General features: G+C 43.5%; 4 protein-coding genes across 14 annotated transcripts; 2 read left to right on the top strand and 2 right to left on the bottom strand.

Moving 5' to 3' along the window:
• Positions 1 to 43347: 43347 nt before the first annotated feature.
• Positions 43348 to 106014, bottom strand: MFSD11 (major facilitator superfamily domain containing 11). Of its 3 annotated transcripts, none has more exons than XM_083147852.1 (15): positions 105923 to 106014; positions 80550 to 80683; positions 78080 to 78244; positions 75954 to 76009; positions 73311 to 73418; positions 71004 to 71083; positions 67326 to 67422; positions 67187 to 67245; positions 58876 to 59023; positions 52984 to 53024; positions 52835 to 52900; positions 47808 to 47933; positions 47518 to 47692; positions 45376 to 45511; positions 43348 to 44575 (listed from the first exon to the last, which is right to left on the bottom strand). In XM_083147852.1, exons 3-15 carry the CDS (start codon positions 78173 to 78175, stop codon positions 44411 to 44413), a joined length of 1353 nt encoding a protein of 450 aa, XP_083003978.1. In that variant the 5' UTR covers positions 78176 to 78244; positions 80550 to 80683; positions 105923 to 106014; the 3' UTR covers positions 43348 to 44410. The 3 variants fall into 3 exon arrangements, with proteins under 3 accessions (XP_083003978.1, XP_083003980.1, XP_083003977.1); XM_083147854.1 differs by lacking the exon at positions 105923 to 106014 and adding an exon at positions 79282 to 79425 and having other exon boundaries at positions 80550 to 80775; XM_083147851.1 differs by lacking the exon at positions 105923 to 106014 and having other exon boundaries at positions 80550 to 80775.
• Positions 105331 to 108978, top strand: SRSF2 (serine and arginine rich splicing factor 2). Of its 8 annotated transcripts, none has more exons than XR_014444522.1 (4): positions 105331 to 105876; positions 106866 to 107173; positions 107408 to 107511; positions 108088 to 108978. XR_014444522.1 is itself a non-coding variant. In XM_083147859.1 (3 exons), the coding sequence occupies exons 1-2, from the start codon at positions 105521 to 105523 to the stop codon at positions 107164 to 107166; spliced, it is 657 nt and encodes a 218-aa protein (XP_083003985.1). In that variant the 5' UTR covers positions 105331 to 105520; the 3' UTR covers positions 107167 to 107173; positions 107408 to 108978. The 8 variants fall into 8 exon arrangements, 3 of the variants coding, with proteins under 3 accessions (XP_083003985.1, XP_083003986.1, XP_083003984.1); XR_014444521.1 differs by lacking the exon at positions 107408 to 107511 and having other exon boundaries at positions 105332 to 105876; positions 108088 to 108190; positions 108614 to 108978; XR_014444520.1 differs by having other exon boundaries at positions 105332 to 105876; positions 106866 to 107511; positions 108088 to 108190; positions 108614 to 108978.
• Positions 108979 to 115874: 6896 nt separating this feature from the next.
• Positions 115875 to 125691, bottom strand: METTL23 (methyltransferase 23, arginine). 2 transcript variants are annotated; one of them, XM_083147857.1, is made up of 5 exons: positions 125469 to 125691; positions 122213 to 122317; positions 119833 to 119992; positions 119599 to 119683; positions 115875 to 117264 (listed from the first exon to the last, which is right to left on the bottom strand). In XM_083147857.1, the coding sequence occupies exons 1-5, from the start codon at positions 125574 to 125576 to the stop codon at positions 117096 to 117098; spliced, it is 627 nt and encodes a 208-aa protein (XP_083003983.1). In that variant the 5' UTR covers positions 125577 to 125691; the 3' UTR covers positions 115875 to 117095. The 2 variants fall into 2 exon arrangements, with proteins under 2 accessions (XP_083003983.1, XP_083003982.1); XM_083147856.1 differs by having other exon boundaries at positions 119755 to 119992; positions 125469 to 125687.
• A 109-nt stretch (positions 125692 to 125800) lies between these two features.
• On the top strand, positions 125801 to 142718 carry JMJD6 (jumonji domain containing 6, arginine demethylase and lysine hydroxylase). The gene is made up of 6 exons (XM_083147855.1): positions 125801 to 126173; positions 132671 to 133059; positions 137735 to 138021; positions 138633 to 138768; positions 139651 to 139789; positions 140152 to 142718. Exons 1-6 carry the CDS (start codon positions 126045 to 126047, stop codon positions 140281 to 140283), a joined length of 1212 nt encoding a protein of 403 aa, XP_083003981.1. The 5' UTR covers positions 125801 to 126044; the 3' UTR covers positions 140284 to 142718.
• Positions 142719 to 144179: the final 1461 nt, after the last annotated feature.

The raw sequence follows: 144179 nt of genomic DNA, 5'->3' as shown, positions 1-144179 counted from the left end.
TAATCGCAGATCGATGTTGGCCAGCTCACTCCCTGAAGGTGCAGACAGTTTTGCCTACGTAAATGAGACTGCACGGACACGTAATCATGTAGATCACGAAGCGAGACATGCAACCTAAAATATGTTTAATGGGGAATTTTATACCAGATCTGGGATGGGTGTAGACTGTCTGTTGGATACATCATTATGCACCAACCAATTTTTTTGATTTTTCCCTCTCCTGTGGCCTATCATGAGTTTAGATGATTGTAAAGGTTTGATACCTGAGTCAGTGTTGATCAAAGGCCAATATTTTTTGGCCACTTTCCTAACAGTGTTGCTCATGGTGCTGAATTCATTGACAAAAATCATGGTTTTAGAAAGATCTTTGGTTTAAAGCGGATTACCAAAAATTGGATAAAGACCCCACAAGGACGTACAAATCAGAGCTAGATCGGATCTTGAGTAGGGCGGTACAACACGGGTGGATCTCAGAATCCATGCAAAATAGCCTCACATGAGATCACCCAAAGATCCCCCTACTATATACACTCCCGAAGATTTATAAGTCCCTGGTCTCCCCACCTGACCGACCTATTATCTCTGCCAGGGATTCCCTGTATAGTCCAATTTCCAAATACCTTGATTTCCTTGTCCAGCCGCTGATACAGAATCAAGAAACTTTACTGAAAGATTCCAACATGCTTCTCGACAAACTCTTTGCCCTTTTCTGGATTACCGGAGAAATTTTTATTGTGTACCATCAATGTTGTGTCTTTGTACACAAGTATTCCGCAACAAGCGGGACTATAAAGTGTACTTAGATTCATCTCTACACACCAAGAGTATGGTGGCCCCCCCAGCACAGTTGTTTGTGGAATTATTACAGAAAACTCTAACCAGGAATTATTTCCTCTTTGATAATGCATTCTACAGACAACTGCGGGGGTGCCATGGGTTCTCACGTGGCACCTTCGGTGGCCAATATCTTTATGTTTGATATTGAGAAAAATCTGTTTTTTGATAATGATGCATTTTCACAACACGCCCTGTTTTTTTTTCAGATATATTGATGACATCATCGTCCTCTGGGGCGGTGATGACACCTCATTTGTGACAGGCATGGGACACATTAATCAGATGAGTGAAGATATAAAATTTACTTATCAGTACAGCTATGATAGCATTGACTATCTAGACGTGAACATCAAATGGTGTGATAATAAATTTTCCACTAAAATCTTTCACAAACCCACAGACTGCAATGTGGCCCTACATGCCAGCAGCCACCACCCCATTGCCTTAACCCATGATTATGTGTCCGTGCAGTCTCATTTACGTGGGCAAAATCATGTGCACCTTCAGGGAGAGGGCTGGCCAACATCGATCTGCGATTACGCTGGCGCTTAGTGGAAAAGATGTTGACCGGTGGCCAAACATTTTGTCATGGCCAAACACTCACTTGCAACTTTAAGATACCGTTTAATTGATTATGTAACCGCATCCAAAAGAGGGGGAGATCGAGAGAGAGCGTTATTACAGCTTGAAACATTCTGGATTCACAAATTTAATTAAGTAGCCCCTTTAGGGCTCATCGAATCAATTTCCTTTTCTTGTTTTTCTTGATTTGCCAGGTCCATCTACATTTAACCTTATTTGCCAATAGCTGTGGACAGACACACAGCGGACACCCAGCAACAGCATATATACTTATATAAAAAGTATTTTTTGCCTCTTTTGCTCGCACAATGTTGCTTGGATTTCGTGTCTTAACTTGGTTGTACAATGCCTATTATTCCTGCAGTCATTCTTATATTTGGTATCATGTTATTATTTACTTTGTTTCATTACCGAATAATTGATATAGTATAAACATAGTTTGCTTTCAGATGACAGACATCTTCAGATAAATACACGTGTTGTATGTGTAATGTTTTTAATCTATATCTGTGTCTGCACGGCTCAGGATATGCTGATACCACGCAGTTTTCTCTTTAACCCCTTCCCGACATTTGACGTACATGTACGTCATGGTCGGGAAGTACTTCCCGACATTTGACGTACATGTACGTCATGGCTTCTAACTGTCACTGCGTCTATAGACGCGGTGACAGTTAGGAGATGTCTGCTGTCCCTGACAGCAGACATCCCCCCTCGCCGCCCAGGGGGGGCAGGGGTGCCCCCCCCCGGTCGGCGATCGCTGTGATTGGCTGTTCAAATCTGAACAGCCATTCACAGCGTTTCCTGTGTTACCGGCGGCTAAGCCGCTCGGTAACACAGAAAGCGGTGGTGATCGGTGCAGCACCGATCACCACCGATGAGCAGCACCCCCCTCCCACCCACCCGGCACTCACCCGGCAGCTCCGGGGCAGCAGGCTCACCCGGCTCCCCCAGCAGCAGCAACAGCCTCAGCGCACGCAGCGCTTCCCCCCTCCCACCCACCCCCCGCAAGCCACAGCAGCAGCAGTAAATAATAAAATGGAATGGAATGAAATATATATATATATAAATATATATATATATATGTGTGTGTATGTGTATATATATATATATATACACATATATGTATGTGTATATATGTATATATATATACACACATATATATGTATATATATATATATATATATATACACATATATATATGTGTATATATATATGTGTATATATATATGTGTATATATATGTATATATATGTATATATATATATATGTATGTATATATATATATATATATATATATATATATATATGCTTCCAGACAGATATTCCCGACATATGACGTATATATACGTCATGGTCGGGAGGTACTTCCCGACCGAAGACGTATATATACGTCATGGTTTTATAAACTGTCACCGCGTCTATAGACGCGGTGACAGTTTGGAGATGTCTGCTGTCCCTGACAGCAGACATCCCCCCTCGCGGCGATCGCTGCGATTGGCTGTTCAAATGTGAACAGCCAATTGCAGCGTTTTCTGTGTTACCGGCGGCTAAGCCGCTCGGTAACACAGTGATCGGTGGTGACCGGTGCTGTTAAGTACAGCACCGATCACCACCGATCGCCAGCCCCCCCCCCTCCCACCCGGCAGCCCCCCTCCCTCCCACCCACCCGGCTGCCGCAGCGCCAGCACCCCTCCCAACCCCCCACCAGCCGTAGCGCCAGCCCCCCTCCCAAAGCTGGTGACCAAAATGGGGTCACATGTGGGGGGGTTCCACTGTATTGGTGCTTCGGGCATCTTGCTAATGCGACATAGCACCCACCATTCATTCCACCACCAAAAATCACTCCTTCCCTTCTGAGTCCTGCCATGCACCCAAATGGTATTTTTGGGTCACATATGAGGCATTGCCGTACTGGGGAGAAATTGGGGCACAGATTTTGGGGTGCTTTGTCTCCTTCATTCCTTGCGAAAATGAAAAATTTTGAGCCAGAACTGCATTTTTGTGTAAAAAATTACATTTTTTTACACAAAAATGCAGATCTGGCTCAAAATTTTTCATTTTCACAAGGAATGAAGGAGACAAAGCACCCCAAAATCTGTGCCCCAATTTCTCCCGAGTATGGCAATGCCTCACATGTGACCAAAAAATACCAGTTGGGTGCATGGCAGGACTCAGAAGGGAAGGAGTGATTTTTGGATTTTGCAGCACAGATTCTGGTTGAATGACCCCTGAAGCACCCATACAGTGGAACCCCCCCCCCACAAGTGACCCCATTTTGCAAACTACACCCTTCAGGGAATTCATCAGGGGGTATAGTGTACATTTCAAACCCCCAGGGGTTTCACCAATTTTGATACAACTGAGCTGTGAAAATGAAAAATTAATTTTTTTCATTTTCACAGCCCAGTTGTATCAAAATTGGTGAAACCCCTGGGGGTTTGAAATGTACACTATACCCCTAAATGAATTCCCTGAAGGGTGTAGTTTGCAAAATGGGGTGACTTGTGGGGGAGGTTCCTAACTTTTAGCACTTATGGTGCCTAGAAACCTACATGGTGCCTAAAAAAAAATCTCATAAAAAGGAGGCTCCAAAATCAAGTAGGTGCTCCTTCTATTATGAAGCCTGTGGTTTGGTCAACGTGCACACTAGGGCCACATATAGGATATTTATGAAAACAAAAGAATTGGGGGAATCAATTTTTAGTCACATTTCTCTAGTAAAATCTACTGTGTTCGTTAGAAAAATGTATTAAAATTGAAACTCTGCAAAAAAAAAGAAATTTTGAAATTTCACCTACACTTTGTTTTAATTCCTGTGAAACACATAAAGGGTTAACAAACTTCCAAAATGCTGTTTTGAATACTGTGAGGGGTGCAGTTTTTGAAATGGCATCATTTATGGGGGTGTCTCACATACAAGTCCCTCAAAGTCACATCAGAACTGAACTGGTCCCTAAAAAAATCAGTGTTTGAAATTTTCTTGAAAATTTGAGAATTTGCTATTCATATTTGAAGCCTCCTAGTGTCCAAAAAAATGAAAAGGAGGTTGAAATAATGATTGCAACATAAAGTAGACATATGGTCTTTGTTAGTTATTAACTATTTTGAGTGGTATGTTTATTTGTCTCACAAGCAGAAAATGTGACATTTTGCAAATTGCAAAATTTTCCATTTTTCACGACATTTTGGTATTTTTCACAAAAAAACACAGACTGTATCGACCCAAATTTACCACTAACTTGAAGTACAATGTGTCACGAGAAAACAATCTCAAAATCACTGGGATAAGTAAAAGCAAAAAAAAGTTATCCCCACTTAAGTGAAACATGTCAGATTTGAAAAAAATGGCTCTGTCAGGAACGCAAAAACTGGCTCTGTCAGGAAGGGGTTAAATTTGTTTTGACACTTTGGTTTTTTGGTTGTAAAGTGCTCTAAAGTTTCCCTGCACGTTGGTCTGGGTTGTCCCGTGTTTTTTCTTTTTATGTGTTGTACCAGCGCAGCCACAGTGCAAGGTATTTGCATGGTGCATTGAGTGATAGAGATACTCATGTACCCCCGGCTATCATTGTATCCAGTTACAAGCCGGGCAGGGGTATCCCATCAGTTACGGAAAAGCCTGGTACCCACGTCATCATTGGAATGACATGCGCATTAGAGCGCACATCCACAGGAGTTGAGAGTTTTTTTCTCCTCCCGGCTCCAGTATGACACAAATGCGTCTCCACACGGCAATCCTGCACAGCTTGTTGGGGAGGGACACCGCACGCAATTGCACATGGGAGCACTGTCTGTTCTTTAAAAGCTTGGTGAGTACAACTTTTCTTTTGTGTTCTTGATAAAAATCCGAGAGGATTGAAACGTTGAACGGAATTTACCTGTGTCCAGGTGTTTGATTTCTAGAAGAAAGCCAGTGAGTGCCGCCTAAGCCCTGTGTGTGTGTGTGTGTGTGTGTGTGTATATAAATTTAGATATATATAACCATGATTGTATCCTTCTGTTTGCACCACAATGTGAACTTCTAGTTTGCAGATGCGACTCCCAAGACTGAAGAGTAAGCATGCACTTATGTGCTGATTGTATCGCCCAGAAGCGTTGCTGCAAACCAAGGTATTTTTTTTTTCTATCTAAACCAGTGTACTTTGTTAATTAAATCCATGCTCTGTGAGCCAACATAAGGTAATCACTTTCCTTCAGTGTGCAAGCAAGTACAATTGAAAATAATATTCTCAATAATATGGATATTTAACAATACAGAATCTAAAAATATATTAATCTTGGGGCAATGAAAGGCCCCGCAGTGGCTGCAGTAGAAAAAGAAAATACTATTATAAAACAATCATTTAAAAGATGGCTGAGGGATAAAGTGCACTGTAATGCTCAAAGCAGGAACTGTAAAGTAGTTAGTTCTGTAAGTGTCATATCCTATGACAGGAGCTGATCCTAAGCACCCTGCAGGCTGCTGAGATTCAAATGGTTGCTGATTAGGTTTGTATGCAAAATGTAGTGGTAACATTAATGGGTCTGAGCATCTGTGCCAAGACCTTGCCAACGATAAAGCTGCCAGCATGTAAACTCTGTGTGAATTCTTCTTTCCAAAGACTATGAAGCAAAAATCTGACTATAATGCTAATGCACTCCAACAAAATCATCAACAAAATGTAGATCGGGTAATGAGTGAACATAATAATAATAATAATAATAATAATAATAATAATAATAATAATAATGATTAGCCCAAAAGTTGTTTATAGCACTTGCTGTCTGATACATGTGTCTACATGAAAAAGTCTGTATTAACTATTTAGAGCATGTTTTTCCATATATGATCAGGAATATGCCCTAGACTGGCACTGTTATTATGGTAAAACTAGAAAAAAAAGGAGCATTTATGCCCTAGACTGGCACTGTTATTATGGTAAAACTAGAAAAAAAAGGAGCATTTGAAAATGTGTGTGATGGATAATTAACCCCTTCCTGACAGAGCCTGTTTTTGCCTTCCTGACAGAGCCCTTTTTTTCAATTCTGACATGTCTCACTTAAGTGGGGATAACTTTTTTTTGCTTTTACTTATCCCAGTGATTTTGAGATTGTTTTTTCGTGACACATTGTACTTCAAGTTAGTGGTAAATTTTCGTCGATACAGTCTGTGTTTTTTTGTGAAAAATACCAAAATATCGTGAAAAAATGGAAAATTTAGCGATTTGCAAAATGTTAAATTTTCTGCTTGTGAGACAAATAATCTTACCACTCAAAATAGTGAATAACTAACATAGACCATATGTCTACTTTATGTTGACATCATTATTTCAACTTCCTTTTAATTTTTTGGGACACTAGGAGGCTTACAATATGAATAGCAAATTCTCAAATTTTCAAGAAAATTTCAAACACTGATTTTTTTAGGGACCAGTTCAGTTCTGATGTGACTTTGAGGGACTTGTATGTGAGACACCCCCATAAATGATGCCATTTCAAAAACTGCACCCCTCACAGTATTCAAAACAGCATTTTGGAAGTTTGTTAACCCTTTAGGTGTTTCACAGGAATTAAAACAAAGTGTAGGTGAAATTTCAAAATTTCTTTTTTTTTGCAGATTTGCAATTTTAATACATTTTTATAAGGAACACAGTACATTTTACTAGAGAAATGTGACTAAAAATTGATTCCCCCAATTCTTTTGTTTTCATAAATATCCTATATGTGGCCCTAGTGTGCACGGTGACCAAACCACAGGCTTCATAATAGAAGGAGCACCTACTTGATTTTGGAGCCTCCTTTTTATGAGATTATTTTTTAGGCACCATGTAGGTTTCTAGGCACCATAACATGCTAAAAGTTAGGAACCCCCCCACAAGTGACCCCATTTTGCAAACTACACCCCTCAGGGAATTCAGCTAGGGGTATAGTGTACATTTCAAACCCCCAGAAGTTTCACCAATTGTGGTACAACTGGGCAGTGAAAATGAAAAATTATTTTTTTTACACAAAAATGCAGTTCTGGCTCCAAATTTGTCATTTTCAGAAGGTATGAAGGAGAAAAAGCACCCCAAAATCTGTGCCCCAATTTCTCCCGAGTACGGCAATGCCTCACATGTGACCAAAAAATACCAGTTGGGTGCATGGCAGGACTCAAAAGGGAAGGAGTGATTTTTGGATTTTGCAGCTCAGATTCTGGTGGAATTTTGGTGGGTGCTATGTCGCATTAGCAAGACCCCCCAAGCACCAATACAGTGGAACCCCCCCACAAGTCACCCCATTTTGCAAACTACACCCCTCAGGGAATTCATCTAGGGGTATAGTGTACATTTCAAACCCCCAGGGGTTTCACCAATTTTGATACAAGTGGGCAGTGAAAATGAAAAATTACATTTTTTTACACAAAAATGCAGTTCTGGCTCAAAATTTTTCATTTTCAGAAGGTATGAAGGAGAAAAAGCACCCCAAAATCTGTGCCCCAATTTCTCCCGAGTACGGCAATGCCTCACATGTGACCAAAAAATACCAGTTGGGTGCATGGCAGGACTCAGAAGGGAAGGAGTGATTTTTGGATTTTGCAGCACAGATTCTGGTGGAATGAATGGTGGGTGCTATGTTGCACCAATACAGTGGAACCCCCCCACAAGTCACCCCATTTTGCAAAGTACACCCCTCAGGGAATTCATCTAGGGGTATAGTGTACATTTCAAACCCCCAGGGGTTTCACCAATTTTGATACAAGTGGGCAGTGAAAATGAAAAATTACATTTTTTTACACAAAAATGCAGTTCTGGCTCACAATTTTTCATTTTCAGAAGGTATGAAGGAGAAAAAGCACCCCAAAATATGTGCCCCAATTTCTTCCGAGTACGGCAATGCCTCACATGTGACCAAAAAATACCAGTTGGGTGCATGGCAGGACTCAGAACGGAAGGAGTGATTTTTGGATTTTGCGGCTCAGATTCTGGTGGAATTTTGGTGGGTGCTATGTCGCATTAGCAAGACCCCCCAAGCACCAATACAGTGGAACCCCCCCACAAGTCACCCCATTTTGAAAACTACACCCCTCAGGGAATTCATCTAGGGGTATAGTGTACATTTAAAACCCCCAGGGGTTTCACCAATTTTGATACAAGTGGGCAGTGAAAACGAAAAATTACATTTTTTACACAAAAATGCAGTTCTGGCTCAAAATTTTTCATTTTCAGAAGGTATGAAGGAGAAAAAGCACCCCAAAATCTGTGCCCCAATTTCTCCCGAGTACGGCAATGCCTCACATGTGACCAAAAAATACCAGTTGGGTGCATGGCAGGACTCAGAAGGGAAGGAGTGATTTTTGGATTTTGCAGCTCAGATTCTGGTGGAATTTTGGTGGGTGCTATGTCGCATTAGCAAGACCCCCCAAGCACCAATACAGTGGAACCCCCCCACAAGTCACCCCATTTTGAAAACTACACCCCTCAGGGAATTCATCTAGGGGTATAGTGTACATTTCAAACCCCCAGGGGTTTCACCAATTTTGATACAAGTGGGCAGTGAAAATGAAAAATTACATTTTTTTACACAAAAATGCAGTTCTGGCTCAAAATTTTTCATTTTCAGAAGGTATGAAGGAGAAAAAGCACCCCAAAATCTGTGCCCCAATATCTCCCGAGTACGGCAATGCCTCACATGTGACCAAAAAATACCAGTTGGGTGCATGGCAGGACTCAGAACGGAAGGAGTGATTTTTGGATTTTGCAGCACACATTCTGGTGGAATGAATGGTGGGTGCTATGTTGCACCAATACAGTGGAACCCCCCCACAAGTCACCCCATTTTGCAAAGTACACCCCTCAGGGAATTCATCTAGGGGTATAGTGTACATTTCAAACCCCCAGGGGTTTCACCAATTTTGATACAAGTGGGCAGTGAAAATGAAAAATTACATTTTTTTACACAAAAATGCAGTTCTGGCTCACAATTTTTCATTTTCAGAAGGTATGAAGGAGAAAAAGCACCCCAAAATCTGTGCCCCAATTTCTCCCGAGTACGGCAATGCCTCACATGTGACCAAAAAATACCAGTTGGGTGCATGGCAGGACTCAAAAGGGAAGGAGTGATTTTTGGATTTTGCAGCTCAGATTCTGGTGGAATTTTGGTGGGTGCTATGTCGCATTAGCAAGACCCCCCAAGCACCAATACAGTGGAACCCCCCCACAAGTCACCCCATTTTGCAAACTACACCCCTCAGGGAATTCATCTAGGGGTATAGTGTACATTTCAAACCCCCAGGGGTTTCACCAATTTTGATACAAGTGGGCAGTGAACATGAAAAATTACATTTTTTACACAAAAATGCAGTTCTGGCTCAAAATTTTTCATTTTCAGAAGATATGAAGGAGAAAAAGCACCCCAAAATCTGTGCCCCAATTTCTCCCGAGTACGGCAATGCCTCACATGTGACCAAAAAATACCAGTTGGGTGCATGGCAGGACTCAAAAGGGAAGGAGTGATTTTTGGATTTTGCAGCTCAGATTCTGGTGGAATTTTGGTGGGTGCTATGTCGCATTAGCAAGACCCCCCAAGCACCAATACAGTGGAACCCCCCCACAAGTCACCCCATTTTGCAAACTACACCCCTCAGGGAATTCATCTAGGGGTATAGTGTACATTTCAAACCCCCAGGGGTTTCACCAATTTTGATACAAGTGGGCAGTGAACATGAAAAATTACATTTTTTACACAAAAATGCAGTTCTGGCTCCAAATTTGTCATTTTCAGAAGGTATGAAGGAGAAAAAGCACCCCAAAATCTGTGCCCCAATTTCTCCCGAGTACGGCAATGCCTCACATGTGACCAAAAAATACCAGTTGGGTGCATGGCAGGACTCAGAAGGGAAGGAGTGATTTTTGGATTTTGCAGCACAGATTCTGGTGGAATGAATGGTGGGTGCTATGTTGCACCAATACAGTGGAACCCCCCCACAAGTCACCCCATTTTGCAAACTACACCCCTCAGGGAATTCATCTAGGGGTATAGTGTACATTTCAAACCCCCAGGGGTTTCACCAATTTTGATACAAGTGGGCAGTGAAAATGAAAAATTACATTTTTTTACACAAAAATGCAGTTCTGGCTCAAAATATTTCATTTTCACAAGGAATGAAGGAGACAAAGCACCCCAAAATCTGTGCCCCAATTTCTCCCGAGTACGGCAATGCCTCATGTGTGACCAAAAAGTGGCAGGACTCAGAAGGGAAGGAGTGATATTTGGAGTTTGCAGCACAAATTCTGGTGGAATTTTGGTGGGTGCTATGTCGCATTAGCAAGACCCCCCAAGCACCAATACAGTGGAACCCCCCCACAAGTCACCCCATTTTGAAAACTACACCCCTCAGGGAATTCATCTAGGGGTATAGTGTACATTTAAAAACCCCAGGGGTTTCACCAATTTTGATACAAGTGGGCAGTGAAAAAGAAAAATTACATTTTTTACACAAAAATGCAGTTCTGGCTCAAAATTTTTCATTTTCAGAAGGTATGAAGGAGAAAAAGCACCCCAAAATCTGTGCCCCAATATCTCCCGAGTACGGCAATGCCTCACATGTGACCAAAAAATACCAGTTGGGTGCATGGCAGGACTCAGAAGGGAAGGAGTGATTTTTGGATTTTGCGGCTCAGATTCTGGTGGAATGAATGGTGGGTGCTATGTGGCATTAGCAAGACCCCCGAAGCACGGTGAAATTATGAACCTAATATTCCATAGATGTGTGGTATAATTTAAAACACTCCTTTATACATAGACCGGGTTTGTCGGGGCAAGTGTCACACTGGAAAATAGTTTGCTTTCTTATTCCCTTTTTATAGCAAACTTTGCACCTTTTTTGTGTCCTGCCCTTTTTTCCAGTGGAGGGGATTTCATCAGGAAAATGCTGCCCTGGTACAATACGGGGGCCAGTACTAGAAGTACTGGGGCCCTCTGCCTGCTGGTTCCCAAATATTAGGCCCTTTATGACTTCCTCTTGAAAGTGCATAAATGTCCCCCTCTGGCCGGTAGAACGGAATAGCACGTAAGCGTTATACAGTGCCATCTGGATGATATACACGGCCACCTTCTTGTACCAGATTTTTGTTTTCCGCAGGGCACTGTACGGCTTCAGTACCTGATCTGAAAGATCCACTCCGCCCATGTACCTATTGTAATCCAGGATACAATTAGGTTTTGAGGTGTGGGTACTGGTACCTCGTACAGGGACGGAGGTGGTACTGTCTCCGTGAATTGTTGTCAGTATAAGGACATCCCTCTTGTCCTTATATTTGACCAACAACATATTTTCGGTGCATATTCCCCTGCTTTCACCCCTTCTCATTACTTGGGCAATGTGCGTTTTTGGGAGGCCTCTTTGGTTCTTGCGCACAGTACCGCAAGCTGCTGTACCTCTTGAACCAAGGGCCTTAAACAGGGGGATGCTAGTGTAAAAGTTATCCACATAGAGGTGATAACCTTTATCCAGGAAGGGGTGCACTAAATCCCAGACAATTTTCCCACTAACACCTACGAGGGAGGGGGGGCATTCTGGCGGTTGAATTCTTGAATCCTTCCCTTCATAAACCCTAAACCTGTGGGTGTACCCTGAGGTGCTTTCACACAGCTTATACATTTTTATGCCATACCTTGCCCTCTTACTGGGAAGGTACTGGCGGAATTTAACCCTTCCTTTAAAATGTATAAGGGACTCGTCGATACAAATAAATTTTTCAGGGATGTACACCTCTTCAAATTTGGCACTGAAATGATCAATGACCGGCCTGACTTTGAATAGCCGGTCAAAGGTGGGATCATCTCTGGGTGGGCACTGTGCATTATCGGTGTAATGTATGAATTTAAGAATTGTCTCAAATCGAGTCCGGGGCATGGCCATACGGTAAAATGGAGTACTGTACAGAACATCTGTACTCCAATATTGCCTAATTTCTGGCTTTTTTACTATGCCCATATGAAACACCAGACCCCAAAACGTCATCATCTCTACTGCATCTACAGGGGTCCACCTAGCAAATGATGACGTGGGGTTTTGAGCAATAAACTGCTGGGCATATAAATTAGTTTGGTCCACCATTAAATTTATAAAATCATCAGAGAAAAATAATTTGAAAAAGTCAATTTCTCTGAGACCTGTGGAATCAAATTGGATTCCTGGCATGCCCAAAAACTCAGGAACCTGGGGCTCAAAATTGTCTGGTGGTGGGGTCCATACTAGATCAATTATTGGGGGGGGAATCTCAGCTGATCTACGGGGGCGTCTTTGAGGGGGTCCCTCATCAGCAGAGGAGGAAGAGGAGCTTAAGGCAAATCCTTCAAATTCCCCGCTTGCATCACTGCCTGTGTCAGAGTCAGAAGCAAGCATGGCATATGCCTCCTCCACTGAATACATTCTCCTGGATGATTGGGAGGACATTTGGGAGGACATTTGGGAGGACATTTGGGATGCCATTTTTATTTTTGTGTTACCGGTAGTGAAATGTTTCAACACGTGTATAGTGTAGGGGGGGGCACAAACTTTATTTCAATCCGGGTGGTATGTATTGTGTAGTGTGTATGTGGTGCAGAAAAAAAAAAAAATGCTTTATACCAATAAAAAAAAAAAAAATGAAGGGGTTAAAAAAAAAAAAAATGAAGGGGTTAAAAAAAAAAAAAAAGGGGTTAAAAAAAAAAAAGGTCCTGCGCCAAAAATTGAGCACAGATGTTGGTCAGTAACGTCTGTCACTGAACAGCGCTCAAAGGCAACAGGAATTTGATCAAAAAAAAAAAAAAAATAGATCAACCCTGTGCCGAAAGAGATGATCAGTGATGTACGTCACTGATCAGCGCACAGCGGCCACAGGACACCCACAAAATCACAGTGTGTGTAAAAAAAAAAATTAAAAAAATACCCCACAGCACACACACAAAAAAAAAAGGTGATCAGTGATGCGACACTGATTACCAGTGAGGTGCAGCAGGTGCACAACCTTTGGTGCAACTGACAGGTATATATAAAAAAAAAAAAACCTCTGTACCCCCAAAAAAGTTGCTGATCACCTCAGATATAGTGATCAGCACAAAAGGCGGGGACAGCAGACACAAAATTTAACACTCTCTATCACTATCTCTCTCTATCTCTCTATCTCTCACTATCTAACACTATCTAACACTCTATGACACTGCAGCAGCAGCACTCACAGGTATATCTATATATAAAAAAAAACCTGCGCCCCCAAAAAGTTACTGATCAGTTAATTTATACTGATCAGCACAAAAGGAGGGGGCAGCAGTCAGTTATATAAAAAATATATAGCACAATCTGTCACTATCTCTCTCTATCTCTCTCTATCTCTCTCTCTATCTCTCTCTATCTCTCTATAACTATCACACTGCAGCAGCACAAAATATAGCACTCTGTCAGTAGGCCTCTCTCTCTATCTCTCTCTCTCTATCTCTCTCTCTCTATCTATAACTATATCACACTGCAGCAGCACAAAATATAGCACTCTCTGACACTATCTCTCTCTCTATCTCTCTCTATCTCTCTCTATCTCTCTCTATCTCTCTCTCTCTATCTCTCTCTATCTATCTCTCTATCTATCTCTATCTATCTCTCTATCTATCTAGCTAATACCTAATACAGTGCAGCAGCACAATATCACAGTATGGCACAATTATTGCACAGGATCCAGGAAGTAATCAGCAGCGATCAGGTAAGTATTGCAGCAAGTATTTCTGGTCAGTATGGCGGCAGGGGGGTACGGTGACCGCACTGCACGCTTTCCAGACCGGAATGGCGTCTGCAGTGCAGTCACCGTTAGTTTAAATCTCCCTCCTTGGCTGTGATTGGTCCGTCGGTCCGACGGACCAATCACGGCCTTTGGGGGCGGGCGGGGTGAGGTGGGGTGACACCAGTGTCACCCTTACACCCCGCGGTGATTGGTGCTGTACTTTACAGCACCAATCACCTCTGATCCCGTGTCACCGGCGAACGTTATTCGCCGGTGACACAGGAAAACGCTGTGAATGGCTGTTCACACTGAACAGCCAATCACAGCGATCGCCGACGGGGGGGCGGCATCGCAGCCCCCCCGGGGCATGCACGGACATGTCTGCTGTCAGGGACAGCAGACATGTTGAAACTGTCACCGCGTCTATAGACGCGGTGACAGTTTAAATCCATGACGTACATTTACGCCATGTGTCGGGAAGTGCTTCCCGACCATGACGTAAATGTACGTCAAATGTCGGGAAGGGGTTAATCTACATGTTATAAAAGGGAAAAAAATCTAAAAAGAGCTCGTCACTTCCCGGTCGTTCTCGGCAGAACGAGCCCGACTGCCTGTTCAATGCTGTCGGGGAAGACCGCATTGAATAGAGCCCCGCAGCCATCTGCACCGTTGGGAGATGGCTGCGGGAGATTGAATACCCCCCTAAGTGGTTTTTTTTTTGTGTGGTGGCCATTTTCAAAACAGTTTGTGTCTGTTCTTAATTTATTTTAGGACATTTTCATTTAATTTTCATGTGCTTATTTATTTTATTTTTTTGAAGATTGACCGGCGCGGTTAGGCGTGTATGGCAGTATCCAGATGGGTATCACGTGACGGTCTCCACGGTCCCATGTTTTTCCGTGCAGGGGTTTGAGTGATGAGCTCAACTCCTGCGAGTTGCTACATGGCTGGGGACTCTGACTGTGCCCACTTTAGTGCAAACTTTTGTTGATTTGATTTCTATTTTTATTTTTCAGAGTTTTTATTTTTAGGCATAATTCTATTTTTATATTTTAATTCTTACCTCAACCCGTTCTTCACCCACCGGACCGCTGGGTTCACCCACCCAGTGGTCCAGGGCACATCGTGGAGGTCGATGAGAGCTTGTTTGTCAAGCGTAAGTATAATGTCGGGCGGATGTTACCACAGCAGTGGATTTTGGGGGGAATTTGTCGCCAAACTAGACAGTGTTTCTTCACCATGGTGCCCAGACGTGATGCCAGCACTTTGATGGCCAGGCATGACTATTTATACGGACTGCTGGAGGGTGTACAGCACTGAACAGCTGGAAGTGGCTGGCTATCAGCATTTTCAAGTAAACCATAGGTTTAATTTCATTGACCTGGCCACAGGGGTTCATACCCAGAATGTGGAGAGACTTTGGGGCGCATGCAAATGGCGCAATAAGCGCCAAAGAGGCACAGCACGCCACCAGCTCCAATCCTATTTGCAGGGGTTTATTGGGTGGTGATAACCTATTTGAACGCATGCTTAGAGCACTTACGCTCCTCCCTGAAGATGATTGACTGTTTTTTAATGTTTGCTTTCATGATTTTTAGTAATTAATGTTGTAATGTTTGAAGTTGATTCATTGTTATTATTATCATTATTTATTGTAATTAATGTGATTATTATCATTATGCTTTTTCATTCGAATTATTTAAGTAAATTACAGTTATTCGTTAACACATGTTGTCATTACTGTGTCAGCTGTATGATATTGCAGGTGTGAATGTGTTACTAAAACACCACCACTATCCACGCCACTCTGAAGCATGGCAAGCGCAGTGAACTTTTCATACCCCCCACTATCCCCATCGGCGTGGAGTTGATTTTATAAAGTGTGGCGAGCACAGCGAGCCACCGAGCCCGAAGTGTGGCGAGGGCAGTGAGCCCCGCGAGGGGACGCGGAATACATGTATAGTAATCCACGCTTCGGGCTCGCCACACTTTATAAAATCAACTCTACGCCGACGTGGATAGTGGGGGTCTGAAATGGTTGGAGGACGCGTTCCGCTGCACTCGCCACGCTTCGGGGTGTCGTCGATAGTGGTGGTTATGCAAAACAATGGCATAGGTGCATTCAATAGTAAGCACCCATCACATCTCATCGAATGGTTGCTTATACAATGAATTATCGCATTGCATCCTGTCTATGGTGCCCTCCAATCCCATGCGATATTTCATTGTATAAGCACTCCTGTGCACATAATATGGACATCCATCACATATCATCGCATGGGTGCTTATACAATGAAATATTGCATTGCATTGGATCGCACCCTGTCTAGGGTGCCCTCCGATCCCATGCGATATTTCATTGTATAAGCACTCCTGTGCACTAAATATGGACATCACATCGCACGGCACCATACACGCAGTGCGATCCTTTGAGATTTCACTTCGGAGAATAGCCCAGTATGCTAAAAGAGTACTGGGCGCTGTTCTAGGAAACAAGTACCCAAATTTGTTCTGAAAATGGTCAAAACCATGAGCACTGGAGTAACAACAAAAGTAACGTGCAGGGAAAGTTAGATTTTGGTGAATTATTTTGTTTTTGTGCAGGGTAAATAAATACTGTATGGTTTATTTTTATTTTTAAACTGCAATTTAGATTTCAGTTTAAAACAAACCTCAGACATATCTAACTGTCTCTGCACGTTACATCCACCTTACCTGCAGTGCAGCATGGTTTTAGCCATTTTGAGAACAAATTTGCTTTGCGATCAGGTCTAAATTAGGCCCACTATACCAGTTATTGCATTAGTTAAAATCAGTGGTGGCTCTTACCTCTGTGGAGGAGGGGGGCTGCCACAATTCCGCCTCCCCTCCGCTGCCACCGCTGCTGGTGCCCGGGCCCGCTGGTCCCCATTGCCGGTCCCAACCCCCATCGCGATCACGTGACCGGCGCATGTGCAGTAGCTTCTTCAGTACTGCACATGCGCTGGCCCCCAACCTCTATGGGATGCTTTGGCAGCAGTCCATAGTAGCATATTCAGGGTCCAGCACATGCGCAGAACCCATTTTATGGGCTGCCCCCACAGCAGCCCGTAGAGGCATCCTGGAGCGAGGGAACACCTCCCAATGGGACTGCCTTGGGTGACTGGCAGGTCGGACTTCCAATAAGAAGCCACTGCCAGTCACAGTGAAGCCAGTGCAGTCTCACAACGGTATCTGGCTTCACAATGGCAGATTTTACCTGGGGGAGCTGCAGCCCTGTAGCCCATAGGTAAATACTGCCACTGGTTAAAGTTTAATTCATCATTCAAGCCCCACCACCCAAGTCATTTGTGGGCAACATAATATTGGTGAAGAATGTTGTCACTAGACTTTTCGGTATTGTGCATTCTCTAGGAAAACAGGTTATATGAAACATTTTGCCAGTGTAATTTGGAAACTGTGAGGACAACAAATCTGGGTGACAGGTCCCTATGATTGTGTTATAAGAATCCATAGAAAAATAACTTTTAAAATGCTTTGCTTCTCCAGGAGCAGAGATAATTTATCACATTCTCAACACGAAAAGAAAAACCTTAACTCATTCCCACAGCCATGAGCTGCCTCGCAGGCTTGATGACATTAAGATGGTGTAAGAAAACCTGTACTGAGCCTGAAGTTTAGGACAGGAGCTGGGTTATATGACAGTGCTCCCTGCTGGAGGGAAAATAAGCAATCTAAAGATAATGTCAACATGAGCTGCCAGATGTATGGCAACAACATTGCTGGGTAAGGAAAAACATTAGAGACTCCTGCTGGTGAGACGGAGGAGGGGAACCTGATGTGCCCAGAAAGAAAAGGCCTTATAACTGTAGCAAGGCAGCAGGATAGTTGGAGTAATGAGAAAATCCACAAATGACACAAGCAGCAGCAAAGATTGTTCAGGGCGGAGGGAAATGAGCACAGGCATAGAATCTACTAATATACTGCATATAAGGATCATTATATAAAATGTCACAGCCTAGTTGATCCAGAATTTTCCTTTGCTATCCAAGAGATAAAAGAAGAAAAGACTCTCTTTTTTGTTGGGGCACTCTTTGTGGAGATTAACGTAATCTCTGAATTTTTTTAAAATAAGGAAAAAGAATGACGTAATCTCTGAATTTTTGAAAATTATGAAAAATTTATGAAAAAATATGAAAAACCGTGGTGGTGGTGGGGCATTACAAAAGACCAACTCGATAGATGCCCCTAATTGGTTTAAATTAGTGCTTCAATGTAACAATCTGAGGAAATGGGCAAGTATCCCTGTTTTGATGAAAAAAAAATGTAATTAACTTTTAATATGCCATTTCAAATTTAAGCACTAAGCATACATAGACATAGAGACACACATTAATGGACAGACAAACAAAAAAAGTAGTTGAACAAATATACCACAAATAGTAGGTTGCTCTTTTGGTTATGTTTTTCTCACTGAAATTCTCAGGTGTCTGGTATCTCTTGTCACCAGTAGTGTATTCTCCACTCTGGATATAGGTGGAGTCTACAGGTGTACAGATATGGTTTTAGGGAAGAAAAAAATGTATCAAACACCAGCTTCCACAGAGTTTGTGTTAGAAACAATGTGTCTAGGGGCATCTATCGAGTTGGTCTTTTGTAATGCCCCACCACCATTCTTTCATTCATTTTTCATCATTTTCAAAAATTCAGAGATTACGTTAATTAATCTCCACAAAGAGTGCCCCAACAAAAAAGAGTATTTTCTTCTTTTTTCTACAATGAACAATTTCACTCTCAAGGGTGCACCACCACATCTCTATATTAAGAGAGGGACTTATCTCTTTATACCTAACGTTATTGTGGACATAATTAAATTACTTAAAGAATTAACCTGTGTACTGGTCCATCCCCGATCCCCTTTTCCCCAAAACCATATCCAAGAGATAAATCTGTACCATTTGCTTATGGTAAACATCTTAGAGCAGGCATTCCCAACCTCAGTATTTAAGGAACACAAAAACCCCATACATACTTTTGGCACTTCTGAGCGATAACATTTATTATAATCGCCCACTGTGTACTCCTCCAATGACGCACGATGCACGCTCCTGCGTGTCATTAACAACCTGCCCCGTCGTTTGTACATTTACAGACAAAAGAGCTCATCATTAACTAAGGCTATGCTGCAGAATGTAGCCTGGTCCCCACTACACTCACCCCACACACACCACCATCACTCTGACGCCATCAGCATGGGCGTAGGCTAACCTTCCACAACTTTGCTATTGAGACAGGCTTATTGAGGCCGTTGCTGATGTCACACAAACTTCCTTAAAATGCCTGGGCACGGCGGCTTCCACCAAATTCAAACCCCCAACTGGTATTCCCCATTTACTTACAAGGGACTGTAAACATTTTATTGCACCTTTTATATTTATTTAGTTATATTATTTTTTATTTTATTTTGATATATTTTTTATAATTATCTAGTCAAGTTACTGTAGTTAAAACTATACCATTACGACACAATGTAATGATACACACTATGGGTGAGATTTAATAGGATGAGAGATTCGGAAAGTGAGAGATTTGGTGAGAAATCTCCAGTTTTTTTTAAAGCAGCAATCATTTACACTGCAAACCCAGTTTGATTTAGCAGTGTAAATGATTGCCGCTTTAAAAAAACTGGAGATTTCTCACCAAATCTCTCACTTTCTGAATCTCTCATCCTATTAAATCTCACCCTATGAAATGCATTGAAAGTAATCAATGCCACCAAAATGATTTAGCATTAATACTCACATGACTATACTGTACTGTACATCACAGACCAAATTCGCAATCCTACACCAGCACGGCTGTGACACACTGCTGATATAATGAAAGCATATATAGTGGTATATCTCCCGCCGCACTCTGTCCTGTACTTCTGCCCATGGTGCCTGACATCCCGCCGCACTGTGCCCTGTACAGGCTGTATTTCTGGACAGTTTGACATCAGCACGCGCTCCCTTCTGCCCGCCGCGCTCCCTCCAGCCCTTTACTCTTGTCTGCAGTCTGACGTGCTGACAGGCCTGGTGGGTGCTTAACATGTACCGTGGGTGCTCAGGCCCGGGAGCAACCACGGAATCAACGCCTATGGGTCTGGACATGGTGTTTAAACTCCATGTCAATAGAGTGACATGCGTAAGAACAACATAGATAAAGGATTGACACAAGCAAAAGTTTGACCTAACAATGGTTGACACATAAAAAGTCAAGATTTAATTTTTTGTACTTTTTCATACTTAACCATCCGATGGGGAACAGTAACAGCGGAAGCAAAGCGATTCATCTTGCCCGTAGCATTACAAGCGAAGCAAGCCATGCAGGGGCTGCAATGCAGTATTGGGGCTCATGTGATAAAATCTACATATTGATACAAAAATAACTAAAAAGCTCATGTCAACCTTTTCATCTATCACCCATTTTCATATCATTCTTTTTGATCCTGTCCCTTTCGACCTTCTGGTGTCAACCTAGACACTGTTGACCCTATATACCATAACCTGTGTGACTCTTAATGCGGCACTGAGGGGTAGATGTATGAAGCAGTGATAAGAGAGGAGAAGTGAGCCAGAGGAGAAGTGAGCCAGAGGAGAAGTGGTCCATGGCAACCAATCAGCACTGAAGTAACATCTATGATTTGCATAATATAAAAATATACAGAGCTGCTGATTGGTTGCCATGTGCCACTTCTCCTCCCTTATCACTGCTTCATACATCTACCCCTTGGGTAAAATTATTAAGCTTGTGAAGTGATAAAGTGTCTGGTTTTTATCACCGGTCAATCAGCTTCTACCTGTCATTTTTCAAACCAAGCCTGTAACTTCAGTTAGGAGCTGATTGGCCGGTGAGAAAAACCCAGACACTTTATCACTCCACCAAGCTTAATAAATCTACGGTAGATGCTAAATTGTAGTGGGCTAAAGGACCTTCTACACCCAGTCGGAGGAGCAAGGCCAGGGGGCTTGCTTCTTCACTATCCACACCACCACTGGTTGCCTTTAGTAACCAGGTGGCGAGCAAAGCGGATCGAGCCACCATGCCCGAAGCGCGCCGAGCATCCGTTTGGGACCCTTCTTCCGACCTTGCTCCTCCCCTGTAACATCAAGAGGTCCTTTAGCCCACTACAATTTAGACCTAACCATAAATCTACCCCCTGTCTGCAGATAACCTTGTTTAAGAATACTTAAGCTCATGAAGACAGTCCTTCCACTCCCACATCTATACACATGACGATCTCCACCATTGAAAGATGATTTGCTTAACTGAAATTACTTCTCTGTAATGCGGTCCCTGAGGAAAAATGGTTACAGATCGCAGGTAAAAAATAAAGGGAAGGGGGGTAAGTAAAAGATTTTACCTAGATGATAAGGTGATACTTGTGTCAAGCTGTAGCTGTGTGTGTGGCTTGTCACAAGTGGAGTTTTCCACAGATCTCTATTAAGGCCAGGGGCGTAACTAGAACTTTGTGAGCTCCATAGCAAAATCTTGAAAGGCCCGCCCGCCCGCCCCTCTCTGACATTGATGGAGATCCCGATGTCACAATCACAAAAAGTATCTCCGTTTAGATACAATCACAACTTATATCAGCTGCTTTATTCAATTGGGTTCCCGCAATTATATATACATGTACGCACACCAAAAGGTGCGCCATAGTATGCCATTATGCACCACTAGGGAGCTTCTTTGGTTTGAGTACACATATATAATTGTAGAAATACAGCTGAATAAAGCCACTGATATAAATTGTGATTGTATCTAAATGGAGATTTTTTTTGTATGTGTGACATTATTAGATACATAGTAGCGGTTTGAGTCCCTTAACTGTATCCATTTAAGAGTCTTTTATGCATATAAGTTTTAGTAATGGTTATGTATAAGTGTATATTGTGATTTAATACTGTGGTATAATAAATATCTCAATTATAAATATTTTCATGGGCCATAGGATAGCACACTATGGGGAGGGGGGATTGGGCTAGCTATAGGGGAGCACAATATGGGGGGGGGGGGTATGGGGCTGGCCATAGGAAAGCACACTATGGGGAGGGGGGATTGGGCTAGCTATAGGGGAGTACACTATGGGGAGGGGGATTGGGCTAGCTATAGGGGAGCACACTATGGGGGGAGTATGGGGCTGGCTATAGGGGAGTACACTATGGGGAGGAGTGAGGCTGGCTATAAGAGAGCAAACTATGGGGATGGGGCTGGTCCAAGGGAGAACACTATGGGATGGGATTGGATGGGGTTGGTCGAGGTCAGGGTCCAAGGGAGCACACAATGGAGAGAGGTTATGCTAACTTACGATAGTACAGGGGTCAATGCCAGGGCGTTGGGTGTTACCGGCTGCGGCCACTGCAGCAGGGGGGTACGGAGGCCGAGATGCTGCACTGCAAATAGCTTGGAGGAGCGGCGTGCAGACCCTGGTCTTTTGATTGCAGGGTGGGGCCCACTCTTGGTGAATCTGGCGCCGCCACTGCCTGTCATTAGTAACAGGCAAAACAGCAGTGGTAGCAGCCGGGGAAGCTCTCACAGTAGCCGCGTTAACAGTGCAGGGAGAGCATCTCCCCAATGCAGCGCCTTTCTGCACTGCAGAAGTTAGCGCTATAACAGGCGGCATAAAGAATTAAAAATTAAATCGGCACAAATGGGGCATGGCCACTAAAATGGCCGTGGATTGGCGATCTGCGGCCAGGATCACAACAATCCATGGCCGCTATCAGCAGAACGGGCCCGACAGCATCTAAAGTTGGGCCTGTTCTGCCGTGATCCCGCTTCAATGCTGTCGCTAAAGTTCCCCGTCAGAAATAGCAGAAATCAATAGAAAGACAATAAAAATATATGAGTTTATCTGTCCATTGAGGGAAGTCAAAGTACAACAGTATCAATGCATTTCATCTTTAGCACCCCGTGATAAATTCTTATTGTTAAAGATGAAACTGATCACTACAGAAACTCGAAACTATGGAGGAGATTTTGCTAAAGAATTTCAGTATAAATGAGCTGATCTTATGTGGTTAATTAGCCTAAAAAATTAGATAAAGTAGTCTCCACTGCCTTATTGTTCATTTTTTCTATCAAACACCTACAGTATTCATGGAGATGGGAGTACAGATGCAAACTGCCATAGATACTGTCCTTTGTGTTTAAATCACCATAGAAAAGCTTCACCTTGTAAGAGAAATAAAACTAGAGAAATAAAATAAGGGTATGCGTTTAAACTATTCACCTGTATCAAGAACAATGAAGACTATAGCGTATGACTGAGCCATGTACCAAATCAATTCTGTAGATTAATTCACATGCTGCCAGAGCCAGCTGCAAGGCCCTATGGAGCAGTGCAATGCATTTCTGCAGAACTAAGTAATGTTCTTTAGCTATAGAGAGAGACAACAGGCCATGTAGAGGCATTCATCCAGAATACATATTCTTCACCAGTTTCATTTTCTGACACCACTGAAATAGAAGCAGTGGAAAAATACATTAAGGCACATTATTTCCAGATGGTGATTTTTAACCACTGTGCGTGACAGAGTGAAACGTGTCATGTAATTGTGCACTACTAGACAGAGACAAAATTAAATTACACTAAGACAGCAATGAAACACACATCAGAATATCATATAGGCCCTTATTCTGGTTGGTGCGGCCGGAGCCGCATATGCGGCTCCGACCGTGCAGGCGAATCCCCGCCTTCCATACGAATCGCCACGGCCGTCCGTACGCGGATATGTGGCGATCCGCATGAAATTGGACGGGGATACGCCTCCTCCATGGTGGGAGCAGCCCCTGCATTCGATGGTCGCCGAACATCGAATGCAGGGCCGCACGCTCCACCAGGTCCCGCAACACAAGACCACACGGACACTTGTCCGTGTGAAATCTTGTATGGGGGCGGGCAGCTGACATCCGGCGATGTCGGATGCCCGCCCCGTACCCACGCGTCACGGCCTCATTACCATGCATACGCCCCGCGTTTGCATGGGAACGCCCATGAAACGCGGGGCGTATGCATAGGGTAATGAGGATAAGTAGCCCCTCACGCCCCTCTACGCCCCCTGTGCAGCGTATAGAGAATCCTTGCGGCGAAATCGCCTGCACATGCGCAGAGTGACCTCTGCACATGCGCAGAATATAAACATCGGCGGCCCGTACGCAAGCGGGAATATCCGCACCAACCAGAATAAGGGCCATAAAGAGGACTGTGATTTTTAGCATTGGTAGCTGCAGTTTGCCATTCAGAGATTTGGATATTATTTAAAGGCCTGCTCATTTAATGAGTGCTTTTCATTTACACGTGCAATTCAAAATATAGAGGGGAGATGTATCAAACCCTCTACAGACTCAGAGGACAAGTGGCCATGACCACCAATCAGATTTTACCTATCATTTTATAGACTGTATCAGACAAATGATAGCGAAAAACCAATTGTTGAACATTTCACAGTCTTCCTTTAATTCAGAGTTTCCCAAACTCACTCGTTACAGTCCATATTTTAAGGAGGGCCATAGCTTGGCCATGCCTGACATAAACAATGTCTTATATTGCTTTAGTTTCCACTAGAGAATTTTAACCCTTTGAGTGCAAAGTGAATTTGTTAAATTAGGTGTGAAAATTGGCAAGAAAACATTTTAATTCATCATAATGACCTGTATTTTTGACATTTATATAACAAATGTGAGCAATGCTGACATTTTTAGTGGATATTTTGCGCATCTCTCACAAAGATGTTGGCACTCAAGATTGTAAGCTTGCAAGCAGGGCTAGTGGCGGAACTACCGTGGGTGCAGCTGCTATGGGGCCCAGTGGCTGGTGGGGCCTGTGGACAGCAAGCAGTCCCCTGCACCCTCGGTAGTTTCATTATTTCATTATATAGCTGGCAGTGGGGGGTTGCGCCATGGGGAAGGAGCCGGACGGGGGTAGTGGTGAGCCGTGCAGTAGGAGCCAGGCAAGGGGAGGCAGCGTGCGGAAGGAGCCGGACGGGCAGGATTGGCGCCGAACAGGGAGAGAAGAAGTGATGCGCAGTGCACGGAGCCTGCTGGTGCCCACCCTCCATCCTGCTTCACATACTGGCCATCCACCCGTGCTGCCAGCTCAGTGTGCCCGGGACAGAAAGTACTGGAGAAGTCCTGCTGGCTACTGCTGCTGGTGAGATGGGTTACTGCACATAAACATGTTGCAGCAGCACCAGATGCAATATGATTATATTGAAATAATACATTTAAAGTGTTTTATTTACTTTTTTATGTGTTTATCAGGCTGTGACTATTGGCATAGCTGGTAATGATTATTATGGTGGGCAGTATAATGTGTATGGGGCCTTGAGGTGTGTCGCACAATGTGCGACGGTATTATGGTGTGTTGCCTACTGTGTAATGGCCATTGAGGTGTGTTGCATATTGTGTAATGGCCATTGTGGTGTGTTGCATATTGTGTAAGAGTATAACGGTATGTTGCATAATGTGTAAGGGTCATTGCAGTGTGTCACATATTGTGTAAGGGTATTGCGGTGCCTCGCATAATGTGTAAGGGTATTATGATGTGTAGCATATTCTGAAAGGGGCATTACAGGGTGTTGCATAATGTGTAATGGGCATTGCCAGGGGGGCCCCATTATCAATTTTGCTATGGGGCCCACAAAATTCTAGTTACGCCACTGAGCAAATGGAATGGAGGGTAAAATGTGCCTTTTTGCAGATGACACAAATGTATGAAACAGGGTAGACACACCAGGAGGGGGTAAAACAAATGATTGATGATCTAGGTAGATTAGAGGAATAGTCAAGAGCATGTTAACTACAGTTTAATGCCCAAAAATGCAAAATCATGCACTTGGGTCTCAAAAAATCGAAAGACGAAATATAGTATAAATGGCACTATAATGGAAACTACTGAGGAAGAGAGGGATCTAGGTGTCACTATTTCATTGGACTTAAAGGCAGGTAGGCAATGTAACAAAACAATGAAGAAGGCAAGTCAGATGCTTGGTTACATAGGGAGAGGTATCAGCAGTAGAAAGAAATAAGTAATAATGCCACTGTATAGGTCATTGGTACGACCTCATCTAGAGTCCAGTCCTGGAGGCCATATCTCCAGAAGGATATAAATACATTAGAGACTGTACAAAGAAGGGCAACTTAAATGGTGCATGGCCTACATCACAAAACGTACCAGGAAAGATTACAAGATCTTAATATGTATACTTTAGAGCAGAGAAGGGAAAGGGGGGACATGATAGAAACTTTCAAATATATCAAGGGCTTTAACAAGGTACAGGTGGGAGACCTTCTTCACAGGAAGAGGAGCAGCAGAACACGAGGACATGCACTGAAACTAAATGTGAGGAAGAATTACTTCACAGAAAGAGTAGTAGATAAGTGGAATAGCCTACCATCAGAAGTGGTAGAGGCAAATACAGTAGTGCAATTTAAACATGCTTGGGATAGGCATATTGATATCCTTACAAAAAAATAAGGATCAAATATGGTTTAAGGTAACATGTTTAAAAAAGGGGCAGACTAGATGGGCCAAGTAGTTCTTATCTGCCGTAACAGATTGTTGTAGGACACACAGATCATAGAAAAAATATTTGTAAAAAGTCTCCTTCAGGAAAGAACTAGATCGAATCTGGCAAGTTTTATTAAATCTATAACAAACCTAGACACAAAGGATATTTTAGATTGTAACCAACGTAACTTTTAGAAAACAATAAAGTCTCCTTTAAATACAGAAGACACAAATTTCCACCAGCAGAGAAACATTGACTGATGTATTGATAACTTCAGAAGAACATGCTTACAGATCAAGTTAAAAGTACAAAGGTCAATTGATTTACTTTACGCGTTAGCCCAGAGGACGCCATCAACCGTGCAATGCCTGAACTAATTAGTAAAATACATGCCGATTTGCAAAATATGTTTTCATTTATGTAAATGAGGTCACCAATTTTTATGGCACCAGCTTTTTGGTTTTTAATTTTTTGCATTCAGTGTAGGAAATAAGAGATTATAGTACTAACACAAATAAGTTATATGGTTATTTTACAGCTTTGCAACGTCACTGTTCAATAAGACTATGGTGTCTATTAGCATTACTTTTACTAAAATATTGTGGAAGTATGACCTGAATGTATTTAAGGCCTTTTGGAGCAGTTTTCGTGAAAAACTGCTCCAAATCCTTTAACTTGCATTTCTTTAGTCACCATTATAAGTATGGAAAATGCAACGTAACCAAATGTATTTCAAAAGAAAAAAAAGTTGCAGTGAGCCCTGTGATAAAGAATGCCAGGTACTTGTGTATTAGCCAGACACCCGATACGTAGTTAGCGTAGCGGCGCTGTCAGAATCAGCGTAGTGTTCCCGTGGCCAGCGTAGTCAGTCAGAAGTAGCGCAGTGTTCCCGCGAGTGTCCCTGTCAGAATCAGCATAGTGTTCCCACGGCCGTGTAGCCAGCGTCTCTGTTAGAATCAGCGTAGTGTTCCCGCTGTGATCTTTTCTCCTTTATTATTAAATAAAATCCAATTAACACATGTTGTCATTACTGTCTCAGATGTATGATATGGCAGGTGTGAATGTGTTCTTGAAACACCCCCACTACCCATGCCAGCCCGAAGCGTGGCAAGCGGACATTTTACACGTCCCCCCGACCTGTTCATTATGTGGCGAGCGCAGTGAGCCACGGAGCCCGAAGCGTGGCGAGCGCACACAGAACACATGTGAAGTAATCCGCGTCCCCTTACTTCACATGTGTTCCGTGTGCGCTCACCACGCTTCAGCCTCGGTGGCTTGCTGCGCACGCCACACTTTATAAAATCAACTCTATGCCAACATGGATAGTGGGGGTATGAACAGGTCTGGAGGACACGTAACACGTGCGCTCGCCATGCTTTGGGCTGGTGTGGATAGTGGGTGTTTGAAAATACCTCCTTTATTGTGCATACCCCCTTTATGCATGAGGTGCACGTGCTAATAATTACTGAGATGCAGGAGAGTCTGAGACGCACCTGTGACTCAGGCAGCTGGAGCGCCTCTCCGCCAGCACAGGGGATCTGGCAGTTACCGGCGCTGTGTGGGAGGCACCACTAGACTTGGCATGGATGCCGGCGACAGAACCAGGCTGCCATGAAGTGACTACGCTAACTAGGCAGCCGTTGGACTACGCTAGCCTACGCCTGCATACGTATGCTAATTGGGCGCCCGGCTAATACACAAGTACCGAATACCAGCTTCAGCAGATGAATTACAGGGCTTACATTGAATCAGGGTTTCTGCAGAAGCTCTCTCTTCGACTAGGCAAAGAAAGCAGTCCCCAATGGACAAGCTGTATATAAAAAAAAACAACCTTAAACTCTACCTACCCAAAATCCATAGATGGTTGTTTCAAGGCTGATGATCTTTGGGGCTCCCGGCTGCTCAGAGACCCCTGGTGCCATAACAGGTGTCACAGAAGGAGGAAACCCTGAGGCCCAGCAGTGCTGCTGAAGCAGGGCTTGTAGTGATAGCGGCAATGTCGATGGTGTCAGTGCATGCACAGCACGCAATCAGGGTATTTTTTTCTCAAAGTACCCTGATAGTGCTGAAGAGACCCATTGCAGGGACAGAGCTTTATCACAAGCTCTGTCCCTGCAGGCAATAATTTATACATCTGTGCAATGTTTTCAGTAAATCAGCATTTCATGATGCGGATGGTGCTAAATCGGCCCCTATAAGGGGTACATTTAAAAATCCCGTCTGCAATGTGCAGGCTATTATATGTTTGACCCTTAAAAGCAAGCATTATCCAGATGCTTTAGGATCTCACCACTACCTGCAATTTGCTGGTTATCACATTTACCCAGAACACATTGGGGCAGCACGGATGGTGTAATGGTTAGCATTACTGCCTCACAGCACTGAGGTCATGGCTCTAACTGAGCGGAGTTTGTATATTCTCCCCGTGCTTGCGTGGGTTTACTCCGGGTGCTCTGGTTTTCTCCCACAATCCAAAAATATACAGGTAGGTTATTTGGCTCCCAACAAAATGAACCCTAGAATGTCTGTGTGTGAGTGTACATGTGGTAGGGATTATAGATTGTAAGCTCCACTGGGCAGGGACTGATGTGAATGTTCAAATATTCTCTGTAAAGCACTGCAGAATATGTATGAGCTATATAAGAAACTGTTAATAAATAAATAAATAAAAAACAACACTTTATAGGGTGTGGTATAGCACAAGGACAGTCGAGATTCTGACAGTCATTAGCTCAACGTCAGAATCCTGACTGGCGGAACTCACCAAGTCACTGAAGCTCATCAAGATGCGGGCACAGTGGCTCACTATACTCGCTATCTGTTCTATTCTCCCTCTATGGGGGTTTTGGATCCCCATGGATCTGTCAGGGTTTTAACAGTCTGGATTCAGACGTTGGTGTAATGACTGTCAGAATCTCGCCTGTTGGTCAGTCATCCGACACCCCACTTTATGACCCCGTTGTCGATTTAAATGGACATTATTAATATGTATTGCATAGACCGGCGCTTCCCAATCTTTCTTGAATCACCATGCCATAGAGCAGGGGTGGCCAAACCTGTCCTTAAGATCTACCAACAGTTCATGTTTTTCAGGCAACCTGTGGATCTATAGTAGGATTGAATGCAGCAGGTTTAAAAAATGTGACAGTTAGTAATGACTACAGCTGGGCACCAGGATAAAAAGGAAAAACAAAAACCTCAAAGTAAATTATGGCTACCTGTCATTATTTGCTTCATTTATGTGGTGGTGTACAGTTGTCAACATTTTATGATTGGCAGCCACTAGCACCTTGACCATAAATAATTTAATTTGGTTCTGGGCCACCAACCCAAAGCACCTCTGCAAGAGCCTGGCGGCGCACAGTTAGGGAACCACTGCCACAGGCTGTATTGTGAGGACTGTTGCCATTCAAAAAATGTACCACAATGATATATGAATTTTCCAGCTGATGCTAGAGTATCAAAATATCCAATTAGAACGAATCGCAATGCTTCATTTTCTTTATCAGCATCATCACTGGGAACATCATAAGCATGCAATGGAGCATAAAGGTTTTAATCTAGATTTCCACAAAGAAGTTTATTAATGCCTAGCAAAAGTGAAAGTTGCCATGCACAATCATTCTATAATATTGTATTGCCCATAGACTTGAATAACACATCAGGGACCTGAACAGGTATGGGTCATTGGGTCAACCTACATTAGGTCGACGTGCAATAATATAACAAATAATACCCCTGACTCGTGCTAATATCTGGTTTGATCAAATAAGAGGCAGCCTTATCTTACTTGGCTCCCAGTTAGGGGAAACCCACAAAACAAAATGGTATCAGTAGCGAGTGGGCATCTAGCTTGATGGTGGCATATAAAGTATTCGTTCAAAATGGTAATTGTATAAAGTGACACTCATTTGGAGACAGAGAGGCTACACCACAGGTGAAATTTAATAGACTGAGAGATTCAGAAAGTGAGGGCTATTTCACACGCTCCGTCTCCTGCCGCACAGCGTAACCCCGCACGGCCAGGAAGCCGTGCCGCACACAGCCATTAATAATGGACTCAAATGATCCGGATCCCACCCCTGGAAGGGACGGCTGCCGGGCTGTGGCTATCCCCTTCATTGTAAACTACTGTGTGCGGCACGGCTTCCTGGCCGTGTGGGATTTCGCCACTCGGCAGGAACCGGAGCGTGTGAAATAGCCCTGAGAGATGTGGTAAGAAATCTCCATTTTTTTTTCAAAAGCGGCAATCATTTACACTGCAAAATCAAACTGGTTTTGCAGTGTAAATGATTGCAGCTTTAAAAAAAACTGGAGATTTCTTACCAAATCTTTCATCCTATTAAATTTCATCCATATGTCACTGGTTATTTGCCTTTCAAATTCTATGGATACTACAAATTATGCACACACCTTTTTTGATGAGGATGACTTACCAGTAGAAGATAAAAATTGTTAAGTCATTCTGTACTTACCATTTTGGGAGAATACTATATATGCCACCATCAAGTTAGGCGCCCACTCACTGCTGTTGCGAATATGCCACAACTCCAGCTTAAGTATGCAAGAGTGGCAGAGCGGTGGCATATTGACACAGGTTGGTGCCTTATAAAATTCTGAGAATGGCCTCTAGTGTCGTGCTTAGACACTCTGATCTCCAGCCCAAGCGACATCCTTTTCTTTCCACACTTGTTGCATAAACGATTTTAATGAATTAGTCATGAAAACAACAAGATTCAGCCTTAACCAGTAAGTGAAAACATAATAGCTCACATACCTTATGCTGCAGAAAAATCTATTGACTTATCACAATTGTTATATAAAATAAATTGCAAACCGGTATCATATTTATCTGACCACACAGTAAAAAAAATAAAAAATCTAACAAGTTTTGACGAATAAAAATCTATAAGTAAAGGTTCTTATACATTGACAGGACTTGAGATGTTTGGGGAGCATGTTGGCATAATGGTTGGCACTTCTGCCTCACAGCACGGAGGTCAAGAGCTCACTTCCACACCAGGCAGTATCCGTGTGGTGTTCTTATGTTCTGCCAGTGGTTGCCCATGACTAGTCTGTTTGTCTCCCTTGCTCAATAAAACATATTGGTAGGCTATTTTGGATTATTGCCAAAAATGAACCCTAGTGTATATGGGGTGATGTGGTCTGGAAAATGGACTTTAAGCTTTACTGGGTCAATGCATGATGTAAATAATAAGACTCTCTCTGTAAAGTACTGGGTATATATGTATACAATTCAAATATCATAATAAAGACATATTCTATAGCATTTTCTGTGCAGCTGAGTGAAAGCTGTGTGTCACTGTGGATAAAAGTGATTAGCGGCAGGGTACTCCAAGAGAATTACTGAAAAGCAGACTGCTCTGTGGAATTACTAAAATGACTGCCAACACAAAGCATTGGGGTTTGACTCCAGCCAGTGTGCATTGGTGGGTTATTTGGACATTGTGTGTGTGTTTTAGACTCTAAGCTAAGAGGACAAATCAATTGAATGTGATGAGCCAAACCCAACTGGCACATTGCAGCCAGCAACATGGTTTATTTTACTACTTACCCCATTGAGGTGGCCAGATCGACTAATAAAGCAGATGTTACCATATATGGTAGACACGTACAGCCAAAGATAGCACTGATGCTCTGTTATACTTTCATGGGCAGGTTAGATAATCTGTGGAGCTTGTTATCCAAAATGGCTGCATCCATTTCGATAATGTCGACATTCAGGACAAATAAAAAAAAAAAAAATCTGAAAAACTAACTTTGACCTTTTCACTGTGGACCTTCCCATAAACGACCTAATGCTTGTGTCAACTTTCTGACCCTATTGACCTATTTCAGGTGTCAACATAAGGCTTGTCAACCTTCAGTGGTCAACTCAATGCATGTTGACTTAAATTGGGTCAACCCAATGACCCATACCCATGGCTACATGGGCTTGCAGTGACAGCAGGTGCAGTCCAGTCATGTTTGGGTTCGCAGGGTCTGCGTGTGACATCATGCAGCCCTCCGCTGAGCGACTCTGACACACTAGCATTATCTGGAACACTCCCACAAAACATTCGGTTGCTGCCCCCCGTCACCAACCAGTACTGAAACTATGATCTCCTGTGATGACAGGGTTTGCGAATGTACAGAAGTGTGGAAATCTCTGAATTGGGCCCGATGTCCATTGTATATTTTATTTGTTTTCCTCCGTAATATATTTTTGATGCTTGTAAAGCAACTCTGAATGAGGAGAAGGACAAAGAGGGTAAAGTTTGAGGGGGACAAGGATGAGATTATTATTTTTTTATCCTCCTTTTGAATTGGATCAGTCCCAAAAAGATACCATGTGGGCCTTAGCCGGATGCAAATTATTTTAAATTCTCCTGAAAGCACTGTGTAATATAGCTGTGCTATACAGTACAAGTGATTGAAAATAAATAATAAATGTGACAGTTATTGGGTTTAAGCTGCACTGCCCGCTTGGAAAATTAATTTTCCTAACATACCGCCTTATCCCTAGCCTCAAGGGCTTCTACATGCCGCCATATTCTCAGGGAACAGATAGCACATAGATGAGGAGAGGAAAACAGAGGGGAAAGGACTTTACATTCAAAATGATAATAATATTAATCAGCCCCAGCACATACTATAGGTGCATTGCCCATGCAAGCCGCTTGCATGGGCAATGCACCTATACACAACTTTTTCTGCACTACCTGCTCACGCCCTGATTATTTCAATATAATTGTATAAAAAGAAAATACAAAGATTAAACATCAAAAGGAATCCATCATTCACCCAACATTTATATTCTGCTGCTCCTCATTAAACACTATCTTTAGTAACGCAATAGGCATATCTGCAGGTTTGAATAACATTTAGGGGTTTTGCCACTCTATGAGCTGAATTACGTTTTCCTGCTTCAGTGTATTTGTTATTCATGTAGATTTATGGAAATCTTGTTGATTTAGGCTATGGTTATAGAATAGATTAGACATATAATTTAGAAAGTCTCCCAGATGAGCCAGATTAATTAACAGTACATCACTTTTTTTTATTCTTTTTTAATGATATTTGGTAAAATAATACCCCAATATTGCATTGCGCTGCCATGTGACTTTCCTGGCTCCTGGGTAGGAGAGGTAATGCAGGCTGTGGGAGGAGAACCAGGCCTTTCCACCTTGGCTACTACTTCTAACTAGGACTCATTGGGGGAAATTTAATAAGGTGGGAGTTCTATCGGCAACCAATAAGAATCTACTTATTTATTTAGTACCTTCTAGAATATAATAGATAGTATCTGATTGGTTGCCCATAGCAACATCCCATGTGAACTAGAACTCCCATCTTAGTAAATTTCCCCTTTGTTACCACTTAAGGAACTTATATTTATTATACAATAATGGTATATTAGGTTGACCATGTCTAGGTCGACAATCACTAGGTCGACAGTGGTGAACACCAATGAATGGTCAACATACCCATGATCAACAGGGTCATAAGTTTTTGTTCCTAAAGTCGACACGGTCAACATGGACACCGTCTTAGTGCACAGTGTCCCCTTGCATGGCTCACTGCGCTCTCCATGCTCAGCACACTATTTTATTCTCCCACCAAGCCCTAGTGGATGCTAGGGAATGAAATACCACCTGTCGGCACATGACGGCTAAGAAAAAAAAAAAGTGAAAAACTTGTGTCAACCTTCCCATGGTCAACCTAAAGCTTGTGTCGACATTAATACCCTGTCAACCATTCATAGGTGTCGACCTACTCACTGTCGACCATTGGGTGTCAACCTAGAGTCCGGATACAATATGTAAAAAAACTCAACAACATCAAGACTAGGTTGCAGTTCAGGAGCTCACCACACATTACCATTCCACACCGTACATCTGACATTATTGGGGGCCAGTAGCAGGGGATTGGTACTGTAGTGTGAAGTGTTTGGTTTCTGGTATACGTCGTCATTTTTTTCATATCTTTGCCCCCAGATTAAAGTTGAATAAACTGAAGCTTTGGAACTGTGGTTTGTAGGACATTTTATCTTGATTTATAAGGTCCTGGAGTGCCACCTACTGGTCCTACTACACGGTCCTGGTTACATTTCACCACTGCCTTGATAGGATCCATCAGATAGAAAATAGTAGTTGGCCCCACTCTAGGACAAATTTAGATGTAGTTGGAGGTAATAAAACAGGACGTTACAAGCAGACGTCTCCTGCTGCAGTAGTGATCCAACCTGTGTACAGGATGCAGCATCAGATAACTGGGCTCACCATCAGGGGGCTTACAGCACTTATGGTGCCGTTAAAGCTGGCCATTGCATATTCCAGGACATGTTTGTGCAACCACAATGATCAATTGTCAATCACTGATAATCTAATAGCAGACAGTGTCCTGTGTCCAGGAACGCAGCACTCCTCCACCCCCATGTGAATATGGCATTTCATTTTAAGTCATATACTAGGAGTACAAGGTTTGATTACAATAGCACTTCTTCTGCACAATATAAATTCTGCAATCCAGTATGGGAACTTACTTTATTACTAGGGTATTTTGCATTGTCCTGTATTATTTTATGATAGGATTTAAAGCAAAATATATGACATTTATTTAGACCTCCTGGTCTAAAAGAAATAAAAAAAATGCAGGATTTAGATGACCAAGTGGCCAACATATTAACCCCTTCCTGACGCAGCCAGTTTTTGCCTTCCTGACAGAGCCCTTTTTTTCAAATCTGACATGTATCACTTAAGTGGGGATAACTTTTTTTTGCTTTTACTTATCCCAGTGATTTTGAGATTGTTTTCTCGTGACACATTGTACTTCAAATTAGTGGTAAATTTGGGTCGATACAGTCTGTGTTTTTTTGTGAAAAATACCAAAATGTCGTAAAAAAAATGGAAAATTTAGCAATTTTCAAAATGTTAAATTTTCTGCTTGTGAGACAAATAATCATACCACTCAAAATAGTTAATAACTAACATAGACCATATGTCTACTTTATGTTTCCATCATTATTTCAACTTCCTTTTAAAATTTTTGGACACTAGGAGGCTTAAAATATGAATAGCAAATTCTCAAATTTTCAAGAAAATTTCAAACACTGATTTTTTTAGGGACCAGTTCAGTTCTGATGTGACTTTGAGGGACTTGTATGTGAGACACCCCCATAAATGATGCCATTTCAAAAACTGCACCCCTCACAGTATTCAAAACAGCATTTTGGAAGTTTGTTAACCCTTTAGGTGTTTCACAGGAATTAAAACAAAGTGTAGGTGAAATTTCAAAATTTCATTTTTTTGCAGATTTGCAATTTTAATACATTTTTCTAAGGAACACAGTAGATTTTACTAGAGAAATGTGACTAAAAATGGATTCCCCCAATTCTTTTGTTTTCATAAATATCCTATATGTGGCCCTAGTGTGCACGTTGACCAAACCACAGGCTTCATAATAGAAGGAGCACCTACTTGATTTTGGAGCCTCCTTTTTATGAGATTATTTTTTAGGCACCATGTAGGTTTCTAGGCACCATAAGATGCTAAAAGTTAGGAACCCCCCCACAAATGACCCCATTTTGCAAACTACACCCCTCAGGGAATTCATCTAGGGGTATAGTGTACATTTCAAACCCCCAGGGGTTTCACCAATTGTGGTACAACTGGGCAGTGAAAATTAAAAATTAAATTTTTTACACAAAAATGCAGTTCTGGCTCAAAATTTTTCATTTTCCCAAGGAATGAAGGAGACAAAGCACCCCAAAATCTGTGCCCCAATTTCTCCCGAGTACGGCAATGCCTCACATGTGACCAAAAAATACCATTTGGGTGCATGGCAGGACTCAGAAGGGAAGGAGTGATTTTTGGATTTTGCAGCTCAGATTCTGGTGGAATGTTGGTGGGTGCTATGTCGCATTAGCAAGACCCCCGAAGCACCAATACAGTGGAACCCCCCCACAAGTGACCCCATTTTGCAAACTACACCCCTCAGGGAATTCATCTAGGGGTATAGTGTACATTTCAAACCCCCAGGGGTTTCACCAATTTTGGTATAACTGGGCTGTGAAAATGAAAAATTACATTTTTTACACAAAAATGCAGTTCTGGCTCAAAATTTTTCATTTTCCCAAGGAATGAAGGAGACCAAGCACCCCAAAATCTGTGCCCCAATTTCTCCCGAGTACGGCAATGCCTCATGTGTGACCAAAAAATGGCAGGACTCAGAAGGGAAGGAGTGATATTCGGATTTTGCAGCACAGATTCTGGTGGAATGTTGGTGGGTGCTATGTCGCATTAGCAAGACCCCCAAAGCACCAATACAGTGGAACCCCCCCACAAGTGACCCCATTTTGCAAACGACACCCCTCAGGGAATTCATCTAGGGGTATAGTGTACATTTCAAACTCCCAGGGGTATCACCAATTTTGATACAACTGGGCAGTGAAAATTAAAAATTACATTTTTTTACACAAAAATGCAGTTCTGGCTCAAAATTTTTCATTTTCATAAGGTATGAAGGACAAAAAGCACCCGAAAATCTGTGCCCCAATTTCTCCCGAGTATGGCAATGCCTCATATGTGACCAAAAAATACCAGTTGGGTGCATGGCAGGACTCAGAAGGGAAGGAGTGATTTTTAGATTTTGCAGCTCAGATTCTGGTGGAATGAATTGTGGGTGCTATGTGGCATTAGCAAGATCCCCGAAGCATGGTGAAATGATGAACCTAATAATCCATAGATGTGTGGTATATTTTAAAACACTCCTTTATACATAGGCCGGGTTTGTCGGGGCAAGTTTCACAGTGGAAAATAGTATCCTTTCTTATTCCCTTTTTATAGCAAACTTTGCACCTTTTTTGTGTCCTGCTCTTTCTTGCAGTGGAGGGGATTTCGTTAGGAAAATGCTGCCCCGGTACAATACGGGGGCCAGTACTAGAAGTACTGGGGCCCTCTGCCTGCTGGTTCCCAAATATTAGGCCCTTTATGACTTCCTCTTGAAAGTGCATAAATGTCCCCCTCTGGCCGGTAGAACGGAATAGCACGTAAGCGTTATACAGTGCCATCTGGATGATATACACGGCCAGCTTCTTGTACCAGATTTTTGTTTTCCGCAGGGGACTGTACGGCTTCAGTACCTGATCTGAAAGATCCACTCCGCCCATGTACCTATTGTAATCTAGGATACAATTAGGTTTTGAGGTGTGGGTACTGGTACCTCGTACAGGGACGGAGGTGGTACTGTCTCCATGAATTGTTGTCAGTATAAGGACATCCCTCTTGTCCTTATATTTGACCAACAACATATTTTCGGTGCATATTCCCCTGCTTTCACCCCTTCTCAGTACTTGGGCAATGTGCGTTTTTGGGAGGCCTCTTTGGTTCTTGCGCACAGTACCGCAAGCTGCTGTACCTCTTGAACCAAGGGCCTTAAACAGGGGGATGCTAGTGTAAAAGTTATCCACATAGAGGTGATAACCTTTATCCAGGAAGGGGTGCACTAAATCCCAGACAATTTTTCCACTAACACCTACGAGGGAGGGGGGCATTCTGCCGGTTCAATTGTTGAATCCTTCCCTTCATATACCCTAAACCTGTGGGTGTACCCTGAGGTGCTTTCACACAGCTTATACATTTTTATACCATACCTTGCCCTCTTATTGGGAAGGTACTGGCGGAATTTAACCTTTCCTTTAAAATGTATAAGGGACTCGTCGATACAAATACATTTTTCAGGGATGTACATCTCTGCAAATTTGGCACTGAAATGATCAATGACCGGCCTGACTTTGAATAGCCGGTCAAAGGTGGGATCATCTCTGGGTGGGCACTGTGCATTATCGGTGTAATGTAAAAATGTAAGGATTGTCTCAAAACGAGTCCGAGTCATGGCCATACGGTAAAATGGGGTGCTGTACAGAACATCTGTACTCCAATATTGCCTAATTTCTGGCTTTTTTACTATGCCCATATGTAACACCAGACCCCAAAACGTCATCATCTCTACTGCATCTACAGGGGTCCACCTAGCAAATGATGACGTGGGGTTTTGAGCAATAAACTGCTGGGCATATAAATTACTTTGGTCCACCATTAAATTTATAAAATCATCAGAGAAAAATAAATTTGAAAAAGTCAATTTCTCTGAGACCTGTTGAATCAAATTGGATTCCTGGGATGGCCAAAAACTCAGGAACCTGGGGCTCAAAATTGTCTGGTGGTGGGGTCCATACGGGATCAATCATTTGGGGGGGGGGGGTCTCAGCTGCTCTACGGGGGCGTCTTTGAGGGGGTCCCTCATCACCAGAGGAGGAAGAGGAGCTTAATACGAATCCTTCAAATTCCCCGCTTGCATCACTGGCTGTGTCAGAGTCAGAGGCAAGCATGGCATATGCCTCCTCCGCTGAATACATTCTTCTGGATGACTGGGATGACATTTGGGATGCCATTTTTATTTTTGTGTTTCTGTAAGTGTAATGTTTCAACACGTGTATAGTGTAGGGGGGGTACAAACTTTATTTCAACACGGGGGGTATGTAGTGCAGAAAAAAAAAATACTTTATACAGGAATTTGATCCCAATAAAAAAAAAAAAATAATTGAAGGGGTTAAAAAAAAAAAAAAAAAAAAGGTCCTGCGCCAAAAATTGAGCACAGATGTTGGTCAGTAACGTCCGTTACTGAACAGCGCTCAAAGGCAACAGGACACCCACAAAAGCAACGTGGGTGAAAAAAAAAAAAAAACAATTTAAAAAAACTGCAGAAAAAAAATTATATCAACCCTGTGCCAAAAATGCTGTTCAGTGATTGTACGTCACTGATCAGTGGCCACAGGACACCCACAAAAGCAACGTGGGTGTAAAAACAATTTAAAAAAATATACCACAGCACTCTCCAAAAAAAAAAAACAATTTAAAAAAACTGCAGAAAAAAAATTATATCAACCCTGTGCCAAAAATGCTGTTCAGTGATTGTACGTCACTAATCAGCGCTCAGCGGCCACAGGACACCCACAAAAGCAACGTGGGTGTAAAAACAAAACCCCACTGCACTCTCCAAAAAAAAAAAAATGGGTACTTATGTAGTATCTGGGCTGCCGATTTCTAAATCGGGTCGGATCGGGAGATCGCATCGCATCGCATGCGACCATGCGATTCGATGCGATGCGATGACCCGATTGAGTCCATTTTAACATGGAATTCAATGGGAAAAATGGGTCCTTTTCATACCCCTACTATCCAAGTGGGCATGGAGTTGGATATAAACCTGTGGCGAGCGTAGCGAGCCACCGAGCCCGAAGCGTGGCGAGCGAAGCGAGCCCCGCGAGGGGACGAATACCGTCCCCTCGCGGGGCTCGCTTCGCTCGCCACGCTTCGGGCTCGGTGGCTCGCTACGCTCGCCACAGGTTTATATCCAACTCCATGCCCACTTGGATAGTAGGGGTATGAAAAGGACCCATTTTTCCATAGGAATCATTTTAACATTGATTCCTATGGAAAAATCGGGTCATCGCATCCGATATCGGATGCGATGCGATGCGATATCGCATCGCATCGCATCTGATTGTATGCCTTAACTTAAGGCATACAATCAAAAAATCGGCAGCCCAGATACTACATAAGTACCAAAAAATGCAGATCTGTGATGCAGTGATGCAACACTGCAGATCTGTGATGCAGTGAGGGGCAGCAGGCACACAACTGTGGGTGCAACCTGACAGGGTATATATATAAAAAAAAACCTGGACCCCCAAAAAGTTGCTGATCTTAATTAATTTAAACTGATCAGCACAAAAGGGGGGGCAGCAGTCAGATGCACAGGCAGCACAACCTTTGGTGCAACTGACAGGTATATATATTTAAAAAAAAAACTCTGCACCCCCAAAAAGTTGCTGATCAGCTCAGATATAGTGATCAGCACAAAAGGGGGTGCAGCAGACACAAAATATAGCACTCTCTATCACTCTCTCTGACTATCTATCACTATCTGTGACTCTATGACACTGCAGCAGCAGCACACAGGAAGTCACAAGATCCAGGAAGCATCCAGCTGCTGGCAGCAGGCTACCAGCGGTGATCAGCGGTGATCAGGTAAGTATCAGGCAAGGTTCAGGTATGTATAGCAGGACAGAGTGGCCGGTGACCGCTCTGCACGCAATTCCAGACCGGAATGGCGTCTGCAGCGCAGTCACCGTTAGTTTAAATGGCGTGCCATGGCTGTGATTGGTCCGTCGGTCCGACGGACCAATCACAGCCTTGGGGGCAGGTGGGGTGAGGTGTCGTCGTCACCGATGACCCCCTCATGCCCCCTCACACCCGGCGGTGATTGACACCTGTGTTACCGAGCGTCTGATTCGCCGGTAACACAGGAAAACGCTGCGAATGGCTGTTCACATTCAACAGCCAATCACAGCGATCGCCGACGGGGGGGCGGCATCGCCGCCCCCCCTGGGCATGCAGGGACATGTCTGCTGTCAGGGACAGCAGACATCGTCCCTCTGTCACTGCGTCTCTAGACGCAGTGGCACTTTGAAGTCATGACGTATATATACGTCATGTGTCGGGAAGTACATCCCGGCCATGACGTATATATACGTCAAATGTCGGGAAGGGGTTAATACTACGCTGTTGGGCCACCTTTTGCCCTACAGTTTGAATTCTTCTAGGCAAGGATTCTATGAACGGTCCGGGCAGGTTTTGTGAATATTAACCCAAATGTAATGAATTGCATCTTCCACTTCCTGAAGGTTTGATGGTAGTGGATCCATAGCTCAGATCCTCCTTTCCATCTTTATTCCAATGCTATTGTCTCCACACCCTCATACTACCTTCTGCATGGCGTAATAGAAAACATGATTAATAAGACCAAATCACTTGTTTCCAGGCATTTACTATAAAATTCATGTGTTCCTGAACAAACTACCGTGTTTAGTTTTTTGACCGCGCTCTGATTGGTAAGCTGCTCCAAATTAAAAAGTACTTCTGGGGTTTGGTGCTCGGAGCGCTAAGAATTAATCAAGGGGGTATGTAATATGACAGATCAGGGTGGGGGGGGGGGGGGAGGATGAATAATAAAAAAAAATAAAAAAAAAAAGGTAAAAAGAAAAAAATTATAAAATAAATAAAAAAATAAATATACCGAAATTAGAAATAAAAATAAATATAAAAATAAATGGAACTAAAATAAAAATAAATGAATATAAAATAAAGTACAAAAGTGCGAGTATGCTATGCAAACTTCAGTGTGACCTGTAAGAAAAAAGGTTATTTAAAATGTTTACACTCTTGGAGTGGTGGAGAGTCTGTGACCTATCTGACCCTACTAAGTGGCTGATGTTACCTTGTGCCGCGTTCTCCAAGCCCGGAGGTTGGCGGCGGATGCTTGCTGCACTTCCGTGCGGGAGGCTGTACTCGCGACTATGATCTGCTGCCGCGGCTCCTATTGCCGGGTAATTTGGCGTGGAGGAGGATGGACCAATGTGCCGCTGTAGTGGGTGAAGTAAGTGGCAGGACTTCTCAAAGCTGCACCAACGCGTTTTGTGCCTATCAGGCACTTTTTCAAGGATCAAGCACCCGCCGCCAACCTTCGGGCTTGGAGAACGCGGCACAAGGTAACATCAGCCACTTAGTAGGGTCAGATAGGTCACAGACTCTCCACCACTCCAAGAGTGTGTAAACATTTTAAATAACCTTTTTTCTTACAGGTCACACTGAAGTTTGTATAGCATACTCGCACTTTTGTACTTTATTTTCATTTTAGCTCCATTTATTTTTATTTTATATTTATTTCTAATTTCAGTATATTTATTTATTTTTATTTATTTTATTCTTCTTACCATTTTTATTTATTTATTATTATTATTCATCCTCCTCCCCCGCCCGGTTCAGTCATATTACATACCCCCTTGATTAATTCTATATCAGCGGTTCTTGAATTGTGGGTCCTGACCCCAAAGTGGGTCCCAACCTTCTCCAAGTTGCAGACTATCGGGCTGATGACTTTCTAATCTCAGTCAGTGATTCAAGAAGTCTGAAAAATCTGTTGAATTGTCTGTTATTTTAGACTTCTCCATAATTTTGTGCTTCCATAATGTTGGCATGCATGTGCTGTCTGCTGACTACACATGTGATGTAATGACCTTCTGCAGTAACTTGCTGTGGTCCAGTCATTATTTGTATTGTTTGATGGGATTCCCAGAGCTAAAAAGTTTGAAGACCCCTGCTCTATATTAATGGAAGCCTACTGATGCAAGTGAAATTACTTTACAACGAACCCTTGGGTATCAGAAGTTTCATAAAAAGGTGGCAATTCTCAAAAACCATCCACTATTTAAAATGATAAACAGATGAGATGATCCCAACTGATGTCAAGTATATTTCATTTCAATGAAATTCAAACTCAACACTATTTAAGTGCTGCTAAACACAAACGTTATTACGCTCTCTCTTCACTAATGGAGTCATGGGGCATTCGGCAAAATTGAGCATGTGCTTCCATAACATATTTCCCTTTACTATGGCAGTAAGAGCAAGCAGACCTTAACAAAATAATCCAGAATCACCACCCCTTTCCCCATAGCAAATTTCATCACATCCACCCCCCTCCCTAATAAAGATACTTTGAAAATCTAGTACAGAAAGAAAACGATTTGATTTTGTTTTGATTTAAAAAAAAAAAAAAAAAAAAAAAAAGATCAGATGTACAAGCCATACTTCCAAAATTGGCATTTGAATTTTAAAAAATACAAACAATTTAATTTAACGTTAAATAATATGGACCAATATTTTACAAGACCACTTAATGAGCATACTTGTTTTCCCTTAATTTCTTTGACAATGCACAACTTTTCTCTCACATTGACCAGATAGATATATTCAGCTAGAACGCACAGGTGAATGAATGCTAAATGTTGATCACTTGTTTGTGGAATCTACATAAACCCTTTGAACACTCTTCAAAACAGGTCTTCCATGCTGTAACTAGGGGGACCAATGCACCCATGGACCAGCTCACATCCTCAGGAGAGATCATCTTATGACCAGCCCAAACCATAAAACACATACCAAAAAAAAAAAACCCCAACCAGCAGTACTAAAAAGACATTAGTGTACACAATTTACGTAGTAAGTGGAAACAGCATAAAAATTACTAAACAAGAGTCAACTTAATACAAGGAGTGCATGTGTGTCACAGCTCATTTGGCACAAATAAAAAAAAAAAATCCTTGCGATTGTAATCCTTGTGAACAGAAAATGTAAGACATTTTACCATAGACTTCTGCTCAAGCCGAACGATGGTAAAGGTTTATCTAGTAATCCTGAAAGGAAGTATATTTTCTTAAAGAAAGAAACACATCTTAAAAATGTCACATTATTTTAGGGTTGGGAGTGTCACATCTGAAGAAGCTCATTGCAGTCAGGGGAATGTAATCTCTCCTGATTGGCATGCAACAGTATAAGAGAGCAGCCCGAGGAGTTTAGCAGCTATCACACAGGCAATGTTTAAACAACCTTTGCCACGTGTTTTTGTTTTAGTTCTCTCCCAAAAGTCACTCAGGGAAAAAATTCATTATGGTCACATCATCGCTGTCCTGAATATGAAAAAAAATCAACAGACTGGATGTGGGGAATGCCCTGCGGCCAGCGCAGATCTGGTTGTTCCTTACTTAACCTTTCTGGCGCCAGACAACGATTGAATCTGCTGCCATGAGAGCAGTCAGCTGTGGAACAGATAGAAAACATCAAATGCTGCCATAGCGAGTCTCTTGTGGATTCAAACTGACCACTCCCCATTCCACAAAGAAAAAGGAGATGGTTCCAAATAATCCAAATAGGACCATGATTAACAGCTGCCACTGCAGGAGGAGGTAGTTACTGTAGAAGAATGCAACAGCTGCACATATGGACTGAAAAGAGAGAGAGAGAGAGTGGAGAATGTTATGGATACAGTTCATTAACATGCATCAGTTTGTCTTGACAAACTTAAAATGTCTATAAATATGTGCACGCTGAAGCAAAAATCATTAGCAGATACATGTTAATCAGAATACATAGCTGCTTGCTGATTACTACGTTCAACATCTGACATTCTGGAGCGACTGCTTAAATAGAAGGCAATCGTAGCCAGACCGCTCCAGATTACTTTCTAAAAATGTATAGTTGCTTTGCCAGTATAATATTTATTTAATTATGCGTATCACCATGCATGCATATACCATATTTAGCTTGTTCTCTTTTTTTGCAGAGCAAATGGTAGCTACAAATACATCACTCAATGATCAGCACCGTCCCTATATGTTACATGGGGAGAATATTACTCAAGCCAATAAAAACGAAAAAGAGGTGACTTGGATCATAGAAACCAACCAGATGCTGTCTATTGTTTTCTAGGATGCAATAGAGGAATGACAGAAAGAACCTGATTGGTTGCTAGGAACAACATCACCTTTTCATTTTTAGAAGAAGATTTAGTACATTTAACCCATGGGGAGAGAAGTACTTGATTACCTCTCAGGTTGTTACATCTACTAGGACAGTTGCATTACACAGCAAGAATGCATTCCAAACTGATCTGTGACAAGAATGTATCAACAGAAAACTGCAAATGTTGCCAATGAAAATAATCAATTACAAGATGCTATTAAATGCATGGATAGCATAAGAAACAATACAGTGATGAATAGTATTTTCTTGCAAATCTAGTTACCTGCACAAATCTGAAGATTGCAAAAGCAGGTGCGCTGTCATCTGAATACAGCGTGCCTAAAATGCTCAGGAGTTGAGTATTGAAACAGCTATCTCCTAGACCCAGCAGGAAGCTGCAGAAAAGGGCCAGAACTTTGCTGCAAAGACAGACGTAATTAAATATTAAAGCATGTTGTGAAATTGTTGGTGTAACCTGCTTTAGATTTACTTAGAAGGGACACCGAAATGTTGCAATATTTCATTTTTAAAGCTGAAAAATTGTATTTATTATTACAGTTCTGAAAATATTCTGTAGCACTTCCAATCTTATTGATGCTGGCTAGTATCCGATGCTCTTCCTACTATAGCTGCCATATTATCTTTAGAGTAAAAGGACCCGTCGGGCACCCGCTTGAAACGGATTACAGCGAGTAATCTCAGTGAGCGCCCTGCAAATGGATGGGACAGTCGGAGCGCCGTCTTGTCTGGTGCTAGACAAAGCCTGCCCTATCAGGACCCCAGCACAGCACGCTACCGCTGCTCTTCCCTCCCAGTGCTGACCCGGCGTTTGCCTCCAGCTAATACCCCTTTTACACCAGAGCCGCGACCTGGGTTATTGCCGCTCCAGTCCGGGCCGGGGAAAAAAAAAATTACCCGGGTCCTGTTACCCAGTGTCCGACCCGGAAAATGTTCAGGGTCGGACACGGGGTTTCCCCGGAGGCAGGGGCCGTGTAAATGGGTAACCCGGGTCATCTGACCCAGTGACCCATTTCCACCAATCGGAGAGCCCCAACCTCCGGACCGCAGCACCCTGAGGTCAGTCCGGAGGTTGGGAGGTTCTGCATACAGCAGCTTACCTCGGTGCTGGGCTTGCCCCCAGCGTGTCGGACGGCGTTGTGGTGGTGATGGTCAGCGGGTTTCCCAGCACTTGCATCCGGGTCCAAAAACCCAGGTGCGACCCGGCAGTTGTGGTGTAAAAGTGGTATTATGAGGCAAATAGGAGGAAGCTGGTGCGGCATCCCAGCGGCTCTAGCAGAGGCAGACAAGCCATGCAGCCACGTGGTGGCAGGCATGGCGCCCCGGGCAGCTGCACGGCTTTTCCGCCTCTAAAAATGGCCCTGTCCTGTGACTGGAAATGTGATAATTGAATGGAAGAATGAAAAGATCTGTGAGCTGACCGCAGGGAGACAAGACTTAAGACTTAAACTATACTATATGCGAAAACACCACTATCATTGCTGAAAGTTTAGGGAGTCATTAAGAAAGTTTCAGGAGTGTGAAGAACATCATAACAAACAAAACCCACAGAGGAATTTGGGACCCATACCGCTAAAGCTATAGGAGCCCTTTTTGTGTGCTGATCCTGTTGTGTAAAATTATTTGCTTTGAGTGAACATGGAATGCACTAATAGTACATCACTAGCTACACACACACACACACACACACACACACACACACACACACACATATATATAGGAAGCGGTCATCTATTAGAATGAACTTCGGTCTACAGTCATTAGGTCGACCCCACTGGCAGGAAGGTCGACCTGACTTAAGGTCGACATGGGCCAAGGTCGACATGACTTAGGTCGAATTTGCATAAAGGTCGACATGAGGAAGGTCGACTGGTCATAAGGTCGACATGGGGTTTTTCACTGTTTTTTGAGCCGACATGTGCCGACAGGCGGTATTTCATGCCCTACCATCCACTAGGGCGTGGAGGAGGTTATTAAAACTGTGGCGAGCGAAGCGAGCCACCGTGCCCGATGCATTGCGAGCGAAGCGAGGGTCCGATTCTCATTGCCAACTGTGTCCATGTCGACTGTGTCGACATTCGGATAAAAAAAAAACTGTGAAAAACCCATGTCGACCTTATGACCAGTCGACCTTCCTCATGTCGACCTTTATGCAAATTCGACCTTAAGTCATGTCGACCTTGGCCCATGTCGACCATAAATCAGGTCGACCTAATGACTGTAGACCTAAGTTCATTCTGACAGATGTACCATATATATATATATATATATATATATATATATATATATATATATATATATATATATATATATATATATATATATATATATATATATATATATATAATATATAATATATAATTTGTTTGTCCATTTAAAAAAAAAAAAAAAAAACAGTGGTGAATACCTAGGATCTATGAATGCCCGACTCATTGTTCCATCACCTGAGGCAATGGGTGCATCATTTGGAACACTGAGAAATATCAGGTAGAAAGCCAGGAAATGTACTACAAGCCCCAGGAGGAACACTGGATTTCTGCCAAATCGACTGTTCTTGCTGAGCAATCCAAAGACAGCACCACCTGTATAGAAAAGATGGAGAATGTTATGTTCAGGTGATAAGAGTAAACAGCTAACAAATAAATGGAAAAAAGGTGAATCATATTGCATGCAATGAACCAAGTAAGAAAAGCCAACCTAAAACTTCTCCAAGTCCGACAAATATTCCAGTGAGTCCAATAAGGCTTTTAGCATCTGGTCCAAACCTGTTTATAGACCCTATACATGTGCCAAACACGCCGGAGTAAAAGGTGAGCTCAAAACCTGAAAAGACATTTTGAAAACACTGCATGAGGCAAGCTATAAAAGTAAACATTAATAGATAAACACCCCCTGAATTTGGAAGTGTTACACTGAGGCTGTGTTACATTGAAGTTTAGTGCTTCTGCTATGTAGTCTATCATTTATAACCAGTTATTTATACTATATGTATATATTTAACCATGCACGTCAGTCCTTGCCCCAATGAAGCATACCACTCTATAGTCCCTATCATATGTACAAGCACACTCACGCTAGGGTTCATTTTGTTTGAAGCCAATTTATCTACCAGTACATTTTTTGGGAGGAAACTGGAGGACCCGAAGGAAACCCACTCAAGCACAGGGAGAATATAGTAATTCAACCATTACGACAAGTGTATGCTGTACTTGTGCTCTAATTCACTGTTACTATGAGGACTGGAGTTGAGAACCATAAAAAGGGTAAACTAGTTATGAATTGAAACCCGGGTGCACAGTTTTAAACGATACCTCTTGCAGCCTTCAGGCTGCAAACCAACGTAGGTGGGCCAAATAAAGGTTAAGTGGTGCAACTCTCAATCATGGAGCAAATGAACTTATCAGAATAGCCTACTATGTACAACAGTGCCTAGGTTTGCTTGTTTTTGCCTGGGACATAGCTACACTGACAAACAAGATGGAACTTCATTTAAAACATTCTATTAAAGGACACTCTGGGACATGTGGGGATTATTTGAATTCCCTTCACTCACAGGGATATTTTTTTTTCACACCTCTAAACAGAGGCAAAAGAAAATCTCTGATACTGTGAAGGTTAACGGGTTAAACGACCCTGTTAACACACAAATCCATTACCTTTTTACAGATCCTGTTAAGGTACTTGTGTAGTTTCACAGCAGCAGCCTAAGCTACGAAATCTATGTTGTCAGCGAAGAACAGCGTAGCCTAACGGCTGCCTTACTTGTGTAGTTTCACGGCAGCATTCTAAGCTACGTTGTCAGTGTAGCGTAGTAAGTGTACTTGTCTCTGTGGAAACCCTGCGTAGTTACCGTACCCGGGAGCTGCAGCAGTGTCCCTGGCAAGTGTAGTGAGCACCTCTCACACAGCGCCGGTAACCGCCAGATCCCCTGCGCTGGCGGACGCCGGCGGAGAGGGGATCATGCGGGCACCGGCAGAGAGGCGCTCCACCTGTATGAGACGCTTGTGCGTCTCAGTTAGTATTGCGGCAGAGTACGGCAACCCTGACGACAGGGTTAGGGGTTGGGTAGCGCGTGCGTCTCCTGCACAAAGGGGGAGTGCAGTGCGCAAATGTGTCTCATGCACAATAAAAAGGACAAATATGCCAGTGCTCCATGTTACATACTGGCAAATGCCTCTTTTTCAAACCCCCACTATCCACGCCAGCACGAAGCGTGGCGAGCGCAGCGTTACGCGTCCTCCCAACCTTTTCATACCCCCACTATCCACGTCGGCGTGGAGTTTCAGGAACACATTTACACCTGCTATATCATACATCTGAGACAGTAATGACGACATGTGTTAACTGGTAACTGGATTTTAGTTAATAATAAAGAAGAAAGCAACTTAAAGTACAGGCTGCTACGCTAAGCGGTCGTGGGAACACTACGCTGATTCTGACAGGGACGCTCGCGGGAACACTACGCTACTTCTGACTGACTACGCTAACTACGCTGGCCGCGGGAACACTATGCTGATGACGTAGTTGCCGCAGTGAAACTACACAAGTTCCCCTGCTTGTTCACGAGCGTTAGCATGTTAATGAAATGGGCATTAGTAACATTTAATAACCCTTTTTCTCACTCAATTTACTGCAGATAATTGAACGTTTTAATGTGTTCTTGCTAAACTTTTAAACAAGATACATTCAAGAGGTCCTTGTTTGGAATTTATTTTGGGCAACACACACACACACTGAACCCCTATAGAAGCTGTACTGTGAAGAATGGAAAGTAATTTTTCCTATTTCACATATTATACGCGTACACTTTTCCACAACATTCTAGAAATAACCCTCTAAAAACCAGCATAGAACAGTGGGACTCATTTTGCACAATTGTTGCCAATACTTGTATACAAAAGTGATACACACACACACACACAAAAAAAAAAAAAAGGGAGGGGGGGGGGGGGGGGTCCAGAGTTTGGGTCAATATGCATTAGGTTGCCAGTCATCAGGTCGACCACTATTGTTCGACATGGATAATAGGCCAACACAAGAAGTAAAAGGTCAACATGAGTTTTTCAAGATTTTTTTTTTATTATTTTCTGATCCTTTTTATACTTTACCAGTCTCAATCTTACATGGAAGTGTGAGGAGCGCATCGGTAGCAGAGTGAGGCGCGTAGCCCGAAGCTTGTTGAGCAATCATACACTAATTGCGGGTCCACAGGCTTAAATCTACAGACTGATACCAAAAAACCTGTGAAAAACGCATGTCGACCCTAACGTGTTGAACATGTCCATGTTGACCTAGACACGGTTGACCCTGTGATACATACCCACATTTCATTTATAGTGGGGCATAAAATGCTGTATTCCTCTCTCTAGTGCCTTTTCTCTAGATGAGGGGGATGGATGATGACTATACAACTGCAGCTGCGTATCTACATACATAAATATATACAGCATTAAACAACTTCTGTACAGCTCCTACACAAAATCAGACCACAATTTGTGATGATCTGCAGCAGGCAAGATGAAAACACTCAGCTATATAATTTTCTTTAGAAAAATAGCAGGAAAGGTAAGTGTTGTCAGGAACGCCACCAAAAAGAAGTATTAGGACATTTATTGAATTATAAGCACACAAAAAAGCCACATAATATCAGACTGCCAGCTTTCCCCAATTCAGTGGAAATAACAATTTATGCCCTCACTATAATCTTCAAACCAGCAAGTAATGGATTGTGAATATTGCCGTTTATTGCACAACAATGGATCCTCCCATTCTATTGGGTGCCTCTGTTTTCAAACAATCAATCTCCTGGTCTCACAGTTTTCCATTAAACCTCATTTTAGCAGCTTATACCCAAGCAAAGGTTAGTGCTGAAAGCGAAAACAAACTTCTAGGTATTCATTAAAACAAATGACTGCGAGAGAAATTGAGGCTCACAGACTCATTCTCTATTCATGCAATGTTCCATACAAGAAACATTATAGTTATCTTGCTGGTTGAAATCTTTATTATATTTTGTTATGTTAGCAAAGTAAAGTAGTTCTGTAGGGGAAGATTGGTCTATAAGTGGTGATAATCATTGACAATGAAAGCAAGCCTATATGCAGGGGCGTAACTAACTATTTATCGCCCCCCCCCCCCCCCCTGCCGCCGCACGTTTATTCGGCGCCCCCCACCTAACCTGCCCCCCTTCTTACCTGCGGTCTGCGTCTCGCACGGCTCTCTGTCGGGACCTTCCTGACGTCACGCGGTCCCGGCCGGCTCCTGCTGCTACAATGAAAACAGACTCTTAGAAAATGGCTGCCCGCATACTGCAGACAGAAAACGGTCTGCAGTATGGGGGCAGCCATTTTCTAATTGTCAGTTTTCATTGCAGCAGGAGCCGGCCGGGACTGTGACGTCAGGAAGGTCCCGACAGAGAGCCAGGCGAGACGCAGACCGCGGGTAACTATAGCCCCGCAGCCCCCCCAGCGGCGCCCCCCCCCCCGCCACCGCGGGGGCTGCAGGGCTATAGTTACGCCACTGCCTATATGTTTTTTTTCCCTATAATACAAGAAGTGCCTGAAGCAGCCTAGTGACCATGTGTCCTGTATTCAGTTCTTCTGTACATGCTGCATTCTGCATGTACAGATGAGGGAGGATGTTGACACATGCATCACCTGTGACAGTGCGTATACATTGGATGACTGTGATTTTTGACATCTGCTAAATAGTTAACAAATTTGAGCAGTGTGTACCCAGATGTAATGGGTTCTTATCAAATGTGAAATACTCTACTGCAGTGGTTCCCAACCCTGGTCCTCAAGTACCCCCAACAGTGCACATTTTCCAGGTCACCCGGCAGGTGCACTCATTATTCAGGCACATTTGAAAAGATCCACAGGTTGAGCTAGTTATAGCACTTGTGATTCTGTGTGGAGTCCTGCAAAACATGCACTGTTGGGGGTACTTGAGGACACAAGTACACAACTTTAGGCTACAAGGTTTTGTCATAGCTGCACTAGCCTTGAAACCTTCAGTGGCACAGTGAAGCTTTTTAATAGCTGCTATAATCTGTGGTTCAGAATTTGGTACATTGCTATTCCCTTTACCCACCTGCAGTCTTCCCAATGTGTGTGCATATGTGGGGGTCTTCTATAGAAGTTATGCCACTAGGCAACTTTTTAAAGGTTTATTCAGTGTTTTTTTATTTTTTTTTGTTTATTGGAAAACATAATGAAGCATTAAGTCAAATTTAGATTGCCAGTAAATACTATAGCTAGGCATACACTAGGCGACTTCGCCCAGGAAGGTTTAAAATATATTGCATGCAAGCATCTAGGAGATTGCGTCAGAAGCCGGTGCAACGCTCAGGCTCCGGTGCGATGTGTGCATGATCGCGCATTGCGTTGGACCCGCTGTCAATCACATGCAATTTGGGCATTTTGTATGCGACTGACTGCCCCAATCACATTAAAAGTGCCCAAATAGCATGTATGGGGGCCTTATGAGTCACATTATAGTAAACTCAGGACCCAGAGGATGAGTACTTTTATAGTAGTTACAACTCATTAAATTGTCACAGACTTGTGTCATCTCAAACCACCTTACAGCAAAAGGGTGTTCTGTCATATATTCCACAAACTTCCATCCCATGTGTGGGCATGGACAACTAACTGTGTCTCTTAATAAAATGGGGCATTTTTCATTGTTTAGGTTGCCAGCGAGTTCCTGAAATGTTACGTTACCTGTATATGCCATGGATACGCTCAGTAGTAGCATTTCTTTTGTGATGGACAACTTCAAAGATTTTACTACAAAAAGATCACAAGGAACGAGTTACATTAGAAGCTCCCTTTTGGCCGAGCAGCTGCTGACAGAATTTACAGGCACTTACCAAAGGCTTCCAGAGCTTTAGAACCTTTGCTTTGTGGAAACCTGTGTTGAAAGGAACATAAAGGAAAATAAAGGTTCAAGAAGAACCATTTCATAAAACATTTACAGGGCCTGATGGCTGGACACATAGGGACAAAATGATTTAGCAATATTTTCTAAAGTGATTTTATACCAAATATTTAATTATGCATCAATGCCTGTTAAATATGTCTATAAAGGGAAACTGTATTAGTAGTAAGACTGGAATGTGTCAAAGGAATAAGTGTCCAGTTATTTTCCATGCATGACCGCCACTAAACCACAGACAAAATCCAACATAGGCAGCTTAAACTGGGCATCATTCAGCATTTTTTGCACCCAAAGTGTCAGAAATGTCTAAACCGCTCTTCTGTAGAATCAGTTAGATATCTCTGGTATATTATTCAAAAGATATTATACACATTTCTCAGGAGAATTTTTTTTATTTATATAAATGGCTATAGTAGATTGAAGTAGTTACATATATATGGGATATAACAGTAATTTACAGACAAGTTTAAATACTATATGTATAAATATACAAGATAATGTCACACTAGTTATAAAATTATAGTCCCTGAGCGTGAGACATTACATTCTGTGGGTGACACAAAGAGGAAGGGCGAACAATGTTGGTCTGGTTGTCCGCCCCTCCCCTTTAGAACGTAAGCACTCATGAGCAGGGCCCTGTTCCCTCATGTACTTTTCCTATTGTTACTTAATCCATTTTTACTGTCACCAAATCCTGAGGTTTGTGCCATGACAATTTTTATTTCAGTGTCATCTGCTGATGCAGAGGAGCACATATTAGTTTATGTACTCTATAATTGGGCGCAGAAAATCTTGTGTGTCACAATATAAATAATGGATAATAAATAATAATAAAAATATGGTAGAGTTACGAGGAGGGGTTCTAGGACTATACCCTTGAGAGGACTCAAGGGTATATTTAAAGGCTAGGAGGCTGGGTAACAATGTAATTGGATGAATGAGAGCATCATTGCCCTCACAGGAGAAATCCTGAAGGTGGAAATGGGAAGTGAATAGACGACCCTGATGTTCACACGTTACACTGAAGTATGGCAAGTACCGCATAAACTACATAGGGATTTCTTTAAACAAGGTTTAGCAGTGCCCCCTTCTGTCAGCAAATAAGAAGTACAGAACACATTTAGGGCCTTATTCTGATGCATTGGCTGCCCCGTGTGTTTGCACAGGGAGCGATGTTTTCCTTCTGAGCATGCGCATTTCTGCTCATGTGCATACACTGGGTGCAAGCAGACACGGCAAACTGCTAGTTCTCCATCCCGTTCGCACCTAGCAGTGTGGGCGGAGGCGACTGGTTGCTCCCATGGGAATGCCCAGCATTTCATCAGTGTTCCCATGAGAAAGCTGGGCATTCCCATTGAAATAAGGCAGTGACTCGGGTGCTGGGGGCAGGTGGCTGACGTCACCGCATGTCAGCTGCCCGCCCTGTTCCCATACAGGGCGCATGCAAAGCTAAGGCACCCAATTGCCTTAGTTTTGCATGTATGCTCCAAATCATTCGATAGTTGGCGACCATCAAATTATTTGGCCCCCGCACCCAAGGCTGTGAATGGATGTTTATGCAATACTTCCATTTGCACAAGTGCGGGGAACTCAGCAAGGAAGGGCGGGCAGCTGTGCGAGCTGCGTTTTATCCACACATAACGCAGTGGCTTTGTGTTTGGACCAAAAAAAGGCCCTTAGGCTTAATTATATTAAACTGCAACAGGTTATTATACAGTCCCTGTTACTAATGTAGTGCATGATTTTGCATAAAACTTTTAGCCAAATTAAACACCACTTATGTTTCTTAATAGCATAAACAACCTAAAATATATTTATAGCAGAGCACAAAATCCCCAGTGACACATTTATAGCAATCTCGAAGAAATGTGTTGTGAAACTGAAGTAAATTTGTCGCAACAGACCTCCATACCAGAAATTGGTTAGCATTCCACTATGGAAAGTAGAAAGCAAATACAATGGTTATTGGGAAACAGATGGAGTCCCTTTCAGACACCTACTCGGAAATATAAACATAAAAAAAGCGAACAGAAACTGATTCATGAGAGAAACAATACAGTAGTATAAGACTTCAGTTCTATATTTAGGAAATAAGCAGGAGTTCAGGAAACACCCCATACACTATTGTTTCATTCCAGATAAGCCTCATGCATTTTTACCTGGATAGAGACATCTTTAATAGAAATCAGGGATAGCCACTTAATTAGAGGTGTTATGTTTGTTTTATTTTCAGACGTTAGTAGATAAAGCACCATTTCCAACTCAAGTCACAACACAATGGCTGTTTGTGTATACCTTGTATACAATGTGTTTAGGATTGGGTGGGCACATTCTATTTCCTGTAAGCTGAGAACTCCAGTAGGGAGTCCCAAAATGGAACATATTTGCCTCTTCTTAAATTAGAAGAATTATTCTGAAGTACAGTATGAATGTGTTTTTCACTTTATATAATGTCCAGGTTTTCTGGAATCCACTTAATAGAACCCAGAAGATATTTATATTTTAGAAAACGTTAACTCTATTCCCTGCTTGTCTTATGGAGAAGGTTTTTTTTTTTTTTTTATCCTTTTTTGTTACAGGACTGAAATTAAAACATACTAAGGGGCTAATTCAGTAACATTCAGAACCGGGTGAATTCGGCCCCGTTCCGATAATAGGCGGCCTGGTCATGCGCAAGCGCGCATTTGCAGACCCAGTCACACACTACCGGGGCCATTCGTTGCAGGGAGGGAGGGCCGGGGGCGGAAACATTGCCTCGCCCATGGGAATGCCCAGTGTTTTATGGGTGATTCCATGGGAACGCAGGTGGGCCGATGCCTGCTGGGAGCAGACATAACAGGACATCAGCGCCCGCCCTCTCTTTGGTGGACACCAAAGGAAAAAGTCAGTTGAGACTGACTTTAATTTCCAAAGGCAGGAGAAATCATTTGATGGTCATCGACCATCGAATGATTTCTCCTGCTAGCAGACGCATGCTAGGGGATGAGCTAGCGAACATACCCTCTTGCATGAAAACAACAAAAGTACTTCAAACCTGGCGCAATATATATATACAGGGATTAATTAAATAATCAGCAGCTAGTATCAATACAGGATACCATCAATCTCCCAATCTAACAAGGCAAAAATACATGGGTGGATGGACACAAGCGCTAAACACAATTCAGGTGTAATATCCCAAGGTGTGGATGGTGCTGGAATCCGGGACCTACTTAAATACAGGTGGTCAATCAAGGCCAGTAGCAGCTCCTATAGTCGCATGCAGACAGACACTTATTTTAAGGTATTGTCTCGCATGCACGAAGCGTTTTCTTTAAGGTGAGTGTTACTGCATACAGCGGTTGCGTGTGCAGTGCATCCCCCCCGGTCCATCTGCACCTCTATGTGGTCCCCGTTCTGTACATCTCATCTATGCTACCTGTTGAACTTTTAATCGTGTGGAATAAATTGTTTTATCTTTCAACACGGAGCGTGTGATTTACAAGAACCTGCTACGGGTACGCCTGACTGAAATTGAAAGTAAGTGTCATACCAGTTTGAGCCGTAGATGAATGTATGCAGTAACACTCAGCTTAAAGAAAACGCTACGTGCATGCGAGACAGAACCGTAAAGTAAGTGTCTGTATGCGGCTATAGGAGCTGCTACTGGCCTTGATTGACCACCTGTATTCATTTAAGTAGGTGCCGGATTCCAGCACCATCCACACCTTGGGATATTACACCTGAATTGTGCTTAGCGCTTGTGTCCATCCACCCATGCATGGTACGGCAGAGTGAAGTGGGCATTTGGCGGAACAGTGTTTTAGCGTTTGGTAAGCAGCGAACTTCGCTGCTTACCGAGCCTTAAAGAATAACCTCCTAAATGTAAAAAAAAATTAAAAAGTAAAATTCAGTAGATTAGATTTATACAGGTATATGTTTATGCTTGCATTTCCTCCCCCAAAAAGGGGGGGGGGGAGCAATACAAAAGAACCTCCCAACATTCACTATTACAAAACAATACATTATAAGAAAAAAAATAATAATAATAATATGCAACAGAATAAGTATTCAATGTCCATTCATTCTCTCATGCAAACAAATGCTAATGTCTTTACTTAGGCATCAATGCTGAGGTGTGTCCTTGTATGTTTAGTCTTATTTACCTCTGTTTTGCATTTTGTGCCAGTGCATTGCAGCGTGGTCACTGCTATAATATGTACCTTGTTTAATTTTCTTAACTAATGTAATATTTCACAACATTTTTTATTTTAAAATTGCAGAAGAGTAATTTCACTTTATGAAGGCTCCTGTAATTGGATGAATAGGAGTCAGATTGTGAATCAAATATGGCCTCTTTTAAGGGTGCACGCTTAGGAAAATAAGATAAAACTTTACTTTTAATTAATGAGGTTTAAAATTGCAAAAACTATCAACAAAAGTGTAATTAGATACCAACAATTTCAAGCCTGTTCATAACTTTCTAAATGCGAGATACAGAAGAAATTAATTTAGGGCACATCAGATAGAATAGATCATCTGTAATCTCTGAGGAAAAAAAAGAAATGCATAGGGGTTATTGCTACCGTAGGTAGTAGGTAGCTTATGAATTAACATCAAATAGGGACCTGTTTATGCAATATACTGTAGGTCAATACATATATACAGGGAATTAGGTCTGACAATTCTAATTAAATACTATAGGTTAGTCTAAAGCTGGATACACACCTACAGATTTATCTGTCCAATCTATATATACACACATACACACCCACATAAATGAAACATCTTCCAAACTCAAAATATAACCAGTGACCACACCATCACATGGTTACATAGGCACACTCCAAACAATAATTAAACAATATCACCAATCCTAATCATCCTTACCAGGATTAAATATCCCACATAATGATGTGAATTGGAGTGGAGAAAAAGATAAATTGACACTGATACAAGAAAGTGCATTTTAAGAGAGGAGGAGGCCGTGTGCAGCCTCATGTTTGTGCCCCCTCCTCTCTGCCAGCAGCCATGCAGCATTATAGAGTTTGAGCACTAGAGGGCTCAAACTGTAATGCGCATGCAGAGATCGCCTGAAAAATGGCGCGGTGGACATTTTTATGGCACTGCCATCGACACGGGACAACCGGAATTATTAGCTTTAAAAAAAAAAAAAAAGTTGGTGCAGGGCACATACTGTACCCACAAGAAATAATATGTAGTCTGACTAGAAGATATTAAATATATGAATTTCTTAATACATAAGCATACAGATTAAATAATTAATGAGATAATAATTACCGGTATATGTGTTATAATAAAAATAATAATTCTTTTACTTGTAGAAATTTAAGTAAAGGACAGGAAACAATCTCTTTAACCTGAGATTATTACATATCACAGTGATATGTTAGAGTTTCACTCTGAGGGGGGTATTTATTAAAGCTTGTAAAGAGAGAGAATTGTGAGAGCTAAAATACCAATCAATCAGCTGTCATTTTCCCCAACAGTCAATAAAATTTAATACAGAAGCTGACTGGCTGGTACTTTATCTTCCCTCACAATTTCCTCTCTCTCATAGATCTTTAGAAATCAGAACTGATCCCAATGATAAATATAAAAAGGTATTGTTTAGATAAAACAGGTACATCATAAGACAGAAAATAATATCATTGGAAGCAATGCTAATGTGTGTCAAAGTACAAAAGGTTGTAAAGGATTTTGGCCTAAGAAAATTAATTAGCTTTATTTACTGCACCCTTCACTTATATTGTATACCTATGAAATTTACTGGAAAGCTGATTCTCCACAGCTGCAGATCAGTAATATATTATAATACACTCACAGGTTCTCTTCCAGGACATCAGAGCTGGCATCTTCCTCCTCGTTCAGCTGTGATAGGTTTGAGGTGGGAGTCCTGATGAGAAAAAACAGGACTGTCCCAACCAAGCTGATGACTGTGAGAGCTATGAACACTGTCCTACGGTCTCTTTCTATTAAAGTAAACAAAATACATATTAAATAGCTAGATTTCTTTAATCATGCACAAGTGAATTGTTTATTTGTCAAGATAGGGGAGACTGCAATTCAGTAATTAGTATTTGTACCTGATTTGTTTTGCAGAAATACTTAACTATAGTGGTAAACCATAAATATGCAAAGAAAAGGTATGCATAGGCTATAGATTATAGGTGTTGTTTAAGTAATGAATGGGTTTATGAATACAATTAATACTATTTTGCGGTCAGTAATAATCTCATTTGTTTCCAAGGACAAAAATCCTGAAAACATGACATGGCATGGTATGGTACTTGAGGTCATAGTTGAAAACACACATGTACATATCAGCTGTTATCCCGGCTCTTATTAAGCTATTTAACACACAAAATATATAGATTACTGAAGATCTACCATTTTACAATTGTGGTTGAACCAAAAAAAAAAAAAAAAAACCCGACATGCAGCACAAGGCAGAATTTTTGGGTTTGGGCCCCTTTTTTAGTCCGATAATTTTGCTATTTTTATTTGCAGCATATATTAGTAACTGGAGCTACCACAGTCAACCACATCTGAAATACAGATGAAAAGATTCTCCCAATAATATTTTGCTATTTTGTACCTTTTAATATCAGTTTAAACCTATAAATATTTGTTAGGAATGCTGTGAAATTTGTTTGACTCTATGAGGCTGGGTACACACTACCCAAACTGCCATACCAGACAACTGAGTGGTCAATTCTGGCAAGCATACACACTTACTGATCGGCCGCTCGATCTGTCTACACTGACATAACTACTGGGCAGGCATTTGAGTTTGCCAGTCTAGTCAAGATATCAGTGAGCGGCGGTCTCTGCAGCAAGCGTAGATTTGGTCATTGGGTCTCCCCCCATACACACAGATCCACATTATACAGGTCGAGTATCCCTTTACCAAAATGCTCGGGACCACGAGAATTTTGGATAAGGGATATTTACGTTTTTTGGAATCATTTTGTTTTGTAATACTTACCTGGTCCCCTGGTGGTGCCCCTATGGTCCCACAAAATCCACAGTGTCCCCCGGCATCCACGGAGGCCTTCAGGATCCTCTTCAGCGGTCACAGGAGTGCATTGCGCGAGTGAGCCGGTGACATCACCGGCGCACCCGCACAACGCACTTCTGGGACCGCTGAAGATCCTAAAGGTCGCCGTGGATGTCGGAGGACTTGGTAAGTATGAAAAAAGAGGCAGGTGGGAACAAAAAAACCTGAAATATTAAAAAAATAATAATAAAAAAAGCCTCCCCCAAAAAAACACGTTTTTTGGAATATTTCAGATAACAGATCTACAGATACAGGATACTCGACCTGTATCTGCAGATATCAGGCATTGGCTGTGCTGCAGAGCCAAAGCAATATGTTTGCGAAATACGTCATTCACAGACATGTTTGGGGACATTTACGAAGATGGGAGTTCTATTTCACATGGGATGTTGCTATGGGCAACCAATCAGATTCTATCTATTATCTTCTAGAAGGTGCAAAATAAATAAGAGGATTTTGGTACTCACCGATAAATCCATTTCTCTGAATCAGCAGGAGACACTGGAGATTACATCGGGGTTTAGAGCTGGGAATGCTGGGAGCTAGGCACTACTAAATTTGTTTCAGGGCAGGCTGGCTCCTCCCCTCTAAGACCCATCATACCCCCAGTTAGGAAATTGTCCTACTCGAGGAGATGGTAACAAAAAACACATAAGTATAACAACTTGAATTATAACAACTTGCATACAACAGTCATATGTAACTTTATGAACAGACCGGGCCTGAACTGGCCCTACAACCAACAGGATCAAGAGCTGGGCGGGCGTCCAGTGTCTCCTGCTGATTCAGAGAAATGGATTTATCGGTGAGTACCAAAATCCTCTTTTCTCTCTCATGCAGCAGGAGACACTGGAGATTACATCGGGGAGGTACCAAAGACCGTTCCCCGGGCGGGTGAGCTCTGTGGATCCTGCAACACCAACCGACCAAAGTTTGTCGCCGGTGCTGCAAACGTGTCAAATTGGTAAAAGCGAACGAACGTGTTCACTGATGACCATGTGGCTGCCCTACAAAGCTGAGAGGCCGAAGCCCCTCGCCTGGCAGCCCATGATGTGCTTACTGACCTGGTTGAATGAGCTGTCAACACTGACGGCGGAGTCTTTCCTGCGTGAACGTATGCTTGCCGAATGGTCAGCCGAATCCATCTGGCCAATGTTTGTTTTGACGCTGGCCATCCTCTGCGAAAAGCATCGTATAGAACGAACAAACAATCCGATTTTCGGATCTGTGTGGTTCTTTTGACATAAATCTTTAGAGCTCTAACTACGTCCAAGGAGGATTGAGACGTAGGAGCACCTTGAAAAGAAGGGACCACGATTGGCTGATTTATGTGGTAAGAGGACACTACCTTAGGTAGAAAAGCCGGGTGAGTCCTCAATTCTGCCCTGTCTTCATGGAATACAAGGTACGGCGCTTTGCAGGATAGTGCACTCAGCTCGGACACACGACGTGCTGATGCCAGGGCGAGCAGAAGTACTGTTTTCCATACCAGAAATTTTAAAGGAACCTCTTCCAGAGGTTCGAACTTCTCTGATTGTAGGAACGCCAGGACTAAATTTAAGTCCCACGGCGGAGCCGGTGGGACAAAGGGAGGTTGTATCCTAAGAACCCCCTGTAAGAAAGTCTGAATTTCCGGAATGAGGGCCAACCTCCTCTGGAATAGTATAGACAACGCAGAGATCTGTACTTTAAGTGAACCTAGGCGGAGGCCACCGTCTAGACCTCTTTGAAGGAATAGTAAAAGCCTGGATAATTTGAATATCCGAAAAGGCCACCTCTTGCTTGTGCACCACTCCGCATAAGATCTCCAAATGCGATGGTAGTGCGCAGCTGAAGATGGTTTACGCGCTTTTAACATGGTGGGGATGACTGCCTTAGGGATCCCCTTTTCCTTCAGGACCTCGGATTCAATAGCCACGCCGTCAAATGGAGGGAGGCTAGATGTTGATGATGGAATGGTCCCTGTAGCAGTAGGTCGTGTCTCTGCGGTAGTGGGTATGGTTGGTCGGCCAACAGCTGTTGGATGTCCGAAAACCAACTTCTCCGTGGCCAAAATGGGGCGATTAGAATTGCCTGGGTTCTTTCTCTTTTCAACTTCTTTAGTACCTGTCCCAGTAGGGGCAGAGGTGGAAATAGATACACTAGGCTGAACGTCCACGGAATTGCCAATGCGTCGGTTGCTATGGCCCGCGGATCTCTTGTTCTTGCTACGTACCTTGGCAGGAGGTGATTTTTCCTTGACGCCATTAGGTCGACTTCGGGAATTCCCCATCGCTCTGAGTTCCAGAAACACCTCGGGATGCAGTGACCACTCCCCCGGGTGTAGATCCTCCCTGCTGAGAAAATCTGCTTCGAGATTTTCCACTCCCGGAATGAATATGGCTATCAGATGTATTTGCCAATCTTCCGCCCACTGCAGAATTCTGGTGACCTCTGTCATTGCTTGTCGGCTCTTTGTGCCGCCTTGTCGATTTACGTACGCTACTGCTGTTGCGTTGTCTGATTGGATCTTTACAGACTTCCCTAGAAGGAGATCCTGTGCTGCTATTAGAGCATTGTAGATTGCCCTTCGTTCTAGTACGTTGATCGACAATAGACTCTCTTCCGCACTCCATCGCCCTTGAAGTCGAAGGTGGAGTACCACTGCGCCCCACCCTCGGAGACTGGCATCCGTTGTCAATAGGATCCAATCCCATATTGCAAATCGGCGCCCCTGCCTGAGGTGGTCGGAGTGAAGCCACCACAATAGGGCGTGGCGGGCTCGAGTGGATAATTGGATCTGTCTGTGTAGAAACAGATGTGAACCCGCTCCTTTCCTCAGTAGGTCTAATTGGAAAGGCCTCAAGTGGAAGCGTCCCCACGTTATAGCGGGAAAGGCTGCCACCATCTTTCCTAGAAGTTTCACACACAAGTGTAACTGGACCCGGCGGTGACTCAAGGTCTGTCGAATGAGCCTCTGTATGTCGCTGATCTTGTCGTTCGGCAGAAATACTCTCTGCTCTCTTATGTCCAGCCAGAGTCCCAGGAACAGGATCCTCTGCGTTGGTCGGAGCGACGACTTCTTGAAGTTGATGATCCAACCTAATCTGGTCAGGGTCTGGACCGTCAACAGAGCATGTTGTTCCAGCACTGCTGGGGATGATGCCTTGACGAGTAAATCGTCTAAATACGGTATTATAGTGACCCCTTGGTTCCGGAGGCACGCTATAATGATCGACAGTGTCTTTGTGAAGACCCTGGGTGCCGACGATAAGCCGAACGGCAGGGCCCTGAACTGAAAATGTTCCCTTCCTATAGCAAATCTCAGATACGCTTGATGAGGTTTCCATATCGGTATATGTAGATAAGCATCCTTGATGTCCAACGAGAGCATGTACTCGTTGTGTTCCAAGGATGCTATGACGGAGTGAATCGACTCCATCTTGAAGGGTTGGTAAGCCACCATAAGATTGAGTGATTTGAGATTTAAGATGGGTCGAACTGACCCATCCGGTTTGGGCACTACAAAGAGATTGGAGTAGTATCCCTTGTTCCTTTGAGTAGAAGGCACTGGGATGATTACCTGTGCAGCAAGTAAGGTGTCCACTGCACTCTGGAGTGCCATCCTTTTGTCTTGCGCAATGGGGAGAGCTGTAGTGAAGAATCGAGTGGGGTGAGGAAAATCGAATTGAATCCGATAACCCTCTGAAATTAGGCTGCGAATCCAAGGGTCCTCTGTCAGAGAGAACCACTGGGTTCTGAAGTCCAGTAGCCTTGCCCCCACTATTGACTCTCCCAAGAAAGCTGGCAAATTGTCATGCCACTGGCTTCTGAGTTTGCTTGGACTCTGTACGGGTGACAGTGGCCTGAGGTCTACTTCTGGCACGAGTACCTCTTGTGGAGTGGAAACCTCGCCCCCTTCCTCGAAAGGAATTCTGTGGGCGAAAGGAGTTGAATGACTGAAATGACGGCCCTGTGTATTGGCGTCTAGCAGGCGGAGGTGCAGTAGGCAGGAAGGCAGATTTTCCACCTGTTGCTTGGGCTATCCATTTGTCCAATTCTGGACCAAAAAGGACCTCTCCCGTAAATGGGAGACCCTCTACCGCCCTTTTAGATTCTGCATCTGCCTGCCATGAGCGGAGCCATAACGCTCTTCTGGCGGATATTGCGTTTGCTGAAATGCGTGCGGATATCAAAGAAATATCTCTAGCTGCCTCCCCTAAATAGTTAGCTGACTCCTTTATATGTTCCGCCAGTTGTCTTATTTCTTCTGGCGGTATGCCTGAGTCTAGGCCTTCTATAATCATGTCTGCCCACTTGGCATTGGCCTTGTTTACCCATGCGGAGACAATAGCTGGTCTAAGTTGAGCCCCAGCCGCCATGTAAATAGTTTTAAGGGTGGACTCTAACTTACGGTCTGACGGGTCCTTTAAGGTGCATGCACCTGGGACCGGTAGTGTAGTCTTTTTTGATAGTCTGGACACCGATGCGTCCACAGGAGGCGGAGTCTCCCATTTTCCTAGGGCAGAAACTTCAAAAGGATAAACTGCTGGAAAACGTTTCGGAATTTGGAAACGTTTGTCAGGCTGTTTCCATGCTGCTAACAATTTATCCTGGTTTGGACAGGGGAAAACTATGGAGGATTTCTTTGTCTGTCCAAAAAGGTCAAACTCCTGTGGTTCTGGAGCTGGATCGTCTGGTAATTTTAAAACTTGTTTTACCGCCACAATAAGAGCTTCCACTCCCATGTGTGTAGGTTCAGGCTCAGGTTCTGGAAGAACCTCCTGTACCTCTTCCCATTCTCCTTCCTCCATTTCATTATAAGGAGCATGATCCTCCTCTGAATCACCCTCCCCCTCAGAGTACACAACCTGTAGAGGGCGCTTTTGTCTCACAGGTGCTGCTCTTTGGGGATTTTGCATGGATGTAGCCAGGGTGTCTACAGATCTAGCCAGAGTAGCTACCCATGGAGGTTCTGCACTACGGTTTTCTGCTAATTCGGCAGACAACCTTTCCATAGTACCTGACAAGAGAGATACCCATTGTGGTGTGGGTGTCTCCCCTGAATCACCTGCTTGGGAAGCTGGTGGGGAAACCGTGCAGGCTTTACATATATTTGTCTTTCCATCAGCAGAGTGCTGTGTAAATCTAGCATTACACAAAGTACAAATATATAGCTTCTGTGAAGCTTTGGTGCTTGATTTGCTGGTCATGTTTTCAGCACAAACCCGGTCTGAGAGTTATATTCACTCACACCTGCACGCAGACACACACACACACACACGAACACACAACACAGTTCAATGTAACTTGGGGTGCTGGGTCCTGGAGGTTAGAAACCACCGCCTATTTGCCCTGTTCTGTCCTCTCAGGGACATAAATTACCCCACACTACTGTGCTGTGTAGCCCAATGCTGCTGAACACCTATAGGGAGAAGCAGACATTAACAAGGCTTTAGTGTGTGTCTATGGCCGCGCCATGCCCGCTTACATACAGCCTCAGGCTTCTTCCCGCCTGCATCCACACCCAAAATGGCGGCTTCCCGCGCTCCCTCCGACGCGCTGCTCCGGGCCAGCCGCGCACCTGTCCCTTAGCCTCCGACAAGCACCTTACTGCGTGCACCGCCGGAGACCGGGGGAGTGCGGCTCCGACACCCGCGTCTGCTGAGGGATAGCGCGCGGTCGCGATGCAGTTTGCGGTACTCACTGTGTCTGTGTCTGACGGTCCCTTCGTAGGCGGCCGCAGGTACACTGAAAGTCTGGCAGACGCCTTTAGTGAGGCTCTGACAGGCTGCTTGGCCGAAAGCCAAGGGCGCAGGACACCCGGACCCACGCTTTTAAAGAAGCAGGGAAGGGTTCCTCTCCTGTATTCTTCTTCTGTTGGAGCAGTGTAAAAAACTGTGACCAGCTCCCGTGGCACAATTTTCTAACTGGGGGTATGATGGGTCTTAGAGGGGAGGAGCCAGCCTGCCCTGAAACAAATTTAGTAGTGCCTAGCTCCCAGCATTCCCAGCTCTAAACCCCGATGTAATCTCCAGTGTCTCCTGCTGCATGAGAGAGAAAAGTAGATTCTGATTAGTTGTCCATAGAAACATCCCATGTGAAATTTCGGTACTTGTTTCCTAACTGGGCGCCCACGATCTCCATCGCGGGCGTCGCGGGTAAAGAAATCGCGGGGATCGCGGGCATCGCGGCCAGTACATTAACGGCCGCGACGTGATGCCCACGATTTCCCATAGGGTTCAATGTTAAATTTAGTGCTGCCTGCGATTTTACATTCAATGCTTCAATGGCCGCGATTTGGCCATAGGAATCAATGTTAAATGGGCCTTTTCATACCCCCACTATCCATGTCACCATGGAGTTGAGAATAGAACAGTGTGGCGAGCGCAGCGAGCCACCGAGCCCGAAGCGTGGCGAGCGCAGCGAGCCCCACGAGGGGACGCGGATACCTTCACAGGTAAACGCAGCCCTACGCGGGCTTCACAGGTATCCGCGTCCACTCGCCACGCTTCGGGCTCGGTGGCTCGCTGCGCTCGCCACACTATTCTATTCTCAACTCCATGCTGACATGGATAGTGGGGGTATGAAAAGGCTCATTTAACATTGATTCCTATGGCCAAATCGCGGCCATTGAAGCATTGAATGTAAAATCGCGGCCAGCACTCAATTTAACATTGAACCCTATGGGAAATCGCGGGGATCGCGGGCATCGCGTCGCGACCGTTAATGTACTGGCCGCGATGCCCGCGATCCCCGCGATGGGCGCCCAGATAGGAAACAAGTACCGAAATTTCCCCTGATCCCTGTAGAATATATTGTCTGTTCAATAGAAAGGAGGATATATTGGGCCAAATGAATTGAGCCTTAACAAGTGATAAAGCGGAGAGTGATTGAAGTACTAGCCAATCAGCTCCTAATTGTCATTTCTCAAACAGATCCTGTAACATCACAGTTAGGAGCTGATTGGCTGTTACTTTATCACTTGTTAAGGCTTAATAGAAATTGGCCTGTGGTCCAGTGTGTAGCCAACACATGAACATGAAATACTGATTCAGATAAAAAAAAACATTGTCTTTAACATGACACAACTTACCCGATATGATGGCTTCTCCTTTCCATGCCACATAGATGTAGAGGTTTCCAAAGAGCATACTGTGAGAAAAGAGAAATTAGCACATTGCTATGAATGCCACAAATAACAGTAGTGTAGAAAAAACAATCCACTTGTTTACCTGAATTGTAGCAGTGCCCAGAATATCCCACTGTTCCTCCCAATGGTCTTGTCATCAGAATTCATAGTTAAACAGGTACCCTGTGCAGTCCAGAGCACTGGCATGACAGCAAAGTACAACCATTAAAGATGCAAATAGAAAATACTTCCGCTCTCTAGATTTGCCGCTCACTGAATGAAGAGACCAGGTTGAGTATCCCTTATCCAAAATGGGCGCCAACTACGGCATAGTGGTATGCCTGGAAAATTTCCGGGCATAACATTCAAGTGGTTAAAAGATTAAACAAATTTTGTATACTATCTCAGGCACTGAATTAGAATGCCAAGCAATCATGTCCTTGCACATATTTAGTTACATGTTATTTCCCCAGTAGTGCCAGTTACAGATTGTAGCCAGTAGGTTTTTAGCCCCCCCCAAAAAGTACATTTTGGAGACTATGGTTTTTGGAATACCTTGGATAACGGATATTTGGATAAAGGATACTCAACATGTATTACTAATATCTGTATTGTAATTTTAACTTTGTAACTGGTATGAGACACAAAACAAAAACAATGGTCAAGGGGACCTAACAACATATTTGTGTATTACAAGTTACTTCTAGAATTTACAGTCATCACATTTTCCTATGTGCCTTTTTATCACTTTTCTGAATGCTGCTTGATCCATTCCTTTAGACCTACTGAAGACGAACACATTGATGAAACACTGGTAACAACTGCAGAGCAGAACACATTTGTATGTAATTTTGGGATCTTTTTAATGGCCTTAGAGGACATTAAAAAGGGGAAATGGCCTTAGAGGTCTACCACCTAGCCCTATGATAACATTATCCCTCACTGTCTGTGGTGTGCTGTCAGTGACAGTGTGTGTGTGTAAAAAGGTGCCTATACAGCAGTGTTCGGACACCAGATACCCGGTGGCAGGTACGCTTGCGATCAGTTATGATGGATCGCATGCAGCCTTGCTTCCCGCCCGCCTCGCCGCCAGGAGGGAGGTCCCAGGACGAGTGGTTGGACGAGCAGCAGGTCCGACCACCTGGTTGGGTCCGATGCACATGGGACCGAGCATCAGACCAGACGGCATGTCAAGGAGAGCCAATTGGTCCGATTTAACGGGCCGATTAGTCAAAATCAGTGTATGGGCACCTTAAGTGCTGTCATTGTGTGTGTTGTCAGCTTTTGTGTATTGTGGATCCCTGATCTGCTGCTCCCAGACCCTTATACCATACATGTGCAAATACAAAAGCGCTGGCAAGCTTTGTGCAAATTAATTATTCCTGTGCGCATTGCATCAGAGCCCAAATGTCGCACAAGTAATCTCTTGGCATGCTTGGCTGGGATCACATGTGATCCTGCTGCCCGGGAAGGTCAAGGTGGGATCGCTGGTGACTTCTCCCCTTGGAGAGTAGTAGCTGTAGTAGTAGTGTATGGCCACCTTTGCTGCTTTTTTACCCAGTTGCATTTACCAGTATTAATTAAGTATTGGATATACCTTCTGATGTATTTTATTAAAGGATAATTAAAGTTTATATGTAGATTTTAATACGTTTTTTATTCTTTATTCCCCTGAGCACTTTCTTTGAGAGATTTGAAATCTCCCATTATAAATCTCTGGCACAAATCTCTCCGTGTGTAGGGCCCTTTACAGTCTGCATTAACTGCTAAACCCACACAGACACTGAGCACTACATAGAAAACTATCAAATGGCACACACAGGCTAGACAAAAAAACAAACAATAAATTACCTAAATAATCTAATGAACCATGCACAATCACTGAATAGCACTGCGAATACAGAATAGCAAAACTATACTACACTACATCCTCACACTTAAAAAATGTGTGAAACGAGGAATTTAGATGCACATTTTTGCCATAAGAGCAGAACAATAACAGTCCATGAGTACAATGAAGAGCAGATTGGTGGGGTTTACATTTAGTAAGATACCTTCATTGTTGTGTATAAAAGCCCATACATACTAGCACGATCTGGCATTGGGAGGGGGTCATTAATGATGTGCGGGGGTGTGCCTCATTAACGATGCACAGCGTACACATGGGAGGATACTGTTCACATTATCATTCAGAAAGCACTTTATGAGCGATATTGTGACCAATATTGTCTAGTGCGTATGGGCCTTAAGTAGGATATTCAACATGACAACCTAATAATAAAACAACCCCCACAGGTTGGCCAGGCCTGCAGTAAAATATACTGAAGGCAATGGCAACATTAATTAACCAGCCATATCTGGCACCTAAATTAGTGTGATGAGCTATAATAATTCTATTTTAAATAATCAGATCATTAGCAGCTGGGAAATGGAAGTTTTATTTATATAGCGCACTTTCTCCAACAGGAGTCAAGGCTCTGTGGTCAGAAAAATGCTATGTGCCTTTGTGCACGCACATTAAATTTGCCAGAGGGTGTGCAGTCATTAGGTCGACAGTCAAAATGATGACCACTATTGGTCAACATGCAGAATGTTTACACAAGAAAAAGGTTGACATGAGTTCATGATTTTTTTCAAAAACTGACTTGTTCATACTTACAATCCCAGTGGGCATAGATGGGTAAATTTATATAGCGGCGCATTAGCGCATTGTACTGCTGAAGCGGGCGGAGCACTAACTCCCCCCTCCAGCTGACAGCGCATCAGTTGACACTGACGCGCTGTATCCTTCCCCCCGGCTGGCTGAACTGGGCATGCGTGGGATCTCGCTACTCACACGAGATCCCCAGTGCAGCTCAGAGCGAGCAGCAGGGACAACGCTGTTGACACTGACGCGCTGTATCCTTCCCCCCGGCTGGCTGAACTGGGCATGCGTGGGATCTCGCTACTCACACGAGATCCCCAGTGCAGCTCAGAGCGAGCAGCAGGGACAACGCTGTTGACACTGACGCGCTGTATCCTTCCCCCCGGCTGGCTGAACTGGGCATGCGTGGGATCTCGCTACTCACACGAGATCCCCAGTGCAGCTCAGAGCGAGCAGCAGGGACAGCGCTGCCACCTGCAGCTGTCGTAGTCGATAGCTGCAGGGCAAGGAATGTCAGTGATGCTGACCGTTCATACATTGGGTAGGAGGCAGGTGCGCAGTATAAAATATTGTCCCTGCGCTATGCCTCCTGCCCTACACCGCCCCACAGCGGGTGTCAGATCAGGGGAAGCGCTATCCCCTGCCATAACGCACAGGGATAGCGCATATTCCCCTGATCGACACTTTATTATATTCTCCCTGTGGGATAGATTTATTGTGTACCGAGCATGGCAAACGCAGCAGGCCATGCGAGAGGATGCGGTACACAAATACGGTGTCCATGTCGACAGGCACCAAAAAATATGAAAACTTATGTTGACCTTTTCCCTGTGTCAACCTATTGACTGTCGACCTAATGAACCATGCCAGAGTGATTTGGAAAGGACCAGGTGTGAGCTGCTTTGTTATAGACGACTTCATGCTGCTGTTGCAAGAACACCTTTTTCTGCCAAGCCTGTAACACATTGGTCATTACCATGTGTCTGCATGCTTATCCTTTCAGAACTTCAACAATTGTTCCAAGAGGTGTATTATAAACAACAAAAGGTTTGTTTGGCAATAAATTACTGATTCTGTATGATACCGTCTCTATTACTCTTATAAGCTAAGGAGTAAAAAAAACAGACAACTTCTTACCTGCAGCTGCGATCCCAATTAAAACAGATAAAGTGTAAAATGACCACGTGAATGGCTGTATAAACATTGCTATATAAGCGCTGAAAGAAAAAACCATAAAGAGGTGAGAAAACAAATATAATAAGGACTTTCAACAAAGAGTCAGAAACCGAATTAAACAATCAAAAACTGGAAAGACAGAAGGCTCTGACCTTAATTTAACAATATCTTCAAACCCTTTTCAAAAATGAGATATATATATATAACTGTAGACATTCCCACCACCTTATTTTGTGCTCAGGTTTCAAGCAAATTGACAAAATAATATTTCATTTAAAATACAAATGTGTGACATTTACAAATTTGGATTCTTGTGAACCGCATGGAAACAACCCGACGCGTTTCGTCTCCGAGGAGACTTCTTAGGGGTACACGGGAATGTTAGGTTAAAAACCAATCTTTACAATTCTTTGCAAATATCAGAAAAAATTCCGATGTTGATAGGCCTTCAATAAGGGCCCTAGAGCAAGACTGGGCGCTGGAAAGAGGGGGGAGTGTACCATAATTTGGTGAACACAAGTGAACTCTCCTGCACCTTTTCCAGAATTCTGGAAAAGGTGCAGGAGAGTTCACTTGTGTTCACCAAATTCTGGTACACTCCCCCCCCCCTCTTTCCAGCGCCCAGTCTTGTTAGCCCACTCTAAGTTCTTCAATATTATACCAGACTCGTGTAAATGGGTCAATTGGCTCTGAAGATCTAGCCGGTTAAAAGGGTGGTAGTTTTCCCTTCACCTCACACCAGAAAATGCAGGGATTAGGCTGGTGTGAAAGGGGCCAACCTGAGAATGTCCCTGCATGATCTCGGGACTGCATTCCCAGGTAAGTACCTGCATTTTCTGGTGTGAAAGGGGTATAAGTGAGAAAGTTATGGTGCCCCTACACTAAAGCAATGTGATGTCCCATCACATCTTATGGTGCCTAAAGCGCCCTCTTCCAGCACCTGATGTCGCATGTCATCTGTGATGCCAGTGGCGGCAGAATTTGATAAAACAGTTTAAAACACTGGGGGGCCCTCTGACTGTCTGATAGAGAGCTCTCTCAGCCAATTAGCAGCCTCACATTCAGCTGGCCGCTGATTGGCTCTCTCTCAGCCAATCAGAGGGACACCCACTGTTAAACTGCTCCTTCACAGCGCCACATTACACCAATGGACGCTGCCAGCTCTCCCTTCGGCCCCCTCTCCCTGATGCCAGAAAGCGCTTCCTCTGCCCGTTGATTGCATTCGAGTGATCGCATGTTCTTAAAAACCACATAATCGCTCCTACAGTTTGATAGATTCGACCAGCGGGCCTGTGCATCGCTTCGCATGGGACATAAATTGAATGATTGTACGCACATTTTATCGAAATCGAATGATTGTATGCAATCTCTCATAAGTGTATGGGTTACATTACATTTTACTGGCAGGATGCTCTAGTTTTGAAGGTGGAGTCAATATTTAAACTGGCCACACAGTTTAACTATGGCTACAAGAGATGGTTAAGCATGGTATAAATTCATAGCGGTGTGTAATCTTTCACCAAATGCACTATTTGTGTCTAGCAAGATTAACCTATTTCACCTGATCACAAATGTCTGGTCTTGACTGAATGATAAACTCAGCCTTCAAAATCAAAAAGCTTTTGCAGATCTTAGAACAGGTTTACAGCAGCCATAGTTCGCACAAAGCAAGATTTTCTTAATACTGCATTTTTTTTTAAATGAGATTATTGCGTTTCCCCTTCTATGAAGCCTAAAGATATTATTGTGTCCAACTTTCCCGTCAACTCCCTGCCAGTCCTTGGTGATTTTTGGACACACAATTTACTCACAATCACAGGCAATCTGCTCCCAATCCCAACTGATCTGACGTCCAACACGTCTGATTAGAACACCAATCCTCCAACCCCCGATGCCGTGCATTGCACGATTGTGTGCACACAATCCATCATACAATACCTCGAGATCATATGACTGGGTACAATGTCTTTCAGGTGTATGGGGGACGTTTAAGGCTGAAAGCTGGCTATCTGGAATGTGTTTGAAAGATCACACAGAATGGATAACAGTCTGGACATCTCTTTTTTTCCCCCAACTTCATTATGATAACAAAATGATATATATATATATATATATATATATACACACATATACATACATACATACATACACACACACACATACATATACATACACACACTACTTCTACAAAATGCTAAAACATGTAGGATACTTCTATTCCATAGAAGTGAATGGTCCTCCCATTATATTCTAAGTACCATTACTCACCTATAAAATATTCCACTGAAGAACATGGACAGCTGACAACCAATCAATGCAACCACAGAAGGAGCGATAAGATTGGAGGCTGAAAACACGCCATATATGATAGCCATGCTGTAAAAAAATAAAATAAAATAATAACACGCAAGTTTAATAAATAGATACTAATGTTTGATAAACACAACACACTCATTCAACACTTCTCCCCTTCTACTTTCAAAATATTTAGATTCAAACTGCAGTAAAACATCAGATAAAACAACAGAAATAATAGATTTATTGTATTTATCTAGTTAATCAATCTGTGCCGATATTTCCAGACAATGGAAATATCAGCACTCTCCTATTCAATGCTGCCGTTCCGGGCAGCATTGAAGGGTGTCAGATTAGACTTTTTTAAAAGTCGGATCTGTTTTGTTGAAAATGGATGTAGATGGTCAAATTCACAGCCATTTTCCGACAATCCGCAGCCATTTCTGTCTATTTGTGGACTTTCCGACACTCAATAGTCAGTACATTGAATAACGACTGTCGATGTACTGTCAGATCAGATGAAAAATGCCCGGGGTTCCTATATTAAACTACCCCCCTTAAGCTGGGCACAGACTACGTAATATGACAGTGGTTCTCAAACTCGGTCCTCAGGGCCCCACACAGTTCAGGTTTTCCAGGTCACCTGGCAGGTGCACAGGTGCATTCATTACTCAGTAACACATTTTTAAATATCCACAGGTGGAACTAATTATTTTTACTTGATTCTGTGTGGAGACCTGGAAAACATGCATTGTGTGGGGTCCTGAGGACAGAGTTAGAGAACCTGTGACATATGCTAAGTCAATGATATCGCAAACTATTTTCCCTCAAACTCCCCAAAACTCCAGAATGAACGATATATTGCATATACACTGAACAATTTGATGATAAAAAATATATATTGTTTGCCTTACCACTGACCATCTTGTTTTATGAAATGGGACTGTTAACGTTCCTACACACTGATTGATTTTAGTCTGTACAAGCAGTGATATTTTGCCTATATCAATAATGACTATGGGGGGTGGGGGATCAAACAACCCACGGGATTGCTCATGGTTAATGATATAGTGGGTACACACTAGACCAGGGGCAGCCAACTCCAGTCCTCGAGAGCTACCAACAGTTACGGGGATATTCAATTGCCGTCGAGCATCTCCTGTGATCATTTAAAATGTGTTTGTCAGTAATGAGTGCACCGGTGTACATGCGAGGTGAGCTGAAAAACGTGAACTGTTGGTAGCTCTCGAGAACTGGAGTTGGCTACCACTGTACTAGACTATGGACCTAATTCAGGGCGTTTCCTCCCCAGCGCTTTTGCAGCACTGCGTGTGAACCAGAACAACATATATGCATGATCGGATCCTTGAAGCTCCTCATTCCTGCCTGGGGTTTCGCTGTCTGCTGTGATACTTCTAGCACATTCTGGTTGGCATCTCAATGCTGGGAGCAACACTCCAGGCAGGAAGGAGGAGGTGCAGGGTGCTTGAATGAACACTAGTGCATACTGGGGGCGATTCTAATTTATTTGGTTCCCAGCGAATCTGCAACGCGGACCGATGTGTAAGTACTACGCATGCACATAATAGCATATGTGCAGGGCTTCTGTGTGGGCGACTTGAATAGTTGCCGTGACGCTCACACAGGGGGGGGGGCGGGATGGAGGCGGGCAGGGGGATGGCGCATGTGGATGCCTGGTATTTTCTGTGCATTCTCACAAAAACACTGGGTGCGCCCAGGAAACCACTGGGAGTCCTCATGCGAACACAGGCGGGCAGCTTCCCGCTCCGTTCTTGTACCCGGCCAGTGCAAATATAAGTCAGTCAAGACTGACTTCGATTTAGTGTGAAGATGTAGTGTAGTTTTGCTATTCTGTATTCACAGTGCAATTCAGTGATTGTGCATGGTTTGTTTAGATCATTTAGGTAACTTATTTGTTGTCTAGCCTGTGTGTGCCATTTGATTTGTGTAGTGCTCGGTGTCTGTGTGGGTTTACTGCTAATGTGGACTGTAAAGGTTTATATCTTATTACCTGTATGTTCTCCATAAACCATTACTTCATACCTACAATCTAAGCATTCCATGCAACTATCCAAATAATACATTTTAGAGGAAATACCAATAGCTGTGGTGACTGTTACACCAATACCTATGTAGTGAGATCAGAATAGTTGTACTGAGGGACAGTTGCACTTAGGCTCTTATTCCGGTTGACTCACAAAGCAGCGGCATTTCTCTGCACTGCATACTGTATGTAAATGTATGTGAATGTTACTCTGACACATACCACCTTAAGGCCAGGACCCAATGTTTCCCTGCAGGGTATGGACAAAATATGGCTTGCCTTCTTCCCCTACATCCTGGTGCCATTTAAATCCAGGTAAAAGGCCCACAACCACCTGGCCATCCACATGGATAAGTAAACATGATTAATCAGACCAGGCTAACTTCTTCCATTGTTCCATTGTCCAGTTCATTTGCCTACACCGCCTTCTCTTGTTACCACAAGGCAATACCTGCCTCACACGGCTGTCCACATGTTGTAAACAGACAGACATGCACACACCTACTTTTATATAATCAATCCAAAAATGTAAGCTGTAAAATTCAGCATACCTTGTATAACCACTGCCATGAAATTCTGTGCTGTTCAAGCTGGCGATCACTGTTTGCTGTGGGGAAAAAAGGGTTAATTGTTATGAACAGGAGAATATGATAGTACTACATCAGTGATGACTAACCTTGACACTCCAGCTGTTGTTGAACTACACATCCCTGCATCAGTTAAATTGTAGTAAGGCATGCTGGGATGTGTAGTTCAACAACAGCTGGAGTGTCAAGGTTAGCCATCACTGCACTACATAAATATTAACCCAAACAGTTTTAACAAAATGCATTTAATTTTTGTTGTCTACTTCTAAGACAACAGGTAACATATATAAATTGCTAGGAGGTCAGGTTACATGTCATAACATTAACTGGAAAATGGTATTAAGTCAGCCTTCATTTGGGAGATCAGAATGTAGTCGGTAAAATCCAAGGCATGCATGATAATTGCAATAAGACATTAGGTGCCATTGGCAACCTAGCTTCTGGGATTTGTACAGCCTGCCCGGATATCTCTGAAAGAAAACTCATTGCATATGATGATGGCCACCAATTTGATAGGTATCATTACAACTATTGGCTGGATTCGAAATTGGAAGTTATTTGCTGTACAGAACGTGGTTGTATTATACAAATGTTCTACTGTACATGTACACTGCTCTGAAAGAGGATATTAAAATATAATATCTGCAAAATATACTACATCACATTTAGTCCAGTTTTTAGCCAAAATGCAGTCTATACATTTTTAGTTTTAAGCCAACTAAAAGCAACCATTTAAAAAAAAAAAAAAAGAATGATCTGCTCATGTCCTTATCATGTGCCTAAGTAAGTTGGGGGCAAACAGGTGTTCCAGGAGTGCCCACACACTAGAAAGATCTGTGATTTATCTTAAGCTATCCATTGAACTTGGTCAGCCCTTGGCAAAAGATTTTGTACATCTCTTAACAAAATGTATTCATACAATTTCAGAAAAATTGTATCCCATTCAGGTGGTATGCAAGGAAATTTCCCGGGCTGAGCTGCACTGCCGATGCAGGCTCCCTGATGCTTACCCCATGTTCTGCATGTAGTTTCCCCTGCTTCACTCCTCCGATCACACCGGAATAACCAAATACCTGAGCATTGAATGCAGTCATATACCCGAGTGCCCCCAACCATTTGAACGAGCCTGAACGCATTTGAATACCCGAGTGCACAAAGCACCTGAATGCCCCCAAATGCACGAATGTGCATGAACACCTGAGCATATAAATGCGCTTGAATATCTGAGCGTCCCCTAATACCTGAACGCAGCCAAATGACTGAACGCCTGAATACCTGAACATCCGAGCATTGAATGCAGTCAAACACCCAAGCGTGCCTAACCATTCAAATACACCTGAACGCACTCAAATACCCAAGTGCACAAAGTGCCCGAACACCCCCAAATGCACGGACATGTACAAATGCGCTCTAATACCCGAACGCACCAGATATTTTATATCAAGTGCCAAGTGCCTGATTGACCGAACATGGCCGAATTCCCAAGTACTGGAGCACTGGTCTCACAGATCTTTAGCTGCATCTTCTGATCAGAAGTTGCAGCTAAACATTTGCGGGGCTGCGCATTGGAGCGCAATAGATCTGCGGTAAAAGTCGGATAAATCGATGTAGTGTGTAAGACCTTTAGGGTACCCGGCCTCTATTAAATCATATCAACCAAAAAAGCACACTACCGATATGGGTTATATTTATGACTGTGTATGGGCTTTTTTGTCCCTGTCCTGGGTGCTTCCTTGTGGGAAGAAGCTTTATAGACCAGGTGAACTGCATGTTGGATGCCAGTCTAGATAAAGGTGCACTCAGCACTCAGAATTAAATTAACTCCTGGACAGTTAAGACAAGAGCCAATTGTCTCACACAATGGAATATTCATGTTAAGGCATAACTTCTGCTCATACAGTAGGAGGATAACAACACTTTTGCAGAAAGTAGTTGAGAATGGAGAGAGAATTAGCTGTCAATTCTTTTGGAAAGGCTGCTCCGCAAAACAAGACATACCTGTTTTTCAAGTACACTAACAAAATATGTTATTGGTGTAATAGTCACTATGAAGCAGTTCAGATAAAATATTTAGACTTCAGAAGACTTACCGCCACATTACCACATGTCTGAAAGGCCGTAAACATAAACATGAAGGCGAAGCCCAGGATGAAAATGTTTAAAAACTTCTTCTGTTCTGGAGTCATGTTTGGTTTATAAATCAGATCAAATTCATAAAAAAAAAAAAGTCTGGGTACCAACTTTAAAGCCACGAACTGTAGGAGAAAACCAAAGCATGTGTATTACAACTCAGCACAGTAGTATTGATGGGTATCATTATTACTGTTAAACAGTTATTAGGTCGACCACAAAAGGTTGACCTAGGAAAATGCTGACACAAGCAAGAGGTTGACACCATAATTTTAGCATCAATCTGTATATATGAGCACAATTAGTCTAACTGCTTCGCTCCCAATGCTATTGACGAGGTGCCTCGCTCCGTTGGCACACATGGATGGTAAAGAATGAAAAAGTAGTTAAAAAATAAAAAAGCATGTCAACATTTTCATAATCAACCATTCATGTCAGCATTTCATGTAAGGAGCTTTTAATCAAACACAGTGGTTTTTAAACTCAGTCCTCAGGACCGCACACATTTTCCAGATCAACCAGCAGGAGCACTGTGTATCACCAACTGTCACATTATAAAAATCACAGGTGACCTGGAAAACATGGATACCGAGGTTTGAGAACCTTTGATCTAACGAATGATAACCTTTCTCTGGTTTTCTTAAAAGTAGTGATGATAATCAAAGACTGAACCCTCAAAGGTAAATAGTCAATAGACCTTGGTCATTGGACCACAGTCTCTGAAGTGTTCTCAATGGCAAAAATACTTTGCGTCTGCCATAAACCATCGATGGCCATTCCTACTGTAAAGTAAAGGTGCCAATACACCGGTGAGATGTATCTCACAATCTGGTTGCATGCAATTTGCTTGCAATGTAGGCGGGACCTTCCTGGGGGACAGGATCGCATATGATCCATTGTACGCAGTCCATTTGCATACAATGTATTTCATGCGATCCTATTAGGTCTGAACGGGCTAAGACAAATCTTTATGGCAGGCAGTGAGATCTAAGGCACACGGGAGTGCGCCTCTCAATCCCACCAAAACCACCTGCGATGTGCCAGTTTTCATGAGATCCATCGCACCAATGTGTCTCATCGCATGAAAACTGGCCAGATTGCACCGGTGTATGGGCATCTTAAGTTGTACTACCTCATTGTTTGTATGTAAAGGTTTACTAACATTTTCCCTTCCAATCTGTTCATCAGCTGTTGCTCAGTACCCAGACAACTGTTGCATCCATCTATATCTATGTTTTCCAACTCCAGTCTTCAGGGACACACCTAAATATTTGTCTGTCCAATCTGTCTGGTGGGAAGAAAATACCTGGTAATGTATGGAAGCAAATGACAATAAATTATTAGCTCCCCAATGCTGGAAAATGGACAAAAACGATTGTTAGGCTTTCACCCATTGGACTCTAAAGGATAGCGGATATAGCAGCCATCAGCTGTGATGCAAATCCGATGTGATATTTCTGGGAACAGTGTCGTTCACATAAATATCGTTGGTACACAGTAGCTGACAGATTAACATTATATCAGCTAGTGTGTGCCCAGCATAAGCCTAGCAAAATACAGGTGGTGGAATGAGGCTATATGGTGATTACAATAGCTAGCAACCAAGTGAATTACGGTTCTAAAATACTAATACAAGTTTATACATTTATTTTATTTATTAAGTTTCTTATATAGCGCAGCATATTCCGTTGCGCTTACATTGCATAAATAAACCATATTTATTTTGACATTGTAATGAGTGGTACAAAACACATAAACAGGAGTGCCACTAAGTAAAAAGGAGGGCACCAATCAAATTTAACAACAGTCTGCAGTTAAACAAGAAATTATACCTGAGCTATTAATCTCATTTTGGATATTCACAAGGCTACTCAAGATAAAGAAATGTGTTTGCTCAATGTAATCCCATTTTTGGCCTCAAATCATAAACTTAAATTAGTAGACATAGTAGATCTTATTAAAATCCAAAACTAAATACTGTATGAACAGTTTTAATTCACCAATGAATAAGCAAACAATAAACAATTCTTAAAATACTTTTGTCATTAGATTTCACATTTTCATATTATGAGTTTGTAACCTAAATGTCACCTTCCCCAGACTAGTAGTGTGGTAAATAAACTTCGCTTATAGACAAACAAACGAAACAAAACAGGTTACATGCACTAAATAGATAAAAATAAGTAATTGCATCCAACTTGGAGAATGGAACAATAAGGATGTAACAATGAGGAAATGAGCTCATGTACATCTGCATAGCGTTGTTACACTTATCTTTTATGTTATTGTTTCTACAGAAGTTGAAGGAAATGAAAGCAGGATCAGAGATCTATATTTTCATAGAAAGGACCAATTCCCACCACTGCACAACACATGAAACCCAATTGTGAGTCATTCATTTGATATGAAGCTTCGCTGTATTTTCCCTACCTCTGTGCCAGATGCTTCAGTCAGTCTCTATAGACCCAGCCACGAATGTAGAGCATCGGACAAGTGGAAGTGTGAGTGTCTGCCGGGAAGATAGTTATACTGTAGGAACACGGGACGATCTCTAGTCAGCTGACCTGTAACCAGACAGACAGAGCCATTACTTCCTCCAGCAGTCAGCTGGTACAAAGGTCCGCCCTGAGCATATTGGGAAATAGAGTAAAATGATGACACCGCAGAAAGAATGCAGCAGCATAGGAGGAGGAGGGGCTGCCTGCCACCAGTCACAGTGCCTACTACCTAGCTGTAGCAGAACCAGAACATAGTGAATACTATAGAGGACACCATAAGAATTGATGCACTGCAGCGGGCTGTAAATGATTCCTGCAGATAATGTGTGGGGCAGTGTCTGCTACAGTCGGCACTTTTACTGCAGCAGGAGATGATTGTAATGTCAGTCGAATGGCACAAAGAGCTACAGCTCCCCTGTCAGGTCACTGCTGCACCATGTGCAGAGGAAGTCTCTGGGTACTACATTTCCCAGGAATCACTGCTTGCTGCCACATCATCATTCTGAAAGATGAACATGTACATTTCCACAGACATTGAAACGCATGTTGTTGTTTTGGTTTGCATGGGAATTTGCTAACATGAAACCAACACTGACTCAAGCACAAAGTGTATTAAATTAATATTAATACTAACATGCTGCAACACTAGCTATCTGGGGTATTCTCAGCTAGGCCCAGGGAAACCGATACAAACACGACAAATTGCATTTTATTTTCTAGTAGTCATCACAGTAGCCTACGTATGGGGTTAATGTCATTCTCATTGTTATCTCATAAGAGGTATATTAACGAGAGACCATTTTTAATCACTTTAAATATAAGTAAATGTGTTTGTGCCCCTGAAACACATTAGTGTAGACCGATTTCCATCAGTTTAAACTTGATTTAAAAAAAAAAAATGATAAAGAAAATGATCTGAGGTGATGAGGATATACATGTTGTACTGTCATACCCTTCTCTCAAATGATAATCATGATCCAGTATTTTGTTTTTCTGTTATCTTATGATAAAGTACTGTTCTTACTTTTTTTGGTACTTGTGTACTTTCACGGCTCCCACGATGTGCATCGTACAGAGAAAAATCGCATCGCATGCGATCACATGAGATCGCATGGGATCTGATGCGATGCGATTTTTCACAGAAATTATGGACATGAGTTGACATCATGTAAAATGCACCCCAAATGTCATTTTTCGCACTGTACCACCCCCACTATCAACGCCAACCCGAAGCGTGGCGAGCGCAGCGGTACGCGCCCTACGACCTTTTCATACCCCCACTATCCACGTCGGCGTGGAGTTGAGAATAGAAAGTGTGGCGAGCCACCAAGCCCGAAGCGTGGCGAGCGGACACGGATACCTGTGAAGCCCGCGAGGGGACACGGATACCTGTGAAGGTATCCGCGTCCTCTCGCGGGGCTCGCTATGCTTCGGGCTCGGTGGCTCGCTGCGCTCGCCACAATTTCTATCCACGCCGGCGTGGATAGTGGGGGTATGAAGAGGTCATAGGACGCGTACCGCCACCCCCCGCGGGCTCGCTGCGCTCGCCACGCTTCAGGTTGGCGTTGATAGTGGGGGTGGTACAGTGTGAAAAATGACATTTGGGGTGCATTTTACATGATGTCAACTCATGTCCATAATTTCTGTGAAAAATCACATCGCATCGCATCAGATCGCATGCGATTTTATAAAAATGCATAAAAACATGGGAAAATCGCATCGCATCGCATGCCACTACATATGGCATGCGATGGGAGCCGTGAAAGTACCGTTTTTTTAGTATTACCAGTGTGTACAGTATGCTTGTATCAGGAGGTGTGTCCACAACAAGATAAGCTTAGCTTACATTTCTGAATCTGCAATGAATGGAGCAGGAAGTACCAATCATCAGGCTTATTTGCATATGTTGTGCAGTAGGCACAATGATCTGAGATCACATACGCTGCATACACACATTGGATTATACTTTAAACCAGGGGTTCCCAAACTTTTTTGAATCACGGCGCCCTAGAGCATCAAAATATTTTTAAGGCACCCCTAGGCCAAATGCTTCTTATCGAAAAATTCAGAAAAAAAATATTAAATTAAGTCCATTGTGTTTATATGTCACAGTTATCTGGTGAGGGACAGGATTTTCTTCTGTTTGTCCACATATATTATGATTGGCAGCCACAAGCACTGGTTTTGAAAAAAGAGAAAGAGGACTAACCGAGGTTAGTGTAGAGCGCTTAAACCAGAGTCGATTTTGTCAATAAGCTGCTGCTTAAAGGGAGTAGTCAGCTCCCAAATGGGTTGAAGTTAGAAAAGAAAAAGAGAAGCAGCGCTGGTAAAATTAGATATACAGGTTGAGTATCCCTTATCCAAAATGCTCGGGACCAGGAGAATTTTGGATAACGGATTATTCCGTATTTTGGAATAATTTAATAGTTCAATGATGTATTTTGAAGTATCTTGCATTTATGCTGTATAAACACATAATATACACACAAATATATTTTATTACCACATAAAATACACACAAATATATTTTAATTGTTCAAAAAACAAGGTTTCAAAACATGAAACAAAAAAATGTGTGTACTATCTCAGCACTGAATTTGAATGCCAAGCAATCATTGTCTTGCACATATATAGTGCCAGTTACATATCATGTCCCCAGTGATGCTGTTACAAATGTCCCCAGTGAGTTTTTAGCAAAAAAAAATTTTTTTTGCAGTTTCTGGAATGTCCGTATTTCGGAATAATTCGGATAACGGATATTCGGATACGGGATACTCGACCTATACATGTAGTTAGTTTAATGAAAGTATAAACATATTAAAAATCACACACATACATGAATTTGAATAAAATAATTAGAATGGACCCAATTTGAATAGTCACCAATATTTTGGAGAATGGTAAGTCCTGCTCTGATCTTGGTATAAGGGGGTGATGGAGTCCGTATTAGCCAATTGATGGTATCCTGTAGATGTTTTGAAGTGGACTCAACCGATGGCACAGTTGGAAATTAGCCTGATCGGGAGTCCTCACTGCTGCGAGTGACAGGTGTCCATATTTCTGATGGCAAGAGACTTACAGGAATGAAAAAGATACATCTATATCTATACATCTGATCGTATCTTTTTCATTCCTGGAAGTCTCTTGCCATCAGAAATATGGACACCTGTCACTCGCAACAGTGAGGACTCCCGATCAGGCTAATTTCCAACTGTGCCATCGGTTGAGTCCACTTCAAAACATCTACAGGATACCATCAATTGGCTAATACGGACTCCATCACCCCCTTATACCAAGATCAGAGCAGGACTTACCATTCTCCAAAATATTGGTGACTATTCAAATTGGGTCCATTCTAATTATTTTATTCAAATTCATGTATGTGTGTGATTTTTAATATGTTTATACTTTCATTAAACTAACTACATGTATATCTAATTTTACCAGCGCTGCTTCTCTTTTTCTTTTCTAACAAGCACTGGTTTTGCCTGGTACATTGACCCTAAATAATATAAATTGATCCTGGTCCACCAACCCAAGGCACCCCTGCAAGTGTCCTGAGGCACCCCAGGGAGCCTAAGCACACAGTTTGGGAACCACTGCTTTAAACTTTAAAGACCACTCATAACAACATTTTCATGCATACAGGTATCATCTAGTGTGAATGCGCTATATCGTTAATGGTGCACTCTCCCATGAGTTGTTGGTTGTCCTCTGTCCTTTGTCCTCTGTAAATGCAGCTCATCTGAGTATATCATATCATCAACAAAAGTATACTACTGGATGTGGCCACTAACAATATCATTTGTAAAATCGCTCAGTGTGTATGCACCATATAATTTGTCAGGGAATTCCAGGTAGGGATGGCCATCGTTGCCTTCGTCATTGCTGGTTTCCATCAATGGCAAAAGTGCAACTGACCATCGATAGTGTAAAACTATGCAATGGATGACCATCGATAGTATTACATATGGATGATCATTATGTTTGACTGATTGGACTGTGGGCCAATCAAAACACGTGGGTGGGGCTTTGCGTGTGTTGTGAGGCGGAGCTATGCTCCGTATCCCAGCACTTTGAAAAAAGAAAACAGCAAAACATCGGTTTTGCTGTGCCATCGATGGAGGGAAACCATCTTGTTCTCCCCCATCGATGGCAAAAGTATTCAACATCAGCCATAAACCATCGATGATTTCATATCATCAATGGTCGATGGCCATCCCTAGTTCCAGGCAGTTCATGGAAAATCATTGACAACATTGCATCATTTGCAATCACGATCTCATTAGCCCTGCAGCCACTCATAAGCCAGCACGTGTCACTGTTTATTCAGGCAGGCAACGCAAATTACCTATAGCAGCCCCATTTCCAATGAAAACATGGATGCTATCGGGGATTTTGCTGCAGCGATGGAAAACACAAGTTTCACTGAACCTGTGTGTTTTTCGTAGAACCAATAGTAGATCATTGGGAAAAGTTGTGAAAATTTGGCATATAGGATACTGCTGTTAGTGTTGTGAATAACTGGGCAGATAAAATATATAGAATTAACAATTTTAATGTGGTATAAAATGAACTGGCAACCATTAAAATGTTAGATACTATGAACTGAGGCATTGTAATGTAGCACAATATGAAATAAAGGCAGTGGTTCCCAAACTATGGGCCTTATTTTGGTTCACTCTTAGAGGCAAATTCCTTCTTAGATGGGTAAAACCATGTGCGCTGCAGGGGGGCAAATGTAACATGTGCAGAGAGAATTAGATTTGGGTGAGTATTTTGTTTCTGTGCAGGGAAAATACTGGCTGCTTTATTTCTACACTGCAATATATATCTCACTTTGAAGAAAAACCCCACCCAAATCTAACTCTCTCTGCACATGTTATATCTGCCCCACCTGCAGTGCACATGGTTTTACCCATCTAAGAAGGATTTTTCCTCTAGTGAACCAAAATAAGGCCCAATGTGACGTGGCACCCTGTGGTGCCTTGGGTGACTTACAGGGGTGCCCTGGATTGGTGGTCAATTGTGCCCAAAGTATTTATGACTAATGTAATAGGCAAATTATGGACAAATCCTAAGGATCAGATCTAAACATAATTGACATAACTTAATATCTTTTTTTTCTGATTTTGTAAATTAATATTTTGACTAGGAGTGCCGTGAAAAAAAATCTGATACATAGGGGTGCCGTGATTCAAAAAGTTTGGGAACCACTGCATTATAGTGTAGCATAATATGAAATGAGGACTCTGTAATGTAATAATATATATGAGGGGACACTGGGTGAAATTAAATTGTTGTTTGCCCCAGCTGCCGCATGATAGTGCCCAACAGAGCAATTCAATTGTTGCTCTGTTCAGTCGTGCATGCAGCCAGAGAGGACATATTTCAGTTTGCAGCCTCAGTTGAAATGTGGAAAAATATTGCGGTTTGGGCACTCAGATAGGAGTTTGAGCTGGCAGAAAGGAATTTTTTGGATTAACTTTGCGCTTAAACGCTGCCCTAGGTCGTATCGGATAGTATGAATCACCCTACATACCACACATGGAAACAGAAAAGAAGAAATACCGATACTATCCTTTGGGCGCTGTTCAGAGGAAGTTTTCACTTAAATTCATGGAATAAGTACCCAAAATAAAGAGATAAAAAACACCACAATAGTGTAATATAGGGCCTTATTTTGGTTAATTCTTTCTGACAAAATCCTTCTTAGATGGACAAAACCATGCGCACTGCAGGGAGGCAGATGTAACATGTGCAGAGAGAATTAGATTTGGGTGAGTTATTTTGTTTCTGTGCAGGGTAAATACTGACTGCCTTATTTTTACACTGCAATATAGATCTCACTTTGAAGTAAAACCCCACCCAAATCTAATTCTCTCTACACAAGTAACACCTGCCCCCCTGCAGTGCACATGGTTTTGCCAATCTAAGAAGGATTTTGTCAGAAAGAATTAACCAAAATAAGGCCCATTGTTTTGATGGATTATTATAATCAGAATTCAGTGTACATTGGTCTTTAATAGGTGAACTCGTACCCTTTACGTTGGTCTACTTTTTAAGGGTAGACATAAATCGCTTGTGAGGGAGCGGTCAGATCACCGTTGGATTTCACCAAATCAAGAGGAATTTCCAGTTGAATCCATAGTACCCAAAAATGGAAAACAATACCACAATAGTATAATACTGTTTTGGTGAAATTGATGCAGTCAAAATTCAGTACATATTAATCCTTAATAGGGGAACTCGTATCATTTCAGTTGGTCTACTTTTTAAGGATAGACATAAAGCGCTTATAAGGGAGCGGTCAGATCACCGTTGGATTCCCCCGATATTCACTCTATTTGCAGCTTATGAAATAAAAGAAAGCTGGTATGGTGTAATCCCGCTTTATTCACAAACAATTAAAGGTACTTGTGTATTATCACGGCGCCCCCGATGTTGGTCGTGCGATGTTTTTATCGCATCGCATGCCATACACCCGATGGCATGCGATGCGATGTGACGCGATTTTACACCACTATTCGATTAAAAATTGTACAAGCACCCTAATGGGTGCTTACAATGTAAAATGCACCCCCACGCCACCCCCCACTATAAAGTGAATCCGAAGCGTGGCGAGCGCAGCGAGCCCACGAGGGGCGGCGGTACGCGTCCTACGACCTTTTCATAACATTGTAACATGGGGGTGCATTTAACATTGTAAGCACCCATTAGGGTGCATTTAACATTGTAAGCACCCATTAGGGTGCATTTAACATTGTAAGCACCCATTAGGGTGCTTATACAATTTTTAATCGCATCCCATCGCATTGTATGGCATTGTATGCCATATACAATGTCATACAATTTTAAAATTGTATGCCATTGTACAACATCACGCGATATCGCATCGCATACCATCGTATGCCTTATGGTATGCGATGCGATGGGCGCCGTGATAATACAAAAGTATCCAATTAAAATATACAACAGGGTTAAAACTTCAGACTCTCACCGAGTAGATATGTCCACACTGAAATGTAGACAATAAGGCAATTGATGTAAACCAGGCGTCCCTGCAGCCTCTCCCAGTGCCAAGTCCAAAGTCTTTTGCCCTTCACTCCACCGGGAGTTTGAGCTCCCTAACCCAGACTTTAGATGAGTTTAGCTAATAAACCTGGTACTAATGGGAGCACAACAGTGGGGACAATTGAATGGTCCTCTATCTGCCCATTACTTTTGAGCATCCACAAAACAACTGAATTGTCCCTGTATAGCTGTGTACACACGGGGGCGAAATATTGCTGAGCAATATATTGCTTAGTGTCTGCTTTTCATCAGCGACCAGAGATGGTCGCTGATGAAAGGGAACCTCTGCTGGGGGAGCTGCAGAGGGAATCAGCTGGTCGCAGGAGCAAACTCCTGCGACCAACGATCATAAGGGACTAAAAACGGGAGCGCGCACCCAGTGATTTATCTCCACTGCACACTCCAATCGCTGGCAATATGGTCGCTCAGTGACCATATTGCCAGTGATTATAGCCCGTGTGTACACACCTTAAGTCATAATGTTAACTGGAGCTACTATTGCAGAATTTGTACTGGCAACCCTATACTATGACATAATGTGAACTAGGGCGCTACTATGGTTCATAAAATAAAATAGTGCTCAATTATGGGGCATAAAATTACCAACTACTTGTGAAGAGGTGTCTTTCTAGAAGCATTGGTATAGGAACCCCATCAAAATTTTGGTATAGGGCACACAAAGTTCTTGCTGTGCCTTTGTACAGTCCCACTAACTCTGGAAGAAGTATACACTGCACTGCTGTATTGAAATATTAATGAAAGTCTCACGCTATTCATAAAGACACAAGACACACCGATTTGATAAAAAATAAATCACTATATATATATATATATATATATATATATATATATATATATAGTACAACTAATATTTATATATAACAAAAAATCAAGCATTATATATATAATGCTTGATTTTTTGTTATATATAAATATTAATTGTACTCACAGAAGGAAAGGTGGTTCAGGGGCACCTAGGACTACCCATGACATTGGAGAGATTTAGCAAGCCTTCTTATTGGTTATGAGGTGTCAAATTTTCTTTTTCTTTTTTTCTGGCTGTTTGCCAAATCAGGGATGTCCGTAAATTGGTAATAATTGAAGGTCCTGGGCTGGACAGCTTGGCACCACCACAACAGATGTATCCAATAGGGTACTTATGCAGATTCTTTAAAGTGCAATGCAATTTGGCAATACTCCATTAGGTATGGATACAGAAGTGCAAAAAGGCCAGAGTTGTTATACCTCTAAAGCTAAATGAGGTCCAGGCAGGATACTCCCTACTTCCACTCAATCTTACAGCTTTTCATTTGGTGGCCATTTTGCTTTTTACCAGCAAATTATAATGTAAAGACATGCATTTAACCTGGCAGACATATTGCCTTTCAACAGCTAGCGTGTTCCATAGTTCAAATATTTTTGCATTCCATCCACAATTTAATAAGAACAGAAATATATTATTAACCCCTTCCTGACAGAGCCAGTTTTTGCGTTCCTGACAGAGCCCTTTTTTTCAAATCTGACATGTCTCACTTAAGTGGGGATAACTTTTTTTTGCTTTTACTTATCCCAGTGATTTTGAGATTGTTTTTTCGTGACACATTGTACTTCAAATTATTGGTAAATTTGGGTCGATACAGTCTGTGTTTTTTTGTGAAAAATACCAAAATGTCGTAAAAAAATGGAAAATTTAGCAATTTGCAAACTGTTAAATTTTCTGCTTGTGAGACAAATAATCATACCACTCAAAATAGTTAATAACTAACATAGACCATATGTCTACTTTATGTTGACATCATTATTTCAACTTCCTTTTAAATTTTTTGGACACTAGGAGGCTTACAATATGAATAGCAAATTCTCAAATTTTCAAGAAAATTTCAAACACTGATTTTTTTAGGGACCAGTTCAGTTCTGATGTGACTTTGAGGGACTTGTATGTGAGACACCCCCATAAATGATACCATTTCAAAAACTGCACCCCTCACAGTATTCAAAACAGCATTTTGGAAGTTTGTTAACCCTTTAGGTGTTTCACAGGAATTAAAACAAAGTGTAGGTGAAATTTCAAAATTTCATTTTTTTTGCAGATTTGCAATTTTAATACATTTTTCTAAGGAACACAGTACATTTTACTAGAGAAATGTGACTAAAAATTGATTCCCCCAATTCTTTTGTTTTCATAAATATCCTATATGTGGCCCTAGTGTGCACGTTGACCAAACCACAGGCTTCATAATAGAAGGAGCACCTACTTGATTTTGGAGCCTCCTTTTTATGAGATTATTTTTTAGGCACCATGTAGGTTTCTAGGCACCATAAGATGCTAAAAGTTAGGAACCCCCCCACAAGTGACCCCATTTTGCAAACTACACCCCTCAGGGAATTCATCTAGGGGTATAGTGTACATTTCAAACCCCCAGGGGTTTCACCAATTTTGATACAACTGGGCAGTGAAAATGAAAAATTACATTTTTTACACAAAAATGCAGTTCTGGCTCAAAATTTTTCATTTTCAGAAGGTATGAAGGAGAAAAAGCACCCCAAAATCTGTGCCCCAATTTCTCCCGAGTACGGCAATGCCTCACATGTGACCAAAAAATACCATTTGGGTGCATGGCAGGACTCAGAAGGGAAGGAGTGATTTTTGGATTTTGCAGCTCAGATTCTGGTGGAATTTTGGTGGGTGCTATGTCGCATTAGCAAGACCCCCCAAGCACCAATACAGTGGAACCCCCCCACAAGTGACCCCATTTTGCAAACTACACCCCTCAGGGAATTCATTTAGGGGTATAGTGTACATTTCAAACCCCCAGGGGTTTCACCAATTTTGATACAAGTGGGCAGTGAAAATGAAAAATTACATTTTTTTACACAAAAATGCAGTTCTGGCTCAAAATTTTTCATTTTCAGAAGGTATGAAGGAGAAAAAGCACCCCAAAATCTGTGCCCCAATTTCTCCCGAGTACGGCAATGCCTCACATGTGACCAAAAAATACCAGTTGGGTGCATGGCAGGACTCAGAAGGGAAGGAGTGATTTTTGGATTTTGCAGCACAGATTTTGGTGGAATGAATGGTGGGTGCTATGTTGCACCAATACAGTGGAACCCCCCCACAAGTCACCCCATTTTGCAAACTACACCCCTCAGGGAATTGATCTAGGGGTATAGTGTACATTTCAAACCCCCAGGGGTTTCACCAATTTTGATACAAGTGGGCAGTGAAAATGAAAAATTACATTTTTTTACACAAAAATGCAGTTCTGGCTCAAAATTTTTCATTTTCAGAAGGTATGAAGGAGAAAAAGCACCCCAAAATCTGTGCCCCAATTTCTCCCGAGTACGGCAATGCCTCACATGTGACCAAAAAATACCAGTTGGGTGCATGGCAGGACTCAGAAGGGAAGGAGTGATTTTTGGATTTTGCAGCTCAGATTCTGGTGGAATTTTGGTGGGTGCTATGTCGCATTAGCAAGACCCCCCAAGCACCAATACAGTGGAACCCCCCCACAAGTCACCCCATTTTGCAAAGTACACCCCTCAGGGAATTCATCTAGGGGTATAGTGTACATTTCAAACCCCCAGGGGTTTCACCAATTTTGATACAAGTGGGCAGTGAAAATGAAAAATTACATTTTTTTACACAAAAATGCAGTTCTGGCTCAAAATTTTTCATTTTCAGAAGGTATGAAGGAGAAAAAGCACCCCAAAATCTGTGCCCCAATTTCTCCCGAGTACGGCAATGCCTCACATGTGACCAAAAAATACCAGTTGGGTGCATGGCAGGACTCAGAAGGGAAGGAGTGATTTTTGGATTTTGCAGCTCAGATTCTGGTGGAATTTTGGTGGGTGCTATGTCGCATTAGCAAGACCCCCCAAGCACCAATACAGTGGAACCCCCCCACAAGTCACCCCATTTTGCAAACTACACCCCTCAGGGAATTCATCTAGGGGTATAGTGTACATTTCAAACCCCCAGGGGTTTCACCAATTTTGATACAAGTGGGCAGTGAAAATGAAAAATTACATTTTTTTACACAAAAATGCAGTTCTGGCTCAAAATTTTTCATTTTCAGAAGGTATGAAGGAGAAAAAGCACCCCAAAATCTGTGCCCCAATTTCTCCCGAGTACGGCAATGCCTCACATGTGACCAAAAAATACCAGTTGGGTGCATGGCAGGACTCAGAAGGGAAGGAGTGATTTTTGGATTTTGCAGCACAGATTTTGGTGGAATGAATGGTGGGTGCTATGTTGCACCAATACAGTGGAACCCCCCCACAAGTCACCCCATTTTGCAAAGTACACCCCTCAGGGAATTCATCTAGGGGTATAGTGTACATTTCAAACCCCCAGGGGTTTCACCAATTTTGATACAAGTGGGCAGTGAAAATGAAAAATTACATTTTTTTACACAAAAATGCAGTTCTGGCTCAAAATTTTTCATTTTCAGAAGGTATGAAGGAGAAAAAGCACCCCAAAATCTGTGCCCCAATTTCTCCCGAGTACGGCAATGCCTCACATGTGACCAAAAAATACCAGTTGGGTGCATGGCAGGACTCAGAAGGGAAGGAGTGATTTTTGGATTTTGCAGCTCAGATTCTGGTGGAATTTTGGTGGGTGCTATGTCGCATTAGCAAGACCCCCCAAGCACCAATACAGTGGAACCCCCCCACAAGTCACCCCATTTTGCAAACTACACCCCTCAGGGAATTCATCTAGGGGTATAGTGTACATTTCAAACCCCCAGGGGTTTCACCAATTTTGATACAAGTGGGCAGTGAAAATGAAAAATTACATTTTTTTACACAAAAATGCAGTTCTGGCTCAAAATTTTTCATTTTCAGAAGGTATGAAGGAGAAAAAGCACCCCAAAATCTGTGCCCCAATTTCTCCCGAGTACGGCAATGCCTCACATGTGACCAAAAAATACCAGTTGGGTGCATGGCAGGACTCAGAAGGGAAGGAGTGATTTTTGGATTTTGCAGCACAGATTTTGGTGGAATGAATGGTGGGTGCTATGTTGCACCAATACAGTGGAACCCCCCCACAAGTCACCCCATTTTGCAAACTACACCCCTCAGGGAATTCATCTAGGGGTATAGTGTACATTTCAAACCCCCAGGGGTTTCACCAATTTTGATACAAGTGGGCAGTGAAAATGAAAAATTACATTTTTTTACACAAAAATGCAGTTCTGGCTCAAAATTTTTCATTTTCAGAAGGTATGAAGGAGAAAAAGCACCCCAAAATCTGTGCCCCAATTTCTCCCGAGTACGGCAATGCCTCACATGTGACCAAAAAATACCAGTTGGGTGCATGGCAGGACTCAGAAGGGAAGGAGTGATTTTTGGATTTTGCAGCTCAGATTCTGGTGGAATTTTGGTGGGTGCTATGTCGCATTAGCAAGACCCCCCAAGCACCAATACAGTGGAACCCCCCCACAAGTCACCCCATTTTGCAAACTACACCCCTCAGGGAATTCAACTAGGGGTATAGTGTACATTTCAAACCCCCAGGGGTTTCACCAATTTTGATACAAGTGGGCAGTGAAAATGAAAAATTAAATTTTTTTACACAAAAATGCAGTTCTGGCTCAAAATTTTTCATTTTCAGAAGGTATGAAGGAGAAAAAGCACCCCAAAATCTGTGCCCCAATTTCTCCCGAGTACGGCAATGCCTCACATGTGACCAAAAAATACCAGTTGGGTGCATGGCAGGACTCAGAAGGGAAGGAGTGATTTTTGGATTTTGCAGCTCAGATTCTGGTGGAATTTTGGTGGGTGCTATGTCGCATTAGCAAGACCCCCCAAGCACCAATACAGTGGAACCCCCCCACAAGTGACCCCATTTTGCAAACTACACCCCTCAGGGAATTCATCTAGGGGTATAGTGTACATTTCAAACCCCCAGGGGTTTCACCAATTTTGATACAAGTGGGCAGTGAAAATGAAAAATTACATTTTTTTACACAAAAATGCAGTTCTGGCTCAAAATTTTTCATTTTCAGAAGGTATGAAGGAGAAAAAGCACCCCAAAATCTGTGCCCCAATTTCTCCCGAGTACGGCAATGCCTCACATGTGACCAAAAAATACCAGTTGGGTGCATGGCAGGACTCAGAAGGGAAGGAGTGATTTTTGGATTTTGCAGCTCAGATTCTGGTGGAATTTTGGTGGGTGCTATGTCGCATTAGCAAGACCCCCCAAGCACCAATACAGTGGAACCCCCCCACAAGTCACCCCATTTTGCAAAGTACACCCCTCAGGGAATTCATCTAGGGGTATAGTGTACATTTCAAACCCCCAGGGGTTTCACCAATTTTGATACAAGTGGGCAGTGAAAATGAAAAATTACATTTTTTTACACAAAAATGCAGTTCTGGCTCAAAATTTTTCATTTTCAGAAGGTATGAAGGAGAAAAAGCACCCCAAAATCTGTGCCCCAATTTCTCCCGAGTACGGCAATGCCTCACATGTGACCAAAAAATACCAGTTGGGTGCATGGCAGGACTCAGAAGGGAAGGAGTGATTTTTGGATTTTGCAGCTCAGATTCTGGTGGAATTTTGGTGGGTGCTATGTCGCATTAGCAAGACCCCCCAAGCACCAATACAGTGGAACCCCCCCACAAGTCACCCCATTTTGCAAACTACACCCCTCAGGGAATTCATCTAGGGGTATAGTGTACATTTCAAACCCCCAGGGGTTTCACCAATTTTGATACAAGTGGGCAGTGAAAATGAAAAATTACATTTTTTTACACAAAAATGCAGTTCTGGCTCAAAATTTTTCATTTTCAGAAGGTATGAAGGAGAAAAAGCACCCCAAAATCTGTGCCCCAATTTCTCCCGAGTACGGCAATGCCTCACATGTGACCAAAAAATACCAGTTGGGTGCATGGCAGGACTCAGAAGGGAAGGAGTGATTTTTGGATTTTGCAGCACAGATTTTGGTGGAATGAATGGTGGGTGCTATGTTGCACCAATACAGTGGAACCCCCCCACAAGTCACCCCATTTTGCAAAGTACACCCCTCAGGGAATTCATCTAGGGGTATAGTGTACATTTCAAACCCCCAGGGGTTTCACCAATTTTGATACAAGTGGGCAGTGAAAATGAAAAATTACATTTTTTTACACAAAAATGCAGTTCTGGCTCAAAATTTTTCATTTTCAGAAGGTATGAAGGAGAAAAAGCACCCCAAAATCTGTGCCCCAATTTCTCCCGAGTACGGCAATGCCTCACATGTGACCAAAAAATACCAGTTGGGTGCATGGCAGGACTCAGAAGGGAAGGAGTGATTTTTGGATTTTGCAGCTCAGATTCTGGTGGAATTTTGGTGGGTGCTATGTCGCATTAGCAAGACCCCCCAAGCACCAATACAGTGGAACCCCCCCACAAGTCACCCCATTTTGCAAACTACACCCCTCAGGGAATTCATCTAGGGGTATAGTGTACATTTCAAACCCCCAGGGGTTTCACCAATTTTGATACAAGTGGGCAGTGAAAATGAAAAATTACATTTTTTTACACAAAAATGCAGTTCTGGCTCAAAATTTTTCATTTTCAGAAGGTATGAAGGAGAAAAAGCACCCCAAAATCTGTGCCCCAATTTCTCCCGAGTACGGCAATGCCTCACATGTGACCAAAAAATACCAGATGGGTGCATGGCAGGACTCAGAAGGGAAGGAGTGATTTTTGGATTTTGCAGCACAGATTTTGGTGGAATGAATGGTGGGTGCTATGTTGCACCAATACAGTGGAACCCCCCCACAAGTCACCCCATTTTGCAAACTACACCCCTCAGGGAATTCATCTAGGGGTATAGTGTACATTTCAAACCCCCAGGGGTTTCACCAATTTTGATACAAGTGGGCAGTGAAAATGAAAAATTACATTTTTTTACACAAAAATGCAGTTCTGGCTCAAAATTTTTCATTTTCAGAAGGTATGAAGGAGAAAAAGCACCCCAAAATCTGTGCCCCAATTTCTCCCGAGTACGGCAATGCCTCACATGTGACCAAAAAATACCAGTTGGGTGCATGGCAGGACTCAGAAGGGAAGGAGTGATTTTTGGATTTTGCAGCTCAGATTCTGGTGGAATTTTGGTGGGTGCTATGTCGCATTAGCAAGACCCCCCAAGCACCAATACAGTGGAACCCCCCCACAAGTCACCCCATTTTGCAAACTACACCCCTCAGGGAATTCAACTAGGGGTATAGTGTACATTTCAAACCCCCAGGGGTTTCACCAATTTTGATACAAGTGGGCAGTGAAAATGAAAAATTAAATTTTTTTACACAAAAATGCAGTTCTGGCTCAAAATTTTTCATTTTCAGAAGGTATGAAGGAGAAAAAGCACCCCAAAATCTGTGCCCCAATTTCTCCCGAGTACGGCAATGCCTCACATGTGACCAAAAAATACCAGTTGGGTGCATGGCAGGACTCAGAAGGGAAGGAGTGATTTTTGGATTTTGCAGCTCAGATTCTGGTGGAATTTTGGTGGGTGCTATGTCGCATTAGCAAGACCCCCCAAGCACCAATACAGTGGAACCCCCCCACAAGTGACCCCATTTTGCAAACTACACCCCTCAGGGAATTCATCTAGGGGTATAGTGTACATTTCAAACCCCCAGGGGTTTCACCAATTTTGATACAAGTGGGCAGTGAAAATGAAAAATTACATTTTTTTACACAAAAATGCAGTTCTGGCTCAAAATTTTTCATTTTCAGAAGGTATGAAGGAGAAAAAGCACCCCAAAATCTGTGCCCCAATTTCTCCCGAGTACGGCAATGCCTCACATGTGACCAAAAAATACCAGTTGGGTGCATGGCAGGACTCAGAAGGGAAGGAGTGATTTTTGGATTTTGCAGCACAGATTTTGGTGGAATGAATGGTGGGTGCTATGTTGCACCAATACAGTGGAACCCCCCCACAAGTCACCCCATTTTGCAAACTACACCCCTCAGGGAATTGATCTAGGGGTATAGTGTACATTTCAAACCCCCAGGGGTTTCACCAATTTTGATACAAGTGGGCAGTGAAAATGAAAAATTACATTTTTTTACACAAAAATGCAGTTCTGGCTCAAAATTTTTCATTTTCAGAAGGTATGAAGGAGACAAAGCACCCCAAAATCTGTGCCCCAATTTCTCCCGAGTACGGCAATGCCTCATGTGTGACCAAAAAGTGGCAGGACTCAGAAGGGAAGGAGTGATATTTGGGTTTTGCAGCACAAATTCTGGTGGAATGATGGTGGGTGCTATGTCGCATTAGCAAGACCCCCAAAGCACCAATACAGTTGAACCCCCCCACAAGTGACCCCATTTTGCAAAGTACACCCCTCAGGGAATTCATCTAGGGGTATAGTGTACATTTCAAACCCCCAGGGGTTTCACCAATTTTGATACAAGTGGGCAGTGAAAATGAAAAATTACATTTTTTCACACAAAAATGCAGTTCTGGCTCAAAATTTTTCATTTTCAGAAGGAATGAAGGAGACAAAGCACCCCAAAATCTGTGCCCCAATTTCTCCCGAGTACGGCAATGCCTCATGTGTGACCAAAAAGTGGCAGGACTCAGAAGGGAAGGAGTGATATTTGGATTTTGCAGCACAAATTCTGGTGGAATGATGGTGGGTGCTATGTCCCATTAGCAAGACCCCCAAAGCACCAATACAGTGGAACCCCCCCACAAGTGACCCCATTTTGCAAACTACACCCCTCAGGGAATTCATCTAGGGGTATAGTGTACATTTCAAACCCCCAGGGGTTTCACCAATTTTGATACAAGTGGGCAGTGAAAATGAAAAATTACATTTTTTTACACAAAAATGCAGTTCTGGCTCAAAATTTTTCATTTTCAAAAGGTATGAAGGAGAAAAAGCCCCCCAAATCTGTGCCCCAATTTCTCCCGAGTACGGCAATGCCTCACATGTGACCAAAAAATACCAGTTGGGTGCATGGCAGGACTCAGAAGGGAAGGAGTGATTTTTGGATTTTGCGGCTCAGATTCTGGTGGAATGAATGGTGGGTGCTATGTGGCATTAGCAAGACCCCCGAAGCACGGTGAAATTATGAACCTAATAATCCATAGATGTGTGGTATATTTTAAAACACTCCTTTATACATAGGCCGGGTTTGTCGGGGCAAGTGTCACAGTGGAAAATAGTTTGCTTTCTTATTCCCTTTTTATAGCAAACTTTGCACCTTTTTTGTGTCCTGCCCTTTTTTCCAGTGGAGGGGATTTCATCAGGAAAATGCTGCCCTGGTACAATACGGGGGCCAGTACTAGAAGTACTGGGGCCCTCTGCCTGCTGGTTCCCAAATATTAGGCCCTTTATGACTTCCTCTTGAAAGTGCATAAATGTCCCCCTCTGGCCGGTAGAACGGAATAGCACGTAAGCGTTATACAGTGCCATCTGGATGATATACACGGCCAGCTTCTTGTACCAGATTTTTGTTTTCCGCAGGGCACTGTACGGCTTCAGTACCTGATCTGAAAGATCCACTCCGCCCATGTACCTATTGTAATCCAGGATACAATTAGGTTTTGAGGTGTGGGTACTGGTACCTCGTACAGGGACGGAGGTGGTACTGTCTCCGTGAATTGTTGTCAGTATAAGGACATCCCTCTTGTCCTTATATTTGACCAACAACATATTTTCGGTGCATATTCCCCTGCTTTCACCCCTTCTCATTACTTGGGCAATGTGCGTTTTTGGGAGGCCTCTTTGGTTCTTGCGCACAGTACCGCAAGCTGCTGTACCTCTTGAACCAAGGGCCTTAAACAGGGGGATGCTGGTGTAAAAGTTATCCACATAGAGGTGATAACCTTTATCCAGGAAGGGGTGCACTAAATCCCAGACAATTTTTCCACTAACACCTACGAGGGAGGGGGGGCATTCTGGCGGTTCAATTCTTGAATCCTTCCCTTCATATACCCTAAACCTGTGAGTGTACCCTGAGGTGCTTTCACACAGCTTATACATTTTTATGCCATACCTTGCCCTCTTACTGGGAAGGTACTGGCGGAATTTAACCCTTCCTTTAAAATGTATAAGGGACTCGTCTATGCAAATGAATTTATCTGGGATGTACATGTCTTCAAATTTGGCACTGAAATGATCAATGACCGGCCTGACTTTGAATAGCCGGTCAAAGGTGGGATCATCTCTGGGTGGGCACTGTGCATTATCCTTGTAATGCAAAAATTTAAGGATCATCTCAAATCGAGCCCGGGGCATGGCCATACGGTAAAATGGGGTGCTGTACAGAACATCTGTACTCCAATATTGCCTAATTTCTGGCTTTTTTACTATGCCCATATGAAACACCAGACCCCAAAACGTCATCATCTCTACTGCATCTACAGGGGTCCACCTAGCAAATGATGACGTGGGGTTTTGAGCAATAAACTGCTGGGCATATAAATTAGTTTGGTCCACCATTAAATTTATAAAATCATCAGAGAAAAATAATTTGAAAAAGTCAATTTCTCTGAGACCTGTGGAATCAAATTGGATTCCTGGCATGGCCAAAAACTCAGGAACCTGGGGCTCAAAATTGTCTGGTGGTGGGGTCCATACGAGATCAATTATTGGGGGGGGGGGTCTCAGCTGCTCTACGGGGACGTCTTTGAGGGGGTCCCTCATCACCAGAGGAGGAAGAGGAGCTTAAGGCGAATCCTTCAAATTCCCCGCTTGCATCACTGGCTGTGTCAGAGTCAGAAGCAAGCATGGCATATGCCTCCTCTGCTGAATACATTCTTCTGGATGACTGGGATGACATTTGGGATGACATTTGGGATGCCATTTTTATTTTTGTGTTACTGGTAGTGAAATGTTTCAACACGTGTATAGTGTAGGGGGGGGTACAAACTTTATTTCAACCTGGGGGGAATGTAGTGTGTAATGTGTATGTAGTGCAGAAAAAAAAAATACTTTATACCCAAAAAAAAAATTGAAGGGGTTAAAAAAAAAAAAAAAATTGAAGGGGTTAAAAAAAAAAAATTGAAGGGGTTTAAAAAAAAAAAAGGTCCTGCGCCAAAAATTGAGCACAGATGTTGGTCAGTAACGTCTGTCACTGAACAGCGCTCAAAGGCAACAGGAATTTGATCAAAAAAAAAAAAAAAAATAGATCAACCCTGTGCCGAAAAAGCTGATCAGTGATGTACGTCACTGATCAGCGCACAGTGGCCACAGGACACCCACAAAATCACAGTGTGTGTAAAAAAAAAATTTAAAAAAGACCCCACAAAAAAAAAAAGGTGATCAGTGATGCGACACTGATTACCAGTGAGGGGCAGCAGGTGCACAACCTTTGGTGCAACTGACAGTGCAACTGGCAGCAACTGACAGGTATATATATATAAAAAAAAAAAACCTCTGCACCCCCAAAAAGTTGCTGATCACCTCAGATATAGTGATCAGCACAAAAGGCGGGGGCAGCAGACACAAAATTTAGCACTCTCTATCACTCTCTGTCACTATCTCTCACTATCTCTCACTATCTCTCACTATCTATCACTCTAGGACACTAAAAAACCTGCACCCCCAAAAAGGGGGGGTAGCAGACACAAAATATACACTCTCTATCACTCTCTGTCACTATCTCTCTCTATCTCTCTATCTCTCACTATCTATCACTATCTATCACTATCTATCACTCTATGACACTGCTGCAGCAGCACTGACAGTTATATATATATATATATATATATATATATATAAAAAAAAAACCTGCAGCCCCAAAAAGGGGGGGTAGCAGACACAAATCTCTCTATCTCTCTATCTCTCACTATCTATCACTATCTATCACTCTATGACACTGCAGCAGCAGCACTATATATATATAAAAAAACCCTGCACCCCCAAAAAGGGGGGGTAGCAGACACAAAATATAGCTCTCTCTGTCACTATCTCTCTATCTCTCTCTATCTCTCTCTCTATCTCTCTATCACACTGCAGCAGCAGCAGGAAGTCCCAAGAAGTCAGATCCAGGAAGCGTCCAGCACGCTACAAGCAGTGATCAGGTAATCAGGTAAGGTATTTGCAAGGATCAGGTAAGTATTAGCAAGGATCAGGTCAGTATCACGGCAGATAGGCACGGTGACCGCTCTGCACGCTACTCCAGACCGGAATGGCGTCTGCAGCGCAGTCACCGGTAGTTTAAATGTCGCGCCTTGGCTGTGATTGGTCCGTGGGTCCCACGGACCAATCACAGCCTTGGGGGCAGGTGGGGTGAGGGTGGGGTGAGGTGTCATCGTCACCGATGACCCCCTCATGCCCCCTGACGCCTGGCGGTGATTGACACCTGTGTTACCGAGCGTCTGATTCGCTGGTAACACAGGAAAACGCTGTGAATGGCTGTTCACACTGAACAGCCAATCACAGCGATCGCCGACGGGGGGCGGCATCGCAGCCCCCCCTGGGCATGCAGGGACATGTCTGCTGTCAGGGACAGCAGACATCGTCCCTCTGTCACTGCGTCTCGAGACGCAGTGACAGTTTAAAGTCATGACGTACATTTATGCCATGTGTCGGGAAGTACATCCCGGCCATGACGTAAATGTACGTCAAATGTCGGGAAGGGGTTAATAAAATACAAAACATAAAATAATACCGTATAGTAAGTCTCTTTTGGGTATTTGTTTCCTGCACGGCGCCCATCGCAATGTATACCATAAGACTAAATATGGTATGCAATGCGATGCTGCGCGATGTTGTACAATAAAAATTTGTATGGCATTGTATGCCATACAATGGCATACAATGTGATGGTATACAATTTTTTATTGTACAACCACCCAGATGGGTCCTTACAATGTTAAATGCCCCCCCACTATCAACGCCAACCCAAAGCGTGGCGAGCGCAGCCAGCCCGCGAGGGGCGGTGGTACGCGTCCTCCGACCTTTTCATACACCCACTATCCACGTCGGCGTGGAGTTGACTTTATATAGTGTGGCGAGCCCGAAGCGTGGCAAGCGCAGCGAGCCCCGTGAGGGGAAGCGGAATACATGTAAAGTAATACATTCCCTACTTAGATCAGCTCCAGCTACATTAAGGGGCCGATTCAGACCCGCTCGTGATGGGCCAAATTCGGCCCTTCCCCGATGTGTAAGGTCTGTGCATGCGCGTTTCGGTAGGGCGGCACTGACCTGTTCACAAGGCTGTGAATATATGTAGCCTAGGTGCGAATATACATAGCTTAGGGAACAAGTCTGAATCAGGCGTTTAAATGTTTGACCTTGTGCTTTATTTATGGCCATGGCAAAGCAACCTGTTATCGGGAACTAGACTTGATTAAAATTAAACAGTAAATTTGAGGGAATCATTATGATTCTGGGTATTAAAACAGTTTCTCCAGTTCCACAGCCAATAAAAATATTACCCTCAATGAGAAAAAATTTCAGTTCTGATTTGCAACTGTGTCCCAGTGCATGCACCCTGCTTCCAATCGCACACCCCCTGCATCAGCCACCCCACCTTATCCCCCCTGCTACTCATCACACCCTCCCTGCCCCCCCCCCCCCACACTCTATGCCCCCTTCTACCCATCACACACCCCTGCCTCAGCCACTCCACTCGATGATCCCTGCTACCCATCACACACACCCTGCCCCAGCCACCCCTGTATACCCCTTGCTCCCCATTACCCACCCTCGGCTACCCATCACACACCCCTTACCCCAGCTAACCCGCTCCATGCCCCTGCTCCCCATCACACACCCCAACATTCAGCCCTAGTGTCTCCTTGTGCCCCAGAACGCAGTGTGCTCCTGACATGCCCACCCCAGTCACACACTCCTATGCCCTCTGTGTCAGCAAGTACACTGGCCTTCACCCACTGCACCCCAAATCCCCCATGCATTCATCTTCCCATACCCCTGACACAGTATCTCATTCCTCCCGCCCACTCTGCCATCTTCTCTAGTATATACTGCTCCTGCCAGACACATGCGAAAACTGCCCTTGCTTGCTGCCAATGGGCAGTGATTTTCGAGATTATCAGACAGACAGATGTGCTTGGGACTTTGCTTTTTACTATGTAAGGATAAAAAGTTTGTCTACCTAAAGTTCAGCTAATACATTTCCTAAAATGAGTACTCAAGAGGCCTAATTCAGCATGGATCGCTAATCAGAAAATTTGCAGTGGTCTGTGAGCAGAAAGCCACCACCCAGACAGAGAAAGGCTGAAAATTGCGTATGCATGCCAAATAGCGAAGCATTCGCAGATTCATTCTCAAAAACTGAACCATCAAGGTTTTTTTTTTATATGCACATGTCTAGGGTTTCCACTAATCTGCTCAAGAAACAGGCTGGAAGTGGTCATCACTGATGTCAGAGACCCCCTCAAAAAATGCCTGGGCACCCCTGTTTTTACAGACACAACCAGAAAATGGCATGTTTCCGCCCTAAACACTGGCTTCCTTTCAGCCAAAGAAGTACAGGTTTTGGATTCTACACACAGAGTCAATTAATGCCCTATATTAAACGGGCAGTTAGCTGCTAATTATTGTTTGTTTAATGTAGTGGGGGTGCCATCCTGACCAACTGGGGTCACTAGTCAAAAAAGAAGAAGAGCAGTTGTAGGCGGATGCACTCCTAAGGGTATTTTTAATATTCACATGTTTGAATGAACCATTTGTTTAAAAACGTGGGAACTCCTACTATCTTTATAAGTGTAGTTCTGATAAGGAGATTCCCCCCAGCTTGCAAAATTAAGGGGTTAAAAAATAGGTCATATACAAACACATAGTGACGAAGGTAAAGATAGTGTTAATAGATTTTAAAACGTGTAGGCAGATTTTGTAGGAGAATGCAATAACTGCATAGTATTTAGAACTCCCCTGGTTTCCTACGTCTGTTCTTTCCCAATTCTATGTGTAGTTGCTGTGCTTTGAGGGTAGTTACCCCATGACTAGCTTGACCACAGTTTAAGTGCTGGATGTATTCAATTACTGCCGATGGTAAGCTCGCAATTAGCTGTGAGGGTGCAGTAGGAGTATTCAAGAGGACTTAGGGGGTTATTCTGATTTAATTGGTTTGCATGGGGGACCGATTGTTCGCGACTGCACATGCGCATACCTCCCAACATGCTCTGTTTCTGGACTTCCCTAATAATATATGATTGCCATCACCTGTTTCACACAGGTTAATTGATAAGAAAGATGCTTCAACACAGGTAATGGCAATCATTAATTAAGGGAGAAGTCCAGAAACAGAGCAATGTGTCCGTCCTGGAGAGGGTCATGTTGGGAGGTATGGCATAGGTTTTTATGCACATGTGCAGCCGCCCGCACACAGAAGTCCGGGCACGGTGGGCCGGGCCAGGGAATTTGCCTATGGGAACACCCAGCATTTCATGGGCACGGGGGACTCACCGTCTGGGGAACTCGAAAGTCTACGAAATTGGAATTATTATTATATTGTAAATTTTAAATTTTCAGTATTCTCCTGTTTTTTTTCTTTCTGTTTTTGACTTTGTTTAACCTTTCTTAAGAGGGTGTAGACCATTGACGGCTGCTACCTGAGGGCTGCAGTGCCGACCTCATATTGCATGGCGGGGGGGGGGGGGTTGGGGGGGTTAACACATATAACCAGGAAAAAGTGAAGCTGAATGCAGAGTAATGGGTGCAATGGCATCTGTGAATACACAGCTTCGCCAATCACTGCTGACCATGGACTTCATATTTATGTGGAGTCCCACCCTGGACTTTTCTTGCCAAAGGGCTTTTACACGCTCCAGCTCCTGCCGGACGGCGAAATCCCGCATGGCCAGGAAGCCGTGCCGCACACAGTATTTTACAATGGAGGGGATGGCCACAGCCCGGCAGCCGTCCCTTCCAGTTGTGGGATCTGGCAATTGTGTCCGTTATTAACTACAGTGTGTGGCACGGCTTTTCGCCATGCGGGATTTCGCCGTTCGGCAGGAGCCGGAGCGTGTGAAATAGCCCTAATGGAGCCCACACACGCACCGATCCCGGCGTGCGTTGTGGGCTTAATTAGCACACATAGCATCGCATCGTATGCCTTGTGCATACGATGTGCATGCGATGCTAGAAAAGGCTAGTACAAAAAGTATGTGCAGCACATACTTTTTGTACTGTACGATGAGGTGCCGCGGGACCTGTGTATGATTGCTGTCACCTGTGTTGAAGCGCCTTTCTTATCAATTAACCTGTTCAACACAAGTGATGGCAATCATGCATTAAGCAGAAAGTCCAGGAGCAGAGCATTGTGTCCCTCCTGGAGAGGGTTATGTTGGGAGGTATGTATATATATATCCAGCTATTGCCCATGTACTAATATGTTTATTTTTCTGGATGCTCGTTAGCCGTTACATACTTCATAGGACCTTTGTTTGAGGAACTATATATATGGGAATAGATAGATCTAGGTTCCTGAGGCGCCAGGTAACTATGCAAATAAAGCAAACCAAGCAAAGCGGTTGCGGGTTGTGGCGGGAACGATTATGTACGACGTGAGCCATATCCGCCATCTTCTCAGCAGACTCTGCCTGCGATGGGCGGAGCTACTCGGTCGGTAGCCAATGAGGCGCCCGCGCCAAGCCGTCTCTAAAGTCCTGATTTGCTCCAAAGAGAAGGTGGGCTAGATGACACGCCTACCTTTCCAGCCGCCGCCATTTTGTAGCAGAGCTTCGCTAATATAAGGAAGGGGCTGCTCGGTCGCCTCTGTCTCATTTCACTCCAGCGTTGGCAGCCGCCCGAAGGCGGAGACAAGGAAGGAGGACGGCGTGCGAGCGTATCCTCCCGCCGGGCAGAGTCCATTACACCGATAACTCGGTGTCTTAATTTGGTAGAACGACCACTATGAGCTACGGTCGGCCTCCACCAGACGTGGAAGGCATGACTTCTCTCAAGGTAGATAACCTGACGTACCGGACGTCCCCGGATACCCTGCGACGCGTGTTCGAGAAGTACGGCCGGGTGGGCGACGTCTACATCCCCCGAGATCGCTACACCAAGGAGAGCCGCGGTTTCGCCTTTGTCCGCTTCCACGATAAGCGCGATGCGGAGGACGCGATGGATGCCATGGACGGAGCTGTATTAGACGGCCGGGAGCTGCGGGTGCAGATGGCCCGCTATGGCCGCCCGCCGGACTCCCACCATGGGCGCCGAGGTCCCCCGCCCCGCAGATACGGAAACTACGACCGCAGGAGTAGGAGGTGAGTGCGGCTGCTTTACGGCTGGGCTGATGCTGCTGTTGCTTACCGGCGTCCCTTCCAGGGCTAATGCCCGAGTGAGAGTTCCCGCTGGTTTCCGTCCGATAAGCGCATGTTGGCGGGACGCGGCCTTCCCCTAGCTGGCCATGCGGGTCGTCCAAGATGGCGCCGCCTTTAGTTCCCATATGTAACATTCCGCCTCTATGTGATCGCTACTGTTCAGAATTGGCCTAAACGGCTGTATGGCGTATAGTCCTGATGGGTTATGGGTAACTATTGTATGCTGGTAATGAGAACCAGAACATGGCCATTAATAGTCTTAGATTTTGCACCACCGTATGCTGGTTTGCACAGGTACAAGGTATCGGTTTGTTCTGATGGAGGTCAGCATCTCTGAATTAAGTTTGGTTCCCGCAGTGGTTAGTTTAATGTCGCTCTTAAACTATTGAGTACTGTCCTGTTCCACTGGATGTAAGGCAGATTTTAAGCCTGTCATATGTAGTTGTGATTTGATGCCTATACTCCGTCTGTATTGCTTTTTATAGAATTATAGTCACTTAAACTGGGTCGTTCTGTAGGGAGTTTAACCTGTAAAGGACTTAAATTGTTGGCCAATTCTATGAAGTTATCAGTTTTCCTTTAACACAACAAATGAAAAGAAAATAGTAATGGAAAGGTATTTGTAGTTTGTTTTTGCACATAATAAAAATAAGTGGTGAGGCGACCCGTAGTGTTCAAAGGTTCTGAATGGCTCTCGATCTAACAGCCTCTCATGGTTTTGGATAGGTCATTAGCATTGTAGCTACTGCTGTAATGTCCTGCTACCCTTAAACACATGCCTCCTGCACATGTGTAGTCAATGGTTCGAACCATAGCATGGCTCCAGGTTATTGTAAAGTTACCATAGGATTTATACATTGGTTCAACAGTTTGGTACTGATGTTATAGCGTCAATCCCTACTAAACTAAAATGTGTTTTTACTTTATTTCAGTCCAAGACGAAGGCGACGTAGCCGATCCAGAAGCAAGAGTCGATCAAGGTCACGCAGTCGGTCCCGTTACAGTCGCTCCAAGTCTCGTTCCCGCACCAGATCCCGATCCCGCTCCACTTCCAAGTCCCGGTCTGCCCGGAGGTCAAAGTCCAAGTCTTCGTCTGCTTCTAGATCACGGTCTCGCTCCAGGTCTAGATCAAGGACTTCTCCTCCTCCTCCACCAAAGACCTCCAAGTCAAGATCAAGGTCCCCAACACCACCCCCAAAGTCTCCAGAAGAGGAAGGAGCAGTGTCGTCTTAGGCTAAAGGTAATGTGCTTGAGCACATGTTCTAGGGTTTAGACATGGGGGAGTTTATTTAGGATTGACTCAAGGCTTTACAAATGGCAAGATTGTATTGTTCTCTCAATCACTTATACACCACCAGTATTTTAAGCTCTAACAGGCCTATAGGTTGCTGGGTGTTAAATCATGTTTAATGTTTCTGTTTGGGGTATTAATTTGATGACTGTTTAAACCAATATCTGCATTTTCCCCTCAAAGCTGCGGGCTCCAGTTGCTTAAGGAGTAGTGAGCTGTATTGCAGATAATAAGTGGTTTTTCCTGATCCTCCAGGGAGCAGTTTCTGTGGGCGTGTAATGGAGCAGGTTTGTGTCTGTTGTTAAAGATGCACTATCCTGGAAAATGTCGGACATTTCATGTTACTACTCTTCACTCCAGCTCAAGTACTGTAAGGGTGAAGTAGCATTTCTTAAAAGTAAAACATGCAGGGGATTTTGTTTAACTTTACTGAACATGTTGCGGTTTATCATGCCTTTTTTAAGCAGGTTCAATTACACATTTTAGAATTATGTAGAGATCAGAAATGGCCTTTGAATAATTTTGTCGGGTTAAGTCTTAAAACTCCCTCTTTCAAGGATAGTGTGTCTTTAATCTCAAATGTTTGTTTCAGCTATGCATTAAGTTTTCAATTACAAATGCCTACTGATAGCCCTATGTATGAACCACACAAGGAGTGCAAAAAAAAAAAATGCCAAATGTAATTCACATTTCATTTACCACAACATAGGATGACTACATTTGCTGGTAATCCTGCAGTTCAGAGTCTTGCCCCTGTCCAGATCAATGTGAAGTGTCTGGTAACTTTCCTTGCGTGTACGGTAGTTTTAAGGCTGCTGTTAATGGAGAGCCTAACTGTCCCGCTTTCTTCTCGCCATCTCCAGAGTCTTCATAAAGAATACAACACACTGGACATGTCTGTGATCATCGTTCAGTAGATGTGTACCCTGCAAACATCCATGGAGCAAGCAACAGCCTACCGATAAGGTGGTTATTTGTACGATTTTTGTTCTAAAATTTTACCTTTTTAAGTTGCGCCTTGTGTGGCAGACTTTATTTTATGTGCCATTTTGTTGCTGTTATTCCAATTTCTTGTAATTTAGTGAACGTCAACAGATTTCATTGGATATGTGAGGTAATTTTGTCTGTTTAATAAAGGGTCTTTCAACTCCAAAAGGGGGTTGTTGGATGGTATGTCAGTGTTTCACTTAACTGTAGTTGCCTGTGCTTGGACTTAAGAAGCTTCATTAATACAATTTTCACTCTGAAACAATGTTTGAATGCATTTTAATGGGTGCTACTTAAATGCAACTGTATATTGTATAAACTGCTTATGTAACAATGTTTCAAGGGAGTGTTTTTGTTTGACAACAACTCTAATCTCTTCTCTTATGTATTTTTGTGCACTAGGCGCAGTTGTGTAGCAGTTGAGTAATGCTGGTTAGCTGTTAAGGTGGCGTGTTGCAGTGCAGAGTGCTTGGCTGTTTCCTGTTTTCTCCTGATTGCTCCTGTGTAACGCAGAAAAACAAATGGCTGTCCAGTTTGTTAGAATACCTGACAACTGCACTTCCAGTCGCCCGGGCCATGCATAAAATAATGGAGCATACAGTGAGCACATCTGATGATAAACACCTTTATTTTTTCAGTACCTGATAAATCTGAGCATTTCTGTCATGCAGGTGTCATTCCTTTGTACGGATTTAAATATCTGGCTCTTAACATTCTGTACTATAACCACTGTTATGTAGTTAATAAAAAAAATTCTTTACAAAAGACTGCTTTTATTTCAGACATTCAGTTTTCAGATGCAAAGAACTAAAATGTGCATCAATGTGAATAACCAAATGTAATTTAATCTTAAATCTTTCCTTGCGACTTAAAACTCTCACTGTGCCTAAGAAAGATTACGTAAAACATGTGTTCTGTTTTTGTACAGAAATATGGTTCTTTAAAAAAAAAAAAAAAAAAGGCCACCTTAAGGTTCTAGCATAACAAAAGCTGGCCATACATTAGACCAGTGATGGCTAACCTTGACATGCCAGCTGTAGAACTACACATTCCATCATGCCCTGCTACAGTTTTTGCTACTTGACCATGCTAAAACTGACACAGGGCATTCTAAGATGTGTAGTTCAACAGTTGGCGTGTCAAGGTTAGCAATCGCTGCACTAGACAACTGCTTGGCTAATCATACCACTAAATGTAGTGACATGTGGAAGCAGATGATTCTGTCATTTGTCCCCAAACCCTGGAAAATGGGCCATCATTCAGGCAAGTATGAATTCAACAGATTGAACAACTGTCTGTTTTCTGCTATTTGGAAAAATTACTTTAATTTTAACCACTTAAGGCCCATACACACTGGGTGACAAACTGCATGTTTGAGCGGCTTTAAGCTGTCACCCAGTGTGTATGCCCCGGCTATGAGCGGTGAACGCTGCTGTGCGCTCCCACTTCATTGCTGGGAAAGCTGGTCATCTGCTGGTAATACCAGCGATGTGCTATACAAAGCCATCCTCACTGCTGACTGTGCCAAGCAGGGGAAAAGCTGCTCAGTATGTATGCAAGGGTTTCCTCCAGCAATGATTGTAATCATTCTCCAGACATGCTGGGTATAAAAGGGGTGCTGGACAGTGCCCCGACAGTCATTACTCTGACGTCGGACTAATGACTGTCGCAAATATACCACACCCTATAAAAGTTGGTCTAATTTATGGCCACAATGAGATGGTTTGTAGAAATGTGTACATTAGGACACAAACACTCAGAACTACAATCATGCACAACATTTAAGCTGGATACATAGTATCTTCCACCCATATCTGGTGGGAACAAAAACCTGGAAATACATGGGAACAACAGACATGCCAAAATCTGTTCCTAAATGCTGGAATAGAGACGGTCAGTTAGACAAGTTGTTTAATTCAATCTGATAACTTTTTTTTTTGAAGCAATGGTTTGTTTGTCAGTATTTGGGAGCAAATGTTGACTGTAATTTGCTCAGACATGTTTCCACCAGCCACTAAAATGCCCAGTAAGGCTATTTTAAATGTAACTCAGGTCAAGTGCTGTTACAGTTCAGCTCCTTCCTGGAAGTGGTGACTTCCCATTGTTATCTAGTTTATAATGTCAAATGTTTAACCCTTCTATAGGTCAATAACAAACATGCAAAGAAAACTAGTAATGGATTGAATATTCAGGTTTTTTTTAATTTATAATTTGCTACACAAACATAATGCTTAATAAACCACATCCCTTTCAGACATACCCCATTATACAAAGTATGTTAGTCTTTGAATGCCAGTTCAGTGCCCATGTGCTAGCCCTAAATCCCTCATTGCATAAATAAGTGTAGCTGGTGTGTACCTGCTGATGTCTGGCACTAATGGGGATTGCCTGAAATCTCTTATAAACTACCTCCCAAAGTACAGAAAGGGTAAAGGTGGTCATACAAGTTGCGATGTGTTATCAGGGATTCGGTAGGAAATCCCGACTGGGTCATAATACCGACATATAGAATGTACAAGTGAAACTATCAACATGACTTTCGGTCGACAGTGTTTTTTTCTACCTGAATGGTGACATAGTTGGAAGTGAACCGCAGCCCCTGTGTGCTGGTGCAACTCTCCCACCCCAGCTTCCCTTCACATTGAAGCCTGCCCCCAGAATGGGAAAAACATGGCAGAATGTTTCTATATACACACCATTAAACTGGTGCATGTGAGACACTGCTATCTGACAAAAAGCTAGGCAAGCTTTGCCTTGCTTTTTGCCATCCAGTGTGTGAAAAATAGCCCTCTTTGTGCCTGAAGAACGGTGACTTTATAACCAGCCAATCAGATCGTAATTGTCTCTTGAAACCAAGTCTGTAAAGGCCCCCATTCACTATGCGATTTGGTCCCGATTTCACCTGATTCAGATGGATCGGGCAGTGAAATTGGGCCACATCGCAAGTTTAGACGCCCGTCTGACCCGATGGACTGGCTGCACGTAAGATTTGCTAAATCTTATGTGCAGCCGGGCAGGGGACACAGAGGTGGTGGGCGCCGGGGAGGGAGACTGGCAAGGGGGCAGGGGGATGCCGGAAGTCGGGCAGGGGGAGCTGGAGCAGGGAGCGGTCAGTGCTGAGGGCACTAACGTGAATGGGCAGCCTGAGTGCCAATCACAGGCTGCCCATTCATTGTATGGGCTTTTTTTTTTCCCCAGTACTGACAGCTCCCGACTCCCCCTGCCCAACTCTGTTACTGCCGCCTCTGTGTAACTGCCGTCCGCTGCCTCAAAACTACTAGCAGCGACCCCCGCCCGCCACCTCGATGTCCCCGTTCCCCCCCCCCCCCGGTCGAAAGGTCGTTAGTTCGACATTGTGTAGGTCGACATGGGGTTTTTTACCTGAATGTCAACACAATTGACATAGTTTAAAGTGCACTCGCTACGCTCAGCACACTATTTTATTCTCCCACCACGCCCTAGTGTATGATAGGGCATGAAATACCACGCCAACATGGATAGTGGGGGTATGAAAAGGTTGGGGTAATGCGTCCGCTCACCACGCTTTGGGCTACCATGGATATTGGGGGGTATCAAATGGAGGCTTTTTCCAGTATGTAACATGGACCACTGGCAAATGCATCCATTGTGAATTAGATGCACTTGCGTCCGCACCCCCTCTTTGGACAGGAGACGCACGCGCTACAGAACCCCTAACCCTGTTGGCAGGGTTGCTGTACCCTGCCGAAATAGCTACTCAGACACAGGAGCGTCTCATTGCTGGAGTGTCTGAGACGATCCTGCGTCTCAAACAGATGGAGCGTCTCTCTACCGGCGCTACCATGATCCCCTCTCTGCCAAAAAAGAGATCATGCTGGCACCGGCGGTGTGAGAGAGGCACTGACTAGGCTTGCCGGGGACAAAGATGCTGTGTCCGGCAACAGTACGGTAGTTACTTGTGTAGTTTCACGGCGGCAGCCTATGCTGATAACGTAGCTTAGGCTGCTGCCGTGAAACGACACAAGGCAGCCATTGGGCTACGCTATTAGTGTAGCGTAAGCTGCCGCCGTGAAACTACACAAGTACCGAATTTCTATGTTTTACCTGTAGCAGGGCTTAATTTAACATGTTGAACACAATAGGGCAGGGGTGGCCATACTTTTACAACCCATGATCTACTTTTTGTACACTTACATACCGAGGATCTACCCCTGTGTAAAATATACCCCTCCAAATGCAATACGTCCCTTACACATTATACAACACGGAATGAGACAAACTTCACATTACAGTATGCCACACATGATGAGCAAAAATTCACATTCTGACACGGGGCATGCCCCTGGAAGTCACATTCTGACACTGGGCATGCTCTCGATATTCACATTCTGACACGGGGAATGCCCCAAATTCACCTTCTGACACGGGGAATGCGCCGCAAAATTCACAGTATGCCACACTTAATGAAAAATTATTTTATGCGGTGGGAGGGGCTCTCTAGAAATGTAAATCAATCCCAGTTGCTGCCTGTGAAGGAGTTTTGTGCCCCCTTAAAAATATATATTTTTTGAATTCTATCCCACCACTAAGCCTACCAGTCAGCTCAAACATGTGCTTAACACTTGCAGTGCGCAGGTGACGTCACACACATTATTTTATTTATTAGCAGTTTCTTATATAGCAAACACACAGATTCCGCAGCACTTTATAGAGAATATTTGACCATTCAGTCCCTGCCCCAGTGGAGCTTACAATCTATATTCCCTACCACATGCACACAGACATTCTAGGGTTAATTTTTTGGGAGCCAATTAACCTACCAGTATATTTTTGGATTGTGGGAGGAAACCGGAGTACCCGAAGGAACCCCACGCAAGTACGAGGAGAATATACAAACTCTGCAGTTACCCATGACCTCAGTGCTGTGAGGCAGTAATGCTAACCATTACACCATCCGTACTGCCCATGCAATCCTGGGAACGCTAAAGGTGAGTACACACAGGTGCAATTTCATGTAAAATAGCTGGGAATATGGTCGCTGAGCGATCATATTGCCAGTGATTTGGAGCGCACTGCCTAATGGTCGCATGCTCCTGCGACCAGCGGCTTTCCCCGGCGATCGCTGTGCCGGGAGGTCAGCGTTGATCTCCCCAGCCTCGTGCCGCTGCTCCCTCCTCCCATCAAAGTGACAGCAGCAGCGTCTGCTGCTGCTGCGCTCCCCCTCCGCCCCGTAGCAGTGTCTTCCTTTTCATCGCTGATGAGAAGGAGACACTGAGCAATATGATTGCTGAGGATATATTGCTAGCAATATATCCCCAGCAATCATATTACCCCGTGTGTACACAGCATAAAGCCTCTGTTCTGTCAGAGACTTCAGCAGCTACAGTATGTGCAGGGAACTTGATCGCGATCTACCCTCAGGACCTCCGTGATCGACGGGTAGATCGCGATCGACCTTTTGCCCACCCCTGCAATAGGGCATATTCAGGGTCCGGCGTTAGCATATGTAATTAAGCCTGTTCTAGCTTTTACATCAGCTAGACAGGCGGCTTGTGTTTCACCCTTTAGTGTATTCAGGGCAGAACACCTCCTGGCATTAAAACACCAATGAGGCAAAAGAAGGCAGTCCAATTTGCCTGCAGCCCTGGACAGTCACACACTCTGCCGCCATTAGCTTTTTGGAGAGGTGCTATGGTACTGCAGTGGTCTGGTGCTGGATGAGTATTAACTTTTTCATTATTTTCTTCTAACTGCCCTGCTTTTTTCATCCACATGCATGGGAGTTCGCTGGACATCCACTACCCCCTTCATACTGGCTGGCCCAGTGGCTGTGTCCCCCGTCCCTCCTCACTTGCGGTCTCCGGGGTGCCTCCTCATCCACTCTCCCTGTACCACTGAGCTCTTCGCCCCCACACAGAAGTCCTCCTGCCGCCGCTGTGTATAATCCCCCACCCGCCAGGTATCAATGGAACACATCCACCCCACCCACCAGGTATCAATGCCCCGTGATCCGGCATGGATGTCCCCCTTCTCCCCGCCAGCTGCTGGTGCATATGATCAGTTCTGTGCTGATCTGCACTGACTGCATATCTCTGCCAGAACCCCCTGCTGCTCACCTTCACCCCCCTGCTGCCCATCTCCACTCCCCTGCTGCCCAGTTGCATCCCCCTGCTGCCCTCCTTCACCCCCCTGGTGAGGTGAAGGTGGGCAGTAGCAGCACCCCCCCCCCCCCCGACAGGGTCATTAGGTCGACATGTGGTTGGGGAAGGTCAACATGGTCATTAGGTCGACATGGGGAAGGATGACAGTCTCAAAATATCCTCTTCTGAGTATCCTTCAGATGTAATGGATCTTTGTGTGATGCCTCTGATTTTCTTTTCACTTCCCACCATTGGAAAACCAAATGATTGAGATCTCAGTTTTCAGTGTGCACATCTGGATAAAACACGCACGGAGGGTTAAAAAGTGAAAAGTAATCATTTGATTTCCTTTTCACTTCCCAACATTGGAGAACCAGAGACATCACACACAGATACCTGACATCTGAAGAATACTCTGAAGTGGACAGCACCTGGGATTCCCAAATTGTTTTATCTGTATAGCATGAATCCATCTACAGTTACATCCACATAACGATACCAGGTGCTTTAACCCTTTCAGTGGTACTCCTGAGAATTTTCAGTGCTATGCTCTAGTGCCCAGACTGGCAAACCTGGAAAATTCTCGGGATTGCCACTGTCTGAGCTGCTTAGTGCCGGGCAGCGTCTCCTTCCCCCTGCACATAGCCAGGTTGCCGGGGGCAGGGCCTGGCAGTGGCTAATGTAGTTCTCAGCAGCCCTGCCCGGTCTCGGGAGACAAAATGGCGGGTTTTTTTAGGGAGCACTCCCCAGAAAAAACTCGCCGGGTGGGGAGTACTCCCTATAAAAAAAGAAAAACCACCACTGAATGGGTTAAAGAACACTGGAGCAGATGTATGAAGTGTTATGGTGCCCATACACTTGTGAGATTTGGCATGCGATTTCGATAAATTGCATGAGTCACCCGACGCGATACATGGGCCCGCTGATCAAATGCTGCATCAATAGACATGTGCTGCACATAATATTTATCGAATGTGGGTTTCAGAATTAAAAAAAAAAAAAAAACATTTCAAAACACTGGGAGGCTCTCTGCCAATCAGGGGGCCACCAGTTTTGTGAAATGATTATTTTTTCAAAATCTGCTGACCACCGCTGGCGGGAGTTTGACTGGGGCGGTATACCTGTCAAACCGTAACGCAGGTTTCCTAAGGCGAGCTCAAGGAGGACAGAAACCTCCCGTGGAGCAGAAGGGCTCCTTTTGCTCCACGGGAGGTTTCGGTCCTCCGTGAGCTCGCCTTAGGAAACCTGCGTTACGGTTTGACAGGTATACCGCCCCACTCCGCTACACTGACACCGGCCATACCTCTTCCAGCACTTCCGGCACCATTAGTGTGGGTGAGAAGTGGTATTAGTGCCTATTGATGCACTCTGCAGAAGGACATTGCCAGAGGGGGTAGTTTTCACTCCTCCGCTTCGGCAAACGATACATCTTGTCACCATACCTTACTGCTTAGCAAGTGAAAAAGTACCAGCCAATCAACTTCTAACTCATGTTACAGGCTGTGTTTAAAAAATAATAGTTAGGAGCCATCAACAATTCAACATTTGGTTCAAAATGGCATGTTTAATGGTAACTGCTTGATAGTCTTTTCTTTCCCCCCACAAATCTAGAGACTATAACAGCTAGAAAATGTGTTGGAAGTGTCTGAATGTGGGAAAACAATTTTGAATCTGTAGAATTATGATGCAAAAAGTTTTTTCCCCCCTCACTGCAGCTCACGATCCCTGGGGGATGCCTGGTGGAAATGCAGGTGCTGGCAGCCAATTGCACTCCAGACAAGCATTTGGTCGACATGGCGTTAGGTGAGCAATCGCGGTGCTACGTTACGGTGTCCATGTCGTCTGTGTCAACATTTGGGTTAAAAAACGTGAAAAACCCCATGTCGACCTAATGACTTTAGATCTAATGATTGTCTATCTAATGATGTATACCACTCCAGCAGAGTAACACTTAAATTGTTTCTGACACACTGACATTTCAAATACATCCCCACTAGGGAAGCCAATCCCAGGGCACTTTTTCAATCCCGGGTATCGGGATTGAAAAATGCTCAATCCCGGGATTCCCGGGATTGGCTTCCCTGATTAAAAAAAATGCCCCGGCCCCCCCGCATATTCACTTACATGTGTGGCGGGTGAGGCCGGGTAGGGTGGGCTGCTCCTCCGGGAGCTGGGCAGGCGACGGGTAGGGTGGGCTGCTTCTCCGGGAGCTGGGCAGGTGGCGGGTAGGGTGGGCTGCTCCTCCGGGAGCTGGGCAACCGTGCGATCAGCGTGGTGGGCTGTGCGACCTGCGCAGCGTGACCTCTGACATAGTCACGCTGCGCAGAGACGCTCTGCCGGGCACGGGAGAAGCCGGGCAGCGTCTGAGCAGGGTCTCAGACGCTGCCCAGCATTAGACTGCGCATGCGCAGTCTAATACCGAAATCCCGGGATTGGAGAGTCCAATCCCGGGATTGAAATCCCGGTGTTTTTAGGGCCAAATCCCGGGATCCCGCCGATCCCGATCCCGGGATTGGCCACCCTAATCCCCACAACCCCAGTGTTTTTTTTTTAATCTTCATTCATTTGGCAAAAGTCAACTAACTAAAAAATCGATTTGACTTTTGTCTTCCGGTGAAACATGGCATTAGGTGTTCATTATCGATCCTCAGAATGAGCAGCAAAAGCATCCAAGCATTGCTGTTATAATTCTTTGAATAAAATAAAAGGAAATGTTCAGGTTCAAATAGAGTAGCTTTGGCCACGTTTTCAGATACTCCATTCCATCAGCCGGTGATGTCTGTATTTAGTGTGATAATCAGCATCTGAATACTGTGCCTCCCCGGGAGGTTGGATCCTGCCAAACATTCTCTGTCAGCATTAAATGTCTTCAGTGGAATGTCTGAACACTTAAGTTTCCATTTGTAGAGCAGGGCCTCCATTGACCAGTTAGCACTGTGGGCAAATACTGATATTATTACACCACACACAATTTTAAGTGTAAGTTAAATGTTCAATCGGACATATCTGTCAGTGTTAAATTTAAAGTATACATTAACAGTTATTATAAGCTCAAATGTGTGCAAAACCATTACATCAATTAATAGTATCATCTGGCAGTGGTTTTTCTTTCCTTGGTTCACAAATCAACCCCATTTAACTCCTTAAATATTACTTAATCTTATTCCGGGCACTCCAGTTTATCCACACATCTACTAATTACTAACAATAAAAAAATATAAATGCAGAAGCAAGCTACATAAAAACGACTACATTTGCAAATCTGTGTAGAGAAGTACCTTCCTAAATATGAAATACACAATTTACATCTATTTTCCTCATTTATGAAGTATCTCTAAAAACACAATTGACATCTATTTTCCTCATTTATTAAGTATCTTTAAACAGAAGTAATTATAGACATAAGCAACATATAAAAATGCTACATAATTATAAGCATTAACAGTTTTAAATACTCAAAAGGCAGCAGCCTGACACTAATGTCATGCTGCATTCAGTGTGATAGACCAGATGATGGCGCTAGACATTAAAATTAAACATGCAGGGTTGTAACAGTTAAACAATTGCTTACATAACATAGTATTTACATGCGAAATGTGCATGAAACTATAGTAAACATGAACATTAGCTTAGCCGGTGGCCACCATACATCTTCCGTCGCAATGCTTTGATTCCCCGACACTGCTGATTGTCGGTGCATTGAGGAATCCGCTAAATTAAACATTAAAAATGATGTACTATCTCAATTGAAAATGGTCAGAATCAGGGGATCTGGATTTTTAAACATGTTTAAAATTACCAGCTCAGATGTCAGGAGATTGGGGCATTGCCCTAATACAGGGGTCCTCAAACTATTTTGCTCTGGGACCCCATTAGACAACAAAAATAATTACAGAATCCCAGCAAGTTACTGCAGAAGGTCATCACATCACATGTGTAATCAGCAGACAGCACATACATGGCAGCATTGTGGAGGCACAAAATGATGGGAGGAGTCTAAAATAACAGACAATTCAACAGATTTTTCAGACTCCTTGAATCACTGACTGAGATTACAAAAGTAATCAGCCTGATGGTCAGCAACATGGAGTCGCGACCCCATGCTGAGAAGGTCGGGACCCACTTTGGGGTCAGGACCCACAATTTGAGAACCGCTGCCCTAATACATTTCAGATGAATGGGGGCCATTAGGCAGAGATAGCAAGTGTTCGAATTGTGGTCCTGATTAGTGCTCATTTTGTACCTAAATTAAATATTCGTAAATAAAAGGGGTGCCCACACACGGTAAGATTTTTTAAACAATATGGCTGTTTCCTATCGGAATGACCGATTGTTTAAAATCTCTGTTTGTGGACAGGATCACGATCCAATTCAGGTGTCCCCCTTTTGCTCGAATCTGCTGATCTCTTCAGCAAGTGTAAAGATGGAAAGCTCGTTGTGCTGGATTTGGCCACGTTTTTCAGTTTGAAGGCATGATGACCAATGTGGCAATGATGTGGTATATGGTTTGCAGTACTGAAACGACCCATCTTTACCCTCAGATCGTTTACTCAATCTTTCTGTGTGTGGGCATGATCAGGAGTGTTCTGGATATCAAGGGAAATTGGATTGCACATGATATCTATCCATGTGTGGGCAACTTTAGACAGAGCAAATTTAACATGTATGAGATAGACATAAGAATATCCTACAAAAAAAATTAGGATCAAATAGGGTTTGAGGTAACCATATGGTTAAAAAAAGGGCAGACTAGATGGGCCAAATGGTTCTTATCTGCTGTCATATTTTTATGTTTCTATGAACCCTTCTGAAGACTTCAGTGTATTGGGGTGTCATTACAGCTCCAGAATGCCTAAGGGTCCAAGTTGTTAAGCCCTGTACACATGCATCGATTTTTCCAGATTTTCGATTTTGCAAAATGGAATCGAATCCTAAATCTAATGGTTTTTGTGTCACTTTCGATTCGATGCGCGCTCCCGTTTTCACAAAATCAAACAAAAAAATCTCCTGTGAAGCCAAGGCAATATCAAATTCGATCTAGTAAATCGAATGTGTACAATGTACCATCAATGGATATCGAATTCGATATCTGATGCAACAGTACAGAACTAATGCCAGATCGAATGGAAAGAGCTAAAGGAAAGATCTAATAGAAAATCGAAACTAACATCGAATCAAAAGCAAATCGATGTGTGTGTACATAGCTTTAGTTAAAGGTTAGATCAAGATTAATCAAATGAAATCACTTTTATTTGGCTTATGAAATACCTTCTAACTTGGTAAGTGGTCCAGAATGTAGCTTTAGGGTTTCTTTCCATTAAGAAATGCACTGTGACTAATATGTCCTCAAAATCTACAAAGAAATTAACATGTAAATACATTATTATTTAACATATTAGATGCATTTCAAGTGTTCTACATTACCTTTTGGTTCATAGAAAACATCGGATCCCAAAATAATATCAATAGGAGGGAGGGTAAGGAGATCTGGTGATATCTCACCCCACGTCAGCCCAATAACCGGTATTCCAGCCAGATTATTCTGCGCACAACTTCGGTGACAGTTTTCTAAACATTGTGGCAGTGCTGCTGAATCTGAAAGTACAACATGAGCACCACACTTGGCAGCCAGTACACCAGGGAGGCTCACACCTGCACCAACCTACAAAAAGAAAATGAACATAAACACCTATATGGAGTCTCACACAAACTCACAAAGTAATGTTAACTATATCCAGGTGACCTGAAGAAAATTTACATGCCTGCCCCACCCTACCCCACAGAAGGGTCCAATATACACTTTTCCAGGAGCTGCCTGCCAGCAAGCTCATTAGTAACTAGAAAGATGGAAAGGATACAATGGAAAGTGGATCACTCCTCCTGTCATAGCGGGCGAGAGGCGGTGATGATGCAGAAGCACGCATCAGCGCTCATCGTCCGCCCATACATACTAGGTGATTTTAAGCTGAAACCAGGAAAACTGAGCTACTTTGAGCTCAAAATCTCCTAGTGTGTATGGGCCTTTATTTTCCAAGAATAATGATCTAAATATTTGATAAGCTGCTTTCTTACCTGAAAATCTTTCAATATAACAGTTTAGAAGAGCCAAAGAAGAATAAACCACAACCAGTTATATTGTTGCACTTTTTTTAAAAGAGGTTTCAACATTACTCTTATGCTGGATACACATTGAGCAATATATTTCCAATATATATCAAGAGCATGTCAGCAGGTGGGTACAAATGATGGTATACATATGATATCCCTGCAGTCAAATGACCAACCCCAGCATCCCGATATGGGCCCTTATTCTGGTCGGTGCGGTAATATCCTCGTGCGTTCGTGCCGCCGATGTTTTGTGTCTGCGCATGTGCAGAGGCGTCTCTGCGCATGTGCGAGCGGGGCGTACGGCCAAATCCCGCATGAAATGCGAACACTCCGAACAGGGGGTGAAGAGGGGCGTAAAGGGCTATTTGGGCTCATTACCATATGCATACGCCCCGCGTTTCATGGGCGTTCCCATGCAAACGCTGGGCGTACGTATGGTAATGCGGCCGTGACGCACGTGTAGGGGGCGGACATATGACATCGCCGGATGTCAGCTGTCCGCCCAGATCCCTGCTTTTGCACGGAAAAATGTCCGTGTGGTCTGAGGTTGCGGGAGCTGGTGGAGCACTCTGTCCTGCATTCGATGGTCTGCGACCATCGAATGATGGGGGAGGTTCCCTGAGATGGAGGAGGCGTATTCCGTGAAAAATACACGTGCGGTCCGTTCGGCCAGCTTATTACCGCGTACGGACGGAGTTGGCGATCCGTATGGAAGGCGGGGTTTCGCACGCACGGTCCTGGCCGCATAATCGGATCCGGCCGCACCGATCAGAATAAGGGCCATGGAGACTCCTGATGGGCTCAGTATTGGATCTAACTCACTGCCACTCTTGCAGCAGCTAAATGCTAATCCTCCCTGCCCGCAGCCTGACCCTAACGCTCTGTGCTAGTGCCTAACATCAGTACCGTGCCGCTTAACCTTCCCACCAGTAGTGCCTAAACGGTCGTCATCCCCCCCACCCGGGCAGCAACTACCGCTCCCCATATACTTACCAGTTGAGATGCTGGCTGCAGAGTCTGCCAAAACAGCTGGGCAGGAAAATTCAGGGCATGCATATAAAATCTATATATAGATTCTATAGGCAATGAAAATACATTTCTGGGGGTAATGGATGGTCGCGATTTCGAGACACAGACGGGCGTGCATATAGATTCGACCATCCATTACCCCCAGGAATTTCTATTTTACCCCATTTGGGGTAATTTACCATGTTCCCTGAACATTGCTGTAGAGGATACAAACATACGGTGGTCAATGGTGCTTCCGCTATTGAAGAATACATCACTCCAATAACTCTGAAAGGTTTCGTATTTGCCTAATATTGGGGTGGGCAATAAGCAGCCCTCCAGCTGTTGATGAACTACACCTCCCAGCATGCCCTTCCAACAGTTTTAGCTTGGTCAAATAGCAAAAGTGACACAGGTCATGTAAGGATGTGTAGTTCTGCAATAGCTGGAGGGCCACTTATTGCACATGCCTGGTCTAATGTAGTGTTCATTATAGAACCTGCTATCTTTGAAAACCCATGCAGTTCCTCTTACCTGTCTGGGGTATAGCTGTCTGCTGTAGTGCTTCTAGCACAGTGTGGTCTGTATATCAGCACTGATATGCAAACACTACTAATGGCAGAAGTCACAGACATGGAATCCCTGAGGTTTAGCTAGCTGGGTGGAGCTCTTTAAAGCAAGTTTTACATATTTAGCCTTTAAAGAAAAATGTTCTATAACCAGGTTTTAAAAAGTTTTAGAATAAACACCAAAGGGTTTGAATTACCTCCAATACTCTCCTGCCAGTCAGCAATGTTTGGTGAAACCAAATATACTGTGCAAGAACCAGTGCACTGGGCCAAACATACATTCCATACTCAGAATCCAGCACCTGTAAGGATCAGCATAAACAAGATAAACACAGGTATAGGGCAAAGTACAGCTTGCTTCTATTGTGGCAAATAACATTGCAAATCTGAAGCGGGTAAATGTCATAAGGTTGACAGTAATTAGGTTGACAGTGACAATGTCGACATAAAAAAGGTTGACATGCATTTGGTCAACATGGTCAAAAGGTCAGCACAAGCAATAGGTCTAATAGGTCCAAATGGAAAAGGTTGACATGAGTTTTTATGTTTTTCGGTGTCTATGTCGACTTAAGTCGCCATGTCCACCATAGAAATGTACAGCGTCCCCTTGCCATGCTTCGGGCACTATTAGAATCTCATGATACGCCCACTTGGATAGTATTAAAAAACCACCTTTAAAAACAAAAACAACAACTCATATCGACCTTTTAGCCATGTGTCGACCAATAGTGGTCCACCTATGGACTTTATCCCATAAGGGCAGTACGGATGGTGTAATGGTTAGCATTACTGCCTCACAGTGCTGAGGTCATGGGTTTGATTCCCACCATAGCTCTAAGTGGATTCAGTATTGAATCCCGGCGGTCGGGATCCCGGCGTTCAGAATCACGACGCCGGAATCCCGACAAGGGGGGGACGTGGATGGCCCCCCCTTGCAGGCTCGCTGCGCTCGCCACGCAGCGGGCCCGGTGCCTCACTACGCTCGGCACACTAATTTATTCTCCCTCCAGGGGTGTCGTGGACACTCCAGGAGGGAGAATATTTCGGCCGCCGGGATTCCGACCGCCGGGATTTTAACTGCATCCCCTCTAAGTGTGCGGAGTTTGTATATTCTCCCCGCACTTGCGTGGGTTTCCTCCGGGTACTCCGGTTTCCTCCCACAATCCAAAAATATACTGGTAGGTATTAACCTTATAATGTCTGTGTGTGCATGTGGTAGGGAATATAGATTGTAAGCTCCACTGTTCAACTATACTTTGTAAAGCGCTGCGGAATATGTATGCGCTATATAAGAAACTGTTATTAAATAAATAATCCCTCTGAAGCTATACCATTAGGAAATGTTTACTTCACAAGCTACAACTTTTTATTTTTTGGGTTAACTATAGCGTGCTCCTGGACAATTCAACTATTAACAAAATTAATTAATTTTGCTTTTTAGATTTATTCATGTAATTATTTCATATTATACACAGGTGACTCCATGAGGGCAGAATCCTTTCCATGCATTTATTTTACAGAAAAGAGAGACAGTAGTGGGTGAGAACAGTTAAGGTGCGTACACACGGGGCAATATGATCGCTGGCAATATGATCGCTGGCAATATATTGCTCAGCAATCATATTGCCCCGTGTCCCGTTTTCATCTGCGACCAGAGATGGTCGCAGATGAAAATTTAAACACTGCTGGGTGAAGAGGCAGGGGATGTCACTGGTCGGAGGACCATGCTCCTCCGACCACCGACCATTCAGGGGCAGAAAACGGGAGCGCGCACCCAGCGATTTATCGCTGGTGCGCACTCCAATCACTGGCAATATGGTCGCTCAGCGACCATATTCTCAGCGATTTCAGGCCCTATCGCCCCCGTGTGTACACAGCATTAAGGACTACAGAATGAGAGGGAAGTGGCAGAACATGAAAAATTACCTAATTATTTAATTATAGAATGGTGTCATGCTTTTCAGGCTATAGGGGGGAATTTATAGTAAAGAAAAATGGAACCAAAGGTATGGCCAAAGCTGCTGTATAGGGAGTGTGTAAATCTCCCAATAACATAGAGCAAGGCAAAGTAGGGATATACAGCTCCGGACCAGTTCTTCTCTATTGCCAGAACCTTGTACATTCAGTAGCATCAAAAGTGTCATGCCAGGTATACTTATACCACAAGGACTGCCCCTACAACCACATTGCTCTGAACACCTGGACTCACTGGGCATTTATCAGGGACTCTAATCCAAACCCATGCAGCTACATTTAAAAGGCGACATCTACTAATATCCTGTCTCCATTCTGGTAAATATTTGCACTGGTGCAGTGAATTTCTGCTTATTAACTTGTGTAGCTAATATATCAGCAAAATAATGCAACAACTTTTATTGTGTATCTATGAATTTATTTTTTAACAATATATTATTGCTTTGTTTTATCATGAGCATTCTCATTCATTGTATGAATTTTTTTCTTATTTAATAAACATTTGATTTTTATTAGTGGTAGTGAACGTCGTTCCGGTTAAACACTAGCGCTGTATATCCCCACTAACTTTGCCTTGCTCTATTTAGTGTCATATCAACCTTTACCTATCTTAAGTCTCTTATATACATGGCATAATAAATTCTGATGCCTGGCTGATGTGACCACAGATGGCATTATGGGGAATTTGTATCCACTGTAACCTATTTAACTGTATCTAATAATAAAAGGCTGTAGATACAAAAGCAAAATAAAGGAAATATTAAAATGCCATAATCTGTAATGGTTTATTTCAATTTAGTAGAAACATCAGACGGATAGACAAGAGTTTATTTGCATTTTACCTAATAGCTAGTTATACAGTATTCATTTTAAAGGTCATATAGAGGAAAAGTTATTTCCAAACCTATTGTGTAACAAGCATTGTCCATTTCAACACCTGCTTATAAACTGGAAAAGTAAAAACATTTTTGTCCTGTACCATTAACATTTGTTTATAGGATACCATAATGGTGTCCATTGTGCAGTCCGGATGTGAGGATTTAATTTTAATCTCAGATTTTATAAACGCACACCTGGTGAACCTTATATTGCAGCCTAAATTCTCATCACAGAAATGGTATGTAGGTACCCATCAGATAGTTTATACATAGGGCCAGATACATCAAGCTTCAAAAAGTGATCAAATGCAGTGATAAACTGCCATCCAATCAGCTCCTGTCATGTTATAGGCTGGATTTTAAAAATGACAGGTAGGAGCTAATTGGCTGGTTGTTTATCACTCTCTCCACTTTATCAGTTTTTGAAGTTTGACACATCTTGCCTTATTTCTTGAGGTCTGGGCAGTATTAAAAACCTAGAGCCCTGATGTAAATATGCTGGCGCTCAGCAATCACTGGGTTAACACGCTTCCTGCAACTCTGCACGTAAGCAATGGTGCCCCTGTGGCAACAAAACAATATAGAAACAAGGTCCAGGCACCTCGGGGATACGGAGCGTGAGCCCCCCGGGGTCCTCGCTGTCCTTATCCCTCTCTTCCCGCTGGAAGACATACTCCCGGACCATGATCCGAGGCTCTTCTCCGTTCATTTACACCCATCACATCACCAGTGGCAGGAAGATTGATACACGTGGGTCGCCATACTGTCGCACTGTGAGGACGCGACCGGCTGCGGTGAAACCTGTCGGCCATCTTGGTAGAGGATCTACAAAGTTATCTGTCGCCACTGACAGAGCACAATCAGAAGAGTTGTGGCGTCAGGTTGTATGTACCGAATAAAATATTCGAAAACATTTGAGTTGTTAAGAATGTAGGTGCCATCATCACTACACAGTGTTTAGAGCCAATTAGACGTCACAGCTGCCTTCAGCCCCACTCATGATGGCTACGTGTTACAGACAAAGCGTGCGGCAGGGCGCCTGATTTCCTGGTCGTTCTCAGCCAATAGGAACAGGGCGTAGGGGCATGTGGGCGGGACGCGCGGTCTCTGTTGCGCGCCGGGTTGATCGCCGCTCTCTGACCGGAATACAGGGTGGTACAGCTCGCGGACTTCGGGGATGAACCACAAGAGTAAGAAGCGAATAAAGGAGGCGAAGCGGAGCGCTCGGCCCGAGCTGAAGGACTCGCAGGACTGGAGCCGGCATAACTACATAGAAGTGTTTCGCCTGAGCCCTGGTAGCGTGCAGGTGAGCGCTTCCATCCATAGTACATGGCGTTGTGTGTCGGCGGGGGCGGGGCTGGGGTGTGCAGAGCCAAACGTGCTGTAGGGCCACACTCCCTGCAGGCAAGGGCGTAAGGGACGCATAGTAACAGACATGTGGGAGCATGCTTTTCTGACTACAACCTTTACATTACCTTGTGTTTCAAAAGGCAGCTTTCCCCCATGCACTATACATGTATTCTCAGTAGGTCTTATTCATTAGCAATGTTCCGATACAGATACCTTACCAGACATGTCTAAAGTCCAGCCCATGGGCCAATTGCGGCCCGTGATGCCCCTTTAAGTGGCCCTCCAGCCGGAAGCAGGCGGAGCATTAGATGCAGGACACACTGCGCGGGACTATAGAGGCGGGGCCTCCGGCGAGCAAGCTTTACCTTGTGTGTGTGTGTGTGTTCAGCGGTGATCGGGTTTCGGCAGCCACGGTTCGGCGTCTTCTTGTAAGTGTGGGGGGACAGCAGCATGCAGAGCAGACTCAGTAGCAACCGAGGGAGTGGGGAGCTCAGGCTTCTGTCTCCTCTCCTTGTGGTGCCTGCTTGGCCTCTCCATCCTCTGGCTTACACAATGGGCCATACAGAGAAGGAGGGTCAGGCAGAGTGGGTGACATACAGAAAAGGGGGGAGTAGGAAGGGGAATATACACTGAATGGGGGAAATCCAGAAAAGGGGGGAGCAGGCTGGGGGAAATAGATTGAATCGGGGCAGAGTGGGGGACATCCAGAAAAAGGGGGGAGCAGGCTGGGGGAATATACACTGAATGGGGGCAGAGTGGGGGACATGCAGAGAAGCGGGGAGCATGCTGGGTGAAATACATTGAATGGGGGCAGAGTGTGGGACATGCAGGGAAGGGGGGGGGCAGGCTGGGGGACATGCAGTGAATGAGGCAGGCTGGGGGACATGCAGTGAATGGGGCAGAGTGGGGGACATGCAGGGAAGGGGTAGCAGGCTGCGGGAAATAGATTGAATGGAGGCATAGTGGGGGACATACAGTGAATGGGGGCAGAGTGGGGGACATACAGTCAAGGAGGGTCAGGCAAGGGAAAATACACTGGGGGCAGAGTGGAGGGCAGACTGGTTGAAATAGATTGCATGGGGGCCGAGTGAGGGATATGATTCATGGTTTAGGCTGAATGGTCGGCCCCCACACATTTTCACCCGACCAAATCGGCCCTCTTTGCAAAAAGTTTGGACACTCCTGATAGACTGATGCACTACTAGACTACTTGTATCCCTTGCCCATACCTATGAGTAGATGCTAGTGGACGAAAGGACCTCTGATGGACAAACATGCAATGCCAGGGAGAGGAGGAAGTTTTGGTGGCTTAGCACTGTCACCATCTGTTGCCTTATGTATTCAGTTTGTGACCAGAGTCAACCCGCAAGGCTACAATTGGTTTCCCATTTTTGGACCTTGCTCCTTCCCCCTGTCGTACTGTGTCATGTGCTTGTGCAGTCTGGGGTCTATTAGCCCACTAGGTTCTAGACTGTGCCTTACATTAATATGCATGTAATTATGCATGCAGAGCTGGCCTAGAAATGATCCCTAGTGCCAGTGATGCAGCATATAGTATATATTGTCACGCAAATACAGCAGTACTATTTGTTGCGTTTATCATGTCTATTCTATTCCCTCTTTTTATTTGTTGTATTCCCCCACCCTCCACCGACCTGTGGAAAAAAAAACCCTGCAGTACTAGCAAACTAGGGGCCACATTTAATAATGAAGCTTATTAAGTAATATATTTTGTTTAGTATCCCAGTGATGCTTAATATTATACCTTTGGTATTTAATGTTACATGCCTCTTTGGCAAGGTCCATCAACTACATCAGGGGTGGCCAACCGGTCAGAGGTAAAGAGCCAAAATATATTGGTAGTCAAGCTAAAGAGCCGACATCATGCCTGTGCCGAAGGCGCATGCGCCAAGAAAAGGGGCGTAGTCTATTTTGACCCCTTGGGTGGGTGTGATACAAATATGCCTCCAATAGTGCAGTGCCATATATACATATTCCCCCAATAGTGCCAGATACACATATGCCCCCCACACGGTGCCGGGTATGCCCCTACGGTGCCAGAAAGCTGCTATGCCCCCACAGTGCCAAAAAGCTGCTATGTCCCCACAGTGCCACAAACTGCTATGCCCCCACAGTGCAAATTTCCCAGCAGCAGCACTCACCATTGTTTCTGCTGCTGCCGGGCAGGGAGAGGACAGTCTGGTGTCCCCCTGCAGTCCTGTCATGTCACCGAGGGGAGGAGAGCACAGCACACCGCGCGTCTCCTTCCCCCTCACTTCCCTGTGACTGGGCTGTCCACCAATCAAAGCTCGCTGGCCGGCTCCTGATTGGCTGCTGGCCCGCGAGCTCTGATTGGCGGACGGCCCACTCACAAGGATGCACAGTAAGGGGTAGGAGAGATGCGCGATGCGCACTCTCCTCCCCTCAGAAGGAGAAGGGATTCAGGGCACCGGCAGCAGGGGGACTGGGACGGAAGGTGGGCGGCGGGCAGCAGTGGGTGCAGGAGCCACACTTTACAAGGGGGAGAGCCGCATGAGGCTCTAGAGCCACGGGTTGGCCACCACTGAACTACATCCTCAACTCTTTCTTCTTACCGCTGCCAACAGTGGGCTGCTTTCTTGCATGTGCTTGATAGCACACCCTCTTGGAACCACTAGAGGGGACTCAGTGATACCTGGAAGGCTTTGCTGAACAGGAAAGGCGGTCAATGGGAACTGTATTGCTATCACAAAGGTGTACTTGAGTCGATCGCAACAAAAATGTGGCCCTGGATTAGTTCTCTCATCTGAGTCTCACATAGGTTGGAATTCAATTGAAGGTGGGAAATTTAAAAAGCCCCAAGGCATGGGGTTTTTCTATTAGAGGACAGAAAGTGAGAAAATTGGTTAAATATGGTCACAGTTGTAACCAGTTTATATGTATGTTCATTTTCCAGTGTTTGGTACCAAATGGTTGATTGTCATTTGGTGTCATCTATAAAGGCCTGTAAACACTGGGATGCGCTTTACAATAGTAGATGGGTCAATGGGAGCACGCATCATCCGCTGGCGGTTATGTTCACACTGGGTGGTATGAGCACTATCGCTCACAAGGACTGACATGAGCAATATTGCTTATTTTGTCACCCATTGTGTACCAGGCTTTAGAAGCCAGATCTGGCAGATTATCTGCAAGGTAAGATTATAGTGTATGCCCAGCTTTACTCTATCCTTAACAATAAACAAGGTAATGAGTCAGGTGCTGCTAATGATTAACTTTTTTACATCAGGGCAGAACCTTTTACAGTTCAGTCTAGAGACTTCAGGTTTGTGTTAACACCGCCAAAGAGAAAAGACATGTTGAAATTTCAGAGCAGTTATAGCTGTTGTTAATCAGTCTAGGTATGCTTCATAGACTTCCAAACTGTGTGATGTCCATCTCTGTACCATAGAAGATGTACAAATGGAGAACACTGCAGATATTTTTTAATGTTTCCTGCAAATTCACAGAAATAAGAGACCATTTTGTTTTCTTACAGAAGTCACATAGAATACAAAACATAGATCAAGGGACGTTAAAGGTGCCCACACACGCACCGATCCCGGCGATGCTATGCGATGGGGTGTGCGCTCCCGCGGCACCTCATTGCACAGTACAAAAAGTATGTGCTGCACATACTTTTTGTACTCGCTTTTTATCGCATCGCATGCACAAGGCATACGATGCGATGTATAGATGATAGACAATTTCTAGGTCGACTATTAATAGTAGTGACTAGGTCGACGCCTAAGAATGGTCAACATGGACACCATATAAGTGTATATGGTGAAATCGATGCAATAAAGAATACAGTATCTATCCTTATGTATCAATGCCTATTTCCCTATAGATTGTAAGCTTGCGAGCAGGGCCCTCCTACATGTTGACTGTCTGTAAATACCCTGTTTTGTTGTATCACTGTCTGCTATTGTAAAGCGCAACGGAATATGCTGCGCTATATAAGAAACTGTTAATAAATAAAATAAATAAGTGTATCGCGTCCCCTCACATGGCTTGGTGTGTTCGCCATGTTTTGGGCAATGTGCCTTGCTATTCTCACTTGGATAGTAAAGTATGTGAAAAACTCATGTTGCATTTCTGTCCATGTCAACCTAGGATACGTTGACTATTCTTGGGTGTCGGCCTAGACATTGTCAACCCAGGATCCACATACCCCAATATATATCTAAAGATGTATTGGGCAGCGTTTGCGCCATACACATGATGGACATCAAAACATTGAGCTGTCAATCACCAGCGGCTGTACGGGCGGTCGGCAGCTTGCCCATACACACAGAATGATGCACCGATATATCGGGCTCCGCCAATCACCGATATATCCATGGTACACACTGGCAGATTGTCTGTTGATATATTGGCCAGTGTGTACGCACCTTAACTCCTTCGCTGAACAGGGTGTGGCTCATCCTTGCATATGCACCCATGGTGCAGAGTATGTGCCCGACTTGTCATTCACAGCAATGGGTAGAGTGACCCTCTGAAAAATAACCTTGTCCATATGACCAATGGGGACTTCCTGCAGCTGCTGGCACCGAATGTGTAAGTGCCATTGGTGTGCGCATTTAGGCATTCTAGCAGCACTGTTGTATAACAAACCAAAAGAATGAATGAAAATTATATGGGGGAGGAAGCTTATCTCCCCCAAGTATAACTTAGAAAGATGGGGGTTCCCTTATTTTAAAAAGAGGTAAGTCTCCTCTTCCAAGTGGTGTGTAAGGATAAAAGCTTATATCTAATGTTAACTGATCAACATACATTATGAAAGAATGTCCTATTAGTGATAACCAGATAATATTGCCCAGTGCTTCAGGAAAAATTTGTATATGGGGAAAGGGACCCCCATCTCTGCCATACTGCCCCGCACACACATGGGATCACTCTCCTTAAAAAGCTGATATCATCCCCAACTTCTGTCAAATATAACAAGGGGTCGCTAATTTAATCTGGTAGGCCGACTATTTTAAAATAGGGAATGAAACCTCCCTGGGGCAGAACACCTGTCAAACCATAACGCAGATGTCCTAAGGTGAGCTCAGGGAGAAAAGAACTGCTACTCTACTGCTCCACGTGAGGTTTGTGCTCCACCTGAGCTCGCCTTAAGACATCTGCGTTATGATTTGACAGGTGTCCCGCCCCTTGTCACAGGGGAACTCGCCACAGAAAAATGTAAAACCTAAAAAAAGGAGGCAGTAGTTTCTTTTTTTTTTTTATTTAGCATGTTTGTAGACAGATGAGTGAGTGTCATATTGTCCTTTTTACATGTAGGAAGACTATGGGCCTTATTCTAGTTCACTCTTTCTGAAAAATCCTTCTTAGATGGAGAAAACCATGTGCACTGCAGGTGGGGCAGATGTTACTTGTGCAGAGAGAATTAGATTTGGGTGGGGTTTTACTTTAAAGCGAGATCTATATTGCAGTGTAAAAATAAAGCAGCCAGTATTTACCCTGCACAGAAACAAAATACCTCACCCAAATATAATTCTCTCTGAATTCTGCTTCCCTGTAGTGCACATCGTTTTGTCCATCTAAGAAGGATTTTGTCAGAGTGAACTAGAATAAGTTCCTGAGATCAGTGCTTTCACAGACATTCTCTTACTCTTGTTTGCACCTTTTTCACAGACATTCTCTTACTCTTGTTTTGCACCTTTCTCTTGAAATGGGATCATTGGGTCGATCATTGGGTCGACCAAATGTTGGTCGACATACTGGAAGGTTGACAGGGGTCTAGGTCGACATGGGACAAGTTGGACAGTTGTCGAGGTTGACAGTCAAAAGGTCGACATGGTGTTTTTCACTGTTTTTTGACCTGAATGTCAACATGGACACAGTTTTAAGTACACCATGGCCCCTCGCACACTATTTTATTCTCCCACCATGCCCTAGTGGATGGTAGGGCATGAAATACCGCCTGTCGGCACATGTAGGCTCAAAAAAACAGTGAAAAAACCCCATGTCGACCTTTTGACTGTCGACCGAACGCATGTGTCGACCTTCTAATATGTTGACCTAATGACTGTCGACCATCTTCTGAACGACCATATCCCCTTCTCTCTTTATCCTCCCCCTTTTTCTCGGACACCCTCCCTCTTGCGCCTTTCTCTCTTTTTTTTTTTTTTTTTTTCCATGCTTCCCTTTTTCTCTGTGACCACACATCGCTTTTTCTTTGCTCGTCTGCCCCTCTAAGAGGCATTGTAGTGGTGGTGTGGGGGTTTAGCGCAAAAGTGTAATATGTGAAGGGACCTAGAAACAGTGGAGTAGGACCCCCACTTTACAAAGTGAGGGTTCCTCGGGACCCACACATATTCCTCTGAGCGCGATCACTGTGTAGGGATCATTACTTGTTCATGTTGGAACTCTTCCTTGCGCTTTATCGGTAAAATGTTGATCCCTTTTTTTTTTTTTTTAATCTTACAGGATAATGTAGAGCGTGTGGATGCTACACAGCTGACCACAGAAGAATTTATTGAGCGATTTGAAAAGCCATATAAGCCAGTAGTAATTGTCAATGGCACATTAGGATGGCCAGCTCATGAGAAATGGACATTAGAGAGACTGAAACGCAAGTACCGCAACCAGAAGTTCAAATGTGGAGAAGACAATGATGGGTATTCTGTTAAAATGAAGATGAAATATTACATTGAGTATATGGAGGGTACCCGGGATGACAGCCCACTGTATATCTTTGATAGCAGCTATGGGGAGCATCCTAAAAGAAGAAAATTGCTAGAAGATTATGATATACCAAAGTATTTTCGCGATGACCTCTTCCAGTTTGCTGGTGAGAAGCGCAGACCACCATACAGGTAGGCAGAAGGGGGGGCTATTTAATGTGACTAATCCTGTAAAGCGTGAGCAGTGCAGGGCTGGTTGCACAAACTATGGGATAGCTCTCTTCACTTCAGACTGGACTGATGAACAATTGACTACCCCCCTCCCCATAGTGTCAAAAAGATGTGCGCATGTATTTTATATTTTCAGTGTATGCATACTGTATGCACCTTTACATTTATATGGAAATTGGAATGTGTGGACCAACCCTCCTTGAAATTTTGTTATAGGGAAGTGTCAAGGTCCAAAACCTGAGCAAATATGGAAGCAAACTGATTCAGTCAGCCGTGGGGCCAGATTCTGCTTCCTGGCGACCAGATTTTTTTTATGGAGGAAGCAGAATCTGGTCATGGCAGCCCGGCCTTCCCCATACACAGCCCACCGCAGCAGCCCGGCCTCCCCCGCACACAAACCCCAGCAGGCAGCAGCCCGGCCTACTCCGCACACAAGCCCCAGCAGGCAGCAGTCCGGCCACCCCTGCACGGCCCGCACACAAGTCTAGTGTTCGCCGCGCCCGGTCTTTAAGTTTCTAATGTGCCCTCCCCGGACAGCTGACACGCTGCCTCTGTTCAACAGAGACCTCAGCGGTGTTTCAGCGCAGTGGAGAAATTGCTGACAGCCGCTCTCAGCAGATGGAGAGGTGGCGTGTCAGCATGGTTAACAGCGACTGTTAACGCTTACAGGTGCTCCCTGCTGTGCTGACATGCCACTGATTACCTCTGCTGAGAGTGGCTCACTAGGGCTGGACAGGCATCGGCTCTTGTTGGCCGTAGGGTGCCCCTTCCGAGCAGTCTGGGGGACGCACAGCCAGCTTATGGGCTGGCACCATATTTTAAATGGCAGTCCGGGGTCCATTGGAGGGAGAAGCTTGAGCTCTGCTTCTCCCCTCATAAGAGGCCTGCCAGGGCAGTGAGTATTATTTGGGTGTTATATCCATGGCACTGCTGGGGGGCGTTATATCCATGGCACTGCTGGGGGGCGTTATATCCATGGCACTGCTGGGGGGCGTTATATCCATGGCACTGCTGGGGGGCGTTATATCCATGGCACTGCTGGGGGGCGTTATATCCATGGCACTGCTGGGGGCGTTATATCCATGGCACTGCTGGGGGGCATTTTGTCTGTATCACTATTGGCGGCATGGCATTACTGGGGGCATTATATCTGTGGCACTACTGGCAGCATGGCACTACTGGGGGCATTTTTTCTATGGCACTCCTGGGGAGGGATTGTAAATGTGTTGCCAGTTCAAATGCCCTCCCAATTGAAAAAAATGTGCCCTGCTTGGTGATTACAACCCTGCCCTAAAAAAAAATCCTATAGTGAACACTACAAGCCCCAGCAGGCGGCCACCCTCGCACACAGCCCCAGCAGGTAGCATCCTGGCCTCCAGTGCACACAGCCGCAGCAGCCCGGTTACCCCCACACAGAGCCACAGCAGGTCCAGCTCCTCCTTCCACTGCGAAGCCACCATGTACCTGGCTGCTGCTACCACTAACCCCCAGCCGCTGTTGGAGCAGGGAGACTTCCTTCCCCTGGTGACCAGCAGCTGCTCAGCCGAAGCCCCGTGGGCTGGAGGGAGAGACCTGACCACTCCAATATAGCACACCTCCAGCCTTAACGACAGCCTACTACAGGCCTGCCCCAGGGAAGGCGAGGCCAGGGGGCTCCTACAGTGGCACCCATAGAAACAAGAATTTACCCCTGGCAGAGCATGTTAACCCATGGCATCAAGCATTAAACCCATATCAATGAGCATGTAGGTAAGTGGAACTTATGTGGCATAATATGTAATTACGGCATATGGCAGTGGTTCCCAAACTGTGCGCCTAGGCTCCCTGGGGTGCCTCGGGACACTTGCAGGGGTGCCTCGGGTTGGTCGTCCAGGACCAATTCAAATTATTTATGATCAATTATTTCTGGACAAAACCAGTGCTGGTGGCTGCCAATCATAAACTGTGTACAATCAGAACCAAATCCTGCCCTTTACCACATAACTGAACCCAAGAAGCACCTATAAACACAATCTACTTAATTGGATATATATTTTTGGGGGCCTAGGGGTGCCGTGGAACAATTCTGATACTCTAGGGTGCCGTGATTAGAAAAAGATTGGGAACCCCTGGCATATGGTATTATACGTAATAGGCATTAGAGTGTGGCATATTGTGTAATGAGCATTAGGATGTTTGGTATAAATGTTTAATGGACATTACGAAGTGTGTTTATATGTAATGGTCATTATGGCATGTATAGATGTAATGGGCATTATGGTGTGTGTACATGTAATGGACATTATGGCGTGTGCAAATAATTTTTTTCGGTGCACGGCTTTTGTGCGCACTGTCTCTGTTATTAGTATATCTGGCTCCTACATTTCCATCCTGGCTCTTAGATTTTATAGAAATTTGTCGAACCCTGCTATAATGCATAAGTCACAGGTAGCAAACACAATTTCTCATAGCTTGTACCACTTTCTATTGTGTTTGGCACAGAAGATGCCAACATATCAGACTCAAGGGGGATTCCCCAGTTAACGTTAAGAAGGTGGAGCATAAATATATATAAAAATACTATATTATTAAAATGTCCTATCAAGGGGCTTGTTAATGATTGTTAAAAATTTCGCAATTGGGCAATTCTGCAGGCACCTAAACAGGGAGGCAGCGTGGCCCCATCTTCATCACTCATGGGGCCGTGTCCAGCACTGACGGAGATGGGCGGTCACCAAGCTTTCACCCTCAGTGAATACAGATCATGCACATTCACCGTTGCTCATGAAACGCAAATTTCGATCTTCTAGTGGATATATATAGCTCCAGTATATGTGGAAAAGAAGGAAGGTTTATAATGGTGAAGCTAATTTTAATACATCATAAACATAAGGCATACACCTAAACAATAACAAACATGAAATTCCAGATGCTGGAAGAATCAAAGGAACAATTACCAGCTCAAGTATCAGAACTGGGTTTTAAGCAGTTCATGTTTTTTTTTTATCACCAGTCCGGTGCCGGGTGACAGGTCTGGGGACAGCTGCGATGGGTAAAGGCTATTTCACACACTCTGGCTCCTGCCGGGCGACGAAATCCTGCACGGCCAAGAAGCTGTGCCGTGCACAGTAGTTGTTAATGGACACTGCTGTGTCCATTCACACGGGCGGCCACGGCCCGGCTGCCCGGTAGCAGCCAGATCCCACCACTCAAAGGGACTGCTGTCGGGCTGTGGCTATCCCCACCATTCTAAACTACTGAGTGCGGCACGGCTTCCTGGCCGTGCGGGATTTCGGCGCCCGGCAGGAGCCAGAGCATGTGAAATAGCCCTAACAGTTCCAGAGTTCTCCTTATCTGGTAAATACGTGCCACAAAGTCCACCAAAGTGTTTCGACCCACTCGCATGGGGTCTTTACCAAGGATGTCTACAATTATTTTGTCTGACTACCACTGTCTTTGTGGCATTGGCTTCCTTCAATGACTGTCGTCTGTTATAGTTGCCCTTCTGTTTTTTTTTCTTAACCAGTCAATGGGGTAAATTCATAAAGATGGGAGATCTATTGAAGATGGGATGATGCCCATACAACCAATCAGATTCTATCCATTATCTTCTAGAAGGATCTAAATAAATAAGTGGAATCTGATTGGTTGCTATGAGCATCATCCCATCTTCAATAGAACTCCCATCGTAGTAAATGTACCCCAATGTCTCCCCAAATACTAAGTTCTTTAGAATTGTCCCTTTTTAGTACAACCAAGTCAATACTTTTAATTGTAAAAGTTAAAACTTGAAATATCTCCCAGCTACAAAATCAGGAGACCAGACTCCCAGACCTCCATAGGTTCAGTTTTCAATCTGAGAGTACTTCACCCATGTTTGGTCTGCAGATGAGCCTTTTATTAAGCTTCTTGCCGAGTAATACTTGCAAGCGTTATGGATGAGCTTGTTTCCTTCCTAGTGAGTCATTCAGGTTTACTTGTGATTTAGAGGGAGACTTCTGAGGTCCGATCTGGTAGTCTTTTATATTGGCTTTTTTTTTTTTGGTGGTGGTCTTATTTATTGATTCCTACAGATCGTTCTAGATATGTCCAGATACAAACATAATGAAAACCGTTTATTTAAGGGTACAGTAGTACAATTCAATCAAAACTGTTGCAGCACTGAGGGTGGTCATTAGAATAACTACTGTCTGGCTACCTAAATAACCATGTGAAGCACACTTGCATCTTTGTTGGAGACCTTGGGTCCTTATAGTTAAACATAGAAACATAGAATTTGATGGCAGATCACAACCACTTGGCCCATCTAGTCTGCCCCTTTTTTAAACATGTTACCTCAAACCATATTCGATCCTTATATTTTTGTAAGGAAATCAATATGCCTATCCCAAGCATGTTTAAATTGTACTACTGTATTTGCCTTTACCACCTCTGATGGGACGCTATTCCACTTATCTACTACTCTTTCTGTGAAGTAATTCTTCCTCAAATTTCCCCTGAATCTTCCTCCCTCTAGTTTCAGTGCATGTCCTCTTGTTTTGCTGCTCCTCTTCCTGTGAAGAATGTCCCCCACCTGTACCTTTGTTATAGATGAGAAACTCAATCATGATAAAAGTAGTAGTGCTTTTAACTTTTTTTTTTTTCTTTTAACTTTCAGATGGTTTGTGATGGGTCCTTCCCGCTCTGGAACAGGAATTCACATTGATCCACTAGGAACCAGTGCATGGAACTCGCTGGTACATGGGCACAAGCGATGGTGCCTCTTTCCCACCAATACCCCAAGAGAGCTGATCAAAGTAACACGGGAAGAAGGTGGTAATCAGCAGGATGAAGCCATCACCTGGTTTAATGTGATCTACCCTCGTACATTGCTACCCACCTGGCCTCCTGAGTTCAAACCATTGGAGATCTTGCAGAAGCCTGGAGAGACTGTATTTGTGCCAGGTGAATACATTTTATTGCAGGGAAAATCTTGGTCTTCATGTATTCATTGCAGGAGTGCAACTCCTGTTAGGTTCGACTTCCTGACTGTCATTTGTCTAGCCAGGGAAATACGCCTCATCACTGGACACTAGCAAATTCCAGTGGAATATTCCGGTCCACCCCTTCCGCTCTCGTGGTCATAGGCTTCAATCGGCAAATGTGTAATAAAGCCCAGTATATCTGTGCCCACTCTCCTCTGTATAACTAGGCACATCTTCCTCTGTCACTGCCATGTATGCAGAACAGCTTATTTTAAGGCACATTTCCTTTTATGTCAGGCCAATGTGCCTCACTCTCCCTCTCCCCTCATATCCTTTCTTTCATGTACTTTAGGAACCCTTCCATCAAATGTCTACTTCCCCGCTAGCTGGACTGAGTGAAGAAATATGACGGGTAATACTTTTGTTAAATAATTTCTTTGCCCCTTTTAAGATACATCTTTCCAAAAATCTTCACCTATGACTATCATTCCTTAATGGGATGATCTATTACGCTACTATTATGAGGTTTGCTACTGAGTAAGGACCAGTGCAGTTATAAAAAAACAACAACTATAATTCTGTTCTTCTTAGGTGGTTGGTGGCATGTTGTACTGAACGTGGACACTGCTATCGCTATTACCCAAAACTTTGCTAGCTGCACCAACTTCCCAGTGGTTTGGCACAAGACTGTGAGAGGGAGACCTAAACTTTCAAGAAAATGGTATAGGTGAGAGGCATATCCATTATTAAAAAGGATATAAATGTTCAATGCACTATAAGAAAAGGGGTGTTTTCTTTTTGTTTGATACTGCATTCACTATGGTATCCACTGCCTTATGTTGTGGCGACACATGGTCTACAGCTTCTGCATTGTGTTAAACTATTTACCCAACAATGCAAACAAATGACAGATATCACTGCGCCGTGGGCTGCAATTATGGTGAGAATACTAAATGTCGTCAATCACATTCAAAGCAATACAGAAAATACAACAGAGTAAAACCACCTGTAACTGCGCCGACTACGTTAGTAAAATTACATTTCATACATACGTACAGTTATCCGTATTTGTTATTGGCTGCGGCTGTCTGCACCCAGCAGCCACCAATGTAAATCCCACCACAGTTAATTTTGCCGCTATCTTTGATCGCCACTCTTTCGTTCTTGGATGTCTTGAGCAACTCCACAGTCTAGGCTTGGGAGAGCAGCCTTTATTAACTTCCTCTCTTAGCCCCCAGCATATACCACACATTTGCCTGCTCAGATGCATGCCATGCCCCTGGCAACGGTTTGACTCTGTTGTATTTTCTATTTACCCAACAATGAACTCACCTAAACACACACTTGCATACACTATTATTCTCTTGAGTTGAGTGGACTGCTCAGTTTTACACCTGCGCTCTATAGATTTCCTTTACTGTTTTATTACTTATTTCACTTTGTGAGCTTTAATGTCTAGTTTATTCTTTTTGATCCATTTTATTAAATTGTCCTTGCTCTGCCAGAGCACCATCTGACACCTAGATGTGATCTTTGGATTTCTTGACCTCTAACACGTGACATGCATAATAAAATGTATACCTTTTTCACACTTTTCCATCTTCCATAGGATCTTAAAGCAGGAACACCCTGAGCTCGCTGCATTGGCAGATACTGTGGATTTGCAGGAATCTACAGGAATTGCATCTGACTCTTCCAGTGACTCTTCTAGTTCCTCCTCTTCCAGTTCTTCAGAATCTGGCTCTGAGGTGAGGTATATGAGTGGGGTCTACTTGGATAAAACAAGAGCAAGTGTTCCACCCATAATAGGCAGCTGGAGTATGGCTTAGTTACTTGGCAATTCATGATAAGCATTACTAGACTTGACATCTTTACAAAGTCATTTTTGGGCAGTGAGTTGATTTGCTTTGACAGGTCTCTGGTAAAGTTAAGTCCTGCAGCTACAAATGCCATGAAGCGAAAGTAACGTGATTAGCAAATTCAGCACACATGTATGAAATATATATTGCAGCTACATCTGTTATTTTAAGTATATCAAAGCAAACCAATGTTCATTTTTCTTGCAAGAGTTTAGAACCATGCTTTATTTTCCACATTACTGTTCCCGCAGGATGACTCTGGCTCTGAAGCAGAAACTATGTCCCACCGAAAGAAAAAGAGGAGAACATGCAGCGGGATGGGTAATGGAGATAGCACCACGCATGATGACTGCGTCAGCAAAGAACGGAGTTCTTCCAGGTGACAGAAACATTACGACCGCGATGGCTTCTGTATGTCGTCTCATGTGGAAGGATTGTTTATTTGGATTTCCCTAATCTGCTGCAAAAACCAGCAGAGTAAATAAGTGCCATCATTTTATATAATAACTGCACATGAAAGACTTTAAATATATTGTGTGCGTAATATATTATATTACACGCACTTTGCCTCTGGTTTTTAATGATCCTTCCAATCAGCGACTACTCGAGGCACACAAACTCCACTTGCTCTCAGATGGGTGAATACTTGAATACCTGTGGTAATGTCCTTTGGGAGTAAATAAGTTGAAAGCTATCATTTGAAAAAAATCATTGAAAATAAACCATGCCCTAATCCAGCAACATGTGCAGGAATGTTATATGTAATGTTTCTCAGTGTCTGATCCTAGGCTGATTTACTGTATGCACCCACATTGCCTGTCGTAACTCCATATCCTGCAGAGAATGAGCATAGGAAAGGTTGTAGTTGGGACAGAATGTTCTACTTTACTTGTTTCCTTGGTTGTCTTAAATGCATTGGACACTGTAACTGGATTTCTTACAAAAGCTTTTTTTTTTTCTTGCATCAAACTTATTTGGTTGCCTCCAGAGGAAAAAAAAAGTTCCCCTCCATTATTTGAGATTCATGTTGTAAACCTATAGTGAGCTCTCTGTGGAAGCATTGGAAAAAATGATGTGAATTTTTGGTGTGCCCAGGAAAGATTTAAAAATCTGGCCCTAATAATCTAAAGCTAACAGACTTCTAATTGTCTGGTCAAGATGTGTTTCCAGAGTTCTTGGTTCCTGTCTGCACACAATATCTTAGCCAACATATTCACTTAGTCAGCAGCCAAAAGAAAATTCTACCTTCTATGCACTAAGGGAGTGTCCTATTAGCCCCTCTTAAAACAGGCTAATACTACAATTTAAGCCCAGAGATTTTGGGGTATCCTTTTAAAAATAGTTTTTTATTACAAAAAATCTATGTGCTCCTATCACGTGATAGCACAAGGGATCTGGAATAAGTTCCTGAACCAATTTGTTATCTCTGCTCTGCACCCAAATGCTAGTCCCTGATCAGTGCCGGCATCAGAGGAAGTGTGTGCCAGCAAATTGGATAGCCCCCAGCAAACCAATTATCAGTGATAAATTACAGCTGTTAATAGGAAAGCCACCTACTTCTCTTTTAGATTTAATGGTAAAGACTGAATGCCTCTAGTTGAGTTTGTTACACAAATGGTTGAAGACATGTACACTCTTTGCGTGAAATTAGGAACCCAGAAATGCAATGATTTATTTCCGAATAGGAGAAGGTTTATAGATTGCTTTAAAACAAAAAAAGGGGGATTTGTAACCATTTCTTATAAGTGTAGTATAAACTGACCACTAGGTGGTGCCTTACTGTGTATGAAGACTTTTTTTGCTGGTGAATTGTTTCTAGTTGGCAAAGGTATACAGACAAAGCTGTTCTATGTTTATATAATCTAGTAATAAAACATTTTAATATTGCCCCTTTTAAAAGTTCTTAATGGTTTTTAGACCAAGCTTCGTATGTGTTTGTCTAGTTCATGCGTGGAGTCCATTGACAGAGGTAACAGATACTATTGCATATAAACTTGCTTTGGGGAATAACACTTCTAGAGATGACCTGAAGGTGCTAATGCCACAATGGAAGATACATGTTTATTAAAAACTATAATTGGCCCAATAATATTCCTTCATAATTGGTAATCTGTCAAAGTTCAGAGGAGGTTCTAGATGTATTCAGTCCATATAGTTTTAGAACAGCCCTTGATACAAGAGATGATTGGTATACAAATATTTGTACATTTTAATAATCTATATCCATACCAAGTACTAATTATCTATTCAGTACTTGTATCCTAATAAAAGGCTACCTCGGCTCCTCACCTGGGAATGCCAGTGCTTTGCGCGCTGGTGGTCACTAGATGACACCTGATGGAGCAATTTCAAGTGTTGCTTCATTCAGCTGTGCACAGATGTCGGCACTGATGTTGACTGCTAGGTTGCTCCTTCATTTAGATGTATATCTGTTAAAATGTAATTAACCTCTCTCCTCATTTAAAATGTGAATATAAGCTCGAATGTTTCACCTTTGCAAACGGTGTTTCAGCTGCTGGCTTTAGATAACTCTCATAGAAACAGTTTTGCATTTACAGAACTAACTTATTATCATCTAGGAATGGAGTAATGTTGTCACTGCAGCTGGATAATCCCAGATATTTCCTGACTTGCAAACTATACAGGTTTAACTGGATCAGCCATAGGTGTCTTCATTAGTTACATCAACACACCTGAAATGTGTATTTTAAACTACAGCCTTTGTTCAATGTGATCTTAATCTCCCTTTTACTTAATTTGTGTAATTATTATTTTTAAATATGCTTTTTCTAACTAAAATAAAATTGATGTATTCAAAGCTGTGTGCAGTTGGTTTTTGGTGTGGGGGGGGGGGGGGGGGAGGGGGAGAGACGGATGGAAAGGGATGTTACACTAGCATGCCGCCGCCCCTGGGGCCAGTAAATGTGTAGTCAGATGCAGACACTGACCACACACCTCTGCTTTTTGGAATGGACCTGCTCTTTTTTCCCAAATTCCCTCTGTCTGTTAATAAGGCTGGGGGTTAGGACACTACGTGCATGGATACAGGGCCAATTTTGTACATCTGCAATGTCACCACCTTGAAGCCCTGTATACACTTGATGTTAAAATGAGCAATATTGCTCAATTTAGCCCTTTTGAGCGATAACCGCTCAGTTTGTACGCATCCGCTGATAGACGCTGCACACTCCAGCAAGTTGTTAACAACACTCTCTGTTATCTGTGCATCTTGACAAAATTCATGGCACTCCTAGGCCAAAAGTTTCTTTATTGAGAATTTAAGGAATATTTTTTTTTTTTTGTGTTTGTCAGCCTTCGGTTCAATTAGGTGGTGAGGGACAAGACTTGCTTCCTATTTGTCCACAAATTTTGATGGTCCATCACAAGCACTGGTTTTGGCTATTACATTCAGTCCCATGTGCTGAGGGGTGATACCACAATTCTGGCAGTGACAGGAGCCAGGTGCTACACTGGAATCACTGGAACATTACGTGCAGCACCCAGCTCCTGTCACAGTGTAGGATTCTGGAAGTACTGGCAGAGCAGTTTTGTGGCAGCCAGTATCTCTGGGACCCATGTAGTGACAAAAAATGGCGCATGAAGCCGTGCCCCCACTCCTGCTGCTAGGCCCTTTTTTTTTTTTGCTGTGTGTCAGAGGCATGCACAAGAAAATGTTCAATGTGAATAAATGTAAGATCATGCATTTTTTGGGAACAATGCAATTTATACTTAGAAGTGGTTGTTTTAGGTGAATCTCTAGAATAGAGGGATTTAGGGTACACTTTGACCGTAAACTTAGCAATAGTGCTCATTGTCAAGGATCGGCAGCCAAGGCCAACAAGGTATCTTATACTAGCTTGCATTGAAGGACGGGATGTCTCACAGTGAGGCTGCCATTTAATAAAGCTTTAGTGAGACACCACCTAGAATTCTGTGCTCTGTTCTAGTTAGGTATGTTCAGCCAGTCCAACAAAAAGTGTGTGACTGACATCAATTTTTATCTAAACTGCCATAAAATGCTTTATAAATCTTGGGGTCCAAAGAATTTCCAGTTCTAGGAAATCTTGGGAATTCGTTATTTGGCCCCTAGTGCTACCAATACCCCATCTGTAAAATAATACATTACTTACATTCTTATCAAACATTTACTAGAATAGAATATTGGTTGGTTTCCAACAGCTGTCTTTATGGAGACACTGGCACTGAAAATATCATGATCTCTGCACACACCCCTATCTGGTTCATCCACAAGCTGACCTCTCCTATTCCCGCCCTGTTT

The sequence above is a fragment of the Crinia signifera genome, chromosome 6 (assembly GCF_055691185.1).
Source record: "Crinia signifera chromosome 6, ASM5569118v1, whole genome shotgun sequence".
Lineage (NCBI taxonomy): Eukaryota > Metazoa > Chordata > Amphibia > Anura > Myobatrachidae > Crinia > Crinia signifera.
The sequence above is the reverse complement of the archived record's forward strand: the minus strand, read 5'-3'. Positions and strand labels throughout refer to the sequence as shown.

Bases quoted from the DNA above. Each gene is read 5' to 3' on its own strand.
- METTL23 (XM_083147856.1), bottom strand. From the start codon at position 125,576: ATGAACGGAGAAGAGCCTCGGATCATGGTCCGGGAGTATGTCTTCCAG. The intron at 119,993-122,212 runs GTAATTCAAACC...TTCTTTTTGTAG, and splicing joins CTGGCAGGAGAGTATTGGAG to GTTGGTGCAGGTGTGAGCCT. The intron at 119,684-119,754 runs GTAATGTAGAAC...ATTTCTTTGTAG, and splicing joins TGTTTTCTATGAACCAAAAG to ATTTTGAGGACATATTAGTC.
- MFSD11 (XM_083147852.1), bottom strand. From the start codon at position 78,175: ATGACTCCAGAACAGAAGAAGTTTTTAAACATTTTCATCCTGGGCTTC. The intron at 59,024-67,186 runs GTAAGTTGTGTC...TTACTTTAATAG, and splicing joins AGGAGAAGCCATCATATCGG to AAAGAGACCGTAGGACAGTG. The intron at 44,576-45,375 runs GTAACTAGATTT...CTCTCTTTTCAG, and splicing joins CAATCTTCAGATTTGTGCAG to TCCATATGTGCAGCTGTTGC.
- JMJD6 (XM_083147855.1), top strand. From the start codon at position 126,045: ATGAACCACAAGAGTAAGAAGCGAATAAAGGAGGCGAAGCGGAGCGCT. The intron at 138,769-139,650 runs GTGAGAGGCATA...CATCTTCCATAG, and splicing joins CTTTCAAGAAAATGGTATAG to GATCTTAAAGCAGGAACACC. The intron at 139,790-140,151 runs GTGAGGTATATG...CTGTTCCCGCAG, and splicing joins CTTCAGAATCTGGCTCTGAG to GATGACTCTGGCTCTGAAGC.
- SRSF2 (XM_083147859.1), top strand. From the start codon at position 105,521: ATGAGCTACGGTCGGCCTCCACCAGACGTGGAAGGCATGACTTCTCTC. The intron at 105,877-106,865 runs GTGAGTGCGGCT...ACTTTATTTCAG, and splicing joins TACGACCGCAGGAGTAGGAG to TCCAAGACGAAGGCGACGTA.